This window comes from Gobius niger, assembly GCF_951799975.1.
Source record: "Gobius niger genome assembly, chromosome: 24".
Taxonomy (NCBI): Eukaryota; Metazoa; Chordata; class Actinopteri; order Gobiiformes; family Gobiidae; genus Gobius; species Gobius niger.
Genome location: NC_136875.1, coordinates 10,953,391 through 11,097,569, shown reverse-complemented (window position 1 = coordinate 11,097,569; position 144,179 = coordinate 10,953,391). Strand labels below are relative to the sequence as shown.

The 144,179-nt window shown below is 40.9% G+C and overlaps 2 protein-coding genes across 3 annotated transcripts; one reads left to right on the top strand and one right to left on the bottom strand.

Annotated features, from left to right (window-relative positions):
• Positions 1–48,832: 48,832 nt before the first annotated feature.
• On the top strand, positions 48,833–55,963 carry asip1 (agouti signaling protein 1; the record flags this gene model as incomplete). Its single annotated transcript, XM_079582352.1, has 3 exons — positions 48,833–49,004; positions 53,154–53,200; positions 55,762–55,963. 3 exons carry the CDS (start codon positions 48,833–48,835, stop codon positions 55,918–55,920), a joined length of 378 nt encoding a protein of 125 aa, XP_079438478.1. The 3' UTR covers positions 55,921–55,963.
• An 18,876-nt stretch (positions 55,964–74,839) lies between these two features.
• On the bottom strand, positions 74,840–118,227 carry raly (RALY heterogeneous nuclear ribonucleoprotein). Of its 2 annotated transcripts, XM_079582340.1 has the most exons (8): positions 117,928–118,227; positions 110,857–110,926; positions 108,296–108,343; positions 105,167–105,324; positions 100,416–100,529; positions 96,751–96,905; positions 88,909–88,953; positions 74,840–75,045 (listed from the first exon to the last, which is right to left on the bottom strand). In XM_079582340.1, the coding sequence occupies exons 1-7, from the start codon at positions 118,181–118,183 to the stop codon at positions 88,912–88,914; spliced, it is 843 nt and encodes a 280-aa protein (XP_079438466.1). In that variant the 5' UTR covers positions 118,184–118,227; the 3' UTR covers positions 74,840–75,045; positions 88,909–88,911. The 2 variants fall into 2 exon arrangements, with proteins under 2 accessions (XP_079438466.1, XP_079438467.1); XM_079582341.1 differs by lacking the exon at positions 108,296–108,343.
• Between the last annotated feature and the right edge of the window lie 25,952 nt (positions 118,228–144,179).

Here is a 144,179-nt window from a genome sequence, read left to right as displayed (position 1 = left end):
GCTCTGTTCTCTGGCTGCGCAAACACAGCCCTGCCATTAGCCTTGAAACGTGGCCAGGTTCCCGAATATTTTGGAAGCCATGTTTGCCAAAGAAACAGACAACGCTTGTAAATAAATAGTTAGCACAACGACTGCAGGCGGGATTGGGTAAGCGCTCAGCATGGAGGAACATCACTCTGGTTAGAAGACAGTATGATCAACACGCTTTGCAATTTCAAAGCGAAATAGATCAAATTTAGAATTATTGGGCCGTAAAAATAAAATATGGGTTCGGGATCCTGTTTTCGGGGATGAATGGTTTCTCATTGTGCGCTGATTTGGAAGCTGCTTTGATGCGATGCCAGTTTAGAAAGTCAGATTTATGTCAAAGCGAATGGAGTGAAATTGTCATAGGGCTTGATGCGGCAGCTCTAATAGGAGGTTCAATAATGGAGGCGGTGAAATCGGCCATATATCTGTGATCGTTTGAGGGTTAATGGCGGAGAATTTGGTTGAAATGTATGGCAACGGTGTTTTATTGACAAATCTGGAGTCAAAGTTCAAGCCATAAAGGAGTGCAGTGAAGATCAGGTAGACCTTTACAATATTAGTCCTACTGTGCAGAACACTTAGACTAAGGCCTTGTCCACACAAAGTCAAGCTCAGGACAGAACTGCGTTATCAATCCCGTGCATCATCCACTCGAAACCAGCGTTTTGGCCGTATTTAAATGATCATTTTCCAAGTCATGTCCCAGAGTGGAAAGATCTCAAAATGATGGCCCTTTGCGAAACCACTTCCTCGTTCCTTTTCCGATGAATAAACACTCGAAAGGCGTGTTGGGACGAGGCCTGGCCGGGTGTCGCCTCAGGGTCAGAACAGCTGGAGGAGGTGTGCGTGGATTGAGAAGTTTGGGCATCTCTGCTGAGACGCTGCCCCCGCGACCCGGCCCCGGATAAAGTGGAAGAAAAGGGATGGATGGATGCGCGTTCTCGCAAAGGAAAGGTCTGTCCGAAACAGTGTTGTTTTCGTCAACGAAGACGATAACGATATCTTTTCGTTGACGCCCCTGTTTTTAATGACGATAACGTAACGATGACGAGCTAAAATGAGCTCTTTGGGGACTAGAACATGACGAGACGTTTACGAGTTTACGTCAATGAGGCGAGACAAAAATGGGAGAAGGTTTTTGGTCAGATCATTCACAGAGTTTGTGCGCGGAGTGAGAGAACACGCGGTAAACGTGACACGGAGCGGCGCCGTGCTGCTCATGATGCGCCCGGGCAGCAGCGCCTCTTTCTCTCTCTCTCTCCCCATGGCGTGCGGTCACTGCTCGCGTACATCCTCCTCGGAGCGTCTGACATCCAGGTCACAGGGACTTTGTTGTTTCTCAGGACAGTTGTCAATACCGTGGCGTATGAACGCAGAAAGCACGTTGAGGTAGCTACGTATGTGCAGACAGCGCTGTTGGTAAAAAAAAAAAAATCTCGAAGCGATGATCAGAGGACGAGGAGAGCGGGCGCTTTTGGGAAAAGTACTGTTCACCATAGGCCGACCACTTCTGCCAGTGGTGTAATCTGTTTGTCAAACGCTATAAAAAGCCAATAGAAGCTTTTATTTATCACAATTTCCAAGACTTATGGAAATTAATTATAACTTCTTATAATGAAACAGACGAAAACTTGACAAAAACCTTTTTAATTTTCATCTGACTAAAACGTGACTAAAACTATCACATTTTGAAATGACTAAAATGTGACTAAACCTAAATGCATTTTCGTCCAAAAGACTAAAACTAAAAGGGCTGCCAAAAACAACACTGGTCCAAAACAGGCTAAGCAGCGGTGGCATGGTAGCGCTGTGGTTAGTGTTTGTGCACACCAAGACGGTCCCGAGTTTGATTCCTGGATGGGAAAGTTGCATGTTGTCTGCGTAGGTTTCCTTCTCCGGTTTCCCCTCCTATTAAAAAGAGGAACAATAGGTGAATCCTCCAGCCTGGCCCTACATCTGGAGATGGGTCCCCGGGCACGGTACTGCTGTCACCCTCTGATTCTTACAGGTTGCCCCAGCGGCATCGAAGGATGGGTCAAATGCAGAGAATGAATTTTCTTACGGGGAAAATAAAGTATACCTTTACTGTAAGGAGAACTACTTTACATCAGTGTTAATTTCGTCAACTAAAACATTTAGTCTTAATTTTAGTCAAAGTTATATTTTTGATGACTCCAATTGGACTAAAACTAAATTAAAAGTTTTTCATGAGACTAAAACTATGACTAAAATGTCCAGATATTTTAGTCGACTAAAATAAGACTAAATAAAAATGAAAAGGAGAGACTAAAATCATCCAAACTTCTATTCATAGTCTGAAAGAGCCTCATATCATGTAAATTCTCTGCCAAAGGATCAGCTCTGAGCTTTGTTCATGTGGGAGCAGCTCCATGAAGCAGAAAAGCTTTATTAAATTTGATTATAATACATATTATATAAGCAAAGCCGACTAAATTAGTCTTAAATTTAGTCGACTAAATTGACATGCAATTTTAGTCGACTAAAACTAGACTAAAATTGAAAAGATTTTTTGGACTAAATCTCGACTAAAATTAAAATACATTTTAGTCAAAAGACTAAGACTAAACTAAATTAAAATATGTTGTCAAAATTAACACTGCTTTACATCAAGGGTCGGCAATATCAGCACTAGCTTCAGTCTATACCTTTTCGGTCATTTTGTATGTTATGTTATGTAATGTAAATCTTTTGTGCATAATTTTGACCGAATAAACTGAACTGAACTGACATCGAGTCAGCAGCGCTCAGGTTAAACAGGAGTGTGTTACACTGAGGGCAGTCCCACGTGCAACACGCACCAAACAACTTCAGTTCCACACTTAGTTAGAAGAGCCAAAGTTTGAATTTTACAGCCATTAGCGCATCATTCAGTAATCTTTGGATCTTCTCCAGAGGCTGTTCTTAGCAGCACAGCAGCAAAGGCTCCTCCCGAATGGCCTACGTATCCAGGAAATTGATGTTGATGTAAAGTGCTACATAAATAAGCTTTGATTGATTGATTGGTTGATTGAAACTGCTTCTGTTTTTATTGCTGCAATAGTAGTGACAAAGATGTGTTTGAGATTATGATCAAATACCTGCAAAAAGCATGATCACCGCTCTTTAAACGTAGGCCTGGATCACTCTGCTCTAGATCGTAAGCTTGGTTTACGATCCAGCGTGTGCATGTGGTCTTTATTGTTGAGCCCAATCATCTGGATCAGCTCACCATGAAGAGCCAATGACAAGTCCGGAGAATTCAGCGCAGGTATTGCGGCACGCACTACAGATACTGACCCACCCCACTAACTCGAACGTGCGCCCTCCGCACAAAGCTCCTCGCTCCGTGACGTGAAAAGCGAGCGCCTGGATGTACATCATTTTGACGCAGTCTTTTATGCTCAAGTGCTTCCACCGGCGAAGCATAAATTCCGAAAATGAAGTTATTGAGGAGAAGCACGGAGCGAACTCCACTAAATCACTCACGACTTTACAAATGGGCATGGCCTATTAGAGCCAAACCTGCTGTGCGAAACCACATCAGTGATAAAAACGCTCGCAATAGATTTACAACCATGCGTTCAAATATACGCGATTAAACCGAGGACAAGCTGGAGGATTCTTCTACATCTTTTATGGATGGAGTCAGCCGCGTTTTTGCAGAGAAATGATCTTAGGCAATCTGGACACTGTGACCTTATATTCCCACTTGTGTGAGCAGAGTGCCAACACGCATGGAGGTGAGTTATAACAATGACATGGCCCCCGATTCAAGTGAGACAGACCAGGCTTAGAGCAGGAGACAACTTTAAGACGTGGAAATGCAGCTGTTTGGTCCCAAGGAGGACGCAGGTGTAGTGGGGAGTCCATGCTGTCACCGACTGTCCGTCACGAACATGCAGTCTGCCATGGAAGCATCATTCTTTATTTTTATTTATTCATTTGAGCCAGACATTGCTGGTCTCTCTCATGGAACAAAGAAAAGGAGTGGATGATGAGAACATGAAGCACATTCCGCAAGATCCACAGCCTTGTAGTAGTTGTGGGCTCGAGCACATCGATGCGATACCGATGCTTTTGGGGTCGTTCTTGCAATATTGGTACCGATGCTTTTCATTTCATATGAGTGAATGCATTTCAATAAATATGTAGTTCCAGAAGTGGGTATTTTATATATTATTAATAACTAAATGAAGTTGATCGTACTTTAATTGGTTAATTAAAGGTAGGGCTGCTCGGTTGTTGAAAAAAAATAATAATCACGATTAATTTAGTCATAATTGAAATCAAAATTATTCAAACGATTATTTCTTTTTTTTTATATATCTTTATTATATTTATTTATTCATCAAAAAAACTATGCTGATATTTTCTGTTTTCTGAACAGTCATAAAAGTACAAATGATTTCAAGTTTGCCTTGATTAAAGACAGGTCTCTGTTTCTCACCCGCCCCCTGCTGGCCAGCCCTCACACCTGCGCAAGTAAACTGAGCGGCGCGGCCTGATGACATCATCCCACAGCGCTGTTTGTTTTTATGTCAGGCAAAAGCGTGAGCCACGGCACGAGAAATGTGAAGGGAAAATAATCCCAGCGGCCTGAACAGCAAGTCTGCTTGCAAAAAAAAAAAAATTAGCAAAAAAAAAAAAAAAATTGAATTTTTTTTTATAATAATTGCACAGCCCTAATTAAAGGGACTATATGGAGTTTAAAAATGTTTAAATTGTGTATTTTCTTCCCCCTACATGTTTCAACAATGTCCTAATGTGTAGAATGAGCCCAGACCTGTTCACCACAACTGCCTCTAAAATCCTGCACTGTCACTCAGAAAGGTGTTACTTAGGGCCCGAAGTGCCGTCATGCACAAGCTTAATATAGAAGGTGCAGTTACACGTATGACCTGAGGTGGCAGTAGTGAGTATATCATCATCATCATCATCATCAACCTTTATTGCAAACTCGAGATCCAGTTAAAAACAAAAAACAAAAACAATAAACTACGACTCTGTTCAATACTCTGCTGCTGTGGAGCGTTTTTGCAAATTATTATCAATACTTTTTACTCACATTCCTATTAACAGCATTACACTTTCACAAGTCGTAGCTAAAAAGAAAATATATGAATTAAAAAATATATCATTATCAGTCACTGGGTCCATGATCTCTCAGTACAAGACCAAAAACGTCCTCTATTGTAATTCAATTCATGCTTTTGTAAAGCTTTTAGGTTGTGTGTGTTTTTCTGGTTTAGACGTGGTTCTCCCCCAGTTTAAACATAATTGCAATTGAGATCTTTTGTGTTAGTTCTTTCTCTGACCGGAATAGGACACGCTGAGCGGTTTGTGAAAAACTAAACGTCTCTGTGCCCTAAGGGGGGGCCAAACCACTTCAAACTCAGACCCCTTCGGCCTTGGGTCTGGCGTGGTTTGCTGTTTGAACGGTCGTGGCTTCGCTGTGATTAAGTGAGGGAGGAGGCATGCTCGAGCATAAATGCACATGTGCCATATTTAACCGAGTGCGATTGCTGTTGTGTTCCCTGAGAACGGCTACTTCATGTTGAGCTATGCCTAGCAAGTCAAAGCTAGCTTAGCAAAAGCTATTTCCTTTTTGGCAAGGGGTTTGAGAAAAAAAATAATGCATTTCCTGTTTGGAAGCATTTGATGAGTTGTTTAAAGAGGGGGTATTATGCTTTTTTCAATCACATAGCACCAGTCTATAGCACACTACAATGATGACCAAACCTTCTGTTGGTCTGTAAATGCAGTAAATTAGAATAACTGCCTTGTATAAAATGTCTCTCTCAAAATGGCTGTAGTGAATGTCTTGAAATAGGCCTCTGTCTCTTTAAGAACCTCTGAGTCTTTCCGACACGCCCCCTCCACACGCTGTCTGTGGCATCAGTGGGGAGGGGGTTCTGCTGAGGAGCAGTGGTTGGTTACTCGGCTGGTGACGAAAGCTCGGAGGCGTCTCCAGGAGGTGGGGGCGTTCCTAGGAGGACTCAGGCAAACCTATCCCTAAAATGGCCGCCATCAGAGTTTTTACAGATCACTCAAAAATATGTGCCAACACTTCAGGCATGTTTTTAATGAGAGAATGACATAATAACATGATGTAAAGCTTGAAAAAGTCGATTTTGCATAATACCCCCCCTTTAAGCTTAATATAAAAGTTTTAAGTTTAATAAATTAAAAAAAAAAACAGGAAGTCGTTCTCTTTCTTTGAGTGTTTTTATGAGACATTCTGTAGACAGTGTTTGTTTTTTTAGTTGTTTCCTTTCAATGTTATTTTGACATTTATTGTTGTTGTTGTGTGCCTTGTTGTTGTGTTTTGGTTTGTTTGGCACCATATAACCAAGAACTTACCCTTCATGCACTCAGTTTAGGCCTGGTGGTACTTGTGCATATGGCAGGTTTTAATGCCTTTGTAATTATGACTTAGTTAGATGGATAACAGCTTTTGCCAAACATTTTTAAGGGTGAATTTTTCCATTTGAATTTTTTTCTACAGCAATTTTTTCACTTTGACTTTAGACTGTTGAAACTGAATTATTTAAAAAACAATGCAGTGTATATTTTCAATGTGAATGTTTCATTTTGAATTTGAAACTGAAATTCGAGGTCAAAAAATGTTCCGTCAGTGCTCTCAGGGTGGGCAAAGACACCTCTTCCACCCTTGTCCTCAGCGCAGGCGTGCCCCAGGGATGTGTCCTGAGTCCTGTGCTCTACACCCTTTGCTCAAACAGGCTAAACCTCCTCAGAAGCTGTTGGTGAACTCCTACAAATGTGCAATTGAGTCCATTCTGACAAACTGTGCGACTGTGAGGTTTGCCAGCTGCACAGCGGGTGAGGAGAGAGCCCTGCAGAGTGTGGTGAAAGCAGCCAGCTGGACAGTGGGACTGGAGCTGCCCCCAGTCAGGTCTGTGTTTCAGGATTTTTGACATAGCGCCTCATTTCCTAGTTTTCCAGAGTGTTGTTGATTTCTGGAGATATTTTTTTCTTGAATTCATGCAGCTCTATTTGAAGAGCTTAGTTAGGCTAGTGCATTTCTATGGTATCACCCGCTCCACCGTACACCTGAGGCAAATCACTTATAACACCAGACTAACCATATAAATGTCTGTGTTAATAGCCTAGTGCTACTAAGCTCTTCAAATATAAGAACTGCCTGAATTTAAGAAAAAAAATATCTCCAGGATACCGTAAATTCTCTAATACTGGCCTGTATTCCATTAGCGGCCGGGTCTCTGACAGTGGCCGGGTTCGCGGCTGACGGAGGCAAATTAAAGCCGGTCTCTAAAACAGGCCGGGGCTTTTATTAGAAACTATAGCGGTAGAAATATTCCCCATGTTAAGAATTTGTCTCATACGAATATAAATGTAAATGAAAACTCACGTGCAGGAAGTAAACAAACGGGAACCCGGGCCGATGGGGACGCTGCAGAGGAGCTGATCCGAGCGTAACTTTGACACAGATTTAGCCACTTTTCAAACCTCCAGTGACTATTTGTAGAAACAGGAACAGCAAAACAAATGTTTATGACCCTCCAGGGTTTTAATAAAGTCACCAGCGCGTCTTCAAAGCACGTCCAGCTGCTCCGTGTGCAGGTCAGTCTCATGATCGATCACAAACACAAACGCTCCGTCTAAACTCGCCTTTTACACAAGATAACAACAAATAATCCGGTCCGCGGTAAAAACGAAACAGAAACCTGCAGTGACATTGATGTCAAAGCTCCGCTAACAGCAACGAAACACTTCCTGTTGTCCCGACAAAATAAAAGGCGTCAATGTTCCAGCCGCTGGGAGAGGGTTTGCAAAGTTAATTAATAAATGAACCTAATATTTTAGGTGCAAATGGACACAAATCTCGTTTTTCTTCATTTTCCTGGTCGTCCGTTTTGCTCAAATAGAAATAAAGGCCTGTCTCTAATTGTGGCCTGGTTCCAATAAAGGCCTGGTCCTAGATGCCCTTGAGTAAATAAAGGCCCCGGCCTATATTAGAGCATTTACGGTATCCCTTTAAAGCACTTTAGCACCACATTGCAGTTGCTACTACTGTTTTTGCTACTACTGAGTGTTTTTATTTTTCTTATTTTTTGTTCTTTTTCATTATTGAGACCTTGAGAGCCAAACAAGTTTCATTATGCTTGTGTGTAATGACAAATAAAGCATTATATTCTATTGTAAAAAAACAACAACAATCTTCTATACTGAGGGATCTGGAGGATTGCCCAGGGGTGATAGTAGGTGGTACAAAAATAAACAAAGCCACACCGCGTAGAATTTTACCCAATAAATAAAATTGAAATACAAGCATTTATTTTATGACAGATATTTCATCATTGAAAAATACCTCATAAATGTACAAACAAACATGTGCTTTTGCTGTGAGCGGCTCAGCTCTCCTAAGACCTGACTGTAACTTTCCCGGGAGTGGGTACGTCTCCAGCTCGTCGCCATGGTGATGTTGACTAAAACCAGCACAATTTGAGATTTAAATAGTTAAGGTTCCCGTCCAAATCCATTTTTTGGTCACCCACTGCAATGTTCTGTGTTGACCTGGTCATGTTTTGTACTGAGGCAACAGTATAGTCCAAAATGTTACGCAGTGTGCCTTTAATCCCTTAACTCCCACCTGAACCGAGCACATTTTCTCCAGCTTTACCCCAATCCAAAAGCCTCTGGAAAAAAGGTGTGAAAATAGCAACAAAACTGAGACGAAAACAAGGATGAAAATGTGAAAAAAAAGTGAGAAAAAATGACAAAAAATGTACAAAAAAATGACAGAAATGGATAAAAATTTGACACAAAAGTGAGAAAAATTTGACGAAAAAAAAGGATGAAAAAGTGACAAAAAATGGACAAAAAAGTGATGTGAATTTGACAAAAAATGCGAATAATTTGACGAAAAAGTGACCAAAAATGCACCAAAAAAAATTGAAAAAGTGACAAAAATGAGATGACTGCCTAACAAAAAAGTGATGAAAAAAAAAATCAGATGATGTGAGGAAAAAGAGCAATTTAGTTTTGTAGGTCTTAGCTTTCAAATGAGGCGTTACACTGGCCTACAGGATTTGGGTAAAGCTTGGGTACAGTCCTCATTGACACTTCTGAATATGATCTACAGCAGACAAAAAAAAAGAGGGATCTTCCTGACTGCAAAACAGATATTAATGGGGACAAACTAAAGCAAGTGCCCAGTTTCAGCTACACCAGTGCTTTAGTTTAGTTTAGTTTATTTATTTATTTGAACAGGGACAGTGTACAATATACATTAACCTCAAAGGGAGAGATGCATTGTACCAGGTTATAGCACTTGTGCTAATTTCCACCTGCATGTGTGAAATACATGTGTGAGAGTTGGACCATCTCAAATCAAATGGAAAACCGACTACAAGCAACAGAAATGTGGTTCCCACGGCGCATGATGAGAATCCACTGGACAAGCCATGCAACCAGTGATGATCAGAGGAAACTCCTGAAGCAGATTCGGAAACAACAACTTGACTTTCTGGGACAGGGTTGATCTCTGCCGCCCTATTTCTCGCTTCCAATTGATTTTCCCCAATTCCAGCCCTTCCTTCCTTATACTTTCCTCCAGAATATGGACCGGACTGGACTGGGCAACATTAAGGTGTTGAGACGGGCAAAGAAGAGAGACGATTGGCATTCTATGATCGCCAAAGCACGGCACAATAGGCTTCCGACAAATATCCAACTTATGTTTTACAACAAAGAAGTCAAATACAATCTTAGACGTACAAATCATTTCACCAAGCAATACGTCCGTACCACAGCAAATGTTTATCACAGTGTGGAGTAGATCTATGAAACTATGGAAGAGTAGCACTTCCTTAGAGCAAGTCAAACTTAGGATCAGGCAGGACAAACTGCATCAACACATTGAAAATGAGAGCTTGATATTCAAGAGGAGAGAGAGGGAAAAAAGGAAATGAAAAAATGGAATTAAATGTAAAATAAATTCTTGTTTTGTTCTCTAAAGCAGTGTTTTTCAACCTTTTTTGAGCCAAGGCACATTTTTTCCGTTGAAAAAATCATGAGGCACACCACCAGCAGAAAATGTAAAAAAAAATATTACTCTGTAGCCTATATTCACAATATAAAGTCGTTCTCATCAAAGTGTTTTGAATAAGAGCACCGTATAGTCTTGCCAGCCACAATGCCTCTGTCACACCTGTCGAATCCATGCATCACTAGTTCTCTTGTCTCAAAGAAATGAGCTACCTGCGGCCATAACATATCTGTCGATCACTAGACAGCTCAGAAACAGCACATCATTTGAAGATGATGATTAATTTGTCTTCAAAAAATATATTTGTATACCAATTAGGTGAAATTGGATAATTTCCCAAGGCACACCAGACAATATCTCACGACACACTGGTTGAAAAACACTGCTCTAAAGGGCTACACTAATGGTATTTATATTGCTCAGGATATGAGCAATGCATAGCCACGTGGTAAATGGACAGTCTGCCCCAGGGCGGCTGTGGCTGTTATTGAAGCCTGTTATTGTGGCTTCAATAACAGCTTACCACCCCCGAGTGTGGAGTGAATGAATAATGACTATGTAGTGCTTTGAGGAACTTGTGACACAGGCTTGTAAAGTGCAATACAAGTGTAAGACGTTGTTTTTAATGAAGCTACAGTCAAGTTGGGGCTTTGACCAAATCACTGCTTATTATTATTCATTTATTTTAAAAATGTTCTCTATTATATGCGGCCCGTGACCCATCCATTTTCTTCCGCCTTATCCGGGGCCGAGTCACGGAGGCAGCGGTCTCAGATGCCCAGACTTCCTGATCCACACACACCTCTTCCAGCTGTTCTGGGGGACACCGAGGCGACACCAGGCCAGCTCAGAGACATAGTCCCACCAGCGTGTCCTGGGCCTTCCACGAGGCCTTGTCTAATGCATCTTGTTGGGACAAAATGCATTAGACACATCAATTTTATTGAAATAACGTGCTTTTATCTCATTCATTTCAAGTCCATTGTCAAAGTATCATAATGTGCCTGTGTTCAGATTTTTTAGCACAGTGTTAACCTCTTAACTCCCACCTGAACATGTTTTCTCCTGTTCTCCAAATTCTCCAAATCTAAAAGCTTCTTCAAAAAACAAGAAAATGAGGATGTAAATTGACAAAAATGACAAAAATCCAGCAAAAAAGTGACAAAAATCCAGCAAAAAAGCGACAAAAATCCAGCAAAAAAGCGACAAAAATTCAGCAAAAAAGTGACCAAAATCCAGTAAAAAAGCGACAAAAAAAAATCCAGCAAAAAAGCGACAAAAATCCAGCAAAAAAGCGACAAAAATCCGGCAAAAAAGTGACCAAAATCCAGCAAAAAAGTGACCAAAATCCAGCAAAAAAGTAACAAAAGTGCCTTAAAAAAGTGACAAAAACACATAAGGGACGACAATGGCAAAGAGGAGAGAATGCATTTGGTTTTGGCGGGTGGTAAGAGGTTAAATTAAGTATGGTTTATATTTTTATGACATCTAAAATGCACCAGATTTACTATACTATTTAACAAAACAAAAGAAATCTCCTGTGATTGGTTGTCTCGTTGTCTTGTTGAAAAAGCAGGACATTTTCAGGACATCAGCCCCGTGACAGCGGCTGGATTGTCCAAACACAGTGATTGATGCTAAACTCCTGTTTGCAGTTGAAATGTGGTTTGTGTGAACTTTAGTAGATATAATGTGCTGTTTTGCGTGGTCTTTGTGAGGCTCCATGTGGCTGTCGTTTGTGCCGCTGCTATAACGAAGACATGAAAAGGGAACTAGAGTATTTGTCTGTGTGTTTTCCCGTGTGTCACTTTTGATACAATATAATCAACCTCGCTTCTCCTGCGTGTCCAAAATCGTGCTCAAAGTTCATGTTTTATCACCCGCGACTGAGGTTTGGTCTTTCTGCCGCCACATTCCACAGTTCGATTGAGACCCTCCCACGTCCACAACGGCCTTCAACTCGTCCCGGCTCGGAAAGACTCACCGCGACAAATATCACACTTGCTTTAATTTTTCTTTAACTTACTAAAAGTTTTAAAAAATGGCATTACCGACATCACAATCGCACAGGCCTTTTTGTTTCCCCTTCACACACAAACCAAAATTCACGCCGGTAAATTAATTTCATTTTTCCGCCCCCCCCCGACTCAGATAAACATGTGATTGTATCCATGGCGACTGCGTCAACAACAATGCGTATTAATGCGTTATTAATGGCCGTAAGTTTACGGGCTGATCCAGATTGGATTGAGCCGGTGTGGACATGTTGGTTAGGCATGTGATGGACGAGCAGATAAAGGCGACCGCACTTCCACAGAGAGGCCGGGGTGACGCGCAACTGACAGTCAAGTGACAGCGGCAGAAAGACAAATTAGATGTGAAAACACAGAGAGTAAAGATGTGTCGTGTGCAGACTTTAACCTCTTTCTTTAATGTGCTTTTGTTGCATTTCTGACGAGTTTTTGTTTCACTGTTTTGTTGACTTTCATTTCATTTTTGTCGCTATTTTGACTTTTTAAAGAAGCTTTTAGACGAACTGGAGAAGATGTGCTCGGTTCAGGAGGGGGTTATGTGTCTCTCTCGCAGAGCCATAACACGTGACTTCTTTCTTTCTTTTTTGATTTGAGCAGCTGAGTATTCAGCAGAAAACATGACAAAAAAAACACAGAAAACAGGTGAGATGCCCAAAAGGAGTAGGCAGAAGCAAGGCGCTTGTGCACGCCTACCCCCTTCCAAATTGGCATAATTGTTTACAGATAGTTACCATAGTAACGTTTCAAAAGCATGTCAACTAAGTGCCTCCAGTACCTTAGCATGAACATATGACGTCATACATCCTATTGACATAAGGAGAACATACACAATGCCATGTTTTTAGTATAGAAAATATATATATATATATATATATGCTCATATATACAAGTATGTAGTCCATATAAGCACATATTGTATACATATACATGCGTATATATACGTTAATGCCCCCCAGTGGCTAAAATGGGCATTCTGGTTATTCATAACTCCACACAGGAATGGGCTAGAGACTTACCTTTTTTCCCTACAGGGCAGGGGCCGGATCAGGCCCGCGGGCCGTATGTTTGACACCCCTGATCTAATGCATCTAGTTCTGTGCAATGACATGATGGTTTCTGAATGTAAGTGACTCAAAAGCAACCGTTCTGATAAACTAATTTACTCTCAGAACTACTGTAAAAATCCAGAGCTTGTGTTTCCCAGTGGCCCCCTCAGTCCCTGCAGTGGGGCCCCCTCAGTGCCTGCAGTGGGGCCCCCTCGGTCCCTGCAGTGGGGCCCCACTTGGCCCTGCTCTGTCTGTGAGCTGCTCCTCGCTCTGAGGGCAGGACAGACGTCAGACACAATAACAAAGACATTTGTCAGACTCATGACCTTCTGTGTCTGTTCGGGCTGATACAGAGGAAATACAGAGGAAATACAGAGCAGACACATCGCGTTGTTTTCAGATGCACCGTTCGTGTGATCCCCCCCCCCCTTCCCTTTTTCACTCCACAAACGCCGCCTGATTTCATCTGGATTTTAAACTGTGAATATCACGCGGTGGTTGTCAAATAAATAGCCGGGGAAAGAACAAAATGCTCTTATTGAGGAGCCTGCCGGGCACGGGCCGGGCAGCCTCTCCGCTGCCTTCAACTTCCAAGTTTTACTTGTAGATCAAAGGTTAAATGATGTGTGCTTTCTGCGCTCTGGGCCCATCGTCTGAAACCTACTCACCTTATGCCGCCCCGGCCACTGTCTAGTCTCTGCACTTCCTTTGTATTGACTCTTCAGGTAGAGCACGAAGCCCGTTCATTAAACTCTGATTCTGATTCTGATTCTGAGGAGTGAAGGGGCAAAATTCATGGCTTCACCCACGGGAAATTCCGCAACAAAGTGAATAATAACATGGCCTTGCTCGCATTCTCCCCTTTCTCTAGCAGCCACTTGCCACACAGCGTTCAGCCTCGTCTCTGAATAACATGGGGAGAGGATGTGGGTCATATGGGGGTTTGAGACCCTCCTTGACCCCGTGGCACCGCTGCTGCATTCAGCGTTACAACATCGCCCCCTGCTTTGACGTTCTGCTTCACTGTTTTCTGCTTTCTAGGCACAGAGCTTCAATGGGACTTTACATAGAGCTTCAGCAGCTCTGAGGGTCAGGGAAACTGAACTGAAACACCTCAGTAATAACTAGCATTCTCACAAACTTTAACCTCTTAAGCCCAAGGTTTTATTATTTTCTGTCTCAGAGTTTGAATCTTGGCGTTTGGTCACATTTGAGCCCCACCCACTCTGAGTCTCTGTGATCTGATTGGCTTCAGAGTTACACTGTAGGTCAGACACCGTGAGCGACAGTGAGCTCTTTATTTTTCAGTACAAAGGCTGAGGAGTCATTGCGCTTCAGTCACAGACCGAGAAGAAGGAAGTCATGGAGATTCTTTAGAACATTACACTTCTGCTCGATGTAACGATAAAAGATTGAAATTTAAGTATTCCTTCATACTGAGTGTGAGAAATCCTTTATATATAAAAAAAATATTAGTTATATTAATCTTAGTCGTGGTGCAGCAGGACTGATGTGGACAGATGTTACAGAAGAAGCCCATGAGGTTCATTTCTTCACCCACATCAGTCATGTGTTTGTCTTTTGTTTTTATTTTTTGTAAATGTTATAATAATTTCTCCTATATTCTAAAGCAGAATCTCCATGACTTCCTTCTTCACCTGTAGCTCTGTGACTGAAGAGCAATGAGGCCTCAGCCTTTTTACTGAAAACAAAGAGCACATTGTATTTAGTGTCATGTCACTCATGGTGTCTGACCTAAAGTCTATCTCTGAAGAAAGTCAATTCACATTTACACTGAGAAGGTTGGAAGGGCGCCCCCTTGTGTCCAAGTGCCCAGCCAGTTTTTTATTTATTTTGGTGGGACCGTAGGGTAAAGAGGTTAACACACATTTATTATGTCATTTAATACTTCAGTTCAGCGTCACTGTAGTCAATGAGGTTCCTCCACTGGTCTGTATAAAGAAATGCCTAGTTGTCTTTATTTATCAGTCTGTATCAGGGAAAATTGGTTCCTCGCATTAGAAGAAAACCCAGCTGGAGAGCTTCGATTGCAACGCCCAAATCGAAACCCGAGCCCGAACCAAGCCGACGTCCTCCTCCACTGACAGGTCGGACATGCACTGGCTCCCTGTCAGACTCCACATCCTGCCTCCCCTAAACCTCACGACCTCCTCACCTCCTCACCCTCGCTCCAGCTGTCCTCCTCCTCCCGTCTCTGACCCCAACATACACACGACACCCAACCAAATTAAGCTTCTCGATTGAAAAAAAAAGCTTGTTGATTTTATGGGCTTGTTTTTTAACCTTATGAAGTGTCCTTAAGGGTCCAACAAAGTGCACATAAATAAACGGAATCACAATTATCATTAACTTTATTGTCCCTGTAGGGGATTTGTTTCCACATTTGGCCCGTTTTTCAAAACCACTGGCTTAACCCTTGTGTTGCCTTCGCGGATCAAAATGACCCGAGAAGGCAACACTTCAGAGTTCTTCAGAGTGAGACTCACAGACTGAGAAGTGAAGAAGGAAGTCGTGGAGCTTCTGCTTTAGACAGAACTTCAGACTTCTGCTTCATGTAAGAGTCATATCATATTCTGAAACTCAAATCTGTAGTAAAACATAATATATGGAAAATGATTATTACAATTACAAAATAGTGTATATAACTGGTGTCAAAGAAATGAACTTCATGAGCTTCTTCTGTAGCATGAGACAAACATGACAGATACACAGCAGATACAGTTGACAAGATTTTTGTTCTCTCATTTATTCATTATAAACAATGGGTTTTCACACTTGCACTCTTTTATTCTTAAATCCAGCAGAAGTACGAAAGATCTGTCTAATGCAGAGTCACCATGACTTCCTTCTTCACCTGTCGGTCTGTGACTGACTGAAGTGCCAGGTCGCCTGAGACTTTCTGTTCAAAGTAAAGATCACACTTGTAGCGTCATGTTTTAGCGTCTTTGTCGTTTTCTGTTGCTTTTCCGTCCCTTTTTAGTTGTGCGTTTAGTGCCACACTGGAAGAAAATGCTGTGGGTTTACGCGGGGGTTTAAGACCTTCATCTCATTGACTCATTTTAATTCAGTTTTCGTCAAACATCGGTCCAAAAAAAAAAACATGACTTAGATTGAAAGTAATCCCCAGCCTACAACACCGATACGCATCCCACTTTCTGAACCCAAAGCCAGCTGTCGTCCGTCACACGAAAAACAGCCGTAAAATCGCTCTACTTAAAAAAAAAAAAAAAAAAACGCAAAACACGAAAAACAACAAAGAAAAGTAATCGCATTTAGCTGTAAAAATCAATCCGTTCTCGTGTCAATGAAGACAATCTCAAATGATCTTCCCGTTACTGCACTCACCGTCCAGAATCACCCCCCCCCCCCGTGTGTGACTCCGCCCCCTTGCCTCCAACAGGCCACGCCCCCCCTCCCCCCCTCCCATATGAGGTCTGGTCCGGAGCGGGACTTTATTATGAGCGTCTGGCGCGGGCAGAGGAGAGAGGAGACCCGGGGTTGGCAGCGAACGCATCACAGGTAGGAAACAGAAAAGCTCTTGTGTGATTCCCGGTGACGGAGAGAGTCCTTTTTGTCGGGTTTGTGATTCCGTTTTGCGATTCCTTTTAGGAGCGTGTATGAGGGAAGAGTCAAAGTACGGGGCTGCTAAAACTAATGCCACAGCGCCAGGCATCTCAGGACACGACTGCAGCACTTTTATTTTAAACATAAGAACTTACGCACTGTGGACTTTTCAAAGAGATGTTCGAAAATATTCTCCGATATTTACTGACAAGTTTGAGTGATCGGAATTGGCAATATTTGAGCTTAATTCGAGGGATTCTGACTTGGCGGTTGGGAAAACATCTGCCGAGGGATTAGGAAGTGAACTCGTATTTCAAATGAAGTGACATTTATGAAGTAATTCGTGTTTGAAAGTGGACAAGGCGCAATATTACTTTCATGGTCAAATAAATGCACCGTAAAATGATGATTCCATTTGATGTTGTGAGGGGGATTCCGTGTTGGTTGTTGGAATCCCCTTATTGCAACAGGGCTTTAAACCTTTAACCCGCGCTGAAACCGAAGCACATTTTCTCCTTTTCAGCTTTGCCCGAATCTAAAAGCTTCTCGGATGGAGATTGCAGGCTGTAGGGTCAGGGTAAAGCCTCGTTTTTAATTCGAAATCAAAGGTTTTTTTTTTTCCATTTCTCAGTGAATCGAAATAGTTCATTCTCTCGTCCTCTCTCGGGAGCTCAGGCCGAGAAAACTCAGCTATCCTCACTTTTTTGTGTTGTTTTTTTTTCATTGTTGCTTTTTCATCACTTTATTTGTCGCCTGTTTTGTTGCGGGTTTGTTTTGTTTTTCCGCTTTTTGTGCGTTTTCGTTGCTTTCTCATCACTTTCTTGCCCCCCTGCTTTGTCACGTTTTTGTCGCCTGTTTTGTTGCTTTTTTATCGGCTAGTTTTTTTTTGCGTTCGTTGCTTTCTCATCACTTTCTTACCGTCTGTTTTGTTGCGTTATTGTCGCATTTTTGTTTTTATTTTTGTCTGCCTTTGTGCAATTTCGTTGCTTTCTCATCACTTTCTTGCCACCCGCTTTGTTTTGCGTTGTTGTTGCCTTTTCTCACTTATTTTTTTTCGCTTTTTGTATATTTTTGTTGCTTTTTCATCCGTTTTTTGCCATCCGTTTTACTGCGATTTTCTCACATTTTTGTTTTTATTTATTTATTTTCTGCATTTTTTGTTGCCTTTTCATCACTTTTTCATTACTTTCTTCAAATCAAATCAGATTTTATTTAGAGCTCTTTACAACACTCAAGGCGACCAAAGTGCTTTACAATAAAACCACATGAAATCCATTAAAAACATTCATAAAACCAAACAATAAAACAGATAAAATGTACTTAAACTTTCTTGCCACCTGCTTTGTCACATTCTTTTTGTCGTCTGTTTTTTTTGCTTTTTTGTCGACTGTGTTTTTGCGTTTGTTGCTTTTTCATCACTTTCTTGCCGTCTGTTTTTTTGGGCACTTTTTTTCCCCGCTTTTTATGCATTTTTGTTGCTTTTTCATCACTTTTTTTTGTCTCTTTTTGCCGCCTGCTTTGTCGCGTTTTTGTTGCTTTTTCATCACTTCCCTATTGTCTGTTTTGCTGCGTTTTGGTCACATTATTTTTATTCTTTTCGCTTTTTGTGCATTTTTTTGTGCTTTTTCATCACATTTTTCATCACTTTCTTGCCGCCTGCTTAGTCACGTTTTTGTCGCCTGTTTTGTCACGTTTTTGTCGCCAGTTTTGTTGCTTTTTTGTCAGCTGTTTTTTTTTGTGCGTGTGTTACTTCTTCATCACTTTCTGTTTTTGTCGCTTGTTTTGCTGCGTTTTTGTCACATTTTTGTGACCACACTCAAGGCAACCTAAGTGCTTTACAATAAAACCACATAAAATCCATTAAAAACATTCATACAACCAAACAATGAAACAGATAAAATGAACTTAAACTTTCTTGCCACCTGCTTTGTCACATTTTTGTCGGCTGTTTTTTTGCTTTTTTTGTCGGCTGTTTTTTTTTGCGTTTTGTTGCTTTTTCATCACTTTCTTACCGTCTATTTTACTGCATTTTTTGGCACTTTTTAAAGAACTTTTAATGCATTTTTATTGCTTTTTCATCACATTTTTCATCACTTTCTTGGGGCCTGCTTAGTCATGTTTGTGTCGCCTGTTTTGTTGCTTTTTTTCCAGCTGTTTTTTTTTGCGTGTGTTATTTCTTCATCACTCCCTGTTTTTGTCGCTTGTTTTGCTGCGTTTTTGTCACATTTTTGTTTTTGTTGTGCATTTTTGTTGCTTTTCCTCACTTTCTTGCCGCCTGCTTTGTCGCATTTTTGTCGCCTATTTTTTTTGCATCTTTGTCGCCTTTGTTGCTTTTTCATCACTTTCTTACCGTCTGTTTTGCTGCATTTTGTCATATTTTTGTTTTTATTTTTTTCTCGCATTTTTGTTGCTTTTTCATCACTTTGTTCGTCACTTTCTTGCCACTCGCTTTGTCAGCCTCATTCATCATTAAAAGCATTAAATCTGTTGCCTTTTCGTCACTTTCTTGCCGCCTGCTTAGTCACATTTTTGTCGCCTGTTTTGTCACGTTTTTGTGACCTGTTTTGTTGCTGTTTTTCCAGCTGTTTTTTTTGCGTGTGTTACTTCTTCATCACTTTCTGTTTTTGTCGCTTGTTATGCTGCGTTTTTGTCACATTATTATGCGGGTTTTTTTGCGCTTTTTGTGCATTTTTGTTGCTTTTTTGTCACATTTTTCATCACTTTCTTGCCGCCTTCTTTGTCGCATTTTTGTCGCCTATTTTTTGCATCTTTGTCGCCTTTGTTGTTTTTTCATCACTTTCTTACCGTCTGTTTTTTTTTGGCACTTTTTTTTCCCGATTTTTGTGCATTTTTGGCACTTTTTCATCACTTTTTTATCTCTTTTTGCTGCCTGCTTTGTCCCGTTTTTGTCGCTTTTGTTGCTTTTTCATCACTTCCCTATTGTCTGTTTTGCTGCGTTTTGGTCACATTATTATCATTATTATTTTTGTTTCACTTTTTGTTGCGTTTTCATCACATTTTTCATCACTTTCTTGCCGCCTGCTTAGTCACGTTTTTGCCACCTGCTTAGTCACGTTTTTGTCGCCTGTTTTGTTGCTTTTTTGTCAGCTGTTTTTTTTACGTGTGTTACTTTTTCATCACTTTTTGTGCATTTTTGTTGCTTTTTCATCACATTTTTCATCACTTTCTTGCCGCCTGCTTAGTCACGTTTTTGCCACCTGTTTTGTCACGTTTTTGCCGCCTGTTTTGTCACGTTTTTGCCGCCTGTTTTGTCACGTTTTTGCCACCTGTTTTGTCACGTTTTTGCCGCCTGTTTTGTTGCTTTTTTGTCAGCTGTTTTTTTTTACGTGTGTTACTTCTTCATCACTTTCTTGCCGTCTGTTTTGCTGCATTTTGTCACATTTTTGTTTTGATTTTTTTGCGCTTTTTGTTGCTTTTCCATCACATTTTTCATCACATTTTTCATCACTTTCTTGCCGCCTGTTTTGTCGCCTTTGTTGCTTTTTCATCACTTTCTTACCGTCTGTTTTGCTGCATTTTGTCACATTTTTGTTTTTATTTTTCTCGCATTTTTGTTGCTTTTTCATCACTTTGTTCATCACTTTCTTGCCACTCGCTTTGTCACATTTTTGTTGCTTTTTTGTCACTTTCTTACCGTCTGCCTTGTTGCGTTTCCGTCGCTTGTTTTTATCCTCATTTACATCTCGTTTTTTTCTAACTATTTTTTATTTCTTTTTCCCAGAATCCTTCAGATTTGGGTAAAGCCAAACTGAATAAAACCAGCTCAGTTAAGGCCGGGATTAAATGTATCCAGCCTCATTCATCATTAAAAGCATTAAATCTGATTAAAACTGGCTTTGAATCCGCAATCCCTGGAAAATGACGACGTCGCTCGAAACAAACCCGTCTTGTCCAAATCTCTTTCCACCGTTTCATCAAATATCCGCCAATTTTTTCTGACTTTGACTTAATCCAGGCTAAACCGTCTGACTCAGGAATGTTTAAGTTATTACCAGACGACCGTTTACGAGTCTGGAACTGGGACCATTAGTTACGCGGCTCGAAGGCATTGCATAAGAATCCACTGTTACAACATTTTAGCAAACTGGAAGAGAAGATAACGGGAAACAGCGATTATGCCTCGTGATAGAAGATGAAAACAAACATTTAAAAAGTCAAATTCAGTAGGTTCTTAATATAAACTGTTCCAAATGTAATAAAATGTTCACTTCATTGTGGAATAAATAGAACTGGGTACTGTTTAACGAAAGAAAAGAAACGTTTTGGTACTACTGTTATCTACATATTAAATGTGTCAAAAGTAGGGTACCAACATTTTTTTTTTTTGGACAGGTATTGAAAAAAGTGTGAAGTATCCTTAAAGGGATGTTTCAGGATTTTTGACATAGGACCTAATTGCCTTGTTATTGAGAGTGTTGTTGATTTCTGGAGATATTTTTTTTTGTATTTCATGCAGTTCTTAGATTTGAAGAGTTTCGTGGTGCTAGGCTAGTGCATGTCTATGGTAACTAGTAGCCTGCATTAAAAACAGTCTGACCCAAGCCCAGAGCACCTGAGGCAAATCACTTATAACGCCAGACTAACCATATAAATATCTGTGTCCATAGAGTAATGTTTGGAATATAACTGACCTTGCATCACATGAATGATCGCATTTTGAGGGACTATTTTCTAGCAGATCACTCCGCCGCTGCGTAGCTTATACAACCACGAAGCTGATGCTGCTCAAATATAAGTTATTTTAAACGCAAAATGATTAAAATTACTCTATTGACACGACAAGCAGTTCTTATATGTGAAGAGTTTAGCGGCGCTAGGCTAGTGCACGTCTATGGTATCAGCTAGCCTGCATTAAAAACAGCCTGACGCAAGCACAGTGCACCTGAGGCAAATCACTTATAACACCAGACTAACCATATAAATGTCTGTGTTGATTTTGCGTTTAAAAGAACTTATATTTGAGCAGCATCAGCTTCCTGGTTGTTGCTACGCAGCAGCGGAGTGATCTGCTCGGTTACCGGATCTACAGTAGTTTGTTTACCTGTTTACCGGCATTGCTACACGTGGAATTCACAAAGGAGCTTTCTACAAATCAGCTATGGCAACGTTTGATTTAGAAGAGGTTTTTAATGCAGGCTAATAGTTACCATAGACATGCGCTAGCCTAGCACTAGCCTAGCACCACTAAACTCTTCAAATATAAGGACTGAATAATGAATGATAAAAAAATATATCTCCAGAAATCAACAACACTCTGGATAACAAGGAACTGAGGCCCTATGTCAAAAATCCTGAAACATCCCTTTAATTATGCCGGTTTAGACCCAAAAGTGGGATTTTTGAACAAGAAAAAAATATTTACCGGGAAACGTCGTTAACTCTGCCGATTATCAGCCAAAAAATAAAGTGGATTTGGTGTTAAGTTGCTCTTTAATAAACTCCCTCACCTCATTTTCTCGTAAAGTCGATCACTGCACATTGTTAGTGACGCATTGTTAAACACTTCATTCATCATTATAATAAGACGTTTACAGTTTTCTCACCATCGTTAACTTTAATAAGCCCGTGTTCAGGAGAGCATGTGTGCGTGTTGTTTAACTGAGTCTAAACGTATTGACTGAACAATAAAGGTAAGCACGAAACAGTTTTAATGATCATCACGTTACAGCTGCAGAAACGCTCCACTTTCATTTGCTGTAAATAAACTATTATTACATTTTACGTTTTGAAGCATTTGTTGGGGCCACGGTGTTGGGCCGGGGGCGGGGCTGAGGCCTGACTACAGCCTGTGCACGGACGGGTTCAGGGGGAAAAAGCTTGTGAAGCACAGGCCAGTCGTCTTCTCTGGATCCGACGCTCGTAGTGGAGAGAGGAAGAAGAGAGAGAGAGGGGGGAGCATAGATACAGACGGCATCTCGTCATAGAAGGGGGCGTGGCTTCGCCGAGGGGGAAAATAGAATCTTTAGAGAAACACAATTTTTCACTCTTTTTTGCCATTTTCTGGTGGAATATGAACTTATTTATCACATATAAATAAAGTCAAGTGTAAATCGGGCCCATATGGATATTTTCTCACAGCAGATTGTTCAGTAGAAGTGAAAAAACGGCAGTTGTAGCAAGCGCTAGCTAACCGTTAGCATTAGCCCGATGCTAACATGTAGCATCAAGTTAGCATTCTCCGTTATTCATGTATTTATGGGCTGTTGAACCACTTTGCTCCTCTCCATGTCTTTGTATCTTTATTTAATAGAAAACTATAATCATAATTCAGCGTTTGTTAAAGTAGTTTTTGAATAATTAGAGAAAGTTTACATTTTTTCAAAATTGTTTTCCCCCTTAACTGTTTTCCAACATGACCATATATGGGCAATTCCAGAGATTCCGTCTGTATCTATGGCCTGGCTGCAGGGGCGGAGCTGAGACAGCTCCGGGGTGTTGGGGGGGGCATGATGATTGAATCCGACCCACGACTCTTTAGGGCATAATTCCTGAGTATGTAAAAAAAATAAAAGTTTGCAGAGTTATGATTTTTTTTAAAGAAATTACCAGAATGCTCACTCCAGCCACTAGGGGGCTGTATAAATAGAAAATGAAAGGAAAGAATTCCACGCGTGTCCAGCAGAGGGCACTGATATAATGAGAGATCAGGATATAAACAACACATTGGCTACAGTCCGGTGTCAGGCTCATTATTTTTCATTTATTGAAAAAAGTTTCCTCAATAGTATTTTCCCAATCAAAGCATATTTTTTATTTAGGAGCTTTTGTTTATGGCCCCCAGGGAGACTCACTCTGAGACCCCTGCTATCGAGTATAAGAAGTTAAATAAGCTAAATAACGATGCACACACACGACCGTCCTTGGCTTGATACGGCTAAATACTTTCAGAAAATAATAGTCCTACTAAATACCAGTGTCAGATATGAAGAAAAAAAAACACAATTTAGTGTAATGTACAATATAAAATATAAAGTTGCAGAATAAGTTCGAGTTATTGTTGGTGCGGTTCCGACTTAATTCAGGCTTCTCACGTGGCCCCTTATGAAAATAAATCACAAAAAAAAAATGAAGAAAACAGCAGCGCTTCTCCAACTGAGGAACGAACTTTTCAACATTTAAAGGAGCATTTATTTATTTTCCTGACCATGTAAACGTCGCCCCTCTTGGTGCGACAAAAACCTCTCGGGCTTGAATTTTGCTCAAACAAAAGAGCTTGTGTTTAATTTACAAAGGAAAAAAAGGTTCGGCCATGAGAGCGTTGTACACAATGAAAGTGGACATTGTTACTTCTTACAAATATCTTGGCCCTTTTCTTTGTTGATGAGCTAAAATTTGATGTTAATACAGAGTGAAGAATGAACCTTTTACATTAAGTTAAATTCTTTCTCCGTCAGTCCCTCAATTCTTGTGCTCTTCTTCATCGAGAGCCCTTCATGTTCTTGCTGGTCTAAAAACAGTCTCAATTGAGTTGTGAGAGCGAGCAATAAAATCATTGGCTGCTCTGAACGAATTGCCCCTCGTGGGATAAATAAAGTCGTCTGAATTTACTACGTCTGTGCTCTTGTGTTGCTCATGATGATGTTTGTATTTCATTTGAAAGAGTGAATGAAAGACATATTTATGTGGCTAAACCTCGTGGCTTTCTGCAGATTTGATTGGAAGAAGCTCATCCCGAAATGCGATGTTTTGGTTCAGGTTCAGCACGGCCGATGTTGTCTTTTTCGTGTCAGCAGTGATGGATCGCTCTTCTTTGCGGAGCGTGTGTTTGAAAAGCTGGTTTTACAGTAGGGGAGGCCGGGGCTAAAAAAGTGATGAGGGCGAAAGTCCACTGTTCATCAACACAACGTCCCACAAGAGCCGCACTTATATTCAAGCACGGTTTAAACTCTTGGCTTGAGACGCTGCAGCTCAAAATATTGTTCACGCAGTGTCAATGTGGAGATTTTTTTGCTGTTTGCTATTTGAGTATAAAAAAAAAAGCTTAAAGGAATAGGCCACCGTTTTTACATACTGAGATATGTTCTTACCTGAGCTTTGACGAGTTCTTTAGGACCTGTCTGGTCTTCACCCGTGCCTTCAGTCACGTAAACACAGCGCAGACGGCGTTAGCATTTAGCCTCTCCCTCTCTCCTCTATAGCTCCAAAACAGGTCAAGATAGAAGCTACCAAGCTCTTCCACGTTTCCCCTATTTAAATATGGTTACGTGAAGTGTTCCACTACAAAGTATAATTACACAAAATTAAGCAATGTGGATTTTCTAAGCGGATAAAAGGGGGGACTATATTGTAAGGCGTAATAATACCAGGAGTAGTTCGAAAAGTAATCTTCACTTTACTGCGCAGTAATCCTCACTTTACTGTGCGGATGCCCAATTACTCCTGGTCGAGATTTAGTCACAAAAAACTTTTCAATTTTAGTCTCGTTTTAGTCGACTAAAATTGCATGTCAATTTAGTCGACTAAATTTAAGACTAATTTAGTTTAGACTTTGCATTTATAATATTCATTATAATCATATTTAATCTTGTTCCTCTGCTTCATGGAGCTGCTCCACATGAACAAAGCTCAGAGCTGATCCTTTGGCAGAGAATTTACATGATCTGAGGCTCTTTCAGACGGTCAATAGAAGTTTGGATGATTTTAGTCTCTCCCTTTCATTTTTATTTAGTCTTATTTTAGTCGACTAAAATATCTGGACATTTTAGTCACAGTTTTAGTCTCATGAGAAACTTTTAATTTAGTTTTAGTCCAATTTTAGTCGACAAAAATATCACTTTGACTGAAATTAAGACTAAATATTTTAGTCGACGAAATTAACAGGTTTAGTGCGATTAAAAATATGAATGGAAATTAATCGCGCATAACTTTCTTTTTTTTCCTGCAGACGTCGCTCAGGCCCAAACAACACGTGAAGCCAAAAACAATTTGACTGTTAATCTTTATTCACACAATTAAGCGCCGACATGAACCTATTTAAAAAAGATTCATTCTTCAAGTGTTTGAAATGTTCACACAGGCCTCACATCTCCACTTCAGATGAGTTCAAATGCAGGAAAATACAAAGAAGCATCTAAAATATACCTCTAAAAAATAAATACAACGTCTAAATAAATGATGCTTAAATGCGATTAATTAATTACAAAGGCCGTAATTAACTGGATTCACCACTAGTTTAAATATTGCGCTGATTCAATGTTTCGCCATAGATTTATACGGGACAATTTCAAGGCCTTTTTCTCAAAACACATTTTTCTATCACATCAGTAGCTCCTAAAGACGGATGATTTTCCAGCCTTGGACTGAACAATATTTTGAAGATTTGGGATTTTCTAATATCTAATTCTTGCCTGATTTACTGAGCTTTGAATGTCAAAAAATAAGGCGAAAATTCAATTTTTAATAATTTTTCCACTAAAATCAGCTTATTTTAAAACTAAACAAGAAATCCAAAATCCCCCTGAAAATGTCTTGGTAACTCATTAATCAATAAAATGAAACAATAAATTTGAATTCAACTCAATCCGTTATTCAGATTTCGGCGCTGATATGATGGGAAATTTGGGGCATTTTTTAGGCATAAAACACAATTTTTATATGAAAACATAAATTGACTGAAAACTTGAACTGTATTTTTGTTGTTGTCACATTGATGCAAGTGATCTACAGCAAACGTTTCAAATTGATATCTGTAAATTTATTTTTTTTCCCTATTCACCTGCAGTGTCTCGCCAAATAAGTTTTAAACCATTTGACAGAATAAGATTTCTATATATGTGCTCTTGTTTGAGATACTCCCAGAAAGTTAGAGCAACAGCCAGTCCTCCCCGGGAATTTTTTTTAATAATTAGATACAATGTAGTGCAATCTGGTGTATTTAATAAAAAAAATAATAAAAAAAATCAGAACGGTCTACTTTTTGATCACTTTCCTTAAAAAAAGGAAGAAAAAAACAACACTGATTTTTATAGCAGCAATTGGACTACTCTTTTTTATTATTTAATCTATTTATTTATTGTTTTTATGTACTGTTAAAATCCTGTGTGTTTCCCTGTGGGGCCCCTCTGCTGTGGGGCCCCAGTCCCTCTGCTGCCCCTATCAGCTCCGCCCCTGTTCTTCCTCAGTCTGTAGCTGCTCATCGCGCTGAGAGGAGGAGACACAAGCTCCAGACGAGTCTACAGAGTCAACTTTAGCCTGGATTCTTGACTTTAGCGTTACTTTTAAACCGTGGACAGATTCAGAGGATCTACTCAGAGGAAATTGTGAAAAAGGCCGACATTGCACCGTAACGCTGCACCGTTTTATAACTTTGCTATAATTTATGCTCCTGAATTCATCTCTAAAACGGAAAATATGAGGCTGATTGATATGAAATAAAAAGCGGGCTGAAGCTTGGGAAGAGTAGGCTCCGTGATAAATGATGTTATATTGAGACACATTAAACCCACGTACATGACAGTGTTAATTTCGTTGACTAAAATATTTAGTCTTAATTTTAGTCAAAGTGATATTTTTGACGACTAAAATTGGACTAAAACTAAATTAAAAGTTTTTCATGAGACTAAAACTGTGACTAAAATGTCCAGATATTTTAGTCGACTAAAATAAGACTAAACAAAAATGAAAAGGAGAGACTAAAATCATCCAAACTTCTATTGTCCGTCTGAAAAAGCCTCATTTAAATTCTCTGCCAAAGGATCAGCTCTGAGCTTTGTTCATGTGGAGCAGCTCCATGAAACAGAGGAACAAGATTAAATATGATTATAATGAATATTATCAATGCAAAGTCGACTAAATTTGTCTTAAATTCAGTCGACTAAATTTACTTGCAATTTTAGTCGACTAAAACTAGACTAAAATTGAAGATATTTTTTTGTCTAAAACTAGACTAAAATTGAATTACATTTTCATCAAAAGACTAAGACTAAAGCTAAATTAAAATATGTTGTCAAAATTAACACTGGTACATGAGGAGCGGACTGACCTGCTGCTGATCTTATTGTTTCTCCAGTTTCTCTCTGGAGAGTGGACTTCTGTCCAGCGCAGCGTCAGCAAATTAACAATAAAACTACCCAAGGTGTTGGAATGCCCTTCCTATCCCTGGCCTGACCGAGTATTTTTATTGCATTGATTTTTAGCCTCTCAATGCCTGTGACTTTCGTATTTGTGCCAAATATGGTCATTTCCTTTGGTCTCCCCTTCCCTTACCCTACGTTTGGAAACACTTTGTCTGTTTTGTTTTTTTCAACACTCTTTCCATTGTGTTATTCTCATTGAAGACATTAAACTATGCATGAACACATTAAAACAAAAAAGGGTGAAATAACTGGAAATATGTTTTACATTTTAAACTCTGGAACCGTCTTCATGAGGCTCCACTCTGCCGACGTTCAAGTCCAGGCTGAAAACACTTAAAGTGACGTTAGAAGACCCCGGCGGAAGACAGTGGATAAATGGTATGAAATTACAGTGGGAGGAAAATGTATGTGAACACTTTGGAATTCCTCACATTTCTGCCTAAATTGGTCATAAAAAGTGGTCTGACCTTCATCAAAATCACAAGAATGAGTAAACACTGTCTGCTGTAACTAACACCACCCAAACATTTACATTTGATCATATTTTTATTGGTCTTGACATGGAAATGTTCACAGGACAGGGAGGAGAAAGTAAGTGAACCCAGGAATCTCGCTGAACTGCAGCAGTTTTAATCTGAAACTGCAGGAAAACAGTTACTGCTGCAAAAGAAGAGTCAGCAGATATTTAACACAGGGGTTCACTTACTTATTCCATGCATGTTGTCGTGAATGTCTCAGGTTTTTCTGCAAAATATCTTAATATTTAATCAGTCCACAGTATATTTTCCAGTTGTGCTGTGGAGCATCCAAGAGCTCTTTCACAAATTAAAGTTAAAGCAGTACTAAGTAACTCTTCCCCCTAGAGGCCATGAGCGCAGCTGCAGGTGTCGTAGCAAGTTACGATTTTTTAACTTATTAATTGTCTTGGAGAGTAAATACTACGCTGACAGGAAAGGCGAAGGGAGAGAGGGTTACTGTGCATCCAATTATACAATGGAAATTATTATTTTTTTCACTCAAACTTGGCTGTAAATACTGTTAAAAGTGACGCTAGCCCGCAGTTAGCTTTGCCTGTTAGCATGTTAGCTTCTTTTTTGTGATTCCATTAGTGTGTATTGGTGGCTCCGGACCGGTGGCAGTCAAGTTGCAAACATGGGGGAGTTGAAAGACCCTCCAATCATCCCATAAACACTTGTATTACCTCCACAGGGAGTACGAAAAGGATTTATTGAGGTAAACACGTTACTTAGTACTGCTCTAAATAGTTTGGGAGGAACACACAAGATCATGTGTGGAGGACAAATGGAACAGCATCAACATCTAAACCCTCTGTGAAGTCTGGAGCAGGAGAGTCAGGGTGTGGGGCTGTTTTGTTGCCTCAGGGCCTGGACTACATGATATCATCAATGGAAAAATTAAATCACAAGTTTATCAAGATATTTACTAACTAATAACTGCTTTCCTGTAGTTGCAGATTAGACGCTCAAAACGATCAGGATGAATCTTGGAACATTCCTCTTTATAAAACTGCTGCAGTTCAGGGAGATTCCTGGGTTCACTTACTTTCCTGTGTAATGTCTTCAAAATGACTTCGGGTCAGAATTGCCGTCATGCACGAGCTTAATATAGAGACTGCAGTTACGCGTATGACCTGAGGTGGCAGTAGTGAGTATAAAATGACCAACTTGCATCTTTTATTAATTCTCATGATTTTGATGAAGATATGACTAATTTAGGCAGAAATGTGAGAAATTCCAAAGTGTTCACATACATTTTCCTCCCTACATGGTCCGTGATGAATGAATATAGGAGAGTCTTCCCCCCCAGAGTCCGGACACTGGTGGTGGTTGTGGATGAGGTCTGAGGCGGCCAGTGGACGGAGTAGAGATGAGGCCACGTTGAAGGTGTGGAAGGTGGAGGAGGGTCACAGCACGCTGGGAAACGGCCAAGGCAATGCACAGGGACTTCAGAGGTTGTGATGATGGGCTGTCATGGAGGTGCAGATGGAGATGATTGGATGACTGGTGTGTTGTAGGGCTGTCCCCGACCAAAGATTCTCATGGTCGACCAAAACCTTGCCCTGAGCAGCGATTAGTCGACTAAAAGGGGGACAAAACTACAACTTTTCCCGACCCAAACAGCACTCATAAGACATAACATTACAGGAGCTCTTGCTGTAACTATTGTTTATACATAGAAGCAACGTCAACGCACATGTATGTGTAAAAAAGTCACATTAATCTCACCTTTAATCGCAAACTCCAGCTCCCTGTCTCACTCCTGCATCTGCTGCTGCACATGTCCCGTCCATACATCCGTGTAATCCAAATAAAGCGGTGGTTTCTTCTTCCATCATCGTCCCTGTTCTCAAATGTCCTCCGTGTGGTGACTTGTCTCTGTTTCGCCGTAATGTAAACACGAGCCATGCGCTTTATTGTGAAATGCTGACACGCTGGTTCCATGTGACGTCCTCTCAGGCTGTTTCTTTTGACTTTTGCGCTGCCGGTGTAGTGATGAATCGGTTCACGTTACGCGGAGCTCCCCGTCGTATTTATCTCGGAGAAAAAGACAGAATGAGGCCGGAGAAAGACACCGCGGGTCCATGAGCTGCGGAGCCCGGCGTTACAGCTACTTTCGGTTTCGTTCCTCTGAGGAGGCGTCAGACCATGGACTGTAAAAAATAATGGACGTCTTCTGCTCACTCCTCCCCGTTTACCACAATGACCACGGTCGTGGGGGAATTCATGGCGGATTTACGGACTCCTCCTCCCCAGCTCTGATGAAGCATGTTCCTAAAAAGGGCATAAAGGCGGGATCTTCACTGTAGACTCCGCCCTTGCGTGACGTGTACCTCGCGCTGCTCCAATGCAGTGTTAATTTTGACAACATATTTTAGTCTTTTGACTAAAATGTAATTTCATTTTAGTCAAGATTTAGTCAAAAAAAACTTTTCAATTTTAGTCTAGTTTTAGTCGACTAAAATTACGTGTCAATTTAGTCGACTAAATGAAGACTGTGGTCATACCGCCTTTGCTCTGCCCAATCCCGTCAGACCTTGGAAGCTAAGCAGGGAAGGGCCTGGTCGGCACTTGGATGGGAGACCGTTTGGTAACACCAGGAAGCCTGGCGAATGTAGTGAGTGAGTGAGTGAGTGAGTGGTGGTCAGAGGGGCCGATGGTGCAGACTGGTTGCCTCGCTTCCGTCAGTCTACCCCAGGGCAGCTGTGGCTACAATAGTAGCTTACCACCACCGAGTATGGAGTGAACGAATAGTGCAATGTAAAGCGTCTTTGAGTGTCCAGAAAAGCGCTATATAAAACCAATGCATTATTATTATTATTATAAGACTAATTTAGTCGACTTATATTTATAATATTCATTATAATCATATTTAATCGTGGTCCTCAACTTCATGGAGCTGCTCCACATGAATAAAGCTCAGACCTGTTCATTTGGCAGAGAATTTAAATGATATGAGGCTTTTTCAGACGGTCAATAGAAGTTTGGATGATTTTAGTCTCTCCTTTTCGTTTTTATTTAGTCTTATTTTAGTCGACTAAAATATCTGGACATTTTAGTCATAGTTTTAGTCTCATGAGAAACTTTTAATTTAGTTTTAGTCCAATTTTAGTCGTCAAAAATATCACTTTGACTAAAATTAAGACTAAATATTTTAGTCGACGAAATTAACACTGCTCCAATGCTAACAGTCCGACCCTCATTAAGTACGAGATTTCTAAAACTCTTCTTACGAAAACCGGCCTGGTTTCTTAAATTGTGACGAACCCAGCGTTATCTCAGGAGGAATATCGAGCCTAGTCCAGTGTTGAAAAAACAGAAACCAGGCGTTAAAGTTGTTTTTTAAGGTGTCTAAACTCCAATGCTTTTCAATGGGGGCCTCGTGGCGATATGAAGGTACTACAGCAATGTCGGCCTCTAGTGTCGTGGGCATAAAGCAGAGCAGCCGGTGGCCATTGCCCGTCAGACTCGCGCATTGGCTGCCCTGATCTCAGCTGCTTATGCGCACACAGGAGCGGCCTCATTTCTCTCCTCAAGCTTGTTCTTTTTTTTTTTTACACAAACAATTCAAACATCACTCTGTCTGTAAAACTTTGATATATCTGGGTTTTTTTTATAATGAAATATTAGCCCAAGGTAAAAGATAGATCTGCCACAGGCCTCAGAGCATCTTATTTGTTTGCATTTAGACGCTTAAGCTTCATTTTATCTGCACTCTTTGCTTTTTACTGTAATCAAGTCATTTTATGTCGATGTTTTATGGATTGATATACTTTTATGCAAACTGTGAAGGGCTTTGAACTGCCTTGTGTATGAATTATGCTCGTCAAAATAAACCTGCTTTGCCTTCTTTAATATTGCCAAAGCAAAGCTATTTTTCTTTAAAGCATTCCATATGTGTTTATTCATAAAGGAAAAAGCCTTCAATGAGAATCTACAATGTAAATAGTCTATAAAACAGCTACTGATACTGAGAAACCTCTTCCAAAATGAGGAAATTAGCGACAGATTAAACAACAATAATATGAATATGCCAGATAAAACTCACTACATTTTCCAGGGACATTTCTGTGTTTTTTTTTTGGTTGCATCAGAGCTGGAAGAGAGAACACAGAGTCCACGGGGAGCGCGGAACAGGCGTAAAAAACCCCAAAATCAAAATCACACACACTTAAAGGCAAGCGGACAAAAAGGGCCTTCATCTCTTTTACGGCCACCGCGGGATTTCCTGGTTTTAAAATAAATGTGTAAAATGGTCCTTTCACGCGGCTGTCGTCCTCATTTTACTGGATTATTTCAGGGCAAAACAAGTCGTTAGGAGAAGAAGTTGTCGTAGTAGTAGTAATAGTAGTAATTGTAGTTGTAGTAGTAGTTGTTGTTGTTGTTGTACAGCAGGGCAGAGGATGAATCCAATCAAACAAAACACCAACAAATGAAAAAGGAAAATTGTATCCATCTCTTGAAGTACAGTATTAACAGCTAATAGTGGTAGTAGTAGTAGTAGTAATAGTAGTAGTAGTGGTAGCTGTACAAAAGGCCACATTTTAGTAGTAGTAGTTTTATAGTTAATGCTAATTTTCCCTATTTTGTGAAATACACTGTAAAAAAAAACTCTGTAAATTAAACAGTAAAAAAACAGAAAAAGAATGTAGATGAGTTTACAAAAAATTACTTATTTATTTTATAACTACTTCTTGAAAATTGTGACAATACTGTACATTTTACATATATTTTCTGCAAACTTTACTGTTTACCCTGTATATATAAATTAAACTGCTTTTTACGTATCAATAATATTTACAGTTAAGACTGTAAACTTCACAGTTCGATACAGTGGGGAAAAGTGCAGGATTTTAGAGGCAGTTGTGGTGAACAGGTCATTCTACACATTAGGACATGGCTGGAACATGTAGGGGGAGGAAAATACTTCATTTTTTAACATTTTTAAACTCTGTAGAGTCCCTTTAAAGGAATAGGCCACCGTTTTTACATACTGAGATATGTTCTTACCTGAGCTTTGACGAGTTCTTTAGGACCTGTCTGATCTTCACCCGTGCCTTCAGTCACGTAAACACAGCACAGACGGCGTTAGCATTTAGCCTCTCCCTCTCTCCTCTATAGCTCCAAAACAGGTCAAGATAGAAGCTACCAAGCTCTTCCACGTTTTCCCTATTTAAATATGGTTACGTGAAGTGTTCCACTACAAAGTATAATTACACAAAATTGAACAATGTGGATTTTCTAAGCGGATAAAAGGGGGAACTATATTGTAAGGTGTAATAATACCAGGAGTAGTTCGAAATCCGCGCAGTAATCTTCACTTTACTGTGCTGATGCCAAATTACTCCTTGTATTATTTCGCCTTACAATATAGTAAACGATTCACTTTGTATTTTCATGGAGTTTTCTTAAAAATAACGATATCCGCATGATTTCAAGTTTCGTTTTTTGACTTTTTGACTCTTTTTTGCTCAAGCAGTTGCTCACAGTACTCATGACACACTTTTTCACTTTTGCGTTGTCATTTTTGAATTACTTTTGACTGTATGATTTTTACAGTGGTGTGTGGCGTGTTTGTTTATTGTAGCCCTGTAACCTGGAATGTCACGCAGTGTGGCTTTAATCACGTCCCCGCCGCACACCGACTTACACGTGTCCCGGCCCTTCTTCCACCACTTTTGTTTTTCAATGAGAAAACACGAAACACGCTCAGAATGGATCCCAAAAGAGCGGGAGGGACTGGGGCAGCTGCGCTCTTGGCTCGTCCTTCTAAAACTCTCTCATTTATTTAATATGGCTTCATTTCACGCTGTGTGGACGACAGCCCGAACGAGACGAGACGATGAAGCGAGTCATTACGTTGTCAGCGATGCTTAATGATGACGAACCTTTACCCGGTGACGCAGACGCTGGTTCATCTTCGCTCAGTCTTGGCTGCTGAGCTTGTTTTTAGGACACAAATCCAGTGTCACCGCAGGAAGGAAGATGTGGCGACGAGATACAGGCTTCAGGACATCTGCTTTGGATAAACAGGGCGGTCTCTTAAGAATATGACTGGGTACTGTTAGTTTTTTTTTCAATACCACTACTTTAACGACACCTGCTTTTCGGTACCGGTGCCGTAACGGTACTGTTTTCGATGCCTATGTTATTTTAATTGAGTTAAAATAATGTGTATAAAAAGAATAGTTCAGGAGAAAGTCCAAGCTAACTGCTGCGCCTCCGACATGTTAAAAAGTCTTTTAGAGACAGAGCCCTTGTGGGGCCTTCGGTCATTTTGACCCGCTGTCATGTTCCGGGCATTTGGATGCAAGGTGACACAAGATGGCGCCCTTCCGACCTTCTCAGTGTAAATGTGAGTTGACTTTCTTCAGAGTTAGACTTTAGGTCAGACACCATGAGTGACAGTGACATGACGCTAAACACAGTGAGCTCTTTGTTTCCAGTAAAAAGGCTGAGGCCTCATTGCTCTTCAGTCACAGACCGAGAAATGAAGAAGGAAATCATGGCGATTCTGCTTTAGACAGAAAGTCAGACTTCTGCTGAGAACTGTATGTAGTAAATAAATTAAGAATGAAGTGAATAACTAAACTCTGATTATTTCTGAATTCTTATTTCTAAATCTCACAATTGAGGCTTTCAAAGGTTAAAAAATATCCATCTATATTATCTGAGTCATGTTTGTCCCAGTTCCTCTGAGTCGTGGTGGGTCATGGTGGACCATGACAGATGTGGACAGGACTGTGGTAGATCTTCTTTTATTTTGGAGACAATAGTTACTATAGAAACTGTTGAAGAAATGAACCTCATGAGCTTCTTCTGTAACATCTGTCCACATCAGTCCTGCTGCACCACGACTCAGAGGAACTGGGACAAACATGACTCTACAGCAGATACAAATGACAAGGGTTTGTTTTTGTAGAATGAGAGTCTTTAAAACTGTAGTTAACCAATATTTTAATTATATACAGGATTTTTCACACTTATTTGAAGAAATGCTTGAATTTCAATCTTTTATTGTTGCATCCAGCAGAAGTGTAATGTTCTCAAGCAGAATCTCCATGACTTCCTTCTTCACTTCTCAGTCTGTGACTGAAGAGCAATGAGGCCTGAGCCTTTATCCTGACAATAAAGAGCTCACTATCATGTTACTGTGACTCACGGTGTCTGACCTACTGTGTAGCTCTGAAGCCAATCAAATCACAGAGACTCAGAGTGGGCGGGGCTCAATTGTGACCAAACGCCAAGATCTGAGACTAAAATAATATTTCAGTGCTTTAACAGGTTAACCCTTGTGTGGCCTTCGCGGGTCTTTTTGACCCGCTGTCATGTTCCGGGCATTTGGATGCAAGGTGACACAAGGGGGCGCCCTTCCAACAAATGTGAGTTGACTTTCTTCAGAGTGAGACTTTAGGTCAGACACCATGAGTGACAGTAACATGACGCTAAATACAGTGAGCTCTTTGTTTGCAGTAAAAAGACTGAGGCCTCATTGCTCTTCAGTCACAGACTGAGAAGTGAAGAAGGAAGTCATGGAGCTTCTGCTTTAGACAGAACTTCAGACTTCTGCTGGATATAAGAGTTATATCATATCAAATGTTGTAATCTGTAAAGCACTTTGTGATACCTTTTGGTATGAAAAGCGCTTTATAAATAAAGTTTGATTGTTTGATCATATCCTGAAACTCAAATCTGTAGTAAAAACATAATATATGGAAAATAATTACAATTACAAAAATATGTAATTTTAAATTTACTCTCATTCTAAAAAAGAAAACCCAAACAAACCCTAACCAGTTGTATCTGCTGTAGAGTCATGTTTGTCCCAGTTCCTCTGAGTCGTGGTGCAGCAGGACTGATGTGGACAGATGTTACAGAAGAAGCTCATGAGGTTCATTTCTTCAACAGTTACTATAGTAACTATTTTCTCCAAAGTAAAAGTAGATCTACCACAGTCCTGTCCACATCTGTCATGGTCCACCATGACCCACCACGACTCAGAGGAACTGGGACAAACATGACTTTACAGCAGATCCAAATGGTTAGGTTTTGTTTTTTATTTTATCTTTTTTAGAGTAAATAAAACTATTTTGGATTAGACACATGATTTTCAAATATTTTTCTTTTTCTAATTGTAATAATTATTTCCATATATTATGTTTTTACTACAGATTTGAGTTTCAAAATATGATCAATCTTTATTTACAAAACACTTTTCACACCGAAAGGTATCACAAAGTGCTTTACAGATTACAGCATTTGATATGATGTTATATGACCCCAACATGCAGCAGAAGTCTGAAGTTCTGTCTAAAGCAGAAGCTCCATGACTTCCTTCTTCACTTCTCAGTCTGTGAAGAGCTGAAGAGCAATGAGGCCTCAGACTTTTTACTGCCAACAAAGAGCTCACTGCATTTAGCGTCATGTTACTGTCACTCATGGTGTCTGACCTAAAGTCTCACTCTGAAGAAAGTCAACTCACATTTACACTGAGAAGGTTGGAATGGCGCCCCCTTGTGTCACCTTGCATCCAAATGCCCGGAACATGACAGCGGGTCAAAAAGACCCGCGAAGGCGACACGAGGGTTAAGGGCCACACAAGGGTTAATTTATGCATTCTAATTTGGTTTAACATGACCATTGTATCTTATAGAACATTATTTAATATTTATAATAATTAAGAATTTACTATATAATTTTTATTTTAACTGTTTGATTGAAATCAATATTTTTATATTATCACGTTGGTATACAGGATGTTACAATGACAGAGTCCAGTGAAGTTGAAAAAGACGTCATGAGACGGAGGAACCAGAAGATCAGGGGCCAAATCTTGCCTGGAGCAAGGACAGCACGAACTTTCTGGAGTTATTTTCCAAGTGTTGCGCTTTGTGCCTGCGCCACTGACGAGAGGGCGTCTTTTATAAAGAGAGGTCGACTGAGGTTTATTACAAGCAGCACTGAGAGCTCTGATATACAGCCTCACAGTCATTTCCTCGTTCACGCTGCCTTGTGTTCTTCCTTCAGGTGTCCACTGTGATGTTGGCCGTCTGTGACGTACGATCACTAGTCGGGAGAAGAATGTCAGGTCGTCGTACAGTGAGACAGGAACAAAGATTTAAAATAGAACCGTTGTACGACCAAAGATGAGCGACATCAGGCAGTTTCTGATATTTTGCAACACTAGAGAGTAGAGTGAGCCTCCTCTCGCAGCAGAGAGGATCTCTGTCAGTGTCCCGTCAACACATCAGCTCACCCGCTCACCCGGACACCCGCTCACCCGCACACCGCCAGAGTCAGAGCAACAGAGGCCGGGACTTTCTTTGGACTTTTCAGTGGAAATAAACCCCACTAGCATGTTGCGCTCGCCTCAGCTAAAGACACGCCTTCTGAATCCTGAAACTGCTACGACAAAACCCTGATCGTAGCTATGATTGTCTCTTTGAACTCTCGCACAGCGGAGACGAGAGCAGCTCATGATGTTCCCATCCCCACGTCGTGCAATGTCACGTCTACAGTGCACACCAGCCATTAGGCATTATAGGCTCTCACATGTCACACTAAAATCTTTATTAACCTCACTGTGAGCTGAACAATGTTCATGTCCCGAGAGAAAGGGATGAAGCTCCGCCGGTCCCGCTGTAGCACGTGCTGAATTAATGAGGTTACGCCACCAAAACTAAAGCACATGTTCATCCCACTCCTTTGTCTGTGTCTTTAGTGACTAAAATATACATCTTTACAGTAAATAAGCATGATGTTGAGCATGTGTGTGAAGGCTCTCAGTCATCCAGGGAGTATCTATCAGTGTTTGGAATAACACTGGGGTAACAACGTTATTTTTTCAGTAAGGGAGTAATCTAATTCATTGCTCTCCCCGTCGTTACAACGGCGTTATCGTTACTGGGAAAACAAAGTGGCACTTTTCAATTCGACTGAATGAAGGGGGTCAGCTCACGGCAGCTGCACGAGCATGGAGCAGCGGAGAGGGTGGGCGGAGTCTCACCATGCCTTTGTTGATGCCTCTTGGGGCTCACATCATTCAGTGTCCTCTGTCCCCTGTCCAGAGTGTTGCATCGAGCTCTCTGCTCCAAAAACTACACGTGTCCCCGACCCGCGGCTTCTCATCCCCACAGCAATGTTTGTGACCGGGGGGAGAATCGAGTTGGTCATGGATCAATTGTGTTGGAACTTATTTTTAAAACAAAGTGGCAGAATCGGTGGAGATCTTCCCCCTCTCTCTCTCTCTCTGAGCATTTCTTCTTCCTCTCTCTCCGCTCCCGAGAACACTGCAGGCTGCTATTAGGGCCTCTAAACATATATGTGCTGATGATTGTTTTAATTTTGCCTGATGAATGAACAGAGAGACTTCATGCCTGTGTAAAGTCTGCCCTGATCGTTGGCCGCGCTGGCACATGTTTCTTTCACTCCTGTTCCTCCACTTTCTCTTTGAATACGGCCGTAATCCTACATTAAATAAACAGCGGCACAAATACTGGTCAATAACATTCAGTCACAGGTCTAAATTCTTTGACATATCGACTCAGCATCTCCATCTCGTTCTGTCTCTTGCCGTAACAAGACAGTTCTTCAGAGTCAGTTTTTCCAGCACATTGTCCGGCCATCTTGTTTTAGGTCTTCCTCTGCCTCTCTTTTCCCTCCATGGACCCTTGCAATGATGCCTTTCTCCAAACTATCGTCTGCTTTGATCACATGTGCAAAGAAAGACAGTCTGTTCCTCTCTATTATGTTCATCAGAGATATTTTCACTTGGATTTCTTTCATTGGTTTGTTTTCTTCGCTGTCCATGGAATACGTAGAAGCCTCCTCCACGTCCACATTTCAAAAGCCTCGATTCTCTTTCTGTCTGACTTTTTACAGTCCAATATATATATAGTTGATACATTTTTATCTTTATCCCTCGTGTGGCCTTCGCGGGTCTTTTTGACCCGCTGTCATGTTCTGGGCATTTGGATGCAAGGTGACGCAAGGGGGCGCCCTTCCAACAAATGTGAGTTGACTTTCTTCAGAGTGAGACTTTCGGTCAGACACCATGAGTGACAGTAACATGAGGCTAAATGCAGTGAGCTCTTTGTTTGCAGTAAAAAGGCTTAGGCTTCATTGCTCTTCAGTCACAGACTGAGAAGTGAAGAAGGAAGTCATGGAGCTTCTGCTTTAGACAGAACTTCAGACTTCTGCTGCATGTAGGGGTCATATTACATCATATCAGATGTTGTAATCTGAAAAGCACTTTGTGATACCATTTGGTATGAAAAGTGCTTTATAAATAAAGTTTGATTGATTGTTTGATCATATTCTGAAACTAAAATCTGTAGTAGAAACATAATATGGAAAATTATTATTACAATTACAAAAAGAAAAATATTTGAATTTTTTTTTTTTTTAAATTTACCCTCATTCTAAAAAAACCAATAAAACAAACCCAGGTCATTTGTATCTGCTGTAGAGTCATGTTTGTCCCAGTTCCTCTGAGTCGTGGTGCAGCAGGACTGATGTGGACAGATGTTACAGAAGAAGCTCATGAGCTTCATTTCTTCAACAGTTACTATAGTAACTATTTTCTCCAAAGTAAAAGTAGATCTACCACAGTCCTGTCCACATCTGTCATGGTCCACCATGACCCACCATGACTCAGAGGAACTGGGGCAAACATGACTTTACAGCAGAAACAAATGGTTAGGGTTTGTTTGGGTTTTCTTTTTTAGAATGAGAATAAATATAATAAAATAAAACTTTATTTGATTAGATACAGGATTTTCAAATATTCTTCTTTTTCTAATTGTAATAATGATTTTCCATATATTATGTTTTTACTACATAATATATTTTTCTACTACCACATTTGACATTTCAGAAAATGATATGACTCTTACATGCAGCAGAAGTCTGAAGTTCTGTCTAAAGCAGAAGCTCCATGACTTCCTTCTTCACTTCTCAGTCTGTGACTGAAGAGCAATGAGGCCTCAGCCTTTTTACTGGAAACAAAGAGCTCACTGCATTTAGCGTCATGTTACTGTCACTCATGGTGTCTGACCTAAAGTCTCACTCTGAAGAAAGTCAACTCACATTTGTTGGAAGGGCGCCCCCTTGTGTCACCTTGCATCCAAATGCCCAGAACATGACAGCGGGTCAAAAAGACCCGCGAAGGCGACACGAGGGTTAAATATGTCGGTAAATTTACTTAAAGTTGTTCGCGCCATTCCGAGTCTTCTTTGTATTTCTCCATCACAGTTTGCATCGCGATAAATCACACTGCCGAGGAGATTAAAGTTAAAGTCAACAATTTCAAGACTCTCATCTTCCAGTTTAAAGTCGTCGATGTCATCTGTTGTCATTAGCAATAGATCGTCGTCATTGTCATCTGCATATTTCTGATTTAGGCTTTCTAGATTAGCACTTCTCATCATATTTTCACTGTATATATTGAATAATTGGGGGGAAAGGACACAACCTTGTCTCACCCCTTTGCCTACACTGAACCACTCTGTGTTTCCAAATTCTGCTCTGACTGTGGCCTCATGTCCAGTGTAAAGATTCTCCACCAAGGCAGTTAGATGTTCTTGTACACCAAAGCTTCTCATGCATTTCCACAACTTCACATGAGCTACACGGTCAAAGGAAAGTTCTCTCGCCTTCTCCATGATCCATCTGATGTTAGCAATACGACCTCGCGTTCCACGTCTTTTTTCGAAAACCGGCCTGTTCCTGTGATATTTCCATGTTTAAATATGGTTCCAATCTCTTCTGAATTATTGTTTTTTAGCAAGATCCTACTTGTGTGAGATATAAGAGCTATTGTTCTATTGTTTTCGCGTGAGGCACAAACACAGACCGTTTCCAATCTACAGGCATCTGAGTGACTTCCAGATCTGCTTACAAAGGCATGTTAGTAACACAATGCCTTGATCTCCAGTGTTCTTCAGTAGTTCACAAGGCTTCTACAAGCGGCGCAGGTTCTAGCTCAAAGGACACTTCCTGAAAAGTTTCCTCTATTGTCTCGTCTTTCTTGTACAAGTCCTCAGTGTGTTCTTTCCATCGTTGTTTAATGTCTTCTTCCTCAGTGATAGTTTTCCCGTCCTTTCTCTCCAGAGCGCTCAACCTTGGATTAACCTCTTACCTTAGCCTGAACCAAATGCATTCTGTCCTCTTTGGCCATTATATAGGTCTCTTTTTTTTGTCACTTTTTGGTTTAATTTTTGTCACATTTATTGTTGAATTTTTGTCACTTTTTGGTTAAATTTTTGTCAGATTTTTGTTGAGTTTTTGTCAGATTTTTGTTGAATTTTTGTCACTTTTTGGTTAAATTTTTGTCAGATTTTTGTTGAATTTTTGTCACTTTTTGGTTGAAATTTTTGTCACATTTTTGTTGAATTTTTGTCACTTTTTGGTTAAATTTTTGTCAGATTTTTGTTGAGTTTTTGTCAGATTTTTGTTGAGTTTTTGTCAGATTTTTGTTGAATTTTTGTCACTTTTTGGTTAAATTTTTGTCAGATTTTTGTTGAATTTTTGTCAGATTTTTGTTGAATTTTTGTCACTTTTTGGTTAAATTTTTGTCACATTATTGTTGAATTTTTGTCAGATTTTTGGTGAATTTTTGTCAGATTTTTGTTGAATTTTTGTTGAATTTTTGTTGAATTTTTGTCACTTTTTGATTACATTTTTGTCACATTTATGTTGAATTTTTGTCACTTTTTGGTTGAATTTTTGTCACATTTTTGTTGAATTTTTGTCACTTTTTGGTTAAATTTTTGTCACATTTTTGTTGAATTTTTGTCAGATTTTTGTTGAATTTTTGTCAGATTTTTGTTGAGTTTTTGTCAGATTTTTGTTGAATTTTTGTCACTTTTTGGTTAAATTTTTGTCAGATTTTTGTCGAATTTTTGTCAGATTTTTGTTGAATTTTTGTCACTTTTTGGTTAAATTTTTGTCACATTTTTGTTGAATTTTTGTCACTTTTTGGTTGAATTTTTGTCAGATTTTTGTTGAATTTTTGTCACTTTTTTGTTACATTTTTGTTACATTTTTGTAGAATTTTTGTCACTTTTTGGTTGACATTTTTGTCACATTTTTGTTGAATTTTTGTTGAATTTTTGTCACTTTTTGGTTGAAATTTTTGTCACATTTTTGTCACATTTTTGTTGAATTTTTGTCACTTTTTGGTTACATTTTTGTCACATTTTTGTTGATTTTTTTGTCATATTTTTGTTGAATTTTTGTCACTTTTTGTCACTCTGAAAAGTTTCCTCTATTGTCTCGTCTTTCTTGTACAAGTCCTCAGTGTGTTCTTTCCATCGTTGTTTAATGTCTTCTTCCTCAGTGATCATTTTTCCGTCCTTTCTCTTCAGAGCGCTCAACCTTGGATTAACCTCTTACCTTAGCCTGAACCAAATGCATTCTGTCCTCTTTGGCCATTAGTTTATGTCACTTTTTGGTTGAATTTTTGTCACTTTTTTGTTGAATTTTTATCACATTTTTGTTGAATTTGTGTCACTTTTTTGTTGAATTTTTTTGTCACATTTTTGTTGAATTTTTGTCACTTTTTGGTTAAATTTTTGTCAGATTTTTGTCGAATTTTTGTCAGATTTTTGTTGAATTTTTGTCACTTTTTGGTTAAATTTTTGTCACATTTTTGTTGAATTTTTGTCACTTTTTGGTTGAATTTTTGTCAGATTTTTGTTGAATTTTTGTCACTTTTTTGTTAAATTTTTGTTACATTTTTGTTACATTTTTGTCACTTTTTGGTTGACATTTTTGTCACATTTTTGTTGAATTTTTGTTGAATTTTTGTCACTTTTTGGTTAAATTTTTGTCACATTTTTGTTGAGTTCATGTCACTTTTTGGTTGAAATTTTTGTCACATTTTTGTCACATTTTTGTTGAATTTTTGTCACTTTTTGGTTACATTTTTGTCACATTTTTGTTGATTTTTTTGTCACATTTTTGTTGAATTTTTGTCACTTTTTGTCACTCTGAAAAGTTTCCTCTATTGTCTCGTCTTTCTTGTACAAGTCCTCAGTGTGTTCTTTCCATCGTTGTTTAATGTCTTCTTCCTCAGTGATCATTTTTCCGTCCTTTCTCTTCAGAGCGCTCAACCTTGGATTAACCTCTTACCTTAGCCTGAACCAAATGCATTCTGTCCTCTTTGGCCATTAGTTTATGTCACTTTTTGGTTGAATTTTTGTCACTTTTTTGTTGAATTTTTATCACATTTTTGTTGAATTTGTGTCACTTTTTTGTTGAATTTTTTTGTCACATTTTTGTTGAATTTTTGTCACAACCGAATGCATTCTGTCCTCTTTGGCCATTATATAGTTCTTTTTTTTTGTCACTTTTTCGTTGAAATCTTTGTCACATTTTTGGTTGAAATTTTTGTTGAATTTTTGTTGAATTTTTGTAGAATTTTTGGTGGAATTTTTGTTGAATTTTTGTTGAATTTTTGTTGAATTTTTGTTGAATTTTTGTTGAATTTTTGTCACTTTTTGGTTAAATTTTTGTCACATTTTTGTTGAATTTTTGTCCGATTTTTGTTGAATTTTTGTCACTTTTTGGTTAAATTTTTGTTACATTTTTGTTGAATTTTTGTCACTTTTTGGTTACATTTTTGTCACATTTTTGTTGAATTTTTGTCACTTTTTGGTTGAATTTTTGTCAGATTTTTGTTGAATTTTTGTCACTTTTTTGTTAAATTTTTGTTACATTTTTGTTGAATTTTTGTCACTTTTTGGTTAAATTTTTGTCACATTTTTGTTGAGTTCATGTCACTTTTTGGTTGAAATTTTTGTCACATTTTTGTCACATTTTTGTCACATTTTTGTCACTTTTTGGTTACATTTTTGTCACATTTTTGTTGATTTTTTTGTCACATTTTTGTTGAATTTTTGTCACTTTTTGGTTACATTTTTGTCACATTTTTGTCCATTGCCATTTGTCAGCCCTTTTTCATCAGGCGGCGCTGCCTCAGACAAAGAGGAGCTCAATCCGAAACAGAGGAGCGAAGTCTTGGCAGCTCTGGGCGTTTTCACAGCTGAAGTGTGCCACACATGGGCCACAAATGTGCTGCCGGGTTCGCCACGGGTCGAGCACTGTGCTGTTTTGGAAGCGAGCGTTCGGGGGGTGAGAGCAGTGCACGAGCTGTTCGCCGGACACGGGTGATTTAGATCAACTCAGCCGAGCGGGCCCGATGATTTATTCAAGATAAAAGCCCCAGCTGAGTGATTTGGAGTGAGAAGGAGCGGGGTGTGATTAATGGGATTTCCTACTTATAAAAGAGGGAGAAAAAAAAAAGAAAAAGGTATTTCGGTGTCTACGAGAAATACGCCATAATGGGTACCACTTGTGAAAATAGAACATAAAACCAGGCGTAAAACTTAAGTGACAGAGGCGGGCAAACAAAGGCTTGGCCCATTTACTGTTTTAATCCGGTTAGGGCTGACCACACAAGCTATTCCTGAGCATATCAGTCAGAGTAATGTCGCAGTGACTCAACTCAATAACATTCATGCAACCGATGTGTCAAACTGTTTTATGTGGAGCGACATAATAAGGCCTTGCTTGATGTATATATTGTGCATATAATTGTGAAGCAGCCAGAAAAGAGGGCCTCGAAGGAGTGAAATGTGTTTATAAACTCGTCCTTGTTTAAACTTAAGGAGTAGATCTTGTGCCTGGCGCAAGGTTCAAGCGCTCTGGTTATAGAAAGAGACAGGACTGAGGCGTGATTGGCTCTGGTGACAGCCTCACATTCATTTCCTCGTTTACATCGGGCTGCTTTGTGTTAAAGGAACAGGCCAGTGGTTCTCAACCTTTTGGAGCCGTGACCCCCCATTATAACAGTTAAAGGGGTTCGTGACCCCCCGCCCGGGTCACACCGTGAGAAATCGGAACATTTGCCTACATAATTCTTAACGTCTTAACTCCCGCCTGAACCGAGAGGATCTTTTTCCTCACGTCATCAGATTTTTTTCCATCATTATTCAATTTATTTTTGTAACTTTTGTGTCATTTTTTTTGTCACATTTTGTCTCATTTTTGTAATTTTTTCGTCAATTTTTTGTCAATTTCTTGTGACATTTTTGCCACTTTTTCATCAATTTTTTCGTCACTTTTTTGTCAATGTTTTCACAGCTTTTTTCCAGAAGCTTTTGGATTGGGGTAAAGCCAAACTGGAGAAAATGTGCTTGGTTCAGGTGGGAGTTAAGGGGTTAAAAAAACAAAGAAAAAAACAAATGGCTAAAATAAAATTCATCAAATCACAAACATATAATGGCACTCTGGTAAAATAGCACACACATGCGACAATAAAATATTATAATATACGCTAAAAGAAAGTAAAAGAAGTATGTATATTTCATCTACATGATCTGGCGACCTCCAAAATTTGTCTCGCGACCCCCAGGTTGAGAACCACTGGAATAGGCCACCGTTTTTCCATGCTCAGATTTGTTCTTAACTGAGCTTAGACGAGTTGATACGTACCTGTCTGCTCTTGTGCGTGCAAAAAGACCAAAGATGTTGTTAGCATTTGGCCTCTCCCAGTGTATTCCTATAGCTCCAAACGGGGTTAGAAGGTAAGAACCACAGGCACAACTCGTCTAAGCTCAGGTAAGAACATATCTCAGTATGGAAAAACGGTGGCCTGTTCCTTTAAACGGACTATACGGAGTTTAAAAATGTTAAAAATTATGTATTCTCCTCCCCCTACATGTTCCTCCATGTCCTAATGTGTAGAATGAGCCCAGACCTGTTCACCACAACTGCCTCTAAAATCCTGCACTGTCACTCAAAAGGTTTTACTTCGGGTCTGAATTGCCGTCATGCACGAGCTTAACCCTCGTGTGGCCTTCGCGGGTCATTTTGACCCACTGTCATGTTCTGGGCATTTGGATGCAAGGTGACACAAGGGGGCGCCCTTCTAACCTTCTCAGTGTAAATGTGAGTTGACTTTCTTCAGAGTTAGACTTTCGGTCAGACACCATGAGTGACAGTAACATGACGCTAAATACAGTGAGCTCTTTGTTTGCAGTAAAAAGTCAGAGGCCTCATTGCTCTTCAGTCACAGACTGAGAAGTGAAGAAGGAAGTCATGGATCTTCTGCTTTAGACAGAACTTCAGACTTCTGCTGCATGTAGGGGTCATATTATATCATATCAAATGCTGCAATCTGTAAAGCACTTTGTGATATCTTTCCATGTGAAAAGTGCTTTATAAATAAAGTTTGATTGATTGATCATATTCTGAAACTCAAATCTGTAGTAAAAAGTTATATATGGAAAATTACTACAATTACAAAAATGCTGTATCTAATCAAATCGTTTTGTTTTTTTTAATTTACTCTCATTCTAAAAAAGAAAACCCAAACAAACCCTAACCATTTGTATCTGCTGTAAAGTCATGTTTGTCCCAGTTCCTCTGAGTCATGGTGTAGCAGGACTGATGTGGACAGATGTTACAGAAGAAGCTCATGAGGTTCATTTCTTCAACAGTTACTATAGTGACTATTTTCTCCACAGTAAAAGTAGATCTACCACAGTCCTGTCCACATCTGTCATGGTCCACCAGGACCCACCATGACTCAGAGGAACTGGGACACACATGACTTTACAGCAGATACAAATGGTTTGGGTTTTTTTTTTTTTAGAATAAGACTAAATAAAACTATTTTTTTTTATTAGATAGATGATTTTCAAATATTTTCTTTTTGTAATTGTAATAATTATTTCCATATATTATGTTTTTACCCTTTACAGATTATGATCCATCAATCTTTATTTATAAAGCACTTTGCATACCAAATTTGATATGATATAATATGACCCCAACATGCAGCAGAAGTCTGAAGTTCTGTCTAAAGCAGAAGCTCCATGACTTCCTTCTTCACTTCTCAGTCTGTGACTGAAGAGCAATGAGGCCTCAGCCTTTTTACTGCAAACAAAGAGCTCACTGTATTTAGCGTCATGTTTCTGTCACTCATGGTGTCTGACCGAAAGTCTAACTCTGAAGAAAGTCAACTCACATTTACACTGAGAAGGTTGGAAGGGCGCCCCCTTGTGTCACCTTGCATCCAAATGCCCGGAACATGACAGCGGGTCAAAAAGACCCGCGAAGGCGACACGAGGGTTAATATAGAAGCTGCAGTTACACGTATGACCTGAGGTGGCAGTAGTGAGTATAAAATGGCCAACTTGCATCTAGCCCCCATAAACATTATCGGCTCTCACAGGTCAAACTAAAAACTTTATTAACCCCATCGTGAGCTGAACAATGTCGCTACAGCCGGGTCTGCAGTGGTGTGGATCGGCACTCGCTCGGCCGTAGTTGCATTAACGTGACCCAAACGAAAGCACATGACATGATAGATAGATAGATAGATAGATAGATAGATAGATACATAGATAGATAGATAGATAGATAGATAGATAGATAGATACATAGATAGATAGATAGATAGATAGATAGATAGATAGATAGATAGATAGATAGATAGATAGATAGACAGATAGATACATAGATACATAGATAGATAGATAGATAGATAGATAGATAGACAGATAGATACATAGATACATAGATAGATAGATAGATAGATAGATAGATAGATAGATAGATAGATAGATAGATAGATAGATAGACAGATAGATACATAGATACATAGATAGATAGATAGATAGATAGATAGATAGACAGATAGATACATAGATACATAGATACATAGATAGATAGATAGATAGATAGATAGATAGATAGATAGATAGATAGATAGATAGATAGCTTTATTACAGACTCGTGGTTCAGATCAGATAAGTTTAAACCATGACTGACTATTGAATTTAGTCGCTCTCTCTTTCATCGTTTGGAAACAACAAAAACATGTATAGGGCCTTTAAAAGACTTAGCCTGTTCCTTCGTTCACCTGTAAGTGACCAGACGTCCCGGGTTTGAGCTCTGAGCCCCGTGTTCCGGTGGATTTCTTCCCCCCTCATTGTTTGGTCCCACTTTTACGCAGACCTTGGTTTTTCTTTGAAGTCCGATGTTCAAACATGTCGCAGCTGAACACGGCACAGCTCCTCACATTGTGCTCTGTCTCCGGAAGAGGCAAGTCATTTTTAAAGGCCGCTTTGTGTGAAGCTGATGGTTTTATTGTCCCCAGACATGTTCTCGTCAGCTCCTGTCATCCTCGCTGGACTATTTGTTTGCGGTTTTGCTGAAATGTTGTTGATGGCCCTTTCATCAGGCTGACGTTTTGCTTCCAGGCAGGGATTTTTAGCCACTTAAATGCGCTTTGATTCAGAAAAGGCTGTATCATGCTGCTCTAGTCTACAAACCTGGAGAGCGTGTGGGTGTTTAGTTATGGTCCATACTCCCACATCCCCTTCACTTTCCATATTCTACCCACATTTTTTCCACATTTTTATGACTTTTTTGTGCAAATATATTTCTCACGGTGCCTCCTTTCTGTGTTCTTCCTCGCCTTTAGATGAAGATGAACGTGTTCCTGGTGCTCAGCTGTCTGGTCCTCGTCGCCATGGAGCACGTCCCAGCCTCCGCCCACATGGTCCCCGACAACAGTCTCTCCACCAATCACGTGATGGTGCCCAACGCCCTGAGCCAGAGCCTGGACGCCCGCGCTCCGCCTGTGGTCATTGTAGGTGCGGCAAACTTTCCATGCACCGCTCGACGGTTCTCTCTTCCACGCTCAGAGTTGTCACGGGAGGAGGCACCATTTTTAGAAACGATACGAGTCTTAGGAACCAGGCTTCTGGAGTCGCCTCGATAGCCAGTAGGGGGTGGTATCGCCCCCTGCCATGAGGACCAAACAGAAGTGCTTTACTCGCCCTTTTGCCTGGTCAGCCAGAATACAGAGTCTTCCTAGTCTTTAAAAAGGCTTGTAGTCTGGGACTTGCAGGATGTGGGCGTGATTGACGAGCCTATTAACCAATCAGAGAAAAGCCGGATATGACACAAGTGGCATGTTGCGTGTTTCGTAAACGGGGAAGCTACTTGTAAGTTTACGATGCATTGGCCGGAAGAGCCAGGTCCATCTTAACCTCTTAAAATACCTGAGCCCATATAGGACCCGCTGTTATGGTCCGGGCATTTGGATGCAAGGTGACACAAGGGGGCGCCCTTCCAACTTTCTCAGTGTAAATGTGAATTGACTTTCTTCAGAGTTAGACTTTCGGTCAGACACCACGAGTGACAGTAACATGACGCTAATATACTGTGGCCTTTACTTTATGTAACTACTTAGACCGACAGGTGAAGAAGGAAGTCATGGAGCTAGCATTTAGCTAAAACTAAAGTATGTAGTAAATCAAATAAAAAGTAAATAATAATTACACTTACTAAAGAAATTCACAACATTGATGCAAATAACGGTTAAAAAAAATATCCATAAATATGATCTGATGTAGAGTCATGTTTGTCCCAGTTCCTCTGAGTCGTGGTGGGTCATGGTGGACCATGACAGATGTGGACAGGACTGTGGTAGATCTACTTTTACTTTGGAGAAAACAGTTACTATAGTAACTGTGTCAAACCTCATGAGCTTCTTCTGTAGCATGAGACAAACATGACTTTACAGCAGATACAGTTGACAAGATTTGTTTCCTCATTTATATCATAAACAATGGCTTTTCACACTTGCACTCTTTTATTCTTAAATCCAGCAGAAGTATGAAAGATCTGTCTAATGCAGATTCACCATGACTTCCTTCTTCACCTGTCGGTCTGTGACTGAAGTGCCAGGTCGCCTGAGACTTTTTGTTCAAAATAAAGATCACACTTGTAGTGTCATGTTTTAGCGTCATGTTACTGACACTCACGGTGTCTGACCTACAGTGTAACTCTGAAGCCAATCAGATCACAGAGACTCAGAGTGGGCGGGGCTCAAATGTGACCAAACGCCAAGATCCAAGCCCTGAGACAAAAACAAATATTTCAGTGCTTTAACAGGTTAATGTACCCATAGGTCCCGGGGCTTAAACAGAATTGTATCCCCCCCTCAGTGCAAACCCTAACCTTTAACCCTTACCCTAAATCCCACAAAACCCTAACCCTGCTACTCCTACATGTATCAAAGATAAATATATATATATATCAAAATCTCAATCTTTAATGCCAAAAAAAACTACAACTCAACTGAAACAGACTGTCTCTTGCAAACAACAAGCAGAAAACATGCTTCAAAAATATGGCAGAAAATTAGCATTGCCATATATCTTAAAAGGTTCTTCTTCTTGACTTGGCTGAGAAGTCTTTGATTATGTCCGTAAAGTCCAAGCCACGAAGGATGTCATTTTAAAGGGACATCAGTGAAAGATGGCCAAGACTCTCTTGGTGCATTCGTGACCTCAGGCGAGAGTACCAGGGAAAGTTTCCTTAGCATCCTTATTTTTTGGCAGCGTTCTGGTCCCTTTTTGGCCCAATACGCTCGTATCTTTCCTGCTACAGTGGCAGACTCTCCCCATCGAGCAGGGTCTGTGTTAAAAGGGTCCACAATGTTCGAGTCCGCTCTTAACTGTTCCGAGCTATAGCCAATTGGTCAGTTGATACCGCAGCATGTGATTGCCAGGGGATTGACATGACCAATGATTGACATGAAAATCAATATTTCACTTTTTACTCATATGTTTTTGTAATGCTGACAGGCCCTTGATTATGGTCGGCCCCTGTGCTCCGGCCCCCGCTAGCCCGTTGGATAAGGCAGCTCTGGGAAGAGCAGAGACAGATGTGAACGATCAATGTCATTTTTTGCCACGAAAACATAAATATACAAGGAGTCATTGGCAACACAGTTCAGGAGGATTCAACATGAATGCACGACGGCTGTTTCGATCAATGTACGTTTGGAACGGGACAAAAAATACTTGAAATAGATGGCAACAAGAAGAAAAGACTCCAAAAAGACGAGGTGGTTTTCACACTGGCTCCAGTTAGGTCGACCTGAGCAGAGTTTTGGGGTCAGAGTGAATCCAACCATAGCACATTAGGCGGCTTCACTTGCCTCTGTTAGTGTGGCATGGCCCGACCTCGAGCCGAACTCCTCTTTCATGCCTCTTTTTTTGTGTGACTGCTCTGACGAGGCCCCCCTCCAGGAACCGCCACCTTAACCTAGTGGAGGGCTTGGAGCACCTGAATGATCCTGAAGGAGCTCTGTTGTCGGGGGCTTCGTGCCTCTGGTAGGGTCTCCCATAGCAATCAGGTCCTATAGGTGACGGGTCAGACAAAGAGCGGTTCAGAAGCCCCTTATGAGAGATCAACAGGCCTGAGAACCATGAGGCCGTCCTTCTGTGGACCCACCACCTGCAGGAGGAGCCATTAGGGCCTGGTGCAATGTGATTTGGATGGATGGATGGATGGATGGATGGTTGGATGGATGGATGGATGGATGGATGGATGGATGGATGGATGGATGGATGGATGGATGGATGGATGGATGGATGGATGGATGCTCTGACAAGGCAATATGGATCAACTTCAAAAGGTCCATCTCTCTGCATTCCTCCTGTATTTGTATTCAACCAAGAGGGAGAGAAATGATCACCGCAAAACATCGAGGGAATGTGCACGATCTTACGTGGCTGATCGAGAGAGCGCACGAGAACACGGACTGAACTAACTTCGTAGTGAATACAGTTGAAGCTACAGCACAGTCTCTGGTCGACCCAGAAGACGCTACAACATGTGTGAAAACGACTTTAGAGACGACCAGTGGTTAACTCGGCTGTGAAGACGTTCTCTGGGATTGGATTGATGTAAAACTATTGGACATTTTAATGGCTGTTATTAGCAAAGTTCCAGACTGTTCTGCCTGTGGACGGAAACAAAACGATGGAATGGATGGTTTGGCCAGGCAGCTCGCCCACTGGTGAGGAGCTATTAACTTCACATAAATTCACTGCCTGGCAAAAAGAATAAAAAATAAGTTCTGGGGCTGGGTTGCCATCAGCAGCCAAACAAAAGTATCTGAAAAAAACGTACAAACCCCTCTGACATACGGCGCTGCTGGAATAGTTTTAGAGCCACTGATGGAACGGGACCACCTCGTTCTCTTTCCCACTGAAGAAGCAGCTCGGATTGCCTTGGATTGGAGGTTTGTCTTTCCAAGTAGAGACTTTGTATAAAGGAATGAGCTACATAGTCTATTATACGTAACATGGAAAATCAGCCGACAGCCACAGGAACATTATGTGGCCGAAGAACAAGGTCAGCGGCCGACCTGAACATCCTGAATGACCAGGTTATTCCATCGATGGATTGTTTCCTGCTAGCTCTGATAACCAGTTACAGGACGCTAGAAAAGAAGACACTTGAACTCTAAAGGAAGAACAATATAGGTCAAAGTGAGGACACAAAAAACCCAACCAACAAAAACTATGATCATGTAAATAAATATCAAAATATAACGTACAAAGCAGCGCTTGGGGATCCATCTGCAGATCTTGATCTATGCTCGTAACACGGCCATTTTCCAGGATGACATTGCCAGGATTCATTGGTTTCATACTTGAGTTCTGGGAGACATTATTTTCACACAATGGATTGGCCACCACAGAGCTCAGACTTTGAACCTGTGTCCGACTCTCCCGTCATCATCAATACAAGACCTTGGTGGAAATGAGCGCAACAAAAACACCGGACGGAATGTAAAGAAACTGGCTCCTCTGTGAGATTTACGGACCTTTTGTTGTTTTCCAATCCCTGCTTTTGGTTTAAGTCGTCGCAGCTTTGTCCAGCTTGAATTGCATTCAACATACAGTAAGCTTATGCGAGTATCGTTGTTTATGTTTTCACAGAATTACCAAAAGTAAAGAAACAGAAAAGGACAAAGAAACAGAAAAAGGTAAGACCAACACATAGTATATGAATTCTAAACAGACGGTCAAATCATATAAATACATAGATATATATGTATTTTTTATTATCTAAACTGTCTTATTTTTGACATATTATGATCTAGTTTTACTGTTTTTTTAAGCCAAGGCTCAGTGAAGAAATATTTTATGTACATTTAGAGAGCCTATAGATACAGACGGCATCTTGTCATAGAAGGGGGTGTGGCTTCGCCGAGGGGGAAAATAGAATCTTTAGAGAAACACAATTTTTCACTCTTTTTTGCCATTTTCTGGTGGAATATCAACTTATCTATCACACATAAATAAAGTCCAGTGTAAATCGGGCCCATATGGATATTTTGTCGCAACAGATTGTTCAGTAGAAGTGAAAAAACGGCAGTTGTAGCAAGCGCTAGCTAACCGCTAGCATTAGCCCGATGCTAACATTTGGCATCAAGTTAGCATTCTCCGTTATTTATGTATTTATGGGCTGTTGAACCACTTTGCTCCTCCCCATGTCTTTGTATCTTTATTTAGTAGAAACTATGTTCATATTTCAGCATTTGTTACAGTAGTTTTTGAATAATTAGACAAAGTTTAGATTTTTTCTATAGATACAGACGGCATCTCTGGAATCACCCATATATGGTCATGTTTGAAGACAGTTATGGGGGAAAACAATTTTGAGAAAAAGCTAAACTTTCTCTAATTATTCAAAAACTACTTTTAACAAATGCAGAAATATCAATACAGTTTTCTTCTAAATAAAGATTCAAGGACATGGAGAGGAGCAAAGTGGTTCAACAGCCCATAAATACATAAAAAAAAATGGAGAATGCTAATGCTAGCGCTTGCTATGACTGTCATTTTTTCACTTCTACAGAACAACCTGCTGTGAGAAAATATCCATATGGGCCCGATTTACACTTGACTTTATTTGTATGTGATAAATAAGTTCATATTCCACCAGAAAATGGCTAAAAAGAGTGAAAAATGGCGTTTCCCAAAAGATTCTATTTTCTCCTCGGCGAGGCCACGCCCCCTTCTATGACGAGATGCCGTTTGTATCTATTGGTAACACACAACACAACCGGTCCCCCATTCACACTTAAACTCACCGCGTCAAACAGTGACACCCAAACCTCTGCTGTGAGACCCATAGACTTGTTATTGCAGGAAAATGAATGGGAGTCGATGGCCGACTGTCTCGCAGAGGTGGATGACGAATGAGAAGCTTTTTCTCATCTAGAGAATCGGGTCATCAAAAGTTATCCAAGAGGTTTTGATAAGTTTAATCATTTTTGTGCCGCGAAGCTGCAAAATATACAGAATTATAGCGATTTTCCATAAACTACAAATTGCTCCCTTTCAAACTCAGATTGAAGAAATATGATATGATACACTTTACTGACCCTTCGCTTATTGACCCTTCACCCCTGCACACGCTGCCTGCAGCCAGTGCTCGTGAAGGTGCAGCCCATTAGGGTAGTTCAATGCTGCTTATGAAATAAAAAGGGATGTGTCGCAGATCCACTACATATTTAGTTTTTATGTGTGTTTGTGTTATGGTTAGCAGCACACCTCGTGTTTTGTTATAGTCGTCGCGTTGTCAGTTTTGTCATTGTGGCCCCAAATACTTTTAGTTCATGGTTTAAACGGTGAAGGTGTGATCAGTTCACGTGGATTTTCGTGTGTTTGTGAACTCACAAATACCAACAAAACTATCAGACAGCAGAAATGCAGTTAATGCTAGTAAAAGCAGTCCTTTATTACTCTGACTAAACTTATAAAGGGTTGGGGGCTTTTTCTTTGCTTTTGTATGCATGTTTGTTTCTATTTTTTTCATATCACATATCAAGTGATATTTGAATAAATAAATACATTTTACATTGCTGTGATGCCTGCCGATGCAATGCTCCAATGCTGTTTATTTATTAGGGCTGTCAACATTAATCGCGATTAATCTAATTAATCACCAAAATATTTAATCGATTATTATTTAAATTAATCGCGATTAATTTAATCATCCTATTTCAACAACAACAACAACAACAAAAATTGTCCTTATATTCTATTTCATGAACCTATAAGTTTGCAGTTTCTGTCCTAAAGGTTCAGCACAAAAGAAAATGTCTCTAAAAAGTGAGTTATCAATCCCGGGATCTTCAGAAATGGCTGAAGATCCTGGTTATCAGCTGTTGGGCTTCTCACATAAATATGAAACTGTGGATTTGGTCAATGAAATGTGCAATCAGTAATCACATGCTTTAAATGGAAGTGTTTTATGTTGGATAAAACATAAAAACATAAAAAATGAATATAATTATTAGAAAAAAATTAACTGCGATTAAAAAAATTAATCTATTGACAGCCTTATTATTTATACAATACATACAAAGCATTTCTAACCAGTAGAATGTAAGACAGCGATCAAGACATCTGTGAAATGATTATGAAATACACATTCACCACGAGAATTACATTTTGTCTAGAATATTTGATTGATAGATTCTTCTCAGTCTACTTTTGCAGGCGCCTTTATTCATTACCTTTGTTCCCCTCTGCCCAGAACAAGATCCGCCGGCGCCCTCCTCCGCCGGCCAACTGCGTGGCGTTGGGAGGCAGCTGCAAGTCGTCCAGCTCCGTGTGCTGCGACTTCTGCGCCTTCTGCCAGTGCCGCCTGTTCCGGACCGTGTGCTACTGTCGCATGGGCAACCCCCGCTGCTGAAACCAGAGCTCGAGTAACGGACAATAATGAGACCTGTGGACCAAACCACGCCACGGACCATCACAGATGTTTGGGTCAACTTTTTATGGAAGTGTCCTTTGTCCATCGCTGAAGGCAGTTTGGCCATATATGAATTTTGTACAGGTTTCTATTCTCTTTTGTTATTGACATTGGCCATGTGTGGTAGATAAAACATGTTAATAAGATGTGATGGCTGATCTGGTGACGCAGTATAACCAGACAAATGAAGACGCCGAGCAATAACCGGTCTTTGAGTCGACAGGGAGAGTCCCCGCCAACATTCACACCCCTCTGACCCACAGATTCGTGACCTTTTTCATACATTTATGTTCTGGTCCAGGCGGCAGCAGCTGTGCAGTGTGCGCGAGTCGGAACTTGGGTATAGATACAGACGGCATCTCGTCATAGAAGGGGGCGTGGCTTCACCGAGGGGGAAAACAGAATCTTTTTTTTTGCCATTTTCTGGTGGAAAATGAACTTATTTATCACACATGAATAAAGTCAAGTCTAAATCGGGTCCATATGGATGTTTTTTTCACGACAGATTGTTCAGTGGAAGCGAAAAAACGGCAGTGGTTGTTAGTGCTAGCTAGTGTTAGCATGTAGCATGATTCTAGTATGAAGCATAATTATTGGCTGTTAAACGACTTTGCTTCTCCCCATGTCTTTGTATCTTTACTGAGTAGAAAACTATATCAATAATTCTGCATTTGTTAAAGTAGTTTTTGAATAATTGGAGAAAGTCAAGGTTTTTCTCTTCTTTGTTTTCCCCCTCAACTGTTTCAAACATGACCAAATATGGGCGATTCCTCAGATGCCGTCTGTATGGAGCTATAGATACAGGCGGCATCTCGTCATAGAAGGGGGCGTGGCTTCGCCGAGGGGGAAAATAGAATCTTTAGAGAAACACAATTTTCCCTCTTTTTAACCATTTTCTGGTGGAATATCAACTTATTTATCACATAAATGAAGTCAAGTGTAAATCGGGCCCATATGGATATTTTCTCACAGCAGATTGTTCAGTAGAAGTGAAAAAACGGCAGTTGTAGCAAGCGCTAGCTAACCGTTAGCATTAGCCCGATGCTAACATGTAGCATGAAGTTAGCATTCTCCGTTATTTATGTATTTATGGGCTGTTGAACCACTTTGCTCCTCCCCATGTCTTTGTTTCTTTATTTAGTAGAAACTTTATTCATAATTCAGCATTTGTTACAGTAGTTTTTGAATAATTAGACAAAGTGTAGATTTTTTCAAAATTGTTTTCCCCCTTAACTGTTTTCAAGAATGACCATATATGGGCGATTCCAGAGATGCCGTCTGTGTCAGTAGATACAGACGGCATCTCGTCATAGAAGGGGGCGTGGCTTTGCCGAGGGGGAAAATAGAATCTTTTGGGAAACACATTTTTTCACTCTTTTTAGCCTTTTTATGGTGGAATATGAACTTATTTGTCACATAAATAAAGTCAAGTGTAAATCGGGCCCATTTGGATATTTTCTCACAGCACATTGTTCAGTAGAAGTGAAAAAACGGCAGTTGTAGCTAGCGCTAGCTAACCATTAGCATTAGCCCGATGCTAGTATTCTGTTAGCATTCTCCGTTATTTATATATTTATGGGCTGTTGAACCACTTTGCTCCTCTCCATGTCTTTGTATCTGTAGCTATTTAGTAGAGAACTAACATATTTCAGCATTTGTTAAAGAAGTTTTTGAATAATTAGAGAAAGTTTACATTTGTTCAAAATTGTTTTCCCCCTTAACTGTTTTCAAACATGACCATATATGGGCGATTCCTGAGATGCCGTCTGTATTGGATCTATAGCGGGAAGTTTCCCTCTGGGCTGGTGTTGCAAAGCCAGACAGAGCACCCTGAACTTGGTCCTGGACAAATCCATAATCTTGGATGACGTTTTGGGGACACGGGACAAAGGACTCGGACTGGCCTGGTTAAACTGGGAAGTTTAATCACCCTGAACTGAAGTTTTAAGGCCTATGCACACTCCAGAAGATGTCATTTTTGCCTTGTAGCCAAAACGTTTCCATGGCTACAAGGCAAAAAGGACATCATCTTGTTCTTGCAGCTCAGTATGAAGTATTAATGAGCCTTTAAGAAGTCTGAATGAGAATGAACACTCTGACATCACAAACTGAACGTGACCTACAGGCACCGTGAGACTGAATGATCTAAAGGCACTGATCCTTCGTTGTAAGAATGAATTTGAATTTGGGTTTACCTTATTTTTAGCCTTGGTTTGTGATTCGGTTTAACGCCTGGAGTAGGTTTTTGTCTTCAAATCTAAGCAACTTCTATTTTTGCATAGATTTGAAGATGATGAACTTGCTTTACTTTTTACTTATCGGGTTGGTTTCTGTGAGAAGCATGAAGCACTTTACGAGAGGACTGCCCCAGGCCCTTCTTTGGGGGGGGTCACCTGTAGCACTGCAAACGTCTTTTTTCAATACGAGCTTGTAGCAATATACCGGAACGTGTAACTCCATTGTTTTGTTACTGAAATGTGACTCATATTCTTTTACTCATGTATAAATAAACTTGTTTTCTGTTATGATTGTGTCCATTATTCTTACATAATTTCTTGTGTTCTTCATGCTTCAGCATCAAAAGCTCAATCCCTAAATCGGTTTCCTGACGAGCCTGGAGGAGCTCGCGCTTTAGACTTCAGCTCCATTCGTTAAATACATTTATTTTTAGGGGTGGGTCTTAAAACCGCTCCCATCTCCCACTATTTTGGCATTAACACACGATTTGTGTGTTCCGGTAAAGGGAAGGTCTTCTCATAACAGACCGAGCGGCGAGGAAAAGTTCCTCCTTCACAGTGAGTCATAAATCAATAAACAATCAAATCTGGTGCAAATCAAAGGTATTTCTTCAAAAATTTGTAATCACTTTGTAATTGTAATCATTTCACTATAATTTACAGCAGTGGTTCTCAACCTGGGGGTCGCGAGACAAATTTTGGGGGTCGCCAGATCATGTAGATAAAATATACATACTTCTTTTACTTTCTTTTAGCGTATATTATAATATTTTATTGTGGCATGTGTGTGCTATTTTACCAGAGTGCCATTATATGTTCCAAAGCCCCGAGTTTGGACGCTTGTGCTTATTGAAGACAGACGCTTGTCACAAAGTCACTGAACGTCAAGACACTGTCTGTGCGTCGGCTCAGAGCGTGTCTGAAACGTAGCCACATCTTGGAAGGAGCTCTTCCTGAAAAGTAACTGCTGTTTTGGGTTAACTAGTTTTTGCTACTGCCATGTCCTATGGATCTTTGACTATACCTCCATGGTCTACGACAGGATATTTAATGATATATCCGGCCCATGCGCTCGAATAGTGGGACTTTATTTGTGCTGGTGGCAAGTGGCCAGGCCCGCCTTAACCTACCCATAGGCCCCGGGGCTTGAACAGAATTGTAGGCCCCCCCTCAGCGCAAACCCTAACCCTAAATCCCATAAAAAACCCAACCTGTGTCAAAAATAAATGTTAAATGACATCTTGCAATGTGTATCAAAATCTCTATCTTTAATGCAAATTTAAAAAAAACTACAACTCAACTAAAACAGACTGTCTCTTGCAAACAGAAAACATGCTTCAAAAATATGGCAGAAATAATAAAAATGAGCATAGCTATACATCTTAAAAAGGTCTTTTTCTTGACTTTCTGGCTGAGAAGTCTTTAATTATGTCCGTAAAGTCCAAGTCACGAACGATGTCATTTTCAAGTGACATCAGTGAAAGATGGCTAAGTCTCTCTTGGTGCATCCCTGACCTCAGGCGAGATTTTACCAATGAAAGCTTTGAAAAGGACCGCTCCCCAGCCATCGAACAGGGTCTGAGTTAAAAGGGTCCACAATGTTCGAGTCCTCTTCCACTCCTCCTCCTGCTGCGGGAGGAGTGTCTGCTTCAGCGGCGTCTTTTTTCTCTGCTCCTAACTGGTCCGCGCTCTCCCCCCCCCGACTCGTCTGGGCGTAGCGGTGAAATGGCAGCTGCAGAGCTACTGGTTGAAGGCTGGGTTGGCTATACGGGGAAGGCAGTGGCACCTCCTCTAGCAGCTCCTCCTCACCGGATTGAGAGCCAACAATCTCCTCTTCGCTCTCGCTGTCAGCTGCGCGGCCTGCGCCTCCCGTGTCAGGGGCGCTGCTGCAGCGGCTGCGGGGGCCAGTTCGCCGAGGCTTGTGGAGGAGCCTGCGTCCGCGGCGCTGGTTCCACCTCTGGGTGTTGATTTTAAAAAGCCCGTTAGCTTCGGCATATGGCTCATCAGCTCTTTATCACGACGCTCCTTCTCCTTTTGCGTCTTTCTTTTCTGTGCACCGCTCTCAAACTTTTCCTTCCCTGACATTTCTGTCCCTCGCTACGAGTCGCCATCAAGAAGTGAGAAAGTGAATAGATGCGTTACGTACATAAGTTACGTCTTTCTATGCGCTTGGATTGGTTAGAATTTGTCATAGTATCAATGCGATGCGATGACAAATTCTAGCCAATTGGTCAGTTGACGCTGCAGTATGTGATTGACAGGTAAAACAAACAAATTACAATATTATGGAATTCGATTATATCTGATAGGCCCTCTGGGCCAAGAAGGGCGGGCCTACTCCAGGTACACAGCGTGAAGTGAAGTGATTGACATGGAAATCGACGAATCATCTTTTCTTTTTCCTTTTTTCTTTAATTCTGATAGGCCCTTGACAATAGTAGGCCCCTGGGCTCCAGCCCCTGCTAGCCCGTTGGATAAGGCGGGCCTGCAAGTGGCTAGTCTAGGTTAGCCCGGTTAGCTTGTTACAATCGCCCACAGTTCATTGTTGATGAAATGTCTGCAATAAACCACAAATGCGTCAAGCCAGACTGTGTGATCATCATAACAGCTGCTTTATGAAGTTACCGGCTTTATTGGCGTTATTAGTGCGTAATAAAGCTAGCATAGCAAAAATCATTTCTATGAGCAGATAGCTCCGGGACAAAACTGATCAACAATGACCCCGTTGTTGATGAAATGTGAGCTATAAACTTCAAAATCAACGCGCCCGGCTCAGTGTGTGATCATTGTTAAACGGATCTTTATGTAGAAGGTGGTTTAATTGACTTTTTTCCTGCAAATATCTCGTTTCCACATGATCGATCAGAGCTTTTAGCTTGTAGCATTAGCTTTCTCTGGAGGCAAGGCCCAGGGCATCATCAAGGCCCAAACACATTCCCAGCGCAGAAAGAAAAATAGAATCAATCCTATTTTTCCACGTGTGTCAAGCGTCTCCCATTGAAAACACATGCAAATCGTGTTCAATGATGTTATTATATCAAATATAAAAAGTTACATATATTTTTGTGACAACATCTACATAGGTGTCATGACAATACAATCTTTGACAGTTTAACTTGCTTTGCAAAATACAATTATTAGCCATGTCACATTGAATGGCCCGTCCTGGAACCGCCACCTTAACGTGGTGGAGGGGTTTGAGCACCTGAATGATCCTGGAGCTCTGTTGTCGGGGGCTTCGGGCCCCTGTAGGGTCTCCCAGCAGTGATGGGTATTTGTAATTATTGAGTTTTCTTTCCCTGTCTTGGGATTAGCAGAATGTTGTGACGTAAATATTCATGATTGTATAGTCACTGGAATAGGACAGAATGACTATATGCCATATCTTCTTTATGCATAGTTAATGAATGTATCTATTTCTTAAGTACAAAAGGGGGTGCTTACAAGCTTAAGCTTCTGCCTTCTCCTTTTGAGCATCATATCCACATTATTTATTTATCTATTTAGCTATTCACCTACGCATGTATGTTTCTTTTGCTTTGATTACTCTGCTGAACTCTGTTCCTCTGAAGAACTTTGTGGAGCTCAGATGCTCAAATAAAAAAGATGAATTGAATTGAATTGAAGAGCGGTTTAGAAGCCCCTTTTGAGAGACCAACAGGCCCGGTTAGAATCGTGAGGCCGTCCACCCGTGGACCCACCACCTGCAGGAGGAGCCATGAGGGGCTGGTGCCATGTGATTTGGGGAACTCCAACAGCTGCCCCCACGACCCGGCAACCGACAAGTGGAATAAATGGATGGATGGATGGACACTGAATGGCCCATCTGAACTGAAATACTTGTGTGTGGTTCTGAGAATGAACTAATTATTTCCATTTCAAAACATACTTCATAAATTCACATTGATGGCAACATGTTGACTTTGGTGGCTTGGTTTAGTGTGGCCACGTCCGTCGTCCGCGTCTCTACAACATCGTGGTAACGTGGACTTACGAACGTAAAAAAAAATACACGGCCGGTGTAGCGAGTGTGAGTTTCTCATAGCACAAACTCATGTCGCTGTCAGTCACTCATGTACTCTACACTTCGATGTATAAATGCATCTTTTTGATTTGAATTATCTGCAAATGTATGATGCATTTTGTTTCATCATTGTCTCTGCAGCTGAAATTGTGACTTTGTGGGTCCAAAAGTATTTTACAAAGCCCGGTTGAAGACGGTTAAAGAAGAACAGTCGTGGACTCGGCTCCCAGGACTTGATGAATGTGGCCCCCGTCTCCTGCAGCCTCCCATCCATCCTCTCTCAACCTGTCCGCTCCTCTGACTTATCTGCGCTCCGCTCTCCCTCCGTCAGCTGCGTCCGCTTATGCCGAGAGATGGATCCCGGCGCTAAATCAGGGCCCGGAGTCTTTCCCCCCGACGACAAATCTCTCCCTCTCCTTTTGTGGTTGGAATATATGGCAGGGAAGTGCAACGCGACTGGGAGGCCGTAATGAAGAGAGATGAGAAGTTAGCGCGCACCCTGGCCCGCTAATCGAGTGCTTTCTTTGGCGAGGGCCGGGCGCCGCTGACAAATGTGGGAAAAGTGTGGGGGAACGTCCACAGCTGAAACGGCAGGGGAGGTGTAGGGGGGAAAGGCACGATCTATATACATTGAAACAAATGACGTCCGATTAATCACACGGTGCGCTGCAGTGATGCATTATTCAGACTTCTGGACACATTTTGTTAGACTTAAAAGGCACGCATTTATTTAAACTGACATTTTTCTTAGGCTTGTTATAATGAAAAACACACCAGCAGATAGGGCTGGACAATGTATCGCCGAATTATCATGAGATTGTACAGTATTCAGTTTGTTTTTGCAGTGTTGGGCCGTGAAAATAAGTATTTCAACGATTGGTTGGTTACAGGTGGATTCTGAAATAATCTGATCACTTACATTAAAAGGATCAAGAAAGTCTGTTTGACTTACTCTCTTACTCTTGTCGGGAAAAGTCTATTTTTTATTGTTTAGCTGGAGAACTTTGAATGGCCCTTAAAGGGACATTTCAGGATTTTTTACATAGGACCTCATTTCCCAGAGTGTTGTTGATTTCTGGAGATATTTTTTTTTTTGTAATTCATGCAGTTCTTATGTTTGAAGAGTTTCGTGGCGCTAGGCTAGTGCAAGGCTAGTGCACGTCTATGGTATCAGCTAGCCTGCATTAAAAACAGTCTGACCCACAGAGCACCTGAGGCAAATCACTTATAACACCAGACTAACCATATAAATGTCTGTGTCCATAGAGTAATGTTTGGAATATAACTGACCTTGCATCACATGAATGATCGCATTTTGAGGGACTATTTTCTAGCAGATCACTCCGCCGCTGCGTAGCTTATACAACCTCGAAGCTGATGCTGCTCGAATATAAGGTATTTTAAATGCAAAATGGTTACAATTATTCTATCATCGATGTTCCAAATTATTATTCAAATCTCAGACGCCTGTGATGATTAGCTGTCAGGTTAGCCCAGTTAACCTCTTAACTCCCGCCTGAACCGAGAGCATTTTCTCCAGTTCAGCTTTACCCAAATCCTGTAGGCCAGTGTAACACCTCATTTGAAAGCTAAGATCTACAAAACTCATCTAAATGGATCTTTTTCCTCACGTCATCAGATTTTTTTCCATCTTTTTTATGGGGGGGGGGGGGGGGGTATTCAACTCATTTTGTAACTTTTTGTCATTTTTTTTTTCAATCAATTTTTGGTCCATTTTTTTGTCTTTTTTTTTTTGTCATTTTTTTATTTTTATTTATTTATTTATTTTTTGTCATTTTTTGTCTTTTTTTGTAATTTTTGTGTGTTTTTTTGTGTAATTTTTTGTCCTTTTTTTGTAATTTTTTGTCACATTTTTGTAACTGTTTTGTAATTTTTGTGTGTTTTTTTGTGTAATTTTCTGTTCTTTTTTTGTAATTTTTTGTCTTTTTTTTGTAATTTTTTGTCTTTTTTTTGTAATTTTTGTGTGTTTTTTTGTGTAATTTTTTGTCCTTTTTTTGTAATTTTTTGTCTTTTTTTTTGGTAATTTTTTGTCACATTTTTGTAATTTTTTCGTCACTTTTTCGTAAAAGTTTTCTCACTTCATCATTGTTTTCGTCTCATGAGTTCTGCCGCTATTTTCACACCTTTTTTTTCCAGAAGCTTTTGGACTTCAGGTGGGAGTTAAGGGGTTAAAGGAACAGGCCACCGTTTTTTCCACACTGAGATATGTTCTTACCTGAGCTTAGATGAGTTGATCCGTACCTGCCTGTTTTTTGTGCGTGCCCTCAGTCACGAAAACAGACCAAAGACGTTGTTAGCTTTTAGCCTCTCCTCTTCTCTTTTCTATGGAGCCAAACAGGGGTGAAGCTAGAATCGACTTTAATCCCCAAACCAGCGAGCGGATTCTTCCATTATCATTACACCGCCCTGATATACAAGTTCCCAAACCTTAGACACCAGAATGTTCTTCCAGCTGAATATCTTCCACATGTTTGCGCACATGTTTTGGTGCTGACATGATAACAGGCTGATGCAGGAGGTATTCTTTTGATGGCGTCTCGTTTCACTCCCGTTGACGTACTAAGCGTAGCGTAGGCTCGCCCTCTGCGCGCCAGCTGCGTTTGACCCGTCTTCTGTCACGCCTGCGTTCAAGCCAGAGAGACGCAATTATAAAGACGTGGCGTATCGCATTTTGACAGGACGAACCGAGAGCGCACCACAAGCCGCAGACCGTCAGTGTCGGGATGGTAAGCGATTTGTTGAATAATTCCTCTTCTGTCCATGAATCGTTCCAGTGTTTGTAAGTGGAGTGCGGTTAGCCAGTGAACACCTCAAATTATGACTATTAGAGGCCATTTTGGACTGACCTCAGGTGATACCAGAGCCTTAATTTTCATCATAGGGCATAGTTTAGTGATGCAAGGCTAGTGCTAGGCTAGATGGTCACTAGTAGACTGCGTTCAATTCAATTCAATTCACCTTTTTTTATTTGAGCATCTGAGCTCCACAACGTTCTTCATAGGAACAGAGTTCAGCAGAGTAATTCAGCAAAAGAAAGATACATGCGTAGGTGAATAGCCAAATAGATAAATAAATAACGTGGATATGATGCTCAAAAGGAGTAGGCAGAAGCTTCAGCTTGTTAGAGCCTTCCCCTTTCGTACTTAAGAAATAGATACATTCATTAACTATGCACAAAGAAGATATGACATATAGTCATTTTATCATATTCCAGTGACTTTACAATCATCAATATTTATGTTACAACATTCTGCTGGTTCCAAGACAGGGAAAGAAAACTCGATAATTACAAATACCTATCACTGCCAATAACAACGAGTCACCAATCTTAAGTTGAACATTTGTTCCTTGTTGTTTTTTGTTTTTAGTTAAGTACTTTTAATGGACACAATATTATTGATTATATTATTTACGACCACATTATATGATTGATTAATAAATGTAATTTATTTTATATTTTATGCTATTATATCATTATTGGTTAATTTATTATACTATTATTTTATTATTATTGTTGCTATTAATTCATAATCAGTCACTTCATTGTCACCATCTACAGCAGACTATGTGACAGTGAGAGCCCTATTCTGTGAGGTGCATTAAAAAGCAGAGTGTGGGTCAGCTGGGAGGGGGCAATGACCCCCAGTCAACCGGCCCAACCCTGCTGCCCTGAGTAGTGACTTTACAAGTGAACGTTAGTAGTCTGTGCTGTATGATGCTTCACATGACGAGCATTAAAAACAGTCTGACCCACAGAGCACCTGAGGCAAATCACTTATAACACCAGACTAACCCATATAAATGGCTTGGCACCTTTGTATCTGTCTGAGCTACTCTCTGTCCATGCCCTGTCCAGAGCACTTCGCTCAGCTGACCTGCTCCTTCTGGATGTGCCCAAAACGCACATGAAAACCAGAGGAGACAGAGCTTTTTCCGCTGCTGCCCCCCGGGCTGTGGGACGGTCTGCCCCTCAGCATCTGTTTGGCCCCGATTCTAAGCAGTTATAAGTCCTCCCTTAAAACTCACCTCTTTACACAGGCCTTTTAATATGTTGCACTGTTTCTCCATTGTATTTTTTGTTTAATTGATGCAAAGTTTATTATGCCTTGTTTGTATTTGTATTCATAGTTTTTATCATTTGTTTGTGTTGTGAAGCACTTTGAGCAGCCGTGGTTGTTGTAAATGTGCTATAGAAATAACCTTGACCTTGACCTAAATGTCTGTGTCGAGTAGTATAGTATAACTGTTTTCAACCTTTTTTGAGCCAAGGCACATTTTTTTCATTGAAAAGATCACGAGGCACACCACCAACAGAAAATGTTAAAAAATGTAACTCTGTAGCCTATATTTAGTCGTTCTCATCAAAGTGTCTTGAATAGGAACACCTTATAGTCTCGCTAGCCACAATGCCAATGATATGGTTACTCTGCCAATCACTAGACAGCACAGACACTCGAAACCGATACATTATTTGCGGATAATAATGAATTTGTTTGAAAAAAAAAAAAAACTAGGTACAAGGCACACCAGACAATATCTCACGGCACACTAGTGTGCCACGGCACAGTGGTTGAAAAACACTGGTATAGTATAACTGTTTTGTATTTAAAATAACTTATAATTGAGCAGCATTAGCTTCCGGGTTGTAAGTTACTGTCACTCTGACCTAAAGTCTAACTCTGAAGAAAGTCAATTCACATTTACACTAAGAAGGTTGGAAGGGCGCCCCCTTGTGTCCAATTGTGTTCAAATGCCCGGACCAAAACTAGCACCCCGAAGAGGTTGAAAAATGATTTGTGTAAAAGCAAAAAGGCAAATGCAACCACTTAACTCAATTGTATTGCTTATCACTTACTACAGTAAGTGAGGATGGAGTGTGAGATCGACAGGCGGATCGGTGCGGCGTCAGCAGTGATGCGGTCGCTGTATCGGTCTGTCGTGGTGAAGAGGGAGCTGAGTCGGGGCAAAGCTCTCGATTTACCGATCGATCTAATAAGGTTGTCAATAAGTGACGCTAAAACAGAGAATAAAGTGGCGCTGATGCAGAGATTATTGCACATAGTTTTGCAAAGGGGTTATTGCGCATGTTACTTCACAGTCTTGTTGTTCAGTCTAAGTAGCAGTGGGGATGAAGGACCTGCTCCTTCTTGCACTGAGGGTGTCTCAGTATGCCAATGAGAGAGCTGCTGAGCTCTTCTACAGTCCCGTGCAGTGGGTGGGAGGTGCTGTCCATGTATCCTGTATCGGTCTGTCGTGGTGAAGAGGGAGCTGAGTCGGGGCAAAGCTCTCGATTTACCGATCGATCTACGTTCCCACCCTCACCTATGGTCATGAGATTTGGGTCATGACCGAAAGGACAAGATCGAGAATACAAGCAGCCGAAATGAGTTTCCTTCGCAGGGTGGCTGGGCGCACCCTGCGAGATCGGGTGAGGAGCTCAGTTACCCGGGAGGAGCTCGGAGTAGAGTCGCTGCTCCTTCACGTCGAAAGGAGCCAGCTGAGGTGGCTCGGGCATCTGTTCCGGATACCTCCTGGTCGCCCCCGCGGGAGGTGTTCCAGGCATGTCCTAGTGGGACAAGGCCTCGTGGAAGGCCCAGGACACGCTGGTGGGACTATGTCTCCGAGCTGGCCTGGTGTCGCCTCGGGGTCCCCCCAGAACAGCTGGAGGAGGTGTGTGTGGATCGGGAAGTTTGGGCATCTCTGCTGAGACTGTTTCCCCCGCGACCCGGCCCCGGATAAAGCGGAAGAAAAAGGATGGATGGACTTATTACAGTGTATGTGTCTTTTTATCTACTGTATGTAAACATCTGGTTCCCACAGTAAATGCAAGTCTGGCAAGAAACTCTTTTTAATGAGTCTGCTGGACCATCTCGAAGGCATGAGGCTGAAACGCATTGGCAACGACTTCATCCAGTCAGTCTAGCCATGAGTCTTTAAAGGCTTTTTATAATCTCAGCTTTCTCACTGCTTCAGTTTTTCTTCATTCATATTTGATGAAACTGATCCTGCACTTACTACAAGGACATGGTTTTACACATTTTTTTTCTTACATCCAAGCATCACCGCAGCCTCCTAATCATTGTAACTCAGGGCAAATCTCCCCATAATGCGCTGGCTTTAATCGGTCCAGTGCGTCCGTCTGGTACGGAACGAAGGCGGAACGAATGGAAACCGCGAAAGGAATCCGCACGCGTTCAGTCCGGGAGGATCGGATTTTGAAAAACGGACTTCCATTTTGATGAGAATGAGTCGAAAATTATCCGCCAATTTTCTGCAATTTCATCCCTCGCAGAAAAAAAATTGCAAGTGGACGGTTCTGCCTGTCTGGCTGGTTTCTCCTCGTCTCTCTGATGTTTGTTGTTTATCGCTTACACTTACACATGTGCAAAGAAATGACATTCCCTTTTAAAGTTTTACGCAACATTCTTTTGATTTTTATGCATGATTTACTCCAGAACTATCCCGATGCGCCGCTGTCTCGTTAGGGTGTCATGGATGTGAAACTGACGGCGCTTTGGCACAGTTCACCGGCCTCTCTCTGTATCGAATCTCACGCAGATTCGATGGCGGCTCCGGAGCGTGAAGTCAACGGGACATTCAATACGTCTCTGAAGAGTTTCTGAGGAACACGGAGACGCCGTTAATCGCGATCTGTCGACGCGGCTTCATTCAAAGTCTTTACGTCTTTTTATTTGTTACCCGCTAAGAGCCTATTAATACGTTGTTCCTTTGTCGCTGCCAAGATGTTGTTATTTTACGCCGGGGAAAGTATTCAACACGTTCTCCGTCAGCTGTTGCCGTAGGTCAGATAAGAGGAGAAAGTCCTTTACTGATAGAAGAAGTAGTAAAAAAAAGGAGGTTTCTTATGTACAATGAGTAGGAGCAGAAATCTTATAGCATAATAAATGATGTAATTAAAAGAAATACCCCTCCTGGAACCGCCACGTGGTGGAGGGGTTTGAGCACCTGAATGATCCTGGAGCTCTGTTATCGAGGGCCTCCCAGGGCAAACAGGTCCTATAGGTGACGGGTCAGACAAAGCGCCGTTCAGAAGCCTCTTATGAGAGACCGACAGGCCCGGTTAGAACCATGAGGCCGTCCTTCTGTGGACCCTCCTGTGGTCGGTCCGTGAGGTAGTCGATGGTCCATGCAGTGAGATGTTCATCCACTCCCGCGTCCTCCAGCTTCCTCCGCAGCAGGTCGTCATCCATTTGAGGTTAATTAAGTTTGTAAAGCGTTCATTTTGGGAGATCTGCAGCTCCACAAATCTGTCGTCTTTGACAAGGGCACGGGCTCCATCCTCGGTGTGTGTATTATGTTGTAGCCACAGCTGCTTCACAACAAAATGTCCCGGGTTCGATCCGCGGACAGGGTTTTTCTGTGTGGAGTTTGCATGTTTGCTCCCCGTGTCTCCCTGAGGATCAGATCAGAGCAAAGACTGTGTGAAAAAGGCCGACATCGCGGCACCGCATCACTGTGTTACTTTTCTCTTTCTCACGCATCTTAAATTAAACTCTAAACCCCTAAATATGAGGCCGATTGTTGTGAAATAAAAAGTGGGCAAAAGCTTGGAAAGAGTAGAATTATATAGATTGTCCACAGAGTTCATGATTTCATGTAGGGCTGAGAGATATCGTTCACTGCAAAAAGTAATTAACTAGATCAGTATAAACATCTCAATTTGAGCATAATAATCCAAATTTTAGTTGTTTTGACTAGGTAAGTTGTTCTTGGGCATTTTTCCTAGATTATTTCACTTGTTCTGAGATGTTTCTGACTCGTTTCGATACATTTCGTCCTTATTTCATGTCATTTTCTTTGCCAATTGGGTAAGAAAAACGGTCTTATCTCATTGGCAATTTTACTTTCTTATTTCAAGCGAGATTTACCTTAGAACTGGTCTGAAATGTCCTCAAACAAGAAAAGCAAACTTGGTCCGATCAGGAAAAATGTCTAAATTAGCGAAAACCGCTCAAAACAAGATACATTTCCTCAATTCAAGTCATTTAAGACAATGCTTGATATTTATTTTTTGCAGTGTTATCGTTTGAGATATGAACATTCACAAAAAAGAAAGATATAAACGATTTACATTTTCCTCAATAAAACTGCACTCTTTTTGTTTTGTGATGTTTTTATTTTTCCGTAGCTGCATCGTATTGATATTGAGATATCTGGCATACATATCGAGGTATGAAATTTTGTCCATATTGTTCAGCCCTAATTTCATGACAAACGCTGTTATGTCGACTCCTGGAGCCGCCACCTTAACGTGGTGGAGGGATTGGAGCGCCCGAATGATCCTGGAGCTCTGTTGTCGAGGTTCAGAAGCCCCTTATGAGAGACCAACAGGCCCGGTTAGAACCATGAAGCCGTCCTTCTGTGGACCCACCACCTGCAGGAGGAGCCATAAGTGCCTCCAGTGTTTGCGTATATGAATAAGAGAGTGAATGGGCGACCGGTTCCTTTCCTGTAAAGCCTGATGAAAATAGAAAAGCACTATATAAGTTGAGTCCATTAACCATTTTTACCATTTCATGAGATGATTCCTCCAGCCTCTCTCTGTAAAATACACTTCTGTCCAGCGTAGTTTCAGCAAATTAACAATAATCTCCTGTGCTTTAACCCTGCTTGTGTCTCTAACTCCTGTTGTTCTGGGAGGTCTGTCCGTTTCTTATCTCTTGTTATAAATCAGAAGCTCTGATATCAGACACTCTCCAGTTACCACTTGTTCAAACAAATCTATCACTAATTCGAATTCAAGTGTGTTATTGTGGGGGGCCCTTGTTTATTGTAGAGACACAGACACCTTTAGTGTTTTGAATGTCCCCGTGTAGTGCACTGGATACTGTGATAATACGGAGATGCTGAGAGAGTGTTTTCATTGGGTCGTAACTTAATGTGAAACGCTGCAGTGGAGTCTCTGAACGTGGTCCTAAAGTTTCCCCTGCCAAAACCGAAAACCACCAAATTAGAATTCGGTTTGGGTCATTATTTACTTATTAATCTCGTCATTCAGCTGCTATGTTGAGTTTCCGCAGACTGGACCGGTCAGGGCGAGTCACACAGGGACACAAGACAGTAGCACAAGCTCAGGCTGGGAGAGAACTGCAGCTCCTCCCTCTCCAAAGTGAATCAAGCATTTATTATCATTTATTAAAAGAAATGGTGCTGTTTCCGGCTCCTCAACTCCTTTTAGCACCACATGTAAACCTGCCAGCCTCCAAGTTAAATAGTCCTCAATATAAACCCTCAAACCCACAATTATTTAAGGATTTTCATCATGAAGAAACTACTGTATAATGTATGAAGAAAGAACTTCAGCAGAACAGAAGCCTTTGTTATTGGGTCATTACGTGTGGTTTCAGCCACAGTCTCCCAGGTGACCCTCTCAGATTCAGATGAAACCATTTTCTGTTTAGTTCCTCCACATGTGTTATGAACACATGCAAAGTGATTTGCTCGAACTCCCAATATTTTTTACAATTTACAAAACAGATGTATCTACATTCATGCAAAACTAAAATGTTATGTTGATGTTGGTCTGTGTACATAAATATGCATTTCTGTCGTTATAAACCTTGTCTTTTTTATTTTAACAGTAAAGAGATGGTTAGAAATTCGCTTGTTTTCTGCAAAAAAACAAATTACATTCAAAATATCTTTAAACCATAAATCATATGAGATAGATAAACATTTTCTGGCAACAGACTGACTGAAATGGTTTCTATCTGTGAAAAAAATTTGCAGTGCCTCAGAACGTGGTCATAATAATCCTCTATAGACTCACTTTCTGAGGAGGACCATCTTTGTGGCGCTATAACTCACAGACCCTTCATCCAGCTTCTACTGCAGCTAGTATCTATCCCAACAAACTAAAACCTACAATATGAAGATGATCACTCATTACACAGCCACTGACATTTTTTTTTTTGGGGACATTTCTGATGATTGTTCCTGGAAATATCTTTTATTTTAAAAGCAAAATGGTTCAAATTACTCTATGGACACAGACATTTATATGGTTAGTCTGGTGTTATAAGTGATATAACTCTGCACTGTGGGTCAGACTGTTTTTAATGCAGGCTAACTGATACCATAGAAATGCACTAGCCTTGCATTAGCTTAGCGCCACGAAACTCTTCAAATATAAGAACTAGGGACGGGCGATACCACATTTTTTGGAATCGATACGATACCGATGCTTTTGCGGTCATTTTTCTCGATACCAATACCGATACCGATACTGGTCATTTTTATATGGGTGAATGTATTTCAATCAATATACATTTCTAAAACTGGTTATTTTATATAATTAATAGGTACATTAAATGATATTACTTTAACTGGTTAATTATACAATGTTAATGTGAAATTACAAAGTTTAAAATTAATACTTTAATGACAAACAGAATCTAAACCAGAATGATATGCCTGCTTAATTCAATCCCCTGCTGCTGTGGACTGTTTTGGCTCAGAACAAAGATGTAAATTGTCCTTTTGTGTTCAAAATTGCTGCCACGCCTACTTTGTACATATGCAAATTAGGATCGATACTTTTTGCCCAATATCGATCCTCAAAAAGTACCCGTGTGGTATCGATATATCGATACTGTGGTATCAATTCGCCCATCCCAACACTCTGGATAACTGGGAAAACTGGGAAATGAGGCCCTATGTCAAAAATCCTGAAACATCCCTTTAAGGATTAAATATGATGTCAGCCGGAGTGGATTTCATTTCACTTCACACTTTTGTATCTACTCAGAGAAAAATCTCATCGCAGAAACAAAACAGACTTGACAGAACATATCAAAGGCCCAGTCATCGGTCACGTCCTGTTTCCGGGACAAATCCCACGGGGGGGCCGCAGGTGCAGGTGTGTGTCAATACTATGAGCTGTATTTCTTTTCAAAATGGAGGGTGAAGGATCACACACATTACAAGTTGAGATCTTTTATTAGCTGTATTTACATGTTTGAAAATCCCTCAGGGCAGACAAGACCGTTCCATCAAATTCATCCAATACAAAGTCTGTTCTTTCGTATTGTAACGACCAGTGGGGAGTGAAGGAGTTTGAAATGACAAATGAGCAGTGTGGGCTGACAGTAAACACTCTGCTGACTGAGTTTAAAGTCGACATATCACGCGTGTGTGACTTATAAACCCTTTGATATTTTACATGTAGTAACCACTTGATCACCAAGGACTCGTCTGGATTTTGTGATGCGATAAAAGTCCAGGAAATACAAATCAAAGCGCTTCTGCAGAAGAAGAAACATTTTGTGAGTGAAGCAAAAGCTAGAAAACAAAACAAAAGAAAGAGTCAAATTTTGCATGATACGTCGCCTTTAAAATCAGAGAGAAAACTGGGTTATTACAACATGTGAGAATGACAAAAAAAATGAGTGTTATTTCAAACCAATTTGCTATTTCTTCCCTGGACGTGATTCATACAGTTTCAAAAATAGTAAACAACAGCTGAGGCTTATGTTCATCATGTCTGACGAAAAGAAACAGACGACACAAAGATGAAACTTGAAGCAGAACTCAGAGAAGCCTTCGCTGTTTTGTAATGTCTTCCTCTGCGAAGAACCTCCTTTAACAATCGTCATCAATGGGAGAAGTTCCCACACACTGCCAAACAAATGAACTTCATAGATACAGACGGCATCTCTGGAATCGCCCATATATGGTCATTTTTGAAAACAGTTAAGGGGGAAAACAATTTTGAAAAAAATGAAATTTTTCATTATTCATTATTATTCAAAAACTACTTTAACAAATGCTGAATTATGAATATAGTTTTCTACTAAATAATGATACAAAGACATGGAGAGGAGCAAAGTGGTTCAACAGCCCATAAATACATGAATAACGCAGAATGCTAACTTGATGCTACATGTTAGCATCGGGCTAATGCTAACGGTTAGCTAGCTCTTGCTACAACTGCCATTTTTTCACTTCTACTGAACAATCTGTTGTGACAAAATATCCATATGGGCCCGATTTACACTTGACTTTATTTATATGTGATAAATAAGTTGATATTCCACCAGAAAATGGCTAAAAAGAGCGGAAAATTGTGTTTCTCTAAAGATTCTATTTTCCCCCTCGGCGAAGCCACGCCCCCTTCTATGACGAGATGCCGTCTGTATCTATCCGGTCATCGAATTACAGCATCTCTTATTCATAAATATTATCGGGCTAATCTCTGGCTTGTTTCACGCCCTGAATATTTCATGTGCAACGTCTTTTTTCTGTTCTGTTCAAACCAATAAAAACTATGGGCCAAAAGAGAAATTTAAAAAAATCCAATCGATGGTAATGATGATAATAATAATTGAACTGGCAACTATTTAAAGCTCGGCCTTGAGTAAATGAAAGCGTCTGAGTTCTGCTTCAAGAGGACAGTGGCTTCAATTTTCATCCTTCTCACCATCAAACACCACCGTGGCTCGCTTCACTGACCGCACTCACTCAAACCATTTGTTGTTTACGCCGTGGCGATTCGACAACGCGATAGTATTTCAGCCCCCGTCCCGCTGTTGGTGCCTCCCCGTAGCGTCTCCCCCCCCCTCTCTCTCTCTCTCTCTCTCGCTGCTAAACTGGTAATATTTAGTCTTTGCGGTGCCCCCTGCTGGTTAACAGTCTCCCCGCGGCGCTGACGGGTTCAGTTCGGTGTCTCCTCGCTCTGTCTCTGTGGTTTGCTCGGTTCACGCTGGGTTATGGTCTGCTTCCATTTGTTCTCTTGCAATCTTCCGTCGCAGAATGGGAGATGCGCTGGGGGAAGAAAAAAAAAACACAACGAGAGCTACTGTGAGAGGATGTGGTTGCAATATGGTGTTTACACATCGATTTCTGGCTTCAACTCTGAACAGGAATCTTGATTTTATTTTCTGAATGCAGCAGCTTTCTTCTTCCAGCTCCGTTTTGGGCATCGATGTCTTGTTGTTCCCATGTGTGTTATGGATTGAAAACGCTGTCAACAAAAGTGAGATGAGTTCCCTTCGCTGCTCTAGTTGTAACTAAGGATATGACTAGGCCTGAGTACATTTACTTTTTTATTTTTATACCGGTACTTTAACGATATTTGGTGTTTTGACTTTACTGACTGCTCCACCTTGGGATCAACACATCACTGTGCAACTGGCTCCTGGACTTTCTGACGGGGGAGACCACAGGCTGTACGTGTCCTCCAGAACCATCACACTGAACACGGGGGCTCCCCAAGGCTGTGTGCTGAGCCCCCTCCTGTTCACTCTGCTGACCCCTGACTGAGCTCCAAAGTACTACTCAAACCTCTTCATCAACTTTGCAGACGACACAACAGTGGTGGGCTTCATCAGCAACAGAGACGAGTCAGACTACAGGAGTGAGGTGAGCAGTCTGGCCATGTGGTGCTCACAGAACAACCTCTCTCTAAATGTGAAGACAAAGGAGATTTTTGTGGACTTTGGAAGAGCGCGGGTCCAGCTCCTCTAACAATCAATGGGGCTGCAGTGGAGAGGGTTAGTTCCTGGGTGAGCACATCACAGAAAAGCTCTCCTGGACCATGCACACTACTTCACTGGTCAAGAAAAGTCTCTACTTTCTCCGCAAGTTGAGAAGAGCCAGAGTCCCAGCCTCAGTTATGTGCAACTTCTACAGAGGGACTATAGAGAGCACCCTGACCAGCTCCATCACTGTGTGGTTCTTCTACAGAGGGACTATAGAGAGCATCCTGACCAGCTCCATCACTGGTTCTTCTACAGAGGGACTACAGAGAGCACCCTGACCAGTTCCATCACTGGTTCTTCTACAGAGGGACTACTGAGAGCATCCTGACCAGCTCCATCACTGGTTCTTCTACAGAGGGACTACAGAGAGCACCCTGACCAGTTCCATCACTGGTTCTTCTACAGAGGGACTATAGAGAGCACCCTGACCAGCTCCATCACTGGTTCTTCTACAGAGGGACTATAGAGAGCATCCTGACCAGCTCCATCACTGTGGTTCTTCTACAGAGGGACTATAGAGAGCACCCTGACCAGTTCCATCACTGGTTCTTCTACAGAGGGACTATAGAGAGCACCCTGACCAGTTCCATCACTGGTTCTTCTACAGAGGGACTATAGAGAGCATCCTGACCAGCTCCATCACTGTGGTTCTTCTACAGAGGGACGATAGAGAGCATCCTGACCAGCTCCATCACTGAGTGGTTCTTCTACAGAGGGACTATAGAGAGCATCCTGACCAGCTCCATCACTGGTTCTTCTACAAAGGGACAATAGAGAGCATCCTGACCAGCTCCATCACTGGTTCTTCTACAGAGGGACTATAGAGAGCATCCTGACCAGCTCCATCACTGTGTGTCACGGCGCCAGCACTCCCTCCTGCCGAAGGAGCCTCCAGTGCATCGTGAGAGCAGTGGAGAAGATCTGTGGAGCCCCTCTCCCGTCTATTAAGGACATGTACTACATCAGTCTCACCTGCAAAGCCATCAAAATCGCCAGGGACCCTTCGCACCCATCACACAGTCTCTTCAAGACTGAGGAACAGTTTCGTACACAGGGCCATCGGGAGCTGAACTCCCTGTGAGCCTCCTCTCACTGCAGAGAGGATCTCTGTCAGTGTCCCGCCAACAGAGACCGGGCATTTTACAGAACTTTCTCTGCACTTTTCCGCAGAAATAAACATGCATGTGGAGCTCACCTCAGCTAAACACACGGCGTCTCAAGCCTGAAACTGCTACGAAAAGACTTGGGTCGTAGCTGCATTTTTGTCTTTGAACAATCGCACAGCGGAGACAAGAGCTGCTCACGAGTACCATCCCCACGTCGTGCAACGTGACATCTAACAATCTTATAAGACCAAAAAAAATCGCAGTGTAGACCAAGTATAATGTGTGGAAGATATAGCAAATTTAACATTCATTTGAGCTGAAACTTGCCTGGCAGACAAACGCTCCACCTTTCTGTTCAAAAGAAGAACCGTCTGGGCCAGTCACTTCCTGATTTTACCAACATCGGTTCACTCACGGGCCGAGAGGCAGGAGTTCATCCACCAACAGACGGAGGCCATGACCGCACTCTTCCAAAACATTAAAGATGGCGGCGCCGTGACTACACTGTTTTCTTCTGCTCTTTCGTCTGTTTTAAATAAGAAACAGTGTTGTATTGGCAGACAATAATGTTTACCAACCAAGTCACTTCCCTTAATGCTGTCCCTGGACCAACAGCATCAAAACTTGGATCTGAAGATATAAGTTTTTTATTTAATTTTTATGGCACCTGCTTTCTATACTTTTCTTTTCTTTTGTATCAGTAACTAAACTTTTTCCAATACCATCTCGTTTAACGGTCCCCAGCCCTGGATATGACACACTCTGAGAAATGATCTTGTGAATTCTTCTTCTCTCCAAATAGAATTGTCACTTCACTGGTTTTTAAGTCTTTAGCCAAACAAAGTAAATCATATTTAAGAAAAACATAAAACCCTCTCATGTGCACTCTACACTGAACATGCTGATGGACACACAGACTCCTCATACTAAAAGATTAAATAGTTTTACGTAGTTATAGGACAAATACAATATGACTTCTTAGAGAATTCCTTTGGCAGATAATTTCATCCCATCCTTTTTCTTTTGCTTTTAGTCTGACCAGAGATGCCCGGACTTCCCGATCCACGCACACTTCCTCCAGTTTTCCCAAGGGGATCATGGGGCCACTCTTTTCTCAAGGTGGAGGAGCAGCGGTTCCACTCCAAGCTCCTCTCATAGCCCTTTTCCACCAAGCTGGTGCCGGTGCTGGTTCTGGGCCAGTTCCAGTTTCAGAACCGGTTCTTTCGTTTTCCACTGAAAAAACGCTGGCTCTTGGTTCCAAAATCTGGTGCCGGTTGGGAACCAATTAAAAGCTGGACCAAGAAACAAGCACCAGTGATGTCAGCGGCTGGGGGCGTGGCTCTCTCCTCCAACAAACAATCAATATCAGTTAGTTTGTGCTTAGAACTTCCTGGAGAAGCCGAAACAGTCTCTGTGGAGGAAACTGTTGTTTTGCTTTATGCTCTTCAGCTAAAACAAGAGGGAACAGTTAGAAAGAAGAAATCAAAATGTTAACGGCTGCTGTGACTGAAACATAAACCTATTTTTTCTGTATTTTATAACCAGAAGTGGCTGTAGTAAGATGTTACTATCCATGTTTTATGTTGACTTCCCAAAGCGTTGCTATGACAATAGGCACAGCTCTCATTTTGGTGGAAAACCAAGTCAGTATGGAACCAACCCGGCACCAGAACCAGCCCAGAACCAACACCTTGGTGGAAAAGCCCTATGATAGGGCAGAAAAATAAGTTTATGTTTCAGTCACAGCAGCCGTTAACATTTTGATTTCTTCTTTCTAACTCTTGTTTTAGCTGAAGAGCATAAAGCAAAACAACAGTTTCCTCCACAGAGACTGTTTTGGCTTCACCAGGAAGTTCTAAGCACAAACTAACTGATATTGATTGTTTGTTGGAGGAGAGAGCCACGCCCCCAGCCGCTGACATCACTGGTGCTCGTTTCTTGGTCCAGCTTTTAATTGGTTCCCAACCGGCACCAGATTTTGGAACCAAGAGCCAGCGTTTTTTTCAGTGGAAAACGAAAGAACCGGTTCTGAAACTGGAACTGGCCCAGAACCAGCACCGGCACCAGCCTGGTGGAAAAGGGCTATCAGGTAACTGAACTCTTTATTCCTACAGCCGGATGTACACTGCACCATTATTATTATTTTGGACTTTTAGATGTCACATTTCAAGTTGCGGGGATTGTAAAATGGTGAGCCTGCTCTCGTCTACACTGTGCGATGGTTCAAAGAGAGAAGCTACGAGTCCATCATAGTGCGTGTCCGGCTCCAGACGGCCCGTGTTTATCTGGTGCTTGCAGTGTTTACACAGGAAATTGCGGGGAAAGTAAAATGCAGACCTGTTCATGCCTGGGCTCTGTTGCTTTGACTCCAGCGGCGCTGATATTGTATTTTGTAGATGAGACACTTGACAGAGATCATCGCTACAGCGAGAGGAGGCTCACTCTGCGACTATTGCTCCAAGATGTACTATGGTCTGGGTGAATACTGGATTCTGATTGGCTGGAGGGTGTCCATTAAAAAGCGGTAATGTACACCTTGTCCAGAAACAGTTAAATCCCGTTCTATTGATAGACACAGACGGCATCTCTGGATTCGCCCATATATGGTCATGTTTGAAAACAGTGAAGGGGGAAAACAATAAACTTTCTTTAATTTTTCAAAAACTACTTTAACCCTCGTGTGGCCTTCGCGGGTCTTTTTGACCCGCTGTCATGTTCCGGGCATTTGGATGCAAGGTGACACAAGGGGGCGCCCTTCCAACCTTCTCAGTGTAAACGTGAGTTGACTTTCTTCAGAGTGAGACTTTCGGTCAGACACCATGAGTGACAGTAACATGACGCTAAATACAGTGAGCTCTTTGTTTGCAGTAAAACGTCAGAGGCCGCATTGCTCTTCAGTCACAGACTGAGAAGTGAAGAAGGAAGTCATGGAGCTTCTGCTTTAGACAGAACTTCAGACTTCTGCTGCATGTTGGCGTCGTATTGTTGCAATCTGTAAAGCACTTTGTGATATCTTTCCACATGAAAACTGCTTTATAAATAAAGTTTGATTGATTGATCATATTCTGAAACTCAAATCTGCAGTAAAAAAATTATATATGGAAAATAACTACAATTACAAAAATGCTGTATCTAGTCAAAAAAAGTTTTTTTTTTAAATTTACTCTCATTCTAAAAAAGAAAACCCAAACAAACCCTAACCATTTGTATCTGCTGTAGAGTCATGTTTGTCCCAGTTCCTCTGAGTCGTGGTGCAGCAGGACTGATGTGGACAGATGTTACAGGAGAAGCTCATGAGGTTCATTTCTTCAACAGTTACTATAGTAACTATTTTCTCCAAAGTAAAAGTAGATCTACCACAGTCCTGTCCACATCTGTCATGGTCCACCATGACCCACCACGACTCAGAGGAACTGGGACAAACATGACTTTACAGCAGATACGAATGAAAAGGGTTTGTTCGGGTTTTCTTTTTTAGAATGAGAGTAAATTTAAATAAAATAAATAAAATATATATAATAAAATAAAAAATAATTATCATTTTTTGATTAGATACAGGATTTTAAAATATTTTTCTTTTTCTAATTAAAAAATATTTTCCATATATTATGTTTCTACTACAGATTTGAGTTTCAGAATATGATCAAATCAATCAAAATCAAACTTTATTTATAAAGCACTTTTCATACCTAAAAGTATCACAAAGTGCTTTACAGATTACAACATTTGATATGATGTAATATGACTCCTACATGCAGCAGAAGTCTGAAGTTCTGTCTAAAGCAGAAGCTCCATGACTTCCTTCTTCACTTCTCAGTCTGTGACTGAAGAGCAATGAGGCCTCAGCCTTTTTACTGGAAACAAAGAGCTCACTGTATTTAGCCTCATGTTACTGTCACTCATGGTGTCTGACCTAAAGTCTCACTCTGAAGAAAGTCAACTCACATTTACACTGAGAAGGTTGGAAGGGCGCCCCCTTGTGTCACCTTGCATCCAAATGCCCGGAACATGACAGCGGGTCAAAAAGACCCCGAAGGCCACACGAGGGTTAACAAATGCTGAATTATGAATATAGTTTTCTACTGAATAAAGATACAAAGACATGGGGAGGAGCAAAGTGGTTCAACAGCCCATAAATACATAAATAACGGAGAATGCTAACATGATGCTACATGTTAGCATTGGGCTAATGCCAACGGTTAGGTAGCGCGAGCTACAACAAATGTTTTTTCACTTCTACTGAACAATTTGCTGTGAGAAAATATCCATATGGGCCCGATTTACACTTGACTTTATTTCTGTGATAAATAAGTTCATATTCCACCAGAAAATGGCTAAAAAGAGTGGAAAATTGTGTTTCTCTACAGATTCTATTTCCCCCTTCGGCGAAGCCACGCCCCCTTCTATGACGAGATGCCGTCTGTATCTATAAGGTGAATATCACTCAACTGCAGCTGTTTCCATAGTACCAATTTAGCTGGAACTAGCTTCAGGTAAAACAGCTTAAAAAGTGAAATAACTCTCGCCCGGGACATAAAAAGAAAAAAAAAGCTAACAGGCCTCAATGAACAGTTTCAGTTTGTGGGACCATGGTGTGAGCAGGACGACGCACTCTGAGGTGTCCATTATCAGAAATATCTGGACTCCACGGAAGCAACCATCCTCCAGATGTCTGTCGCAGCTCGTCTTTTTGCTATTTTTACTTACTTTGTCTCTCTTTGTCTCTCTGTACAACCTGTGACCTGTGTTTTATGCCCGGCTTAAAGGTGCACCAGTGGAAGAATCTCATTTCGACTGCAAGTGTCCGCAATCTCCCTGACTATCAGGAGTAAGAATTAGGGCTGGGACAATCCACTTTTGTCACGATCCGATAGGTGTCACGATACTCAGATCTGATACGTATTATCCGTACTATACGTATAGTAAGTAATTGTGACAAGTAATATGTTTACCTCAAAATGTGTAAAAAGTCATGAGTTCAAAGTTTAGAAACCAAATGCCATTTGACATTTACTGAAGTGAAAATGCCTCCAAACCCAAAGTATTGAAAGTATTGCGATATTTGATAAGTATCGATACTTGGTATTGCAGCCAGAGCCGGTTTTTCCCATAGGCAAACTATGCAAGTCGCGTATAGGGCCCCCACAGCCACAAGGGCCCCGCATCTCAGTCAAACTACGGTGTTGTTTCACTGACTAATCAACACGTTGTTACGGGCCTATTTGTCTCAATGATGAATTGAATCCACATGGTCTCATACACACAGTTACTTACAGTAACTCTGGTTCTCTGAATGTGCACGGTCTAAAACGAGTTGGGCTCCTCACCAGCTAATTCTCAGTCAGACAGAAATAACCGTCAGGTGCAGGTGTCAATTGGTTTTAAATCAGCGGTTCCCAAACTGTGGGTCAGGGACCAGAGGTGAGAGAATGGGACCATTTGCCATTCATCATTTTAAAATAATGGGAAATAGACTAGTAGTCGTCCTAAATCCCAGGCTCACGGTGGCTTAGTGGTTAGTGGTTCTCACACAGAGGGACGGGGCCTGAATTGAGGTCCTTATGTTCCACTTCTGCCCTGCACGACTGCACAGTGGAACCGTTCTTGACCGTAAGCGGGTTCGCCTTTCGTCGAATAACCATGGGATGCGAACTGCAGGGCCCCCCGTGTGGATTTTTGCTTAGGGCCCCAGAAGGACCAGCACCGGCTCCGATTGCAGCACAAAGTATTGCGATCCAAGTCCGATCCGAGCCCTAGTAAGAACGTAGATTGACCTTTTCATTCCTATGACGACTACCATTGTCTTGCACAGATACAATTAATACTTCTTGACTTACTTGGAGCCTAAGTTACAGATGGACTGTCAAACAAAAGACATTACGTCGGACATAAACACCTCCCTGTAGGACACTTCTGAACCCAAGCCCGAGTCCCACGTCCACTTTTCAATCCAACTCTTCCAAGTCCAAGTTTTTTTGTCAAAGACTGAGTCAGACTTGTCTTCCAGTCCCGGTCAAGACGGATAAAAATAGTCCAAAGACAAGTTCGATTTGAGAAATACTTTTCCCCCCCCGATCCCACCGAGCTACCAGCCCGCTTCCCTCCACGTTTCCAAATGACAAACACAGACGCTCTGATGAGTCCAGCATCCCCCCACGATAAAACCCAACATGCCCCACAGACCGGCGAGCACAGGCGATATTTACAGCTGCCCCAACCCAAAATAAACAATAAAATGCATCGGACAATCTGCTATCCTATTCTGAAAGCCCCAGGTCGAGGATAAGTTTGACGTGTCCATAACTCAGCCGGACGGCGGGTTGGGTCCATTCTGGAGATGCGGAAGTGATTTTTACTGGGGGGATAAAAATCTGTTTACAGCGCTCGCAAACTCTCGATCAGTCCCGGGGGCCTGGTTGGGCTTTAGGGTCGGTGTTGCGAAAGTGCAAAACCGGATTATTTCCTCGCGGGGACCCATGACTGACACACAACGGCATTCCGGAGTTTTGTTCAAAGCTTCAAGGGAAATTTGATTATGTTTTCTGTGTTTCGAAAACCTTCAGGCCATGAGTCGACCACCTCGGTGACCTGGGCTTCCTCTTTCAGGAAGTTCAAACCAAGATTTATCTCCAGAACATCTAACCCCTGGCCCCCCCGATCCTCCCCGTGGTCCTCGGGGTTTCAAACACTAACATGTAAACTTAATGAAGAAAACAAACACAGAGAGGACACACCCTGTTATTGTTGAGATTGTTTCCTCAGATTTGAAAGTTCCGGTTTCATTGTGCAGGTTTTCGGAGCTGGTGCTTCAGTTCAGTCTCTCACTAATGATCTGCTCGATAAGGCGAATCTCTGGGTAGTCTCGGTGAAGACGAGTTCCATTTCAGCAGAGACTGGTCTCCACGTATAGTCTCATAGCCCTTTTCCACCAGGCTGGTGCCGGTGCTGGTTCTGGGCCAGTTCCAGTTTCAGAAGCGGTTCTTTCGTTTTCCACTGAAAAAAACTCTGGCTCTTGGTTCCAAAATCTGGTGCCGGTTGGGAACCAATTAAAAGCTGGACCAAGAAACGAGCACCAGTGATGTCAGCGGCTGGGGGCGTGGCTCTCTCCTCCAACAAACAATCAATATTAGTTGCTATTAGTAAGCCAAAACAGTCTCTGTGGAGGAAACTGTTGTTTTGCTTTATGCTCTTTAGCTAAAACAAGAGTTAGAAAGAAAAAAAAAATGTTAACGGCTGCTGTGACTGAAACATAAACCTTTTTTTCTGTATTTTATAACCAGAAGTGGCTGTAGTAAGATGTTTCTATCCATTTTTGATGTTGACTTCCCAAAGCGTTGCTATGACAATAGGGACAGCTCTCATTTTGGTGGAAAACCAAGTCAGTATGGAACCAACCCAGAACCAGCCCAGAACCAACACCTTGGTGGAAAAGCCCTATCAGAGAGGTCTGAGATGTCCCGAGAGTTACGACTACAATGAAACCTATCCGACACCGATGAGATCTCACAGACTCTACACCAGTGTCTTCATTGTAGTCAGTGATATTTCTGCTCACTACAATTGGACTAAAACTAAATTGAAAGTCTTTCCTGAGACTAAAACTAAGACTAAAATGTCTAGAATAAGACTAAATAAAAATTGAACTTTGTGAGTTGGCATTAGCAAGTTTAAAGCCAATAGATAACTGTATCTCTGGGAACATTCACAAATGAAAAGAATTTTAGTCAAATTGTTATTTTTGACGACTAAAATGACTAAAAATGAGACTAAACTATGACTAAAATGTCAAGATATTTTAGTCAACTAAAATAAGACTAAATAAAGATGAAAAGGAGAGACTAAAATCATCCAAACTTCTATTGACCGTCTGAAAAAGCCTCAGATCATGTAAATCCTCTGCGAAAGGAGCAGCTCCATGAAACAGAGGAACAAGATTCGGAGTTTAAAAATGTTTCCCTTCTGTCTCTCTTTTTCCCAAAGGAACAAAGGAATTCTTCAAATGACAATATATTGTAAAACAACAGATAGTCAACTACACATCAAAAGAAAATAGCTTTACTTATTCTACAAAGGCCTTCCAGGTGTTGTGATAGTTTATACCTAAGCTTGAAAATGATGGGGTCCTACTTGATTTACAATTAAACCATATTAATCAATGAGTGAGTAAAGTGGAGAACGCAACATGCTACATTTTTACAGCAATCTTATTAATTCCACACAAGTAAAACCTTAAAAAATGATCATGTTTGAAGCTGCCAAAGTGGTCGGAAAACAAAGAGGGAAAAAGAACTACCCTTTCACCTACTGCTAATTCACCACTGACAGCTGAATTATGTTTGATTATTTTCTACTAAAAACGATACAGTAGCTGCCAGTGATGCGCGGCAGTGTTATATTTAGTCTTAATTTTAGTCAAATTGTTATTTTTGACGACTAAAAATGAGACTAAAACTATGAGTAAAATGTCCAGATGTTTTAGTCGACTAAAATAAGACTAAATAAAAATGAAAGGGAGAGACTAAAATCATCCAAACTTCTGAAAGAGCCTCAGATCATGTAGATCCTCTGCTAAAGGAGCAGCTCCATGAAGCAGAGGAACAAGATACGGAGTTTAAAAATGTTAAAATGAAGTATTTTCCTTCCCCTACATGTTTCAACAATGTCCTAAGGCAGGGGTGGGCGACGTCAGGCCTGGGAGCCAAATCCGGCCCTCCAGCACAGCACCTCGGGCCCTCAAGATGATTTTTTTAACATTATTAGAGTTACATGGGAGAAAAAAAGTTAGAAATACTGTCAGTACACCCAATTAGGTCATATATTATGTACAACACTGGCAATTGAAAGAAGTGCACTGGAAAAAGAATACTCGTTTCAAGGAAGAAATGACATAAATCGACTTGAATTAACAGATTAAATCTAAGGTTTGAGTAGATTTGGTCTGGTCTTAGGTGAGATAAAACCTCGAGTAGTAGTTATTCTCTTTTTAATTGGCGCTATAGCATTTGTATCTTGGATTAGTTCAAACCGACTCAAATTCAACATTGAAGAGCTTTAATTCAAGCAATTTTAAGTCATTTATCTCATTTAAGATGGTCATTTTTCCAGTATCGGGCTCTACTTTGGGCTAATAATCAGCGGCTTCGGCCCTCGGTCTATTTACAACAGAAAATCCGCGCAGTAATCTTCACTTTACTGCGCAGATGCCAAACTACTCCTGGTATTATTACGCCTTACAATATAGCTCCCCCTTTTATCCGCTTAGAAAATCCACATTGTTTAATTTTGTGTAATTATACTTTGTAGTGGAACACTTCACGTAACCATATTTAAATAGGGAAAACGTGGAAGAGCTTGGTAGCTTCTATCTTGACCTGTTTTGGAGCTATAGAGGAGAGAGGGAGAGGCTAAATGCTAACGCCGTCTGCGCTGCGTTTACGTGACTGAAGGCACGGGGGAAGATCAAACAGGTCCTAAAGAACTCGTCAAAGCTAAGGTAAGAACATATCTCAGTATGTAAAAACGGTGGCCTATTCCTTTAAGGTGTGCTCTTTAAGTGTTAATACACATTAATAATCATCTTAGAGTTAAGCAGGGTAAGGGTTGGTTATGAATAAGCGTATTAGTAATGGCCTATTAGTATGTTAACAGATAAAAAGCAGTGTGTTAAAACTTTACAAGCATATTATTAATGCTTATTAATACCTTATTAATACTTAATAGGCACACCTTAATATAAAGCGTTACCCACATTTCAATATACGGCCCTCGGTGAAAGCAGTTTGGACACCTCTGACGTGGACGTCTCGGAGACCGTGTGGAGACTCCGCTAAAATCAATGAGACTACGTGGAGACTGGCCTTATTATTAGGGGACATATCTGAGACATCTCTGTGACCATTTTACACCTTTACTGTCCAGTTAAACTGGTAAAAAGACAGCCATCCAGATGGAAAAAGCGAAAACTCTAAGGCACTCTTGACTATTAGTTTACAAAGCCTTCATTCATCTAATTTTTAAAGGGACTATACGGAGTTTAAAAATGTTAAAATTAAGTATTTTCCTCCCCCTACATGTTCCTCCATGTCCTAATGTGTAGAAGCTCAGACCTGTTCGCCACAACTGCCTCTAAAATCCTGCACTGTCACTCAAAAGGTTTTACTTCGGGTCCAAAGTGCCGTTATGCACGAGCTTTATATAGAAGGCACAGGTGTATCTGGAGGAGGCTCATGAAGCACTGACTGTGAGGTTAGTCCAAAAGTCGCCCACGCCACATTCACACTTTGATGTCTGTGGATCTAACCACCGCTTCGCCGCAGTCGCCCCGTGTTTGCACTCTGTCCCGGGCCCGCAGTCGAAGCCGCTGGCCTTCTCTTATCAGCCCCTCGGTTTCAGGTGGAACATGTTGTTTTAGTCTCCGCTGCCTCCTCGGGGGACTCTGGCCTGTTTCCCCAAAGCCGGACTTTTGTTTTCATAACTGGGTGCGTCGCGCTCCGATAAATGACTGACTTCCTCTTGGCTCAGGCAGGTTTTTCTTTCGTAATCCAGTCCATGCAGGAGAATAATTGTGCCGGCGGTGCCCCTCGCTGTCCGCTGTTTGCTTAAAGTCATATGAACACAGTCGACACTAAAAAGCTAATGTTCGAATCTAAATATTTCTGGTGTCGTGTTCTCGGTTTTATTATGTTTAAATTGATACTTTAAACCCCTTAACTCCCACCTGAACCGAGCACATTTTCTCCAGTTTGGCTTTACCCCAGTCCAAAAGCTTCTGGAAAAAAGCTGTGAAAATAGCGACAAAACTGAGACGAAAACAATGATGGAGATGTGACAAAAAAGTGAGAAAACATTGATGAAAAAGTGGCAAAAATGTCACATAAATGTCACAAGAAATTTAAAAAAAATGGACGAAAAAATGACAAAAATGGGACAAAAAAATGACAAAAATGTGATTAAAATTTGACAAAAAAAAGACAAAAAAAATGACAAAAAAAAAGAAAAAAAGTGAGAAAACATTGATGAAACAGTGGCAAAAATGTCACAAAAATGTCACAAGAAATTGAAAAAAAAATTGATGAAAAAATGACCAAAATGTGACAAAAAAATGACAAAAAAGTGACAAAAATATGACAAAAAAATTACAAAAATGTGACAAAAGTGACAAAAAATGTGACAAAAATGTGACAAAAAAATACAAAAATGTGACAAAAATATGATTAAAATGTGACAAAAAATGACAAAAAATGACAAAAATGGGGCAAAAAAAATACAAAAATGTGATAAAAAAATGACAAAAAAATGATTAAAATGTGACAAAAAAAAATACAAAAATGTGACAAAAATATGATTAAAATGTGACAAAAAAAAATACAAAAATGTGACAAAAATATGATTAAAATGTGACAAAAAATGACAAAAAATGACAAAAATGGGACAAAAAAAATACAAAGTGGGACAAAAATATGATTAAAATGTGACAAAAAATGTGACAAAATGTGACAAAAAAAGGACAAAAAATTTATTTAAAAAAATGGACGAAATGCTACAAAAATGAGTTGAATACCCAACAAAAAAATGATGGAAAAAAGTCGTGATGACGTGAGGAAAAAGATCCTCTCGGTTCAGGCGGGAGTTAAGAGGTCAAATATTGAAACAAGCTGCAGATCGAGCAGAGAGTGTGTTCGTACGCCTATTATATTCTAAAAGAGACGACAGAAAATCCATCTGAACTGTCAAAATGCAGATGTTTTAACTCGCTTTGCAATGAATCTTTCTGCACTTACTGGACCGATCCACGCGGGACAAAACCTGGCACCAAATGATTCCCATGTAAGCGTAAATAAACCCCAGTGTGATACGACCCATGACATAAGCCGTCAGTGGACTCCTTCTGGTCATTTGTCAGAGTAAATTAATAGCGCATAAATTACCCGCTTGTCAGGACGAGGACAGAAAACAGTTTGGATGACATTACAGTAAGACGAAACGAGCCTGTTTCAGACGCCGCGTGACGTCACTCCAACACGAGCTTTGGGTCCACTCACCGCTCACGGAAGGACTTCATCGGTCTCTGTCGAACAACTGCTTTCCTGAAACACACGAGAACTTTAGTCTGACATCGTGAGTTTTATGTCGAAACATTATTTTGTACAAAAAAGTGAGAAAACATTGATGAAACAGTGGCAAAAATGTCACAAGAAATTGAAAAAAAAAATGGACGAAAAAATGACAAAAATGGGACAAAAAAATGACAAAAATGGGACAAAAAAATACAAAAATGGGACAAAGATGTGATTAAAATTTGACCAAAAAATGACCAAACAATGACAAAAAAAAAAGAAAAAAGTGAGAAAACATTGATGAAACAGTGGCAAAAATGGGACAAAAAAATACAAAAATGGGACAAAAAATTGATAAAAATGGACAAAAATGTGACAAAAAAATGGCAAAAATTGGACAAAAAAAATACAAAAATGTGACAAAAATATGATTAAAATGTGACAAAAAAAAGACAAAAAATGACAAAAATGGGACAAAAATATACAAAAATGGGACAATGTGTCTCGACATGTGTCCAGATTGTGACGTCATCATCTGTAAGCATTGTTTTTACTTAAAGCAGTACTAAGTAACTCTTGCCCCTAGAGGCCATAAGTGCAACTGCAGGTGTCGTAGCAAGTTGCGATTTTAAGTTGCGAACTTATTAATTGTCTTGGAGAGTAAATACTACACTGACAGAAAAGGCGAAGGGAAAGAAATTGTACGTCCAATTATACAATGGAAATATTTTTTTTTTCCGCTCAAACTTGGTTGTAAATACTGTTTAAAGTGACGCTAGCCCGCAGTTAGCTTTGCCCGTTAGCATGTTAGCTTCTTCTTCGTGATTCTATTAGTGTGTATTGGTGGCCCCGGTCCAGTGGCAGTGAAGTTGCAAGCATGGTTTTCTGTCCAGAGACACCAGGGGGAGATGAAAGAGCCTCCAAACATCCCATAAACACTTGTATTACCCCCACAGGGACTACGGAAAGGATTTATTAAGGTAAACACGTTACATAGTACTGCTTTAATATGGTTGGCAAAGCTAAGACAGCCCAACTGTAGCAAACGTGGACCAATGAATAAACAAACTGTAATCTGTAAACATGAATAATACTTGGAATAGTATATAAAGCATCATATCATGTTAGAACAAGGTCTCTTCCCTTTTGAGGGCTTTTTGAGGATACAGATTTGGAGGATTTTTGTCGTTGTGTTGTTGTCATTAGACTCTAATTGGCTTGTTGGCACAATGTGGCTACTAGGGGTGTGTATCGCCTTATCTCAGGCGATACAATACGTATCCTGATTCACAGGTCGTGATACAATACGATGCGATATATCCCGATATTGAAGCATTAGACAATTATTGCGATTATTTCTTTTTACAAATTTGTGTCAAATACTATCTATCTATCTATCTATCTATCTATCTATCTATCTATCTATCTATCTATCTATCTATCTATCTATCTATCTATCTATCTATCTATCTATGTATCTATCTATGTATCTATCTATCTATGTATCTATCTATCTATCTATCTATCTATCTATCTATCTATCTATCTATCTATCTATCTATCTATGTATCTATCTATCTATCTATCTATCTATCTATCTATCTATCTATCCATCTATCTATGTATCTATCTATGTATCTATCTATCTATGTATGTATCTATCTATCTATCTATCTATCTATCTATCTATCTATCTATCTTTCTATCTATCTATCTATCTATCTATCTATCTATCTATCTATGTATCTATCTATGTATCTATCTATCTATGTATCTATCTATCTATCTATCTATCCATCTATCTATGTATCTATCTATGTATCTATCTATCTATCTATCTATCTATCTTTCTATCTATCTATCTATCTATCTATCTATCTATCTATCTATGTATCTATCTATCTATCTATGTATCTATGTATCTATGTATGTATCTATCTATCTATCTATCTATCTATCTATCTATCTATCTATCTATCTATCTATCTATCTATCTATCTATCTTTCTATCTATCTATCTATCTATCTATCTATCTATCTATCTATCTATCTATCTATCTATCTATCTATCTATCTTTCTATCTATCTATCTTTCTATCTATCTATCTATCTATCTTTCTATCTATCTATCTATCTATCTATCTATCTATGTGTCTATCTATCTATCTTTCTATCTATCTATCTTTCTATCTATCTATCTATGTATCTATCTATCCATGTATCTATCTATCTATCTATCTATCTATCTATCTATCTATCTATGTATCTATGTATCTATGTATGTATGTATCTATCTATCTATCTATCTATCTATCTATCTATCTATCTATCTATCTATCTATCTATCTATCTATCTATCTATCTATCTATGTATGTATGTATGTATGTATCTATCTATCTATCTATCTATCTATCTATCTATCTATCTATCTATCTATCTATCTATCTATCTATCTATCTATCTATCTATCTATCTATCTATCTATCTATCTATCTATCTATCTATGTGTCTATCTATCTATCTAAGTTTTCCTGCGGGTTCGTTTAATTCCGTAGTAAAATGCTACGAAGCTAAATCTTCTCTGAACGCGGCGGTGACAAACTCCGCTACATCTGCACACAGCTGGAGGCTCTCGTAATAATCCAGGTCTCTGTCTTTGCTGTAAAAGCCCAAAGTGGGGCCAAATGTAAAGTTTTAAAAGAGCCCGGAGCGTCTCATTGCTCTTTCTTTTCCATGGCAGAACTCTTCCTGTGTTTCTCCAACTCTCACTAGATTCTAGTGTTACTCATGCGGGACGCGTGCACTGCCATCTAGCGGGCGGGAGCAAAAGTGCAGGACGAAAGCGAGACGCTGCTATGAATATTCCCCAAAATAGATGTTTAAATATCGATACGGTGCTTTTTGGATCGATACGAGAATAGCACAACGTAATATCGCGATATATCGGCGGATCGATATTTTAGTGGCTACACTAGCTCCTCTCACACCTGCCCCCTGCTGGCCAGCCCTCATACCTGCACAAGTAAACAGAGCAGCGCGGCCTGATGACATCGTCACACAGCGTCACACAGTTTGTTTTTATGTCAGGCAAAAGCATGAGCCATGGCAGGTGAATTGCGAAGGGGAAATAATCCCAGTGGCCTGAAAAGCAAATCTGCTTTGCAAAAAAAAATAAAAAATAGGGGGAAAAAAATCGTTTTTTTTCGCAATAATGATAGTTTTGTAATCGTTAAGTGTAGTAATCGCAATTGAATTTCGAATAATTGCACAGCCCTTCGCTCGGCCATATCAGAGGGTCTCAACATTTTCAAAAGAGTCGCAGATTTGTTTACCGCGTGGAGGGTGAATGCTAACCGCTGTAGCATGCTAACGTCTAAACACTGACTCAGACTGAAGCTCTGGTTGACGTCACAAACTGTAAAAATCATAGTTAAAGATTTTCTGCTCCCTCTTCGATGTGTTTATTTAGCCTGAAGAGTGGAAGCAGATCTTCGGTAAATGCTTTAGCTGGACTGACAGCGCTGATACGTCTGTGCCGCATAAACATTACCACATGCTTGTGTTCTCAGGGGCCATCTTTGCACAGTTATCTTCTTGAGTAATGATAGCGATTACATACAGAATGCTACTGTCAATCACATGCCCCTTGTTTTCATCCTATATTGTTACATGTTGTATCAGAATTCCAGTTCAGTCTTCAAAAGGACGGCCTTAACTTTCCATGTATAAGACTATATTCTATTTGATTCATTTTAGTTTAATGAACGCAGTGCAATAAAGAGACAGAAACAACTGTGATTGACGGACATGACAGGGATAAGGAGTGCCTGAATGATCCTACACTATGCGAAGAATTATTATGCAAATTGTATTTCAGTGCCGTAAACGTGAAAAAAAAAAATATATATATATATATAATAATTCAATGAAACTCATGGATGGTATTATGTCTCAGGGCTCTTTGAATCACTGACATAAATTTCAGACACCCGTGTTGATCAGTTGTCAGGAAAATCTAATGAAAAAAGGACTTTCCGCATTATTAAGCAGACCATCATTTTCAAGCAATATGGGAAAGAAAAAGGATCTCTGCTGATGAAAAGCTTGAAATAGATGGACTAGGTATGAAAACCTTTGATATTTCATGAAAGGTTAAGGACTGTTAAGAGATTTGTGCAGATAAAGGGACAATGAGGACGGACAAATACATCAGATTAAGAGAACAGCTGCTACAAAACAGGTATTTGAAGCTGCTGGTGCCTCTGGAGTCTCCCGAACATCAAGGTGTAGGACCCTCCAGAGGCTACAGTTGTGCATAAACTTTCCATCCGGCCTCCCCTAAACTGTTCATTGAAGTTCATGAACAAAAAACGGCTGCAGTGGATCAGAAATACATGAGGACTCATTTCTAAACAGTCTTGTTCACTGATGAGGCCGTGTAACTCTGGATGGTCAAATCAATGGAGTAGTGGTTAGTTGGTGAATGGCCACCATGTCCCAACAAGGTTGTGATGTCAGCAAGGAGGGGGCAGAGTCATGTTTTGGGCCAGAATCATGGGGAGAGAGCTGGTCGGCCACTTTAGGATCCCTGAAGTTGAGAAAATGACCTCTGAAAAATATGTGGAGTTTCTGACTGACCACTGTCTTCTATGCTACAAAAAGAAGAGCTTTCCTTCATCATCTTCATGCATGACAACGCACCATGTCATACTGTACGTATTTCTGCTCGTCAGCATTCACTTAACAGTTTAGGAGTTACGTTATCAGGGGTTTGTGCCTCTGGTTGGATCTCTCATGACAGGTCCATGAGTTGATGGGTCAAACAAAGAGCGTTTCAGAAGCCTTTTGTGGGCCCAACAAGGCTTGAACCTGAAGGAGCATCAAGGCCGTCCTCCCACAGAACCAAGACTTACAGTAAAAGCCATAAGGGTCAAATGCAGAGAGATTGTTGTGCGGCTCAAGTCTCTGTGACTGCCTTCAACTCATCACGACTCGGGAAGACTCACCGCGACTGAGAATTATAGCAAAATCGGGCAAAACAAATTGTGTAGTGTTTGCTCAGCTTAAGGAAGACAATGGACAATTGAAGCTGTTGGAAGGGACTTGAAAAATAGATAGAAAGGCTTTTACACTTAGATCAGGCTCATGAGAGTAAAATGATACAGCTATAAATGATATTGCTTTTGGAGATGTCTCATAATTCTCTTGTCTCCATAAGTACATCACGAGCGACTAAATCCTCAGTGTGTCTAAATTAAAACATATGCTTGCATAATATAGTGGAAAAACTCTGCGTCATAAACCATTTATGTCGTAGGAAAAGTCTAGGTCAAAACAAAGAGGATGTTGGTGTTTATCTATCAATAAACACTGAGATAATGGGCTTGTTTACAAGGCCACAAGCTTGTTATATTTTAAAATACTTTCGTTTTTGCCGTAAGTCTTTATGCTCCTCCGAGACCCGCTCAATGTTTTAGTATAGAATCTTCTCTAGTCACGTCAGAACATCGAATGCACATAAAGTCTGAATCTACACCACATGGCAGCATAAAAACATGAAAGAAATCATGAAATCTTAAAATACATCTCCAGCTTTTTGTTTCTAATTGGCCCCAAAAAAAGAAATATATCACGATTACTTCAAGTCTGGTCTTTTAAGAGGTCAATAAATATTTGATATATTTGCCACCATATAAGGACTTCGTGAGACGGCAAGTGCATCTGGACTTATCGGATCACAGCATCAATGAATACGATACATCTTAACTATGGAGCTCTAATGGTTTGGCATTCCTCATTTTGGCACAACCTTAACTGACACTGCAGCTGGATACTGTGCAAAATCAATGAACAAGGGGCAGCACTGAGGAGGTTTAACCTACAGACAGCAGTTAGTTCCTCAAAGCACCAAAACCACTAACTACTCTCAGATAACTTGTAGTTAAACATTTATTTTTACAGGCCTTCTCTGAACTCCATCCATCTTCTTCCACTTGTCCGTTGCCGGCTCATGGGGGCAGCCGTTGGAGTTGCCCAAATCACATTGCACCAGCCCCTTATGGCTCCTCCTGCAGGTGGTGGGTCCACAGAAGGACGGCCTCAGGGTTCTAACCGGGCCTGTTGGTCTCTCATAAGGGGCTTCTGAACCGCTCTTTGTCTGACCCGTCACCTATAGGACCTGTTTGCCATGGGAGACCCTACCAGGGGCACGAAGCCCCCGACAACAGAGCCCCCGGGATCATTCGGGCACTCAAACCCCTCCACTACGATAAGGTGGCAGTTCCAGGAGGGGTTTCTCTGAACTTTTCCGCAAATATAAACACTGCTAGCATGTGGCGCTCGCCACAGCTAGACACTCGCCTTCTGAAGACTGAAACTGCTTTCGCCTGTTCGCCTTTAGAAAGTGACCCCTGTGATAAACGAGGCACCACTGTACAGAAATATACAGTACCTAATAGAGGTCGACTGATGTGGGTTTTTCTAAAGCCGGCACAGCTGATATATGTGGCCACATTTTAAAAAGTTTTGTTTATAATCCTGTGTGTAAAGCTTCTAAATGTGTCAGTGTTGAACTGTGACAGCAGGGGGCGCTGTATGAGGGCCATAGGGCTCATTTATTCAGGACATTCATACTTCAGAGGGAGCATGTTTGAAAAGGCAAAAATCAGCAGATTCCAAAACAAAAACAGTAAGTCTCTACCTCTTACGGTTCCGAAACTAAAAAGTCTACAACAACCGCAATGTTTTTCTGCTCCCCTGAGGCCGAGGAAGTAGTGGAATCGCTCTGACTGAGCTCTTTCCAACGCAAAACACAGAGATATTTCAGATGCTCTGGAGATATCGGCCCCCTCCTAGAACCGCCACCTTATGGTGGAGGGGTTTGAGCACGAGAGTGACCCTGGGAGCTCTGTTGTCGGGGGCTTCGTGCCCCTGGTAGGGTCTCCCAGGGCAAACAGGTCCTTGGTAACGGGTCAGACAAAGAGCGGATCAGAAGCCCCTTATGAGAGACCAACAGGCCCGGTTAGAACCATGAGGCCGTCCTTCTGTGGACCCACCACCTGTAGGAGGAGCCGAAAGGGGCTGGTGCAATGTGATTTGGGGAACTCCAACGGCCCCCACGACCCGGCAATGGAACAGTGGAAGAAAATGGATGGATGGAGCTATCGGCATTTTATTGGCTGAAATGCCAATATTACATAATACCAAAATACTGGCCCAATATATCTGTCGGGCCCTACACCGGGTTCAGGAGTTGTCCCTGGGGCGGCACAATATATCGCCAAAACATCCATACCACAAGATCACTGTCTTTCATATGAATACGTTTTATACATTTTCTGCAAACAGAAATACATGTTTACTTAAAAATCAACCCAAAAAAAGTATGTCATGAACAGATCCTCATGTACTTTGTTCCTGATAATGTCTGACGTTCTCCACTCAAGAGAGGTCAAGAGTCTCATCCGCGATATTGAACTCTCCAGGAGGTTTTGGAGCAGTTCCTCTTCATCTGGCCCCGCGCCTTAGGACCTGTTTGCCAAAAAGAGATTGCACCGGGGGGATAACGCCCAAGGCAACAAAGCTCCGGGACATGCATGACTAAATGACTAAGCCGGGATTGAGTCTCCCAATAAACATGAAGCCGTCGTCCGCACGCACACCGGATCTCCAGGCTCAGACAGAATGATGGTGTCTGAGGCTTTGAACACAATCAGTTCCTTTGTTTACAGTGAACCGCAGAAAGAATTCCAAATAAGAACGAAATAATAATAGATAATAAAGATTTCGCCGTTATTTAACCATGTCTGTTTTTGTGTGTGGTGTACCATGTTGTTTTCTCTGTTGTGCTGCTGCGTCTCCACTTCTTCTTCTTCTTCTTCTTCGCTGTTTTGTCTCACATCGACGATCTCTGATTCCGACTCCTCCTCTTCTTCCTCAGGCCACGCCCCTTCCGACAGAGGCCCCTCCCCTTTCCTTGCATCTGCACACAGGAAGGGAAGAATACAGTATCTATGGCTGTGTCCACGATTTTCCGTAAAGTGCACAATACAGAGGTCGTGGTGTCTGAATGTGAATGAGAGAGAAAAGGAGTTAAAAATTACGAATCAAAACAATAAAACTGGTTAAACCTAAAGCTTCTATTAAACTTTTTAATTTTTTTTAACATATTTTGGTCATAGTCCCTCTGGGGTAATACAAGTGGGATGATTGGAGGGTCTTTCATCTCCCCCTGGTGTCTCTGGCCAGAAAACCACAATTGCAACTTGACTGCCACCGGACCGGAGCCACCAATACACACTAATGGGATCACGAAGAAGAAGCTAACATGCTAACGGGCTTGTGTAGTTGGATGAACAATGTCCCACTCTAATGAGTAAAAAAAAACGTAACTTGCTACGACACCTGCAGTTGCGCTTATGGCCTCTTGGGGCACGAGTTACTTAGTGATGCTTTAAAAGCTGCTTGGAAAAAACTAGCGACATCATAGTGACAAAATTGAGATGAAAACGAGGATGAAAATGTTACAAAAACGCGGCAAAAGAGTAACAGAAAAGCGGCAACAAAGTGACAAAAAAGCAATGAAAAGAAAAGTAAAAAAAAAACGTGAAAAAAACGCAAGGAAAAAGATCAGTTGAAATAAGTTTTGTAAGGTCTAAGCTTTCAAATGAGGCGTTACTCTGGCCTGTAGGCAGCTTTTAGATTTAGGTAAACCGAACTGGAGAAAATGCACTTGGCGGGGCTTAAGAGGTTAAAGAAAAAACGTATCCATTGAATTTATTTATTTTTATTTTTCACCTTCGATTTTACTCTATAAAACTGGCAGCTGATCTACCAGCTTTATACTGTAAAATCTACTGTATAAAACTATTAACAAAGTATACCTGTAATATTTACGGGAAATATATGTAAAATGTACAATTCTGTCTCTGATTTTAAAAAAGTCATTTACTGTTAAATTAACAATCATTTGCCATAAACCTATTTACATCATTTTTCTGTAGATAAACTTACAGCTTTTTACTGTATAATTTAGACACTTTTCTTACAGAGTAGATTGCGGGACATTAAAAAGCACTACATTTGATTAGAACTGGCATTAAACAGTTCGAAAAAAGTCGAGACTGAACCTACTCAGTGACATTTTTACTGCGCACATTCGTCTGAAATATAAAAACTACACTCTAAAACTAATTCAGCTGCAGTTTTCAATGAAATTTGACGCAGCTTTGGCTCAAAACTTTCCCATTTTAGTCCAATTTAGTTTTGAATATCAAAATCTCCCCTCAATCCTCTGTTTCACTGAAAGTTTCCAAATCTTACGAATGGACATATGCCAAGATTTTTTGCATTTGTGGCATTAAAAGTATAGTATTTAGGCATTAAAGTTGCATTATAAAGCATTACATAGAAACCCTGAGTGTAGTAAATGAGGAGTTGGGGCGAGGATGGACATTCGGACACAGCCAGAGAGTTTCATGATAGATCTGTCTGTGGGGAGGTAGATTGTCATAAACTGCTTGCAGCGCCCCCTTGTGGTTTAGAGCAGACCTGGGCAAAATACGAGATGATTCAGTCCGACCCCCACAACTCGTAGAGCATAAAATCATAAGTATGTAAAAAAAAGTAAGTCTCTAGCCCAATCCCAGAATGCCCGTGCCCAGAATGCTCACTCCAGCCACTAGGGGGCAGATTAAATTAGAATAAAAGGAAACAATTCCACAGGTGTCCAGCAGAGGGCACTGACATAATAAGAAATCAGGATATAAACAACACACTGGCTGTTTCCCAATTGCCAGGATCCTCGGCGTCTCGACCACTTCGGATGTAAATGACGTCATCACGGCGCCGCCAAGTGGTTCCATTTCACCTGGACCACTCGCCCTCTCGCAGGTCGACTCCTCCGTTTGGCTCATTTACGAAGGATACACCTGTGGATCCTCCGCTGCCTCGGAGAGCTGAAATTACCCATGATGCACTGCAACATGTTTTTTTCTTTTCTTTTCTCGCAAAACTTTATTATTTTGAACTCTCTTTGAGAGTTGATTTGTTCCGCATTTGTGCAAACAAATAATAGAATAATAAAATCATTGGTAGAAGAGTTGTAAGCTAGTAAAGATGTAAAAAAAAAAAGGTTTATTTAAAGTTAATGAAAGGCCTTGTAAATAAGCCTTATTGAGACAATAGCAGGCTAGCTATGGCCAATAACTGGACCTGCTAAATTAATATATATAAATATTTGAATTGAATTTTGTTACAAATCCTGGCAGAAATGTTATCATTTTATTCAGGCCAAAATGTTCAGACAGTAAGACATCCAACCAAAACCAATATATAAACAGTTTCCTGGCCTCTGTTATTAATAAAACAGTTATTTTTGTAAGCATTGATTCACATTTGATTATATGATTTGACACGAGACATGACGCAGCCGCCGCTCGCTCCGGAGGCCGTTCCATTTGAGCTCAAAGGCGGCGGAGAGACGACACTCCGCTCCGTTTTGGAGGAGCCGCCATCGAGGACGTCAACGAAGTGGCCAAACGGAGGACGGGTCCTCGCAATAGGTAGCGTTCACGTGACATCACAACATTCTAAAGAGCCTATAGTTTAACATTGAGGTGGAGGTCAACTGACAGTAACTATGGTAACGGTGGTAACTGACAAAATGCATATTTTTATGTCTTTGTTTTTTGGCTCATATCTCAGTCATTACTGGAGGAATCCACATGAAACAAAAACTGTCACAAAGCTCATTGTCTGCTCTGTCGGCACATATGAACTAATGTACAATTATTATCTCTGAAAAATGTCAAAAAGTGGTGACAATATGCGAAAACATGACCATGATGTTGTCCAATAGAAAAGACTTTCAGACATAAAAATAATATCACAGGTTTGAGAATCAAATCACGATCAAATACTGAAGAGGAAAAACATTTGTCAATTTTCGTTTTGGAGATTTCTTCCAAAAACTGCATTTCTCCCATAGAGTTGCATTGGCCCCGCCCTCCATTATGACATCATCACATTCTAACTCGTGAACGCCACCTATTGAGAAACAGCCATTGTGTGACTTGCAAGAGGGAAATGGACAGTCTGCCACTGGGCAGCTGTGGCTACAATAGTAACTTACTACCACGGAGTGTGGAGTGAATGAATATTGACAACAACGAGGCAGACTTGTGTCACAGGCTTGTAAAGTGCAATAAGTGTTTTTATGAGGCTACAGTCCTGTCAAGCTCATTATTATTCATTTATTGAAAAAAACGCCCTCAAAGTATTTTCCCAGTCAAAATGTTTTTCTTTTTTTTTGGAGCTTTTGTCTATGGACCCCGGTGATACACTCTCCATATATTATACTTATATCCCGATATAAGTTTGAGTTATTGTTGGTACTGTTGGTCTGGCTTCTCATGTGGCCCCTTATGAAAATGAATCCCCCCCCCCTGGTTTAGAGTAAAGCACTGTAGTAATTGGAGTATTTGTGTTGTACCTGTGACTGCAGTGTGGTCCTCCAGAGTGTCCAGGCGTCCCAGCAGAGCCTCGATGTTGTCCTTGATCTGCGTCAGCTCCGTTTTTATGACCTGGAGCTCACTGCCGCGCACCACTGTGAAAAACACACCAAAACTACTACGAGGGAACAAGGGAAGTTTCATTTGTGCTTTTTACAAACTCAACTCGCCCAAATCGCTTCACACGGGACAATTATGAAGCAGCTTTGACCGTTACAACTTTATATGCTGATGCAAAAGGTGGCCAGTGTTGAATTCATGCTGCTCGGTCTATTTTTGAGTTTATTGAAATGATGATTTATAGGTCTGTTGTGTAATCTTTCAATAATAACGTAATGCTTTGGCTTTTGAGACAGGCATCTGTTCGAAAGAGCCTTCTTTATTTCTCCAGCACTCATTCAGCAAAGGTCAAGGGCTCCGTCCAAAACCGGTTGCCAAATAAACAAGTCCTTTTTCTTAGCAGCACGCCATTAATCAGGTCTTTTGATTGCAGCAGGACATAAAACATCCATGAGAAAGAACAAAAGTTTTATCTCAAATATTTCAGCTTTTGGCTTCTCATAAATTATTAAGTTTTTTTTTCCAATGAGTTGATTCACCAAAGTTCACCACCGTTTCTCTTTACACGGCCGTCACACAGTCTCTTCAAGGTAATGCCGTCAGGGAGGAGACTGAAATCCACGGGCCAGGTCCAGTCGACTGAAGAACAGCTTATCCAACAGGCTGTCAGGATGCTGAACTCCCTCCCTCCCTTGTGTGTGGAGGAGTGTGAGATCGATAGACGGATCGGTCGCTGTATCGGTCTGTCGTGGTGAAGAGGGAGCTGAGTCGGGGCAAAGCTCTCGATTTACCGATCGATCTACGTTCCCGCCCTCACCTATGGTCATGAGATTTGGGTAATGACCGAAAGGACAAGATCGCGAATACAAGCGGCCGAAATGAGTTTCCTTCGCAGGGTGGCTGGGCGCACCCTCCGAGATCGGGTGAGGAGCTCATTTACCCGGGAGGAGCTCGGAGTAGAGACGCTGCTCCTTCACGTCGAAAGGAGCAGCTGAGGTGGCTCGGGCATCTGTTCCGGATGCCTCCTGTTCCAGGCATGTCCTAGTGGGACAAGGCCTCGTGGAAGACCCAGGACACGGTGGTGGGACTATGTCTCAAGCTGGCCTGGTGTCGCCTCGGGGTCAGAACAGCTGGAGGAGGTGTGTGTGGATCGGGAAGACTGAAGTTCGATACTTTGAGGCAGGAAATTAAAGGATGAACGATATTATTGAAGATATTGAAGTTTATAAATGACAGTTAAGCTCTGTTCGAAAAGTACTTCAAAAGTACTAAAAAAGAGGGGGTATTATGCTTTTTTCAATCACATAGCACCAGTCTATATCACACTACAATGATGACCAAACCTTCTGTTGGTCTGTAAATGCAGTAAATTAGAATAACTGCCTTGTGCCTTATGTAATTTCTCCATCTGTGAGATCAATAAAGTATCATCTATCTATCTATCTATCTATCTATCTATCTATCTATCTATCTATCTATCTATCTATCTATCTATCTATCTATCTATCTATCTATCTATGTATCTATCTATCTATCTATCTATCTATCTATCTATCTATCTATCTATCTATCTATGTATGTATGTATCTATCTATCTATCTATCTATCTATCTATCTATCTATCTATCTATCTATCTATCTATCTATGTATCTATCTATCTATCTATCTATCTATCGGGAAGTCTGGGCATCTCTGCTGAGACTGCTGCCTCCGCGACCCGGCCGGAGAAAATGGACGGATGAATCCACAATAAGTGAAGTGAAGGGAGAGAGTAACGGAGAGAGAATTTATTATAATAATAAAAACTGTAAAAAGAGTTAGGAAACATAAGTTTTACTTCCACCTACTCCTTTTCGGATTATAATGTTTTAGTTTTGTTTGTTGTGGTATGGATCCACTTAAGGAACAAATTCGAAATAAAAAGACTACTACTACTACTACTACTACTACTATTACTACTACTACTACTACTACTACTACTATGTTGTATGTTTAAATTATTCAAAGGCAGTGACGGGCCAAGGCCTCACACACTCATACGTAAATAATGCTTTTCTCTGCCCACTGCCCTGAGTTTGTCTGTGGAGATGCACAGAAGGCAGCAAAAAGTAAGTAAGTGCTTTATCTGCGCAGATCAGATGTTGGTTGTTAGTCCTGAGCCGCTGCGACTGAGCACGCCGCCATTGTGGACCAACCTGACCAGCATGTTAGAACCCGGAGTACTGTTTCAGAGCGTGGTTTCCTGCACTGGTCAGCTCCGCCTCCTCTCGCTCCTCCTCTCCAAGCTTATACCACATATAGCACCGATATCGTCGCCTTCACTGACCCGTAATCCCATCTCTGACTCCTGCAACCTTCATTCATTCTGTGGTCTTTATTGTTAGAATCTCTTTAGTCCTTGTCCCAGCCCTGTGTCTCCGCATGTTCCAGAGACCGGCCGGTGTTCGAGTGGGAGAGACCCAGGGGACGCTCTCGCTTCGTGGGCTGAAAGTCCGGACAAGCTCCTGTTTGATCCAGGATCGGGCCATTCCAAACAAAGTCCAGTTTAAAATAAACAAAAGCGACAGGGACGGCAAACATATCGACAATAAAACACATTTCCTAGATTACGACCAAAGTTCAGCCATTAAAGGATTAAAAAAAAAGACGTTTTATTGGCTGTTTTTCCTGTTTTTGCAAACTACTTTCACAACTGCTGCCGTGATAATATTTGTGAAAAACCCATGCATCCAGAAAAGGTGGTAGATAATCTTTCTCATATGATCTGAGTGAATCAGCAGGCCTTTTTATGTGGTCTGCAACACAAAACAAACACAATCACGCTGTTTACAGAGGAAAAAAAATCTAATTTACTCTAGAGTAATGTAATTTAGAGTCTATGAAAGTCCTGTCGGCTCCACCTCATGGACTGACTGGGGAACGGACCACAACCCTCTTTTTTCAAAATCATGCGTTCTAAATGGAATATATAATACTCTCTTCATCCCGTGTGAGGCTCGTTTTGACATAAATCTCCTGACGTCTGTCAAACTTTGTTGACATTCATATTTGACTGGAGCGAACAGCTGCAGCTCATAATATCTCTGCCTTCTAGGAGGTCAGCTCGTCTCAGAAGAACATGCTTCAACCCTCCAAACCAGAGACTTATAATTTACTTACCCCATATACTTCAAGACTCCATGGACCCAAACCTCCCCATTAGAATTGAATTCTACTTTTGTGAAAAGGTCCGTGCCACGTTTTATAATCTTTGAAAACGCTTGATGTGTGGCTTCATTCAGAGCTGCAGGGCAAAAGTTGAAGCTTTGGCTCCATCTGCTCCGAGCTGTACAGTTAAATCTGACAGAGGGGTTTGAAGGCCGGCGCAGCAGTCGACTGTGATGCAAAGAGACAGTGAGGACTTTCAAATGACTTGACTCAAATTCATTGGAATACGACCTTTGAACCGCTCGGCCGTTCACTAATTATATTGAGCACTGTAAAAACCAATATGCTTCAAAAGCTGCAGGTTTCAGATGACTTTACTGTATTCTATAGTCACGTTACTTTTCCTGTTGTGGAATCACTTACCGTAAATTCTCTAATACTGGCCTGTATTCCATTAGCGGCCGGGTCTCTAACAGTGGCCGGGTTCGCAGCTGACGGAGGCAAATTAAAGCCGGTCTCTAAAACAGGCCGGGGCTTTTATTAGAAACTATAGCGGTAGAAATATTCCCCATGTTAGGAATTTGGTTCATCCTGGTGTAAATGAAAACTCACGTGCAGGAAGTAAACAAACGGGAACCCGGGCCGAGGGGGGACGCTGCGGAGGAGCTGATCCGAGCGTAACTTTGACACAGATATAGCCACTTTTCAAACCTCCTGTGACTATTTGTAGAAACAGGGAAAGCAACAAATGTTGTGTGACCCTCCAGGGTTTTAATAAAGTCTCCATCGCGTCTTCAAAGCACGTCCAGCTGCTCCGTGTGCAGGTCAGTCCCACTCCTCAAAATAACTCCTCCCATCAGCGCGAGCGTCTCGTCTTCTCTCGGGTCAGTCTCATGATCGATCACAAACACAAACGCTCCGTCTAAACTCGCCTTTTACACAAGATAACAACAAATAATCCGGTCCGCGGTAAAAACGATTGTCAATGCTCCGCTAACAGCAACGAAACACTTCCTGTTGTCCCGACAAAATATAAGGCGTCAATGTTCCAGCCGCTGGGAGAGGGTTTGCAAAGTTAATTAATAAATTAACCTAATATTTTAGGTGCAAATGGACACAAATCTCGTTTTTCTTCGTTTTCCTGGTCGTCCGTTTTGCTAAAATAGAAATAAAGGCCTGTCTCTAATTGTGGCCTGGTTCCAATAAAGGCCTGGTCCTAGATGCCCTTGAGTAAATAAATATTATATATTAGAGCATTTACGGTATTCAACTTTGTGTCTGGTCCTCAGCTTGACTTCGTGTGGACGGGGCGGGGCCAAAGACGTCCAAAAAGTGACATTTCAAAGTGAATTGTAAGTTTTTGTCCAATGTTTCTGTGATGCTCTTTATCGGGAAAAAAAAAACAAGGTCAGAATTGTGTTGCATTTCCTCTCGTGATGCAAATATGTTTGAAATGATTATTGCGTTAAAGAAGCTGTAGATCTGCCTCTCCCATGCTTCGTGTAGTGCAGTGAATGTGCTCACCTCTCAGCCGGCCGTGTGGGCGGACGCCGCTGCTCCTCAGGATCTTCACGGGGAGCCCTTTGACGCGGTGGAGCAGGGGGACCGTCCTGGGACGTTTGACCGGGACCACAGGGACCACGCGGGGAACGGGCGACACGCGGCCGCGGTACTCGAACAGCCTGCGACAAGAAACGACCGTGACCTCTCTCTCGATAAGTGATATGAAAAACAGCCGAGCGTAAAACCTCTCACGATAAGAAAATCTGAAGTTCGATACTTTGAGGCAGAAAATTAAAGATATTAATAAACAATATTATTGAAGATAACGCCACAGAAATGAAATGTTCAAAAAGTGCTTCATCTTAAAACATCCCACAAAAAAACATGAAATACAATAAGACACAACTATAAAAAAAATAAAAAGTATAACGTTAGAAAAGTGGGAAAAATACAAATAAATGAACAGATGATCAGGGGCTTGTAGTCTTCGGCTGCTTTTGGATGGAAGAGCGAAATCCCAGCTCCTTCAGGTGCACAATGTTGTTGTGTCCTTGGGCAAGACACTTCCCCCTCCTGCCTCCAGTGTCTGTGCACACTGGTGTGTGAATGGGTGACTGGGTCCTTGCTTTGGGTAAAGGCGCTGTATAAGTTTGACCATTTACAAAAGCAGCAGCCTGAGCACAGTCTGAAAGTCTGTGGTTTGATGTGGTCAGTGGTGAGATGGGGCGCCCACTGGTCTTCACAGGTCGCCCCAGCGAGCCGTCATTTTTCTCCATGGGGACAATAAAGTTCACCTTGAAAACCATTAGAGCTACTTTTGCTTCGAAGACACTTGTGACTATGTGACTTTGGGGGAGTTTATAGCTGAGATATTTCAACAAAATGAAAGAAAATGACTTGGATTGTGTCCATGTACTTTACTTTATGTTGATTCTGAACAATGAATCACATTTGCAATTTTATCGCGATATTACACAACGCGATTTCGGCCCATGCAGCTGATGGGCCGCGGCCCATTAAAGTGAATGTAGGCGTCCGCTCCGCGCTCCACCGCGTGCTTTTGTTTGCTTCTCCGTCTACTTGAAGGGGCTAGATGCAAGTTTGTTAAAAAGGAAAAACACGCACATCCAATCTAAATAGTGTGCAGGACCAAGTCGACTATGAAAAAGAGAAAAGTCCGCACAACTAAGTAGCTCCCAGAAAAAGTGTTTATTACTTACACCACATGTAACGTTTCGGGCCTACGCCCTCCCTGAGACATGAGACATGAGACAAGTCATGTCTTAGGATTATAAAAAGGACGCCACAGAGTCCAGATCTTGAGCCCATTGAGAATCTCTGGGATGTGCTGGAGAAGGTTTTACGCAGCGGTCACACTCTCCCCTCATCAACACTGGATCTTTTGACAGAGGCTTTTTGAAACAGTACCACACCTGGAGCCTGTGACCTTTTATTCTTGCAGCGACATTAAGGGTCAGGCGGTGCACGTTCGGTTCAGTCGTACAACAGGTTCACACGGATCGACCTTTCCCTGCACTTAAACCCTCAACTTCTCACCTTCAAACCCGTCCAGATCTTTAACGTTCCCCCATCTCACGCAAACGAGAGGAATCGTCTATAAACTCCCCTCTCGTTCCACGTTTACGACTTCCAATCCGCCTCGATAATGACCGCTTTCCACCATTTCTTCGTAAAACTCCGAAACACAAGCCGTAAACGCCGACTTTTACTGCGGCGAGCGGCCATTAGCGGGACAGGCAGGTCGAGCCGCTGCTTTAACAGAGCAATTGACTTCCCTGAACGTTCGGGTCATTTCAGAGAAGTGGATTTGTTTGGATCTTCAGTCTGACAGCAACAGTAAATTGCCGTAATCTCCGCTTGGAGCGCTTAATCGAACTCGGAGGGAAAAGTTATAAATCTGTTGCAGCGTTATTTAGGTTTACTGGAAAGAATCGCCGCATTTTTTGCAAGTGTTGTGTTTTATTTCAAAGCTTTTATGATCAAACCGATTCACTCGCTGAGACTGTGGGACAAACCCAGTCCCAGCTCTGACCAGGCACTGCCATTGTGTTCTTAGGCAAGACACTTTGTTTACCAGCCCATGTGGTAGGTGGTCTGTCATCAACTGTGGCTATTACAGTGTGTTTAATCCCTTAACTCCCACCTGAACCGAGCACATTTTCTCCAGTTTGGCTTTGCCCCAGTCCAAAAGCTTCTGGAAAAAAGCTGAGACGAAAACAATGATGGAAATGGGACAAAAAAAGTGAGAAAACATTGACAAAAAAGTGAAGAAAAATGGATGAAAAAGTGGCAAAAATGTCACAAAAATGTCACAAGAAATTGACAAAAAAAGGACGAAAAAATGATAAAAAAAAATTACAAAAATGTGACAAAAATGTGACAAAAAAATGACAAAAATGTGACAAAAATATCACAAGAAATTGACAAAAAATAGACGAAAAAATGACAAAAATGTGACAAAAAATGACATTTTTTTTTTACAAAAATATGACAAAAATGTGACAAAAAATGAGAAAAATGTGACAAAAAATGACAAAAATGTGACAAAAAAATGACAAAAAAATGACAAAAATGTGATAAAAATTTGACAATTTTTTTTTTAAAAATTTGACATTTTTGTTGAATTTTTGTCATTTTTTGGTTGAATTTTTGTCACATTTTTGTCACATCTTTGTTGAATTTTTGTCACATTTTTGTCACATCTTTGTTGGATTTTTGTCACTTTTTGGTTGAGTTTTTGTCACATTTTTGTTGAATTTTTGTCACATCTTTGTTACGTTTACATCCTTGTTTTCTTCTAATTTTTTGTGACTATTTTGTTGCCTTTTCCCCAAGAATCTTTTTGATTAGGGTAAAGCCAAACTGGAGCAAATGGGATCCGTTCAGGTGGAAGTTAAGAGGTTAAAGTAAATGCTTGATGGAGGCTAAACACAGTGAGCTCTTTGCTTCCAGTAAAAAGTCTGAGGCCTCATTGCTCTTCAGTCACAGACCAAGAAGTGAAGAAGGAAGTCATGGAGATTGACTTCCTTCTTCACTTCCTGTAAGAATAAGATAGACATTATTGGTCGAGTGATTTTGGGGCCTGTAATGTTTCCATTGGGGATAAATGAACTCGTGGCTGCCTCTCACCTGTCGTAGAAGTCCTCTCTGTAGAAGTCGTAGTCCAGGTCGTACCCACTGCACGAAACACACAGAGTGACCACATTATGATTAATCCATAAATCTCTTCCATAGCTTTGAAGATTTTAACATGAAAGCACTTTGGGCACCGCAGCGTCTCATGTCTTTTCTGATCGTGTGGAGCCCTCTAGTGGCTGTGACCGTGAACAACCAGAGTTAAGCTTCATGTATGGAGGCATCTGTGAGGGGAGACACTACAAACAGATCACTTGTTTCAATTTCCAGGTTTTGGGCCGATTTGGTCTCATAACCTCTTGACCCCCACCTGAGCTGAGCACGTTTTCTCCGGTTTGTCTTTACTCAAATCTGAATCGTGAAAGAAGTGTCAAAATAGGAGCAAAAATGAGACAAAAAAAGGAAAAAAATGCGACAAAAGAGCGACAAAAAACATGACTACAAATCAATGAAAAAGTGACAAAAAGCAATGAATTAAAACAATTTTTTTGACAATAACGTGAGGAAAAAGGTCCGTTTAGATGAGCTTTGTAGGTCTCAGCTTTCAAATGAGGCGCTACACATGGCCTTATGGATTTGGGTAAAGCTGAACTGGAGAAAATGAACTCAACATAAACTTTCACCTGGAAAAAAAAAAAACCTAATCTTCACAGCAACATGTTTAATTATTGCACTGATTCTATGTTTCGCAATCGATTTATTTGGCAAATTGTTATTCCAGACGCCATTTTCTCAAAAAGCATTTTTGTCACATTGGTGCAACAACGATATCTCCACATGAAGCACCTGCAGATTTCAAAATGGACTTGTCAGTGTTTTTAAAGGCTTTTGCTGATGTTAAATAGGTAATTCCAAGAAACAAAGAGAAATGTCTTTTTTTTTAACAGATTTTTTCACAAACAAACAGCTTCGTTGTCATGGCGACATGGAAGCGACCTCAGGTTGACGCACAGGCAGCACGGCTTAGTCGCAGCAGCTCAGGACTAACACCTGAACACTATCTCATTGTGCGCTTGTGCAATGACAGTAAAGCACTTACGGTACTTATTTTAGCAATTCAAATATCCAAAACCCTCCCTGAAAGTCTTTTTTTAACTGAAATGTCAACAAATTAAGGGGAGACACTACAGGCAAAACTCAATTTTTTCAGTTTTCAGGTTTTGGGCCAAATTGGTCTCTGAACATATAAGCTTTCACCCGGAAACAGAAAATCTGCCTAATCTTCACAATAACATGTTTAAATATTGCGCTGATTCAATGTTCCCCCATAGACTTATATGGGAGAATGCAATTTCAAGGGCCTTTTTCTCAAAACACATTTTTCTGTCATTGTGGCGACACTATGTCCACGTCAGTCGGACCTAAAGACTTAACATTTTCCAGCCTTGGACTGAACAATATTTGGAAGATTTTTTCAGAGGGATTTTTTATTATTTAATCCCTAAGCCCCATTTATTGAGTTTTGAATGTCAAAAAATAAGACGAAAATTAAATTTTTACACATTTTTCCACTAAAAAACAGCTTATTTTAAAACTAAACAAGAAATCCTAAATCCCCTCTGAGAAAGTCTTGGTAGCTCATTCATCAATAAAATAAAACCATAAATTTAAATGTAGCTCTATCCATTATTCAGATTTCGTCGCCGAAAAGATGGGAAATTTGGATCCTTTTTAGGCATAAAACACCTTGTTCTTAAATGAAAAGATAAAATGACAGAAAACTTGCAATTTCTTTTTTTCTCACATTTATGCCAGTGAATGAATGAATGAATGAATGAATTTATGTCAGTGATCGACAGCAAAAGTTTCAAATTGATATCTGTAAATATACATTTTTCCCTATTCACCTGCAGTGTCTCGCCTTAAAGCCATAAGTTTGAATCTGGCAGATCCAAGTTTGGAGCATCTTTAGGCCAAAAACGCCTTATTTTTATGAAAACCAAAAAACATTTTTTTTCTCATATTTATATCAGTAACAATGGGCGAGAAACGCGTTTCTCTATGGTCCTTATGTCGGGGACCTGACATGGCTGTAATACCGCCCCCTGGTGGCCACGGGCGACTCCAAGAGACACTTGGGAGCATTGATTCTAAAGGGACTTCAAACGTCCCAAAAACGGCTTAGAAGCCCTGGCTCCAAAGAGTTTTTCTTTTTCTAAACATCGCTATGACCCATGTGGCCACGCGGGCGGAGGTATTTCTAACCACGCTAGTTTTTGTTTATCAGCCCGAAATTTGGAAGCATTTTCAGTTAATTTTCTGTCAGTCAAGCTCTGGCTTCCCGCCCTTTTGCCCTTTTGAGGAACAGGCTGCGTAGGAGGAGACAGAGCAGCCATTAAGAGGTTAAGGTTCACACAGGACTCGGGACCTTTTTTAATGAATGGAGCTGAATGGGACCCGCTCATCTTTATTATATTACATCTGTGGTCAGTAATCTACAGCAAAGGTTTCATTGACATCACTGAATGTAAAGAGTTTCCCTTTTCACCTGCAGCGTCTGAAGGTTCTGCTCATCTCTCACATGTTCATCGTTCTTCATAAAGATGAGCTCATACCTGTAGAGAGAAGCGGCCGTTCTCTTCAGCGCCTTGGCTCTGGGTCTGGACTCTCCCGCCATGTTGATGTCTGCAGGAGAGAGAGAGCGGCGCCGCGGTGAGTCAATGTGCAGCATCACCACCAAACAGGCCAGAAAACAAGACACCAACGGCCCTCAGTGGACCACAGTGGAAGAAACCTTTTCTCATTTCAAGTTCAGAAAGATCATAGCAACAAACTAACTTTAACCAACATCATTGCTTATAGTGTGATTTTGATTCACAGATAAATTATCCAATGCTGTATTCCACGGGTCGGCATCCGGCCCTCCAGCACAGAACCTCTGGCCCCTAAGATGATATTGAGAAATATTATTATGCAAATAAGAGATCAAATACATGATACAGTACTCTAAAAATGCAGTATTATTAAAATGTCCTGGCAGAACATCACACTTGGACATATGTAACGTAAAACAGTGACCCAAAAGTGGGTAACCATTTTCAGTGGGTCAAGGGAACCTTTTTTTTTTTCTTCCATATTTTCCATCTGAAACTGCATGGAAACACACCAGAGTCTGTTAAAATTAATAATATTGGATTGTTTTGATCTCGTAAAAGCATATCTACCGCTTGTTCAATAAAAAAAATGGTTTAAAATACAATATTTTATATGATATGTGACAAATTACAGTTGCATTTGGGTCGTGGCTTGTCGTCCGAGGGTAATGGTGGGTCCCGAAGCCAAAACCACTTGAGAACCACTTCAGGCTATGATGTTGAGGTTCGGCCCTTGGTGTTTTGGCAATGCTGAAAATCGGCCCTCCACGACGCAAACTTGCCTCCCCCTGCTGTATTCTGTCGCTGGAAGGAGCCGGGCTGTACTTCTGTTTCCCGACCACTAGAGGACAGTGTTGTTTGTTGTTGTATCTCAATAGTCTGGTCTACGCCTCATTTGTTTTAGGTTTTATTCAACTATAATTTGAGAAATTGGTGTCAGCAGCAAGTTGGAGGTCTGGTGTAGTAGTTAGTGCTGTGGCCTCACAGTAAGAAGGTCCTGGGTCTGATCCCGGACCATGTGCTTCTCAAACCACCAAAAACATGCACATTTCTCAGGATGATTGAGACAGGGTTTCTGCCACTCCAAAACGTCGGCAAAGCCCAAAACTGCAGGAAACTTGGAACAAACTGAGACGTACTTGGTGTAAAAGGTCAGGTCATGCTAAAACTGGACACATACACAGTTTTTTGGGGACCTTTGCAATTAAGTTAATGTCATTAGACTCATTTTGAGAGTTTTGGGGCAGAATCCATGTGATTTAGACGATTCTTAGTTAGTCCAGGACGTACAGGCTCAAAAAGAGTTTCTATCTTTTGCTTTTTGCTGGATTTAGTTCTGAAGCATTTCCTGAACACTGCAAAAAGTAAGAAATCTGTTAATTGGGAACGACATTTATACTTAAATGAAGATCAAACAAAAACCTGGATGGAAAAATCTTAATGTACTTTAAATAAAACTGTTATTTTATCTTAATTTGAGTGTAAATATCTGGCCCCATGGACAGATTTCTTGAAATTCGACTCGCTTATTTCAAGATTACTTGCAGTGTAATGATTTTTGAAGCTTTTTAATAAACTTTTATATAAACTTTTTGCTGCTTCCCCAAATTTGGCACGTTGATTGTTTTTAATTATTTATTCTTTTAGTGTTTGACTGGCAGAGCTACAGTCAGATGTTTGTTTGTTTGTTTGTTTAAATGTGCTATAAAAATAAAGTGGATTGGATGTCTGTTTCTGAAGTTTATTGTGAACCTTTAGTGTGTCCTTTTGTTCTCTCTGGGAGACGCTTGAATGCCTGGTTAACATGTTCCATTCCACATTGCAAGCAAACATTTTGGTGATGTTTCATCTGTTTATATTTTCAGTCAAAAACCCAGCCTCCCCCGGTTAAGCCTTGACCCGCACGGTCAGGTCTAGAGCGTAGGATTCTCCGGGCTGGAGCTGGTGCGGCTCAGTCTGACCGAGGCGTCCCAGCTCCTCAGCGCCTCTGGACCTGACGAGACCTCAACATCCATCCGTCCATCCATCCATCCATCCATCCATCTCTGCATCCGTCCATCCATCCATCCATCGACACATCCATCCACCCATCCATCCATCCATCCATCCATCCATCCATCTCTGCATCCATCCATCCATCCATCCGCCCGCCCGCCCGTCCGTCCGTCCGTCCGTCCATCCACCCATCCATCCATCCATCCATCCATCCATCCATCCATCCACCATCCATCCATCCATCCATCCACCCATCCATCCATCCATCCATCCATCCATCCATCCATCCATCCATCCACCATCCATCCATCCATCTCTGCATCCATCCATCCATCCATCCATCCATCCATCCACCCATCCATCCATCCATCCATCCATCCACCATCCATCCATCCATCTCTGCATCCATCCATCCATCCATCCATCTCTGCATCCATCCATCCATCCATCCATCCATCCATCCATCCACCATCCATCCATCCATCTCTGCATCCATCCATCCATCCATCTCTGCATCCATCCATCCATCCATCCATCCATCCACCCATCCATCCATCCATCCATCCATCTCTGCATCCATCCATCCATCCATCCATCCACCCACCATCCATCCATCCATCTCTGCATCCATCCATCCATCCATCCATCCATCCATCCATCCACCATCCATCCATCCATCTCTGCATATCATCCATCCATCCATCCACCATCCATCCATCCATCTCTGCATCCATCCATCCATCCATCCATCCACCATCCATCCATCCATCTCTGCATCCATCCATCCATCCATCCATCCATCCCTGCATCCATCCATCCATCCATCCATCCATCCATCCATCCATCCATCCATCCATCCACCATCCATCCATCCACCATCCATCCATCCATCCATCCATCCATCCATCCATCCATCCATCCATCGAGACATCCATCCACCCACCCACCCACCCATCCACCCATCCATCCATCCATCCATCCATCCATCCATCCATCCATCCATCCATCCATCCATTTTCTTCCACTTGTCCGTTGCCGGGTCGTGGGGGCAGCTGTTGGAGTTGCCCAAATCACACTGCACCAGCCCGTATGGCTCCTCCTGCAGGTGGTGGGTCCACAGAAGGTCGGCCTCATGGTTCTAACCGGGCCTGTTGGTCTCTCATAAGGGGCTTCTGAACCGCTCTTTGTCTGACCCGTCACCTATAGGACCTGTTTGCCCTGGGAGACCCTAGGATCATCCGGGTGCTCAAACCCTCCACCACAATAAGATGGCGGTCCCAGGAGGGGGAGACCTCAACATAAGGCCTTAAATTGGATTTCAACTGGCATCACATACACTTTTAGGGACAATAATGACATTGCTCAACTACTCACAGGACAATATGGTCTAACACACATTTAATGCTCAGAAGTTTCTTGCTTGGACTTGAAAAATCTTGACTTCTGGCGTTAGAACAGACCTGGGCAAATTACGAATCCGGAGATTGAATCCAGCCCACGACTTGTAGGGCATAAATTACTGAGTATGTAAAAAAAAAAAAAACAGGCAAGTCTGGCCCAGTCCTTTGCAGAGTGATGATTTTTTTTAACCAGAGCAGTTTTTTCCTATAGGCAAACTATACAAGTCGTGCAGGGCCCCCGCAGCCACAGGGGCCCCGCATCTCAGTCACACTACACTCAGTTTCACTTATTTATCAACGCGTTGTTTTGGGCCTTTTTGTCTCAATGATGAGTTGAATCCACACGGTTCTCATGCACGCAGATACTTACAGTAACTCTGGTTCTCTGAATGTGCACAGTCTAAAACGAGTTGGGCGACTCACCGGCTAATTCTCAGTCAGGCAGAAATAACCGTCAGGTGCAGGTGTCAGCTAGTTTTAAATCAGCGGTTCCAGCGGTGAGAGAATGGGACCATTTACCATTTTAAAAAGTTGGGAAATAGACTATAGTCGTCCTAAATCCCAGGCTCACAGTGGCTTAGTGGTTAGTGGTTCTCACACAGGGGGCGGGGCCTGATTTGAGCTCCTTATGTTCCACTTCTGCCCTGCACGACTGCACAGTGGAACCGTTTTTGACCGTAAACAGATTCGCTCTTCGTCGAAAAACCATGGGATGCGAACTGTAGGGCGCGGATTTTTGCTTAGGGCAGGGGTGTCCAAACTTTTTTCATGGGGGGGGCCGCATACTGAAGCGTACACAGGGTGAAGGGTCATAGATCGGTGGTTAGTGCCGCAAAACCTTTGACTAGCAGAGGTTTAAATAGCGCCCCACACCTGTATTTATGCTAAAAACCTTCATGCCAGCTCTGTCTCACAGTAAAAGGTTAGTTGTTTGGTTAGAATTGTGTGGAATTATTACATTTCAAATAGAAAGCAAAGAGAAAGGCCCCCACACTGTTTGGGAATGGAACCAGAGACCGTCGTGCTGTGAGGCGAGAGGTCTTTGGCGCATCACGTCGATATTTCTGGGAGCAAAGGGGGGAAGTCTCGTGTGAAGGAGACTTTGTTGTATTGATCCGACAGCGCAGAGGACAGAGACAGGTGGAGAGGCAGCAGGACTCCGCTCACCTCTGGGAACAAACACCGCGCGCCCTTTACTGACTTTGACCCAGTCCTTGAACGCACCGCGGTCAGAGAGACTTTACAAAGAGGGACGTTGCAGCAAGTAAGAGGTACTTTTGTCAGTACAGGCCTGTAAGCTGATGAGCCATAACATTACGACCTGGTGAAGTGAAGGATCCGTCCTGAAGTCGGTTATAAACAGGAAGTCATTTCTCTCAGATGTAACTTGCACACGCACTGGGTGTCTGAGTATCGGCTGATGACCAATATCAACCGATATCAACCGATATAAGAGACTAAAAAGTGGCTTTTACTGAGGGAAAAAGTGAATGGTCCTCTTTTCACCATAGCTTTTAATAAACTAATGGAAAAACCTTTAATCATCAGGATCATTGGAATTTCAACACTATCCTTGGGTATATGACGGGTATTTAGGTCACATATAAACAGCAATGGCCGATTGTATTGTATTAGGCTCCTATTATAGCAGGGGTGCCCAAAGTGGGGCCACAGTCCAAATTTGGCCAAACAAAACAATTCTGTTGGCCCGCCAGAGAGTGACCTACTTTTGCGCTGCCTGTGATTAATACTAACTCTCTTCCATTCATTCTCAATGGTAAATATGGACGCAGTACACTTTTTGACCACCAGCGTCAAATTGGGGGCGCTGTTTCTCTCCTTTCGCAAAGTTGAGGAAACACTGTTGTGGTGTCTTGGTATTTATCAATTACAGAGCGTTGTAGCAGCAACTTTCACAGTTTTCCAACTTTTATTGCAAAGGTTGTTGACGTCAACAACAGCATATGTTAAAAATTGACTTATAAAAGAATTGATGCTGAACTGACACTTTCAAAATAATCTTATGTGGCATTTTCTTTGAGTTAATTAATGAGGTGAAGTTACTGTAGGTGCTGTAGATACAGGTGTTTCTTTTTTTGCACTAAATTGCTACAATTGTTGATTTTGTTTTACTAAAATTAGGCTTTTGCCATAGTTACCATTTGTTTTAATATAGCATGTTATTTGCATAGATGGAATCAAATACAAGTGTAGGCTATCGGGGAAAAAAACAAAATAAAAAAAAGTAACTTTATAATTTGCAGTTATATGTGTTTCGTGCTTGACATCGCCTTGAGAATAGAGTAATTTTTTGAATATAACTGACCTTGCATCACATGAAGGATCGCATTTTGAGGGACTATTTTCCAGCAGATCACTTCGCCGCAGCTTATACAAGGTATTTTGAAATGCAAAATGCTTGAAATTACTCTATGGACACAGACATTTATATGGTTAGATTTGCCTCAGGTGCTCTGTGGAGCGGGTCACACTGTTTTTAATGCAGGCTAGCTGATACCATAGAAATGCACTAGCCTTGCATTAGCCTAGCACCACTAAGCTCTTCAAACATAAAAACTGCATGAATTACCAAAAAAATATCTCCAGGTACCAGCAACACTCTGGATAACTAGGAATGAGGCCCTATGTCATGAAATGGCTTGAAATATCCCTTTAACCCCTGAACTCCCACCTGAACCGAGCACATTTTCTCTAGTTTGGCTTTACCCCAGTCCAAAAGCTTCTGGAAAAAAGCTGTGAAAATAGCAACAAAACTGAGACGAAAACGATGATGGAAATGTGACAAAAAAGTGAGAAAACATTGACAAAAAAGTGACGAAAAATTGATGAAAAAGTGGCAAAAATGTCACAAGAAATTGACAAAAATGTGACAAAATGTGACAAAAAGGGACAAAAGTTAGATAAAAAATTGACAAAAAAATGACAAAAATGTGACAAAAAAATGACAAAAATGTGACCAAAAAATGTGACAAAAAAATGACAAAAATGTGACAAAAACATCACAAAAATGTGACAAAAATGTGACAAAATGTGACAAAAGTTTGACAAAAAAATGACAAAAATGTGACAAAAGTTTGATAAAAATTTGACAAAAAATGTGACCAAAAAATGACAAAAAATTGACCAAAAAATGACAAAAAATTGACAAAAACATGAAAAAAATGTGACAAAATGTGAAAAAAATGTGACAAAAGTTTGATAAAAATGTGACAAAAAAATGTGACAAAAAATGTGACAAAAAAATGACAAAAATGTGACAAAATGTGAAAAAATTTTGACAAAAGTTTGATAAAAATGTGACAAAAAAATGTGACAAAAAATGTGACAAAAAAATGACAAAAATTTGACAAAATTTGACAAAAAAAATGACAAAAATTTTATAAAAACTTTAGGAAAAAATTACAAAAATGAGTTGAACACCCAACAAAAAATGATGGAAAAAAAATCAGATGACGTGAGGAAAAAGATCTAAGAGCTTAATGAACCTTGACAGAGAGTTCAAATTAAAACAGGGTTTGCGTGTTCCGCCGTAGAACAAACGCAGCTCTTGTTTGGTGAATCCTGCCTCAAACTTAACTTTAGCTCAAAGTCAGCGAGCTGCTGCTGCTGGACTCACCGAGCGTCTGCCCCGCCAGCACGCGCCCGTTCTCCCCCAGCACGGCGGCGCGGGCGTGGCGCTCGCTGGCGTACTGCACAAACGCGTACCCCTTGTGCACGGAGCAGCCCAGCACTCGGCCGTACTGAGAGAAGATCCCCTCCACGTCCGACTTGTTCACCAGCGCCGTGTTCAGGTTCCCGATGAAGACGCGGGAGTTCCGAGACTTGGGGTCGGTCTTGTTGGTGATGTTGCTGGTCTGGAGCTTCAGAGACATCGTTGTCGTCTGGAGATGAAGGGCCGAGGGTTGGAGTGGGGGACAAAGTCTGAAACAGAAGAGAAAAAGGAACGAGTTAACCTCTTACCACCCGCCTAAACCAAATTGTGGCTATGATAGTATCTTACCACCACAGGGTGTGGAGTGAATGACAGCATAATGACCACAGTGTACTTGGAGAAACTTTTGACACGGCTTGTAAAAGTGCAGTCCCAGTGTGAACCATTATTCTTACTGTCGGGCTTTTGACCAACTCAGCACTACTTTAAAATCACAGCTTATTATTCATTTTTTTGGAAGTTTTTCAACAAAAAATATTCAACAAAAATGTGACAAAAATTCAACAAAAATGTGACAAAAACTCAAACAAAAAGTGACAAAAACTCAACCAAAATGTGACAAAAATTAAACTAAAAAGTGACAAAAATTCAATGAAAAAGTGACAAAAATTCAAAAAAAAAAAGTGACAAAAATTAAATAAAAAATGTGACAAAAACTCAACAAAAATGTGACAAAAACTCAACCAAAGAGTGGCAAAAACTCAAACAAAAAGTGTCACATTTTTCAACAAAAATGTGACAAAAACTCAACCAAAAAGTGACAAAAATTAAAAAAAAATGTGACAAAAACTCAAACAAAAAGTGACAAAAACTCAACGAAAATGTGACAAAAACTCAACAAAAAAGTGACAAAAATTCAATTCACTGCATGAGTTACATTAAAAATATCTCCAGGTATCAGCAACCCTCTGGATAAAATGAGGCCCTATGTCAAAAATCCTGAAATTTCACAAAACACAGCTTTTTATTCATTTTATTGGAATGTTTTCTCAATAGTACTTTGCTGTTATTATTTGCGGCTCACAAGTTTGAAACCCCGGCTTTACAGTAATGCCTTGAATTTTTTTTAGCTTTGTGTCAAACTAATCATCAGACTCAGGGCTCTGCTTCCTGAGGCCGACTGCCACGGAATAAACACAAACACTGATCTGATGCAGGAGAAGCTGAGGTTGTTGTTCTGCTCTCGATCTGTTTCTTTCAATCCAAACCCGCAGCTCCACAACGGCGGAGGTCCCGGAAGGTCACGTTTATTCAATTCCACCAATCGGATTTGAACTCCCCTCTGTTGCCGAGAAGGTCAAGGCAGACGACAGTGCAAGTTACTTTGACCGCATCAAACCTTTTCCCGATAAAAACAAAATAATTCCATCGTTGAAAGTGCTGAGTCTGATTCTGTGTTTCTTGGAACCAATAGAGCTGGAGATTTATAAGAAATAAATCTGTTTAGCTACATTTTCGACAAATATATTTAACCTCTTAAGTCCCACCTGAACGGATTCCATTTTCTCCAGTTTGGCTTTACCCGAATCAAAAAGCTTCTTGGGAAAAAAGCACCAAAACAGCCACAAAAAATGAGAAGAAAACAAGAATGTAAACGCAACCAAAAAAGTGACAAAAATTCAACAAAAATGTGACAAAAATTCAACAAAAAGTGACAAAAATTAAACTAAAAAGTGACAAAAACTCAACAAAAAAGTGACAAAAACTCAACAAAAAAGTGACAAAAGTTCAACAAAAAAGTGACAAAAACTCAACCAAAAAGTGACAAAAACTCAACAAAAAAGTGACAAAAGTTCAACAAAAAAGTGACAAAAACTCAACCAAAAAGTGACAAAAATTCAACAAAAAAGTGACAAAAATTCAACAAAAATATGACAAAAATGTGTTGAATTTTTGTCACATTTTTGTTGAAAAATGTGACACTTTTTGTTTGAGTTTTTGCCACATTTTTGTTGAGTTTTTGTCACTTTTTGTTTGAGTTTTTGTCACATTTTTGTTGAGTTTTTGTCACTTTTTGTTTGAGTTTTTGTCACATTTTTGTTGAGTTTTTGTCACTTTTTGTTGAATTTTTGTCACATTTTTGTTGAATTTTTGTCACTTTTTTGTTGAGTTTTTGTCACTTTTTGTTGAATTTTTGTCACATTTTTGTTGAATTTTTTGTTGAAAAACTTCCAAAAAAAATGAATAAAAAGCTGTGATTTTAAAGTAGTGCTGAGTTGGTCAAAAGCCCGACTGTAAGAATAATGGTTCACACTGGGACTGCACTTTACAAGCCTGTGTCAAAAGTTTCTCAAAGTACACTGTGGTCATTATACTGTGGTTAGTATTCATTCACTCCACACCCTGTGGTGGTAAGATACTATTGGGTTAGTGCTAGATCGTATGCTCCGGAGGGACAGTCTGCTGTGAAAACGTGAGATATCATGACACAAATTAAGGTTAGGGCCAGGGGAATGGTTAACCTCTTAACTCCCGCCTGAACCGAGAGGATCTTTTTCCTCACGTCATCAGATTTTTTTTCCAACATGTTTTTTGTTGGGTGTTCAACTCATTTTTGTAACTTTTTTGTCATTTTTGGTCAATTTTTTTTGTCACATTTTTTGTCTTTATTTGTGTAATTTTTTTGTAATTTTTTGTCAATTTTTTTTAATTTTTTTGGTCAAATTTTTATCACAATTTTGTAATTTTTTTGTCACATTTTTTTTATGTTTTGGTCGAATTTTTATCACATTTTTGTCACATTTTTGTCATATTTTTGTACATTTTTTGTCACATTTTGTCATTTTTTTGTCACATTTTTGTAATTTTTTTGTCGAATTTTTATCACATTTTTGTCATATTTTTGTAAATTTTTTGTAACATTTTTTGTCTTTTTTGTGTAATTTTTGGTCAATTTTTTGTAATTTTTTTTGTCAAATTTTTATCACAATTTTGTAATTTTTTTGTCACATTTTGTCATTTTTTGTCACATTTTTGACATTTTTTGTCAATTTTTTTTATCAATTTTTTGGTAATTTTTTTGTCACATTTTTTCGTCAATTTTTTGTCCATTTCTTGTGACATTTTTGTGACATTTCCATCATTGTTTTGTTGCTATTTTCACAGCTTTTTTCCAGAAGCTTTTGGACTGGGGTAAAGCCAAACTGGAGACAATGTGCTCGGTTCAGGTGGGAGTTAAGGGGTTAACCTTAAGGATTAGGATTATTTGTATTTTTAGACAAACCAACTCACAGATCTATACAAACTCACAGCAGACCGTCCCTCCGGAGCAGACGATCTAGCACTGACCATACTATTGTAGCCACAAACTGGCCATTTACCACGTGGTTATAATGTGTTGCTTATATCCTATCCTTTATGATGTCGGTGCCCTCTGCTGGACACGTGTGGAATTATTCCCATTTAAAAAAAAATTAAGTTACCCCCCACACCTGCAGCACAAGAGGCGCTACAGGAAACAAGGATGGGACAAAGGAGGAGGTATCCGGGCAAGACTCAAAGCTTAGCCACCCATGCCTTCTGTCCCTACTATTGTTTTTTTGTGTGTTTTTTTATTGATTAATCCACCACAGACACAGTCACATTCCACATTGAATAAAACAAAACAAAAAGCACGATACATTTCACAGAACGATAACTCAAGACTAAAACAGGACAGGAAAAGACAAAGACAAGACAAACAGACAAAGAGACCAGACATACAAGTCCTCCTAGTTATTTTATGATTGTTTTGTCGAAATGTGTAGGAATTGGGAAGGGTTGCACTGGGACAGCTGGTCCCTACTATTGTTCCAGCTCATGGACTTTCAAAGGAGAATAAAGTAGATTAATTGCAAGGCTCCTCCCAGAAGATGGTGAAAGACTGTTGTGGAGCGGAGGGAGCAGTGTTAATTTCGTCGACTAAAATATTTAGTCTTCATTTTAGTCAAAGTGATATTTTTAACGACTAAAATTGGACTAAAACTAAATTAAAAGTTTCTCATGAGACTAAAACTATGACTAAAATGTCCAGATATTTTAGTCGACTAAAATAAGACTAAATAAAAATGAAAGGGAGAGACTAAAATCATCCAAACTTCTATTGAGCGTCTGAAAGAGCCTCAGATCTTGTAAATTCACTGCCAAAGGATCAGCTCTGAGCTTTATCATGTGGAGCAGAAACATAAAGTCGAGGACCACGATTAAATATTATAATGAATATCATAAATATAAGTCGACTAAATTAGTCTTAAAGCAGTACTAAGTAACGTGTTTACCTTAATAAATCCTTCCCGTAGTCCCTGTGGGGGTAATACAAGTGTTTATGGGATGATTGGAGGGTCTTTCATCTCCCCCTGGTGTCTCTGGCCAGAAAACCATGTTTGCAACTTGACTGCCACCGGTGCGGAGAAAGCAATACACACTAATGGAATCACGAAGAAGAAGCTAACATGCTAACGGGCAAAGCTAACTGCGAGCTAACGTCACTTTAAACAGTATTTACAGCAAAGTTTGAGTGAAAAAAAATATTTCCATTGTATAATTGGATGCACAGTAACCCTCTCTCCCTTCGCCTTTCCTGTCAGCGTCGTATTTACTCTCCAAGACAATTAATAAATTAAAAAATCGTAACTTGCTACGACACCTGTAGTTGCGCTTATGGCCTCTAGGGGGAAGAGTCGACTAAATTGACTTGCAATTTTAGTCGACTAAAACTAGGCTAAAATTGAAAAGTTTTTTTTGACTAAATCTTGACTAAAATTAAATTACATTTTAGTCACAAGACTAAGACTAAAACTAAAATAAAATATGTTGTCAAAATTAACACTGGAGCGGAGGGAGCTGCGCAGGAGGAAGAGGAAGGAGCTGACCAGTGCAGGACACCACGCTCTGAAACAGGGACAAACCCAGGAGGCGCTGCATTGTCAGAGGATCAGAGGAGACTGAAGGCAGCCTGGTTTCCTCTGGGAGCTACAGTTTCCTCTACCTCCAAAAACATGAGGGTCAGGTTGGCCCACGATGGCGGCTCAGGACTAACACCTGAACACGTATGGTTGAACAATGACAAATAAAGCACTTACTATAGTGGCTGGAAGGAGCGCACTGGTTATTACCTTAAAAACCTATAACTCTGCACAGGAATGGGCCTTCCTTTTATTTCACATACTCAGGAATCTATGCTCTACAAGTCAAGGGCCAGATTAAATCATCTTGTGGGCCGGATTTGGGCCGCGGGCCGCCTGTTTGACACCCATGCTGTAAACGTAGGTGAAAGGTGTAGCCTATTGCAGGGGAACACAGCATCAGCGTCAGGAGGAAGATCTGAACCTCTGACACAAATGGAAACACCGTCTGAAAAGAGTTGGAAAAGCTTTACGACAACGTGGCCCTTTCGGATCAGACGAATAATACTTCAATAAACTTGTGAAAACTCAGACGCAATAAAGAACAAGTTTTATAAAGGATTTTATTATGACCCGAGGCCGGACAGAAAGGTACTGCACACTCGAACACGCATATATTATTGAAAGAATATGAAATCGGCCTATAGAAAATGAAATGATGCTTAGGCTGTATGAGCTTTCCCCACAGGCGGGGGCGGGAGGGTGTAAGGCCGGGGAGGGGGGGCTGTGACTGTGTCTGGAAGAGGCTGGAAGGATGAAAAAAACCCACAGTCACCACAGCATAATGAGTGATGTGTGAGTGAGGGGGGCACCGAGTCATCATTTCTAGAATGCCCTGCAGGGGCCCCACAAGGTTCTGTATTAGGACCTATACTCTTTGCTGTGTCTATCAATGACCTGCCAGATGTTTGTTAAAATGTCCACTTTCAAATGTACGTAGATGATAATGTAGCGTAATAATACCAGGAGTAGTTTGAAATCCGCGCAGTAATCTTCACTTTACTGTGCGGATTTCGAACTACTCCTGGTATTATTACGCCTTACAATATAGTTCCCCCTTTTATCCACTTAGAAAATCCACATTGTTTAATTTTGTGTAATTATACTTTGTAGTGGAACACTTCACGTAACCATATTTAAATTGGGAAAACGTGGAAGAGCTTGGTAGCTTCTATCTTGACCTGTTTTGGAGCTATAGAGGAGAGAGGGAGAGGCTAAATGCTAACGCCGTCTGCGCTGTGTTTACGTGACTGAAGGCACGGGTGAAGATCAGACAGGTCCTAAAGAACTCGTCAAAGCTAATGTAAGAACATATCTCAGTATGTAAAAACGGTGGTCTATTCCTTTAACAGGTATTTGATCTCTTATTTGCATAATAATATTTCTCAAAATCATCTTGGGGGCCAGAGGTTCCGGATTTGGCCCCCGGGCCTGACGTTGCCAACCCCTGGTCTAACTACATTAAACCTAAAGCAATGAGGGGTCTCCGCACCAGAGCCTCGTCCAGAGGAGATGTGGAGATGTGGAGATCCCACACAGTAAAACAACATTTGGACAAACTGCTGTCCGTCAAAGGAGGTCGGTCTTGGAACAGCCGTCCTACAGACATGAGAGAACGCCCGACTTACAGCTCCTTTAAAAAACTACTTAAAGGGGCTAGATGCAAATTAGCCATTTTATACTCACTACTGCCATGTCAGGCCTTATGCGTAACTGCAGCTTCTATATGAAGCTCATGCATGACGGCACTTCAGACCTGTATTAACACCTTTCTGAGTGACCGGATTTTAGAGTCAGTTGTGGTGAACAGGTCTGAGCTCATGAGGACATGGCTGGAACATGTAGGGGAAGAAAATACCTAGTTTTAACATTTTTAAACTCCGTTTGGTTCCCATAAACCAGTGTTAATTTTGTCGACTAAAATATTTAGTCTTAATTTTAGTCAAAGTGATATTTTTGACGACTAAAATTGGACTAAAACTAAATTAAAACTTTCTCATGAGACTAAAACTATGACTAAAATGTCCAGATATTTTAGTCGACTAAAATAAGACTAATTAAAAATGGAGAGACTAAAATCATCCAAACTTCTATTGACCGTCTGAAAGAGCCTCAGATCATGTAAATTCTCTGCCAAATGAACAGGTCTGAGCTTTGTTCATGTGGAGCAGAAACATGAAGTCGAGGAACATGATTAAATATGATTCTAATGAATATTATAAATATAAGTCGACTAAATTAGTCTTAAATTTAGTCGACTAAAACTAGACTAAAATTGAAAAAAAAAATTGACTAAATCTCGACTAAAATTAAATTACATTTTATTCAAAAGACTAAAATAAAATATGTTGTCAAAATTAACACTGCTTTAAACATCAGCTTTAAGTAATTCAGTCATGCGCTAATTTGAACTAAAATGTAATTTGTAAAGTTTTTATATTGTGTTTTGTTTTCATACATTGTTTTACTTGTGTGTCCTGCCTCGGGACAGATGTAAAGTTTTGTCATAATCTGGGACATTTTACAATTTGTGTACAACTTGTATATGATTGTTCATCAACCTCTTAACCCCCACCTTAAAAATCCCAAATCTAAAAGCCTCTGGACTGGAGATCTTACAGCCTATAGGCCAGTGTTACGCCTGATTTGAAAGCTAAGGTCTATAAAACTGATCTAAGACTTTTCCTTGTGGTGTCGTCACTTTTTTGTCAAATTTTTAGATGTTTTTCGTTGCGTTTTCTTATCAAGTTTTGTGACCATTATGTACATTTTTTGTCATTTTTTGGTTGTTTTATGTTGTTTTTGTCACGTTTTTTTTCTTTTTTTCAAGAGCCACAGGTCTAACACAGAACTAAACCAAAACTCGAGCTGCTCTGTTCGTTTATGTTCCCGCCGAGACCAAAACTGGAAACTTGAGCTGATGAAGAAGGAGAAAGTCCCTGAGCTGCTGCTGCTGGATCAAGACTGAATTAACTTGAGAAAATTAACAGAAAACTTACAGTAGCGGATGTTGCAATTTACTGTAATTTCACCGTAATTCTTACAAAACTATAGACTTTTCTCCCACTTCTAACCTTATTTCCCAGAGGAGCTGCGGTTTCCGAGTGTTGCATGAGATTCTCCAGGTTTAAATCACCACCAAAACTCATCCGGTTAATTAGACAGAGCTGTTTATGTTTATCCATGTCAGAAAAGCAGGTAAAGGTTTTGTTTAGTAACGTCATGTGATGAAACTATTGGAAACGGGAAGTTGGTCTAAAGCAGGGGTAGGCAACGTCAGGCCCGGGGGCCAAATCCGGCCCTCCAGCACAGAAGCTCTGGCCCTCAAGACCATTTTGAATAAAGGTATTTCTAAAAATGGTCTTGAGGGAGATCGAAGGCTTGTTAACCTCTTACCACCCGCCAAAACTGAATCTATTCTCTCCCCTTTGCCATTGTCGTCACTTTTTATTTCCCTTATGTGTTTTTGTCACTTTTCTGCTGGATTTATGTCTTTTTTCTGATGGATTTTTGTCTTTTTTTTTGCTGGATTTTTGTCATTTTTCTGCTGGATTTTTGTCTTTTTTTTGCTGGATTTTTGTCACTTTTTTGCTGGATTTTTGTCTTTTTTTTGCTGGATTTTTGTCACTTTTTTGCTGGATTTTTGTCTTTTTTTTTGCTGGATTTTTGTCATTTTTGTGCTGGATTTTGGTCACTTTTTTGCTGGATTTTGTCTTCTTTTTTTTTGCTGGATTTTTGTATTTTTTTTTTTGCTGGATTTTTGTCACTTTTTTGCTGGATTTTTGTATTTTTTTTTGCTGGATTTTTGTCATTTTTCTGCTGGATTTTTGTCATTTTTCTGCTGGATTTTTGTCATTTTTTTGCTGGATTTTTGTTATTTTTCTGCTGGATTTTTGTCACTTTTCTGCTGGATTTTTGTCTTTTTTTTGCTGGAGTTTTGTTATTTTTCTGCTGGATTTTTGTCATTTTCTGCTGGATTTTTGTCATTTTCTGCTGGATTTTTGTAATTTTCTGCTGGATTTTTGTCATTTTCTGCTGGATTTTTGTCATTTTTCTGCTGGATTTTTGTCATTTTTTGCTGGATTTTTGTCTTTTTTTTGCTGGATTTTTGTCAATTTTTTGCTGGATTTTTGTCATTTTTTTGCTGGATTTTTGTCAATTTTTTGCTGGATTTTTGTCACTTTTCTGCTGGATCTTTGTCATTTTTTCTGCTGGATTTTTGTCATTTTTTTTGCTGGATTTTTGTCATTTTTTTGCTTGATTTTTGTCATTTTTTTGCTGAATTTTTGTCATTTTTCTGCTGGATTTTTGTCTTTTTTCTGCTGGATATTTGTCATTTTTTTGCTGGATTTTTGTCTTTTTCCTGCTGGATTTTTGTCTTTTTTTCTGCTGGATTTTTGTCATTTTTTTCCTGGATTTTTGTCATTTTTCTGCTGGATTTTTGTCATTTTTTTTCTGGATTTTTGTCTTTTTTTTCTGGATTTTTGTCTCTCTTTTTTTCTGGATTTTTGTCATTATTTTGCTTGAGTTTGGTCTTTTTTTTCTCTGGATTTTTGTCTTTTTTTCTGGATTTTTGACTTTTTTCTGCTGGATTTTTGTCATTTTTTTGCTGGATTTTTGTCGCTTTTTTTGTCACGTTTTAGCTTTTTTTGGTTGCGTTTACACCCTCATCTTCTTCTTTGTGCCTCTGTTTTGTAGAAGCTTTTAGATTTGGAGAATTTGGAGAAAACATGTTCAGGTGGGAGTTAAGAGGTAAATCTCCTAACCCCACATGAACCAAGCACTTGAAGAAAATCGGCCCTCCACCATGCAAACTGGCCTACCCCTGGTCTAAAGAGTGGGTTAAAATCTGACTTCTTCCATCTGTTTTTTTTAACAAAAGCCATTGTCCCCGTGTCTGGACCTGTTGTTTATTTATGTGTTCGGGCCGGTCCTGAGTTTCCTCCTCGCGGGGCAGAGATGGACTGGTTTTGGGGCTCAAGGCCGAGACGCCGGTGATGCCGATTCTTCAGCGCGTGATGAATGGAAGTAAAAAAGGATCTGACAGAGAGAGCAACACGGCTTTGTAAAATTCATCAACGACAGAGGCGGCCCGTGCACGGCCACTGCAGGAGATAAGAGGAGACTAAACCAGGACTAAACCAGGACTAAACTAGGACTAAACCAGGACTAGACCAGGATCTGACAGAGAAAAACACGGCTTTGTAAAATTCATCAACGACAGAGGCAGCCCGTGTACGGCCACTGCAGGAGATAAGTGGAGACTAAACCAGGACTAAACCAGGACTAAACCAGGACTAAACCAGGACTAGACCAGGACTAAACCAGGACTAAACCAGGACTAGACCAGGATCTGACAGAGAGAGCAACACGGCTTTGTAAAATTCATCAACGACAGAGGCAGCACGCGGCCACTGCAGGAGATAAGAGGAGACTAAACCAGGACTACACTAGGACTATACTAGGACTAGACCAGGATAAAATCAGGAAAAAAACAGGACTAGACCAGGATTAAACCAAGACTAGACCAGGACTAGACCAGGATCAAATCATCTACCCACAAAACTGATCTTTTTCCTCGCGTTGTTGCTGTGTTGTTTCACCATTTGTACGTTTTTTTTTGTTTTGTTATTTTGGTCACATTTTTGTTGAATTTTTGTCGCATTTTTGTTGAATTTTTGTCACTTTTTGTTACATTTTTGTCATTTTTTGTTGAGTTTTTGTCACATTTTGGTAGAATTTTTGTCACTTTTTGTTTAATTTTTGTCACATTTTTGTTGAGTTTTTGTAACTTTTTTGTTGAGTTTTTGTCATTTTTTTGTTGATTTTTTGTCATTTTTTTGGTTGAATTTTGTCACATTTTTGTTGAATTTTTGTCACATTTTGGTTGAATTTTGTCACATTTTTGTTGAATTTTTGTCACATTTTGGTTTAATTTTTGTCACTTTTTTGTTGAGTTTTTGTCCCATTTTTGTTGAATTTTTTGTCACATATTTATTGAATTTTTGTCACATTTTTGTTTACGTCCCTGTTTTCTTCTCATTTTTTTGTTACTGTTCTGGTGCTTTTTTTCCCCCAGAAGCTTTTTGATTAGGGTAAAACCGAACTGGAGAAAATGGGATCCATTCAGGTGAGAGTTAAGAGGTTAATACCTTGCAAACAGCATTTTTTAAGAACCAATTATCAGTGCGATTTGGCCGTTTTCCCGGGGCCGTGGTTCCCGTTCGCTGTATGTTGTCTGTAGCTGGAGGTGTCAATCAAGCGCGGCGCAGGACTTCACAACGCGCCCGTTTCCTGCCTCCGGGCCCCGAGGAGCCGAAACTCCACTATCAGTCGACAGCAGACAGACGCGATAAGGACATGACCAGCCAGACTGAGGTTTGGAGGGATCTGAAAGTTTAATGAGATGCTCCAAACGTGCTGCGGTCGCTGTCGGGAAAAGGAAAACAAAAAGACGAGGCACTCTTCACTTATTAAAATTCTCCGTTTACGTCAGAACCCCCTTTAGTTAACAGGGTTATTGCAAAAACCTTTAAAAGCGTTGTGTCCTGGGCGTTTTTTTCTTATTTCTCGCACGGCAAAACGGCAGGAGGGAGATAAATACAGACAGATTTATAAGAAGTGAGGAAATCCAAAGCACCAGATGAATAGAAAAGATAGGAAGCAACATGTTACAAAAATGAGTATAATCAATTTGTTCATTTCAGGCGAGACACTGCAGGTGAATGGAGACGACAAAAATTCAGAGATATCAATTTGTAGATGTCAGTTTGTAGATTTCGATTTCTTTTGATGTAGATTACTGGCAGGAATATGAGAAAAAACATGTTTTCTATGTCTAATGTTTTCATAGAAATAAGGCGTTTAACCTGTTAAAGCACTGAAATATTAGTTTTTGTCTCAGAGCTTGGATCTTGGCATTTGGTCACATTTCAGCCCAACCCACTCTGAGTCTCTGTGATCTGATTGGCTTCAGAGTTACACTGGCGACCTGGCACTTCAGTCACAGACCGACAGGTGAAGAAGGAAGTCATGGTGAATCTGCATTAGACAGATCTTTCATTCTTCTGCTGGATTTAAGAATAAAAGAGTTCAAGTGTGAAAACCCATTGTTTATAATATAAATGAAGAAAAAAATCTTGTCAACTGTATCTGCTGTAAAGTCATGTTTGTCTCATGTATCAGAAGAAGCTCATGAGGTTCATTTCTTTGACACCAGTTACTATAGTAACTCCATCCATCCATTTTCTTCGGCTTTATCCGAGGCCGGGTCGCGGGGGCAGACTCAGCGCAGTCTCAGCAGAGATGCCCAGACTTCCCGATCCACACACACCTCCTCCAGCTGTTCTGGGGGGACCCCGAGGCGACACCAGGCCAGCTCGGAGACATAGTCCCACCAGCGTGTCCTGGGTCTTCCACGAGGCCTTGTCCCACTAGGACATGCCTGGAACACCTCCCGCGGGAGGCGACCAGGAGGCATCCGGAACAGATTCCCGAGCCACCTCAGCTGCTCCTTTCGACGTGAAGGAGCAGCGACTCTACTGATCTCGAAGGGTGCGCCCCAGACACCCTGGGAAGGAAACTCATTTCAGCCGCTTGTATTCGCGATCTTGTCCTACTATAGTAACTGTTTTCTCCAAAGTAAAAGTACATCTACCACAGTCCTGTCCACATCTGTCATGGTCCACCATGACCCACCACGACTTAGAGGAAACGGGACAAACATATATTTATGGATTTTTCTTAACCATTATTTGCGTCAATGTTGTGAATTTCTTTAATAAGTGTAATTATAATTAAAATTTCCTTTTTATTTGATTTACTACATACTTTAGTTTTAGACACAATTGCAACTTTCCCTGCACCGACCCGGAGTCACCAATACACGCTAATAGAATCACGAAGAAGAAGCTAACAGGCTTACGGGCAAAGCTAACTGCAAGCTAGCATCACTTAAACAGTATTTACAGCCAAGTAAAAAAAAAAAGATCTCCATTGTGTAATTGGATGTACAAAATCCAGGCCTTAAACTAGAAAGAAAATGGATTCCAACTGGCATTCAAAATAAATACATTTTACAGCATTAGTTTGTCAAGAATACATCAAATGATTAGTTTCTGTTAAACTTTTACTGGTTGTGTCAAAGTTGCTATAGGATATTGAAATATCTCCTCATTCCTCTTCTCAAAATGTCTACGAAATGAAATTGGGAAGGAAAAACATTCGGAAAAAGGCCACAAATTGTTCAAAGTTGATCAGAGGGATGCAGCCCTAGAAATGTCAAAACATACGAGGACGTTTCCTGTGCTGTTTCAAAAGGAAGGAACCATTTAGAATCAACTTTTCGGAGCGTTTAACCATGTCATAATGTTGTTTACTCATCAAAGTGCTTAGACTTGTATTCCCCGGATTTGTTGCATAATAGATAGATCCCAGAAGTGCCCCCTGCGTTCTTCAAGCAGGCGCAGTGTGAGCCCCTTCCCACAATATCCCGTTTACACTCAAACAACGAACAAAGAAGAGAACGTAGTAAATAAAGCGTTGTTTTAGGTTCGGAGCAGGACCACACCTCACGTACGACCTCAGTGTTCTCGAGTACGTGCATCTCTCACCCACATACTTCAGGTATGGGGGGGATCAAAGCCCGAGAGCGAAGTCGTCTCCCCCCGAACGCAGCCATCAGCGTTCCACTTTGATCGCCACCGTTGTTTAATAATCAGAAACAGAATACTTTATTAATGCACAAGGGAAAGTCATGAGTCGCGGATGTGAAGAGTGTCTCGGAGAGAGGAGGTGTAGCTGTCGCAGTAGAAATGTATTTATTTTTTGTTTATGTTGTAATTTAAAGTTGTCCACAAATAGTTCTGTCATACCTGTGTTGCTTTAGTGACCCCTTGTGGTTGATTAGGGAAATAGCAGAGCGCAAAGTCACGTGTTTAATTGGAGAGAGCAGACTGTCCAAAAGATTTTCTGAACTTTGGGAGCTCACAATCCCCACTAACTGACGCCGAATTTACACCAGGAGCTATTACTGGATGTGACGTACGCGGCGCTTGATACACATGCATTTTCGAAAGCGCAAATTTACACATACGGCGTCAGCAGCTAAAGCTACGCGTGTGTCTCTGCTCTTCCCCAAATCACTTGGGATCATTTTGCCTATAAAATGGGTGATTAATAACATTTCTCATGATATATCAAACGTTTTGCTAGTCGTACATCGAGCTCCGCCAATTCATGAAATGATTTGCATTTTTTTTTTTTAGCTTACTTTGCTTAGCTTGTGCATTTTTTTATCAAAACAGCACTAAGGATGCTGCGTGTGGTGAACTTCGAAAAATCAACAGAAAACTTATTTTGACAGGGTGTCGGAAGTTTACTTTGAAAGACTGCACCATTTTCCCGTCTAAAATTCCGGAATTTGCCGCGTATACGCGTCCGAATTAGAACTCCATTCTAACTTAGGCGCAGCCTCGCGTCCGACGCGCGTATAACAATGCTTGTGTAAATATCATGATAGGTTAGAGTCAGGGCTGGACTGGCAGAAAAAATCGGCCCGGGACTTTTGGGTCAAGACCGGCCCTCTAAAAAAAAACAAAAAACAGTCATATTCAATGCAATAGTGGAGGTGATGAGCAAAACAATAAGCACTTGGCTTGAACTAAAACAGTATAAGCTACGAATCGAGGACAATTGTTGCATTTTGTTTCTGCTGAATTCAAGCTAACACCTCATAGCACTCAACACTTTAATCTAGTCATTTACAACTTGATGGAACTTTTGTAAAATGACTTAACAATCTTAAAATGTGCGTTCCGTTAATGAAGTTCCTCTCGCGACTGCAACACAAATAAACTTCTCAAAACCAACCAAATGACCCCACTGTGGATTGAAGATAAAATGGTAAAACTCACCACGGAGTTCAGGAGGTGAGGGGTGAGAATAGAAGTCCCAAAAAGGCCAAACATTGTAAATCCTTTTAATGGAAACAAGATTTCCAAACTGCACTAATGACGAGGGACAAGACGGAGTCACCTGATAACTCCCAGCATGCACTTCTTTGCAAACATTTGTCTAAAATGTATAAAAAATAGCAGTCTGAGGTTCTGCACGTGGGTCCTGGAGGGAGTTACAATAAACTATTTCCTCTTATATTCGCAGTGTGAGGGGCATGAGTGTTTTGTCCCAGAGGCTCATTGCTCATTTTACGAGATTATCTGTGAACCATGACTCAAGAGAGCGTGCTACCAGCAGGGTATAAAAGGCGTCACATCCCTCTGGTGAAGGAATTGTGTAATTGCATCTACGTAACGATAGAGACTCTGATGGCTCTTCACGCTAATTGTGGGCCGGTGAAAGGAAATCACGGGCCTTATCCAATGGCCGCTGGCTGCCCTGCTTTTTGACCACAAACGTGGGGGCCGCCATTGCTCCGCCGTTGCTGCAGTACCTCCATATCGCCGCTAGGCCCCCATTGAAAAGCATTGGACTTTAGACACGTTAAAAACTACTTTAAAGCCTGGTTTCAATTGTTTCAACACTAGACTAGGCTGGATCTTCCTCCTGAGATCACGCTGGGTTAATAACAATATATGAAACCAGGCTGGTTTTCGTAATATGAATTTTTGAAATCTCGTACTTAATGAGGCTCGGACTGTTAGCATTGAAGCAGCGCGAGCTACACGTCACGCAAGGGCCGAGTCTACGGTGAAAATCCCGCCCGTATGTCCTTTTTAGGAACATGCTTCGGCAGAGCTGGGGAGGGGGAGCCTGTAAATCCGCCATGAATTGCCCCACGGCCGTGGTCATTCTGGTAAACGGGGAGGAGTGAGCAGAAGACGTCCATTTTTTCTACAGTCTATGGCCTTATCTCGATCTGACTGGCCCGATCGGCCCAAAAGTACGTCGGCCCATCGGGAAAACTCCCGAATCTCCCGATGGCCATTCCAGCCCTGGATAGAGTGGAAAAAAGTGACGCGCGTGTGCTGCGCTACAACGTGCTGTAATTCCTGTGGTGTAAATTCGGCGTAAGGCTCTGGTAGAAGGTTTGTGAGCGCTCTCACACTTCACCATGAGTGACAGATTTACACACTGTGCACAAAAGGAATGATTCTACAAGCTGCATTTATTCAGGATATGCTCGATTTAAGACACAAGCTAAAAAGATGCCTGGGCTTGAATTCCTTTCTTGAAAGACGTTTTCTTTTTCACAATGTACAGTAACTTGCTTAGTATGTCGTCCAGCACACTCCGCCCCCGGCCTCTGAATACTAAAGCCCACTCCGCTCAATCGAACTCCATTACCCGGCACATGTCACTCCCACCCATACCTCCAGCCTGTTAGACACACGCGGGTCGAAAGGCGCTAACACGCGTCTAATCAAATCCACGCTTTCTGAGGCGGAAAGACGAACCGTAACCGCGCCATCAGCATTCCAATCACAAACCAGTCGCGAGTCAGTGGAAATATACATCGCGCGGAGTCTGACCCACAACCCCCCCCTCGCTGTGAGGCAGGATTAACCACTCAGCCACAGCAGCAGCGCCCGGGAGCCGGTGTGGGCTGGACGGGGCGATGGGGCGGCGCTGAAGATGGATGGGAGACAGTGGACTCGTTCATCATCAACAAGAGAACAACAGGAAGAAACAAGTGCCGAAAACTTGGAGAGAGGGAGAGCGTGATGGAGTAGGGAAAGCAGAGAAGGGCGGAAAGAAAGGTTGACCACACATCATTCACACAAAAAAATACGTTTGAAATGAACTTTTAGTGTGTTTGTTTAGATGAGCTCAGTGTTTAGCCTCAGTGACATCAGCTGGAGGAAGAAAATAAGCAGCTGAAAGAAGAACTGACACTGGAGCTGAATAGAATGTCCTTTGACCCTTGTTTTTTATAAATGGAAGAAGGGAAAGATTGGTAAGAAAATCACCAACGACCTGTTTAGGTGTTCGGTGTAGCTCCTCCTCTGTGTGTCACTCAGTGCAGTTACACGACTAATGCAAAGTCAAATCTTTTGCCTATTCGGACTAGAACTGGATTGCCAAAACCCATGTTAACCCGGGAAATTCGACCGAGACCCACTTTTTCAGGTGATCTCGGTCCGCTCCCAAACGGACTCTGGCGCGGTTCGCTTCAGGTGTGAATATAAACCACTGTTGATCCGAAACAACTCCCGGATACACGCGCCTTTTAGGGCTTAACAAGCCACCGTAGCAAGGCACCGTGGGAAAAGTTAGCCCTTTGCTGTTGCTAACGCTAATACTGGATGGATGCTACAAAACAATGAGCCTGGGACAGACCTGGAGCAACGAGGAGACACTGAGCCTCCTGGATATTGCACTAGCCCAAGGAGACGGGCTTCGAGCGTCCCCTGAACAGTGGAAAAAACTTTGCCAAACTTAACGGGACTATGCCGGGTTTAAAAATGTTAAAATTATGTATTCTCCTCCCCCTACATGTTCCAGCCATGTCCTAATGTGTAGAATGAGCCCAGACCTGCCAGAACTGCCTCTAAAATCCTGCACTGTCACTCAGAAAGGTGTTAATTCGGTCTGAAGTGCCGTCATGCACGAGCTTAACATAGAAGCTGCAGCTACACATAAGGCCTGAGATGGCAGTAGTGAGTATAAAATCACAAACTTGCATCTAACCCCTTTGAATGAAAGTTCGAGACGCGTTAAAGAAGAGGAGGAACAAGACCAACAGTTTGTCCCGTGGACATTATAGAAACAAACAGCTCAGCAGACGACCCTTCTTGTCACAGTTTAAAGTAAAATGAAGAAAGAAATGGCCCAAAATGCAGACTGCAACGGAACTAGATTTAATATGTGCAAAAATCAAGAAACAAGAAACTGACAAAAAACAAAAATAAAGCAGGAGCAACTGAAAACCCAACTCACAAACACGGACATGAAGACAATGAACTGACCAAGAACAATGGAAACACAGGGAGAGAAATACATGAGGAAACGGGGCACAGGTGAGGCACATTAGGGCGGGGCAGGCAATGACGAGGGAAGTAAAGCAAAATCACAAGGACAAAACACATGTCAAAATAAAACACCAAGGACATAAACACAAGAAAACAAACCAAAACAGGGTAAAAGAAAGCAGACCATGACACTTCTTCCTCAGAAAACAACTCTTCCTCCAGCTGCTCCGGTGAAGCTGAGGTTAAAGGTCAGTGGTTTAGCCTCTCACGTTTCCTATACTTTCATAGGAAGCGTCAAATATTCATTTTTATTTCATTCGTTGTGGTCATTGCTGTCCACTGGGAGCCTCGATCGTCGCACACGTGTCTGTGTTTACAAAATATAGTTCACTTGCAAAGAGTACAGTCTGAATACGAACTGCACCAAACAAAGGACTTTTCTGGTCTGAATACACCCTGTCAGGCTGCTGAACGCAAAAACACACTGTCAAATACCTTGTGTTAGCTACTTGTAATCGACAACTGCTCCAACACAGATGACAGGAGAGCTAATTCTAGTGGCTGGATCAGAGCTGAGAATGTGTGTTGGGTCAAGAGACAGAAGATTCCCATCGGAGCTGCTACAGCTAATGTTAGTGCTGATCAATTATATGAAAACAAAAATTAAGCACCAATAAACCATCAGCTACATTTTAGTGTCTTTTAAGTTGTGCTGTGGTTATTGAATGTATAGTTAATTACACAATTCTCATCAACAGAAAGCCCCAGCACATCGTAGCATTGCTAACTGCTAACCTCGGATGCTAATCAGCAGCTGTTTGAGATGTTTGATGTGGATTTTTCGCAGATAACCCCAGAACAGCAATTTGGTCAGAAAGCACATTGAGTTTAAAGGAATAGGCCACCGTTTTTACATACTGAGATATGTTCTTACCTTAGCTTTGACGAGTTCTTTAGGACCTGTCTGGTCTTCACCCGTGCCTTCAGTCACGTAAACACAGCGCAGACGGCGTTAGCATTTAGCCTCTCCCCCTCTCCTCTATAGCTCCAAAACAGGTCAAGATAGAAGCTACCAAGCTCTTCCACGTTTTCCCTATTTAAATATGGTTACGTGAAGTGTTCCACTACAAAGTATAATTACACAAAATTAAACAATGTGGATTTTCTAAGCGGATAAAAGGGGGAACTATATTGTAAGGCGTAATAATACCAGGAGTAGTTTGGCATCCACACAGTAAAGTGAAGATTACTGTGCGGATTTCGAGCTACTCCTGGTATTACTAGAGGAGAGGGGGAGAGGCTAAATGCTAACGCCGTCTGCGCTGTGTTTACGTGACTGAAGGCACGGGTGAAGACCAGACAGGTCCTAAAGAACTCGTCAAAGCTCAGGTAAGAACATATCTCAGTATGTAAAAACGGTGGCCTATTCCTATAACAGGGCTAACAGGGCTATAGCTCTTTGCAAAAAAACAACATAGCAGCCAAAGGTGAACCGGAAATGGTGCGCTCAGCCATCAACTCCTGCCCCCTGCTGGCCCGGGTGTTGCGCCGCTCCTCTGCTGCTCCCAAAGGACATTCGGAACAGCGTCTGTCATGACATGGGACAAGACTGGTTTGACTGGAAACGGATCGGAGTCCAATCTTTAGCGTAGTCGGATTAGACTTCACATGTAAACGTACTGATTGTCGCAAGGTGAGCGTTTTAACATAGCTTTTTCTTAAATGCTTTGTATGATAGGAGGTTTGTGTCAAAATAGGTCGATTTACTAGCCCTATTAGCCTATGTTTTTGTGAGGAATCGATAAGAGAATCGATAAAGAACCGGATCAATAAGAGAAAGGATCAAGCTGTATCGACACGAAGACAAAACATGGATAATTGTACTACTGTCTGTGTACTGTATTACATTGTTACTGACCACCTCTAACAGTCATGACCGGCACCTTAGTTATTGACGACGTAGAGACTGTATAACCAGGCATGTTCCGCAGTGTGAGACTTTAAGTTTTTGCAGCTTGAAGAATGCCGGTTGTTGGTACAAGAATAACACTGACACAGCCACTTCCATAAACATATTAGCGACAGAAACCCCGGCTCTGAGCGTGCACCGAAAAGCCTGTGTCAGCGTCAGGAGCGATGACTGCGCAGAGTCTCGCCCACACACAGATATCGATCCGTCAGGACTATATTAGCAACAGTCTGTATCCCCCTGAACTAGTTTCTGTTAGTGTAGGGACGTGGCTGAGTGGTTAGCCCGTCACCTGCCTCTCACTGAGTCTACTATGTTATGGCAGTAGTGGTTAGGAGGTGATCATTATTGATTATCTACGTTTTGATTCTATGCCAGGGCTTCCCAAACTTCTCTTCTGTAAAATGTAATGAGCATTTATAATAATTTAAGGTTTTAATGGTGTTAGTTTGGATACCGTATTGTGATATTTGGCTTAATTTTAATGCTAATGCTTTTTTCAATCAAAAATAGATCAAAGTGAACGTCAGAAATGTAAGAAATGTTGTCTCAAAATCCCCTTGCGAACCTCACTTCAGTGTCCCGCGACCCCCACTTTGGGAACCACTGATTTATGCTATAAAGTGAAGGTTAAAGGGATATTTCAGGATTTTTGACATAAGGCCTCATTTCCTTGTTATCCAGAGTGTTGCTGATTTCTGGAGATATTTTTTTTGTAATTCAAGCAGTTCTTATGTTTGAAGAGTTTCGTGGTGCTAGGCTAGTGCAAGGCTAGCGCATTTCTATGGTATCAGCTAGCCTGCATTAAAAAACAGTGTGACCCGCTCCACAGAGCACCTGAGGCAAATCACTTATAACACCAGACTAACCATATAAATGTCGATAAAATATTTTTTGGAATACAACTGACCTTGCATCACATGAATATGACTATTTTCTAGCAGATCACTCCGCCGCCGCGTAGCTTATACAAACACGAAGCTGATGCTGCTCAAATATAAGGTATTTTAAATGCAAAATGATTAAAATTATTCTATCGACCCAGACATTTATATGGTTAGTCTGGTGTTATAAGTGATTTGCCTCAGGTGCTCTGTGGAGCGGGTCAGACTGTTTTTAATGCAGGCTAGCTGATACCATAGACATGCATTAGCCTAGCGCCACGAAACTCTTCAAATATAAGAACTGCATGAATTACAAAAAAAAATATCTCCAGAAATCAGCAACACTCTGGATAACTATGTCAAAAATCCTGAAACATCCCTTTAAGTTTTACTTTATTGTCCCCAGGCTGATGGTCAGAAACACCTGGCTGGAGGATTCACCTAGTGTACATGTTTTAGTGGTAGGGGAAACCAGAGTACCTGAAGGAAATCTCCCCAGACAGGAGGAGAACATGCAAACATGAGGAGAACATGCAAACCCCCACAGGAACAGGCCACCGTTTTCAGTGCCCTCTGCGGGACACCTGTGGAATTCTTTCCTTTTATTCTTATTTAATCTGCCCCCTAGTGGCTGGAGTGAGCACTCTGGTAAAAAAAAAAAAAAAGTCATAATGCCGCACAGGAATGGGATAGAGATTTTTTTTTTACATGCTTATGAATTTATGCCCTACAAGTTGTGGGCCAGACTGAATCATCTCGCGGGCCGGATGTGGCCCGCGGGCCGTATTTTGCCCAGGTCTGGTTTAAGAGGTTAAAGGAAGTGACTTGGTGGTTTCAGCTGAAATCAATTATTCACACATTTTTCACACTCTTTATCCATTTTTTTTTCAATTCTTGCCTAGTTTTCGCACATTTTTATTAGTACTACTATCCGAGGTGTTTTTGTTTGTTTTTTTACCCTTTTTATTCCCCATTTTTCCGAGTCAGAACTAAACACAGTGTGGCTATGTTTCATTTCTACGCAGCAAAAAATGAACTCATGAAGATGTAAGAGACGCCTCAACACAAATTAGGTTAAAAACGGCTCTATTTAGCTGCATGTGACACTGAAAGTATTTTAGCTGTACTCTTCGCTTTCACTATGATAAATTAATGATCATACTAATGTTTTATGGATTGAATTATCTGCCGCCTTGTATTTTCTTGTCTCCGTGAAGCACTTTGAATCGCCTTGTGTATGAATTGTGCTCTACAAATAAACTTGCCTCACCATTATTGTTTGATTCAAAAGATGTTTTTGAAGTCAGAAAAAAATAATTGACGAGAGGAAAAAAAAAAAAAAGATGAAAGCCATGAAACAAATAAAAGGGAGATTTGTAAAATAATAGTGATGGAAGAGAATGAGGAAATAGCGGCTGAAATGTGTGGCTTTTACCGATGTTATGTGACCTGTGGTGTGAGGAAGATGAAAGCCAAAGTGATGCTGTTCAGTGCAGATAAATAGGAGTAAACAAGGCCGTGTGGATTTGAGGGCGGCACGGTGGCACAGTGGTTAGCGCTCGTGCCTCACATGCAGCAAGAAGCCGGTGGAGTCTTTCTGTGGAGTTTGCGTGTTCTCCCCGTGTCCTGTGTGGGTTTCCTCCTGGTGCTGGAGATGGGTCGCTTCTTGCTCCTTACCCCAGCGGCATGGAAGGATCGATCAAATGCATAATAAAGAAAGAACACCATAGCCTTAACCTGAGTCCCAGCTCTTCACGGATTTTCACCCAATAAAGTCTATGGACAACATTTCTTTTTTTTAAAGTGGGTAATTGAAAACTACACAAACTACATGAACACAAAGCTGTTTTCCGGCCGTGCAGAGAAACGGTGAAGTGCTGACTTGTTGGTGCAAATGAACATTGGAAATTTTACACAAATCAATCTACTGAACACCAGATTTTATTATGTACATTCTCCGCTTAATGAACTTCTCGCTCTACTGGAAGAGTCATGCCAAAGGAAGTGCTGATCTGTGGCAAAAAGAGGCATTAGTGGACGCGGCGGATTAAGGTGAATAAAATCTTATGCCTGTGAAGTAAAATTAACTAGAGTTTTTTTTTTTAACATGCGCATTAGTAGTGGCAAAAATTTTACAAACCAAAACCATAGACTGTAGATTTAACTCACTGACTGCCAATGACGTCTATAGACGTGAATTAGGCTTTTCAATGGGAACAGCTGCAGCAAAGCCTTGAGCATATCTGGTGTTAAAATCTTAGTTGTGCTGCCTAGTGACTCAATAAAAGAACTACAAGTTATTTTATTGAGTCACTAGGTGGCAGCATTGTTCATTCGTTTTCTCAGCTTTTTGGTTAGAAAACAGCATTTTGGGTGATTTCACCTATTTTCTACGGACGATTACTAAAGAATGGAAAGAGATACAAACAATTTTTTTTTTAGATGAAAGAAGAGAGTCTAATTTTTCTTTTGGTGGGTTTCGTGTTGACATAGACCTAGACCTAAATTTTCTGTGGGTCTTGAAAAAACAGTCAAAATCTTGAAAAACAGCAGTGGGGAGCTCTCTGATTTGAAAATGGCTGGCAGTCAATGAGTTAATAAACAGCTCCTCCTCACTCCTCCCAGTTTGCCATAATGACTAAATTCGAGGGGAAAATCATGGTGGATTCACAGACTCCTCCTCCCCAGCTCTGACGAAGCATGTTCCTAAAAAGGGCACAAGGGGCGGGGTCTTCAGTGTAGACTCGGCCCTCACAGGGCGTGTAGTCTGGTCGTAGCCGCGCCATTAGCTCTAATGCTAACGGTCTGTCAATCAAAGTCCAGCCCTCATTAGTACCAGATTTCTAAAATGTTTCTTACGAAAACCAGCCCGGTTTCTTTAATTGTGCCTAACCCAGCGTCAAGAAAGTTTAGGAAAATTAGGCACCAGGCTTTAAACGTTTAAACGTTTTAACGTGTCTAAAGTGCAATGCTAGCTTTCGGAAAACTAGCTTGTTTTGCCGCCCGTATACGGAGGTGCTGCAGCAGTGGAAGGCAATGGCCACACCCAGCGTCGAAGTGGCCACAACAAAATGATATTTCCTTAGATTTTGTTCTATTTGTCAGAAGGTTCAATGAACACTCCAGTTTAAAAAAAATGCTTTGTTCTTGAGAGAGACAAAGAGAGAGAGAGAGAAATATCTGTGCATAGATATTTCACTGTTTCTGCCTCACGATCATCATGAACTCGACACACATAAGGGCTTTCACGCACCGGCCGAGTCTAAACGCTTGCTTTTCATTCTGTTTATTGGAGAGAATGTTACGCAGCGTGGCTTTAAACTGTACAAACCTGTTGTGCTGTGATTTTACAGTGATAATATCCAGGGCTACAGCTGCCCCTCCCCCGTTCCCTGAAAGCTCCTCTGTCACTATGATGGACCATCCCATAAGCCCCCGTGATATGAGCTCCTACCCACAATGCACTTCCCATACGCGCTGTGAACACCGCAAGCATCACAACATCACCTGCGAGAACAAATGTCTGAGGGTAACCAAGAAGGCAGGCTTTAGCAAAACTCTTTAAACTCTTCGACTAGAGTTTTAGAGGATCTGTACTTCACTTACTTAGCAATTTGGTTGAAAATATTACTTTTACTACATGTACATAATACTCTCTACACTACATTTATATATATAGGCGCCAGATAACGACATGGAAGAAGGTTACGGTGGTGAATTATGTGTTTCTGAAGCCGCAGACTTAACATGTGCTTTTGTTTTGGTCACGTTAACGCAATTACGGCCGAGCGAGTGCCGACCCGCGCCACAGCGAGACCGGCTGTAGCTTCATCTCTTTCTCTCGGGACACGAGCATCGTTTAGCTCACGATGGGTTAATACAGTTTGACCTGTGAGAGCCTGTAATGCTGAAGGAAGAAGAGGCATGATGTAAACGAGGAAATAAATGTGAGGCTTCTCTGTCGATCTTGTCTCGTTTTAGAAGCGACGTTTCATTTCATTTTTCATTTATTTATTCATTTGAGCAGAAAAAATATGCCAACATTTACAGAAAGAAAAAATACAAAACAAGACTTTGTGCTCAAAAGGAGTAGGAAGAAGTTCAAAGAACGTTCTTTTGTTCAATAGTGGAATTGACTTTGTTTTGTCCTCCTACAGTATATTGTAAACCAGTGGCTCCCAACCTGGGGGCGGGCCTCCTCAGGTGGTCAGAGGGTCAGGTCACAAGTGATATTATTTAAGCAAATCATATAGTTAAGGTGCAGTAAACACTTTGATTTCAGTTTACTTGTTTGAAATACTTATTAGAAATTATATAATGTAAGTACATCATGTTTTGATACATTTGTAGGCCCACAGATTTCTTCACAGAGGTTCTTCAGAGGAAGCTCATTTGAAAGACAAGTCTCTGTCTCTTATGTTTCCGAAATGACACATAAAAGTCTGCAACATATAATATATTAACTACGTGCACAAGATAAGATCAGCCTTTATTGATCTCACAATGGAGAAATGCTCTTGCTTCAACTCTCAATAAACACTCAGGGGGTGCACAACAAAGGAACAATGTGCAAAGGAAGGAGAGTGTGCAAACAATTAAATGGTAAACAGAGGTATCTTGTAAGAATAAAACTGATGTTTCTCTGCTCCCCTGAGGAGTTTTGAGGGAGCTTATTTTAAAGCTCTGACTTGGGAAGTCTTTATCATTTCCAATTTCGGCCTTTTAACCAATCAATATTGTAAAATACCCAAATATCGGCCGGCCGATATGAATCTATTCTGAACTAATGGAATAACAGACAGAGGGCAGTTGCTAGATGCATATTACGTGGATGTCGTTTATCGTGGGAAGAAAAGCTTTTGTGGCTAAAGCAAAGCGCACTCAAAACAAACCAAGCCTAAAATAGAGGTAACTGTTAAAGTGAGTATACAGTATCACTGGCAAAGCTTATACCATGCAAATTTACATACAAATAACCATGAAACCACTTTTCCACATGCATGATTGGGTATATTTAATATAATGCGCCTCTTTCTATAAGAATTGGTACATATTTCACATAAACTGTCGGGCAGATTGTGGCACAGTGAACAGCTTCTGTGCTGCTCAAATTTCTGATCACTCTTTATTTGATGAAATGTGGCCTCATTTTAACTGAAAAAGATGAAAAGTAAGAATTGAGAAAAGTCGAGCTCAAACGAAACAAATGATGCGAATCTCAGACGTCCTCCAGAGGCTCCTGATTACAGTTTGTGGAGCCTGAAGTACTTTCTCTGCACAGTCCAGTCAGGAATCAGCTGCAGGCACTGAGCGCACAGGCCCGGGGCGAACACACAAACATGCTTCAGCATTAAAAACAAGAAATTGATTAATAAATTAATAAATTGATTTCAGTCTTGTTGAGGAGGATCAAGGCCGAACATTCCGGCTCTTGGTCTCTATAGTTAACCATTGGCGTACCATATTCCGTCCGCACGCCTCACTTTGAGGA

Excerpts from the sequence above, each read along its gene's own strand:
- raly (XM_079582340.1), bottom strand. The coding sequence starts at position 118,183 with ATGTCTCTGAAGCTCCAGACCAGCAACATCACCAACAAGACCGACCCC. Across the intron at positions 105,325-108,295 it reads AGAGAGGACTTCTACGACAG|GCTGTTCGAGTACCGCGGCC; the intron begins GTGAGAGGCAGC and ends TTCTTGTCGCAG. Across the intron at positions 96,906-100,415 it reads GGACCACACTGCAGTCACAG|ATGCAAGGAAAGGGGAGGGG; the intron begins GTACAACACAAA and ends TCCTGTGTGCAG.